At 43.8% G+C, this 142,530-nt stretch overlaps 2 protein-coding genes across 3 annotated transcripts; both read left to right on the top strand.

Annotated features, from left to right (window-relative positions):
- Positions 1-4,459: 4,459 nt before the first annotated feature.
- On the top strand, positions 4,460-57,339 carry CCDC180 (coiled-coil domain containing 180). Its single transcript, XM_045562512.1, has 39 exons — positions 4,460-4,585; positions 4,880-4,972; positions 6,350-6,540; positions 9,295-9,383; positions 10,348-10,457; positions 11,515-11,643; positions 11,740-11,850; positions 11,957-12,052; positions 14,089-14,252; positions 15,322-15,441; positions 16,331-16,410; positions 19,095-19,183; positions 20,009-20,131; positions 21,245-21,418; positions 22,733-22,848; positions 23,926-24,052; positions 25,702-25,741; positions 25,871-26,160; positions 26,293-26,436; positions 27,881-28,107; positions 31,366-31,541; positions 33,077-33,257; positions 34,298-34,444; positions 37,301-37,445; positions 37,660-37,776; positions 40,516-40,614; positions 42,404-42,523; positions 44,031-44,203; positions 44,477-44,520; positions 44,633-44,708; positions 46,080-46,190; positions 47,698-47,764; positions 48,584-48,728; positions 51,976-52,136; positions 52,700-52,837; positions 53,351-53,462; positions 54,934-55,039; positions 55,927-56,062; positions 57,168-57,339. The coding sequence occupies exons 2-39, from the start codon at positions 4,904-4,906 to the stop codon at positions 57,321-57,323; spliced, it is 4,899 nt and encodes a 1,632-aa protein (XP_045418468.1). The 5' UTR covers positions 4,460-4,585; positions 4,880-4,903; the 3' UTR covers positions 57,324-57,339.
- A 14,806-nt stretch (positions 57,340-72,145) lies between these two features.
- TDRD7 (tudor domain containing 7) lies at positions 72,146-140,618 on the top strand. 2 transcript variants are annotated; one of them, XM_045562509.1, is made up of 17 exons: positions 72,146-72,365; positions 82,215-82,427; positions 84,750-84,891; positions 85,774-85,987; positions 92,474-92,547; positions 94,923-95,140; positions 104,671-105,257; positions 108,930-109,116; positions 116,368-116,479; positions 118,476-118,678; positions 119,775-119,909; positions 121,719-121,805; positions 124,557-124,691; positions 127,020-127,130; positions 128,958-129,493; positions 133,686-133,846; positions 140,155-140,618. In XM_045562509.1, exons 2-17 carry the CDS (start codon positions 82,221-82,223, stop codon positions 140,373-140,375), a joined length of 3,330 nt encoding a protein of 1,109 aa, XP_045418465.1. In that variant the 5' UTR covers positions 72,146-72,365; positions 82,215-82,220; the 3' UTR covers positions 140,376-140,618. The 2 variants fall into 2 exon arrangements, with proteins under 2 accessions (XP_045418465.1, XP_045418466.1); XM_045562510.1 differs by lacking the exon at positions 82,215-82,427 and having other exon boundaries at positions 72,246-72,365.
- The last annotated feature ends 1,912 nt before the right edge of the window (positions 140,619-142,530 follow it).

The raw sequence follows: 142,530 nt of genomic DNA, 5'->3' as shown, positions 1-142,530 counted from the left end.
CCCCAAGCATGTTTGAGGAGGGAGAGCCAGGTGGCATGTGCAAGTTCAGGGTGCTGGGGAGGCCCAAATGCCAGGGTGGGATGCTTACATATTTGTCCTTGTGCAGAGCCCCGTACTTACGCAAATTCTTCATGCTGAAGCATAAGGACATGGCCCAGGACCTACAAAATCTGTCCACTCAAAGTTCTTCACGAAGCCTGTGCACGTATTGTGAGGATCCCACCAACAGGGCAGAGGGGAATCTCCAGCCACCTCAGAGAAATTGTAATTCGGTTGTTAACTGAACATGTAGTATAAACCCAGTCCTATTGCTAGGCTTGCAAAGTTGTCTCTTTTAGCCTAATCTCCACAACTTTGCCGTTCTGCTTTTAGAAACTGAGAAAACTAGGACTCAGAGTGTTGGGGTCCCCACACCATCACTTTGCAGCAGTGTGGCATTGGCCAAATTACTTTGCCTTTCTTCATTCACTTTCCTTATCTATAAAAAGAGGGCAACCCCCCCCTAAGATCCACCATTGTTTTGAGAAAAAAAATAGTCATATTAGTACCTATGAACATCTTAAGCTAGTGTCTGACATATCCTGAACTCTTAATAAATGTCAGTTACTGCTATTTGTCATATAACTCTTTGTGAATGATCTGATCAATATCTGCCCACTCCCTCAATAAGATATCAGCTCCATGAAGAAAGAGGCCTTCTCAAGTTTTGCTCACCATCACCAAGCACACCCCTGTAACAGAACAGAATGTTGGAATGAATGAAAGAATGAGGCAAAGATGAATCAATCTTTTGACAATGAATTCGCTTACCAAAATCAATCATCATGATTTGAATGAATAGTAAGTGAATACCCACAGAAAGCCCATATTGAAATGGAGAGGCTAATATGTAAACAACTCTCTGTGATCCAACCCACTACATGTAACATGGGCCCATACAAAGTTCTACGGGGATTTGGAAAAGGAAACCACTAATTCTGCCTGTGTTAAAGTTAATGAAGACTTCTCAGAAGCAGCAACACGTGAGCTAGAATCTGCAGATGTAAAACGGGGCATTTCTCACATGTGTTGGGGGAAAGGCAAGGTGTGCCAGCTCTGAAGTTCTGGATTCTGGGAGTTTGGAGATCATGCTAGATGGAGACACTCAACATGAAGAAACCTTATTTCAAGGCCACTAGGTCTCTTGTTTCCAGGGATCCAGATAAGGTACACGTAGAATATATTAATAGAAGCATAATATTTCAAAGAACCTGCTGACGATCTTAGGTAGTAGAGCTCTAGGATTACCTGTTATGCTGAATTTCACTCCCATGCCACCCTCATGCAGGCTCAGACAAGACATTAAATGTGTCTGAAGACAGGGAACCCTCCTTTATCCTCTGGATTCTACCTATCTCCTTTGGTGTGGGCCAGTCTCTGCCTGTTTGTGGTCCTCAGCTTCCCAACTGTACAATAAGGGGTTGGCTGTGGTCCTGCGTAAGCACCTGCTCAGCAAGGACATGGTGTCAGGCTCTTTCAACACTGGATGGGTGTCCACTATGGGATGGGCTTGGGCACACCCAGGTGCACAGGCTTCTTGACATGGTCAGTGGGGGTGGACATTGAGCATATGGCAGCCAGGTCTTGGGTCAAAGGCCAGGTGTGTACAAGGGAGCATGAGCAGGCCAAGGACAGTGGGTGCACATGAGCCCTGTCTCGCCACGTGGGCTCATATATGCACAATGCACCAAAGGCTCTGCTCTTGAGGTTGGCCCCATGTGGTCCCCACCAACCAGCCTCTGCTTGCTCTTGGTGCCCCATGTCCTCTGGGGCCCCATGGTCACCCCCCGTGCATTCAAGCCACAGGGCACTGGACGTGATGGGCCTTGAGAGGAGGGGACCACTTGTCTGTTTCTCCACAACTTTAGGGTATGTTGTCAAACTTTTGAATTCAACAATTTTGTCATGTTATGACTGAGCCTGAGCATGTTTTCATGCATTTAAAGTTATTCCTGTTTATTTTTCTGTAAAATGAGGGTTAATGTCTTTTGCCAATTTTTCTACTTTGTGGCTGTTTTTCTTAGGAATTTCTAGGAGATTGTTTTATATTGGGGATGTGAGCTTGGTGATATGAGTTACAAATATTTATTCCCAGTTTATCAGTTCTTTTTATCTGATGGTGTTTTGGTTTGGTTTGGTTTGGTTTTTCTGGGTTTTTTTTTGTGTGTGTGTTTTGTTTTTTGCGATGTATTAGTAAGATGTTTCTTCTCAAATTGGTCAACAAATTCATACAATCACTATAAAGTATCTTATCACTTATCTTGTGGAAACTGACTGGCCAATTTCCAAAGTGACATAGCAATACAAAGAGCAAAGACAAGTCAAGATAATCTTGAGGAAGAACAGAGTTGGAGGACTCACACTACCAGATATTAAGACAGTTTAAAGCTGCAGTAATCAAGGCCGTGTGCACTACTAGTACAAGGACAAACACTAGGCGAAATAGAAAGAATTGAGGGTCCAACTCGGACCCATACATTGAGATATTTTGTATATGACAAGAGAGGCCCAACAGAGCAGTGGGGAGAAGATAGTCTTCTCTGTAAATGGCTCAGGTCAACTGGTTCTCCACGTGAGAAAGAAGTGAATCTTGACCCCTACCTCACACTGTAGAAAAAAAAAAAATCTAAATGTGAAAGTTTACAACAATATTTACAGTATATAACATCAGAGAATAGTTTCATGACATTAGGTAAAACACAAAGTATACACTCCTAAAGACAAAAATCGGTAAATTGTGTCTTATTAAAATTAAGAACTTCACATCAAAAGGCACCTTTAATGGAGTAAAAAGGCAAGAACAGAATAGGAATAAATATTTGCCAGATATTTATGTGGAAAATCTCGTACTTAGGATATGTAACTAACTCCCATAAATTAATAAGAAAAAAGACAGACAATACAACAGAAACACTGGGCAAACTATTTGACTAGGCATTTCACAAAAAGATAGCCATGTGGCCAGCAAACATATGCAAAGGTGCTCCACACTTTTACTAATCAGGAAAATGCAAATTAAAACCACAGTGTGATACCAACAGGTAAAGGCTAAAATAAAAACAAGAGACCACAGCACATGTTGGTGAGGATGTAGAGCAACTGGAATTCTCATGCCCTGCTGTGTGTGTAAACTGATACAACCACTTTAAAAAACGGAGTACCTCTTAAAGATGGACATGTACATACTTTATGACCCAACAATCCCATTCTTACGTAAACAGCCGATAGAAACGCCTACATATCTTCACCACGCAAAAGAATGATCAGAATAGCATTATGGTCATCTCCAAATTGAAAAATCCAAATGTGCATCAGTAATAGGAAGCATAAATAAAATGGGTTTTTTTAAAAAACATAATGGAATACTGTACAAAACTAAACAGTCAGCCGGGCACGGTGGCTCACGCCTGTAATCCTAGCACTCTGGGAGGCCGAGGCGGGCGGATTGTTGGAGCTCAGGAGTTTGAGACCAGCCTGAGCAAGAGCGAGACCCCGTCTCTACTAAAAATAGAAAGAAATATATGGACAGCTAAAAATATATATATATAAAAAATTAGCCGGGCATGGTGGCGCATGCCTGTAGTCCCAGCTACTTGGGAGGCTGAGGCAGAAGGATCACTTGAGCCCAGGAGTTTGAGGTTGCTGTGAGCTAGGCTGATGCCACGGCACTCACTCTAGCCTGGGCAACAGAGTGAGACTCTGTCTCAAAAAAAATAAATAAATAAAAAATAAAATAAACAGCCACATTCAAAAATATGGATGAAACTTACAAACCTAATGAAATAAGCCCAACATAAGAGTCCATTCTGTATGATTCCATTTAGATAAAATTCTTAAAGGAACAAAACCAATTCAGATGTTATAATATTTATTCTTGGGGAAGAGAATTATTCTTTCAGAACATTTGATGTGCTGCTCTGGATGCTCCTGCCAGCCCTGAGGTATTCCCTTGTACAGAGAAGAAACTGGCATTTAAGGAAGCAGCTGATTAAGAGTTTCACTACTCCACGTGGGCCGCTCCCATTGCTAAGGGCAACTTCCCTCCCCAGGGAAGGCAGGCGTGGGCGTGGCGAACGCGGCCCCGCCCCTTCACGTTGCCTTGGAGATCACGCGAGTCCCGCTGCAGTTGGGACTGAACGATCCTGGCTGACTTGAGAGGTGCTTTCTGCAGGTGGGGCGCGGCCAGGCCGGGCGCAGGGCCTCCCTCCAATCCGCTGGGCTCAGGGGGACGTCCAGGGGCTGCCAAGGCTGCTTGGGGGGCCCGGGAGGGGGACAGAAGGAGCGTGGCCAGAATCAAGCTACTCCCTCCGGCCACTGCACCCTCCCTGCGTCTCCTGGAGGGTGGGGGTGGGCTCCTAAACCCGAGTTCAGCTGGGTTCCAATCCCAGCTGACACCGTGGGCGCCTTGATTTTTCCCAGAAGAGCTTGGCAGAGTGAAGCACAAACAATAATCCTGTACTATTCGCGTCCCCAAAGTCCCTCTCGGATTTGTTCCCGCCGCAGCGGGGAAAGCCAGGCTCCTCGGCGAGTTTGGGGCTCCTCGGAGGTTAGTTCCATCGTTGCTCCGCGCTCCCTCCCTTCTGCGTTTTGTTTAAAATTAAAACCCTCAGCCTGCATGGGGACCTCCCCACCGTCACCCCCCTACTGCCCCTCTCCCCAGCCGAGGGTGCCGCCTCTGGGGTCCTGCCTGGGTCGGCGGTGCCGCCTCCGGGCCCGTTGTTGTTCCGCCAGGACCTGAGCCCGGGGCGGGCGTCGGGTTCCCAGCCCGTGGGATTGGTTTGGGATCCGGGTCGGAATTGGGACCAACCCGCAGACGCTTTCCCGAACGACGGCTTCCCAGCAGGGGCTCCAGCCGGCGGCCAGGATGTCGTCGGTGGGGAAGGTGACCCGGGTCCACAATGGGAAAGTCTACCAGCAGATCTTCGAGGCTGAGGTAGGGCCGCTTCTCTCTGCCCCCACCCCGCCCCTCCGCCGCCAAGCTTTCCTCCCTCCAGGGCTTCCCGGCCTGGGAATCTCATGAAATACGGACTTTGAAATTACTTTGATTTTAAAAATAATTCTTACTGGTTCTTAAAATATACGAATACAAAATTAGAATGTCTACTCTTGAAAATTAGAAAACGTAAATTGAAAGTTTAAATTTAAATTACTCAGAAATAGCCTGGATGAACCATTAGGCGCCTGTGTCCTTTTCCCATGCATAAAAGCGTTTCTAATTTTTCTGTTTAAAAAATTGTTTCCATTCTGTACTAATGTTCTGAAACCTACTTTTTCTCCTTAACAGTGTCTCACAGACCCTATCCCATGCCCGTGGGCATCCATATACTTCACACCTGCTTGTTGATGTGACTCCCATAACTGCATCAAAGTAAAGCCCTCTTTAATCGTTGAAATTGCTTTGTCCTCTGTAAAGCACTGTGCAGACAAAATGAGATCTTAAGCACACAGACCAGAACCCTTTGAAGTTCTGTGCTGTTTATTTAAAAGAGATTTTCATTCCTAATTTGAGCCCTAAATAATGCCCTGTGTAGAACCTTTGGAAGTTATAAAAGTATAAAAGAACCAAAGAAACAATTAAATTACTCACACAATCCTGCTCCCTTAAGCAATAGTCCATTCTTAACGCTTGGCACACTTCCTCCAGGTCATTTTTCTATACATTTTACAGTTTGAGATCATACTGTATAATTTTAGTTATAATTTTTAATTTGTGTTTTAAATTGATACATTTAACTATATATCATCTCATAAGCATTTCTTCATGTGATAAAAAATTTAATTCTTTGTAAGTGTCATCTTTAATAAATGTCTAACATTCCATCTAAGGAACATACCATGTTGACTCAACCAATCCCTTACTATTGGACCATTCCTTTTTGCCAAATCTTTTTGACTATAAAAAAGGCTGAAGCTGGGTGCAGTAGCACATGCCTGTGGTCCCAGATACTCAGGAGACTGAGGTGGGAGGATTCCTTGGCTCAGGAGTTCAAGACCAGCCTGGGCCATATAGCAAGACCCCATCTCAAATAAATAAATAAATAAAAATAAAAACATAATTTTTGAAAGGCTGATGTGCATCTTGGTCTTCATTTAAATTTCTTAAAAAAATGCCTTCCTTGAAGGGGCTGAATGACTGTTATAGAGGAGGAGACCCCTCCTGCAGGGGGTGTGCCCTGGGGTTGAAGGCCTCCCTGCAAAGCGCCTTACTAGTGGCAGGTTCCCAGGTGTCTTTCTAAGACAGGCACAATCAGGGTACTGGGGACCCAGCAGCTCTGACCACCTCCTTATTCGTGGTCTTCCCTGGATTCAGGTGCAGCTGATCCACTCCCTGGCCGTCAGCAGGAAGCAGGCTGCAGAGCACTGTGTGCCCCCGAAGAGTGGCAGGACACCCCTGATGAACAAGGTGGAGATTCCTGAAGGGGAGATGATGTCTCCGCGGCAGCAGAAGTGGGCGCACAGCCTCCCCAATGACTGGGTCACAGAAAACCCTGTTCTCTACAGGTAGGTCCTGCCGTCCAGGCCTCACTCCCACACACTGGGGGTAACTTAGAGTCTTCAAAAACTCAAAAAGACCTTCCACAGGATGAGCACCAGGTAGGAAAGAAATCTCCTCCAAAACAAGGAGGTAATAGCACCTATTTGCAGGGTGGTTTGCTTCTCTCTCCCCACTCCCTCCTCTAATAATTATTGCTTGTGTGCTTAGGGCCAGGTGCTGGCTGTGGAGATCCCACCCTCATGGACCTTGAGGTCTCAAATGGAAGTGAACAAACATGTCCCCCCAGTGGTGGGAAGGCTCTGACACAGAGAACAGGGGCTATGGGCCAGGAGTCAGGAAAGCTCTGAGGAGGGGCCTCAGCTGGGACCAGAGGGGAAGGGAGGGGAAGGATGGGGGAAGGGCTCTGAGGAGGACAATCCTGGCCCATTCCTGGAGGCTGAAGGTCAGTGGGCCTGGAGAGGGGGCAGGAGGCAGGGCTGGGAGAGGCCTTGAAGGCCACAGTCAGTGTTTTAGACTTTACTGCTATGAGCAGCTGATTTGCATTTTTGAGGTCCCTCAGGCAGCTCTGTGCAGAAGGTGGGGGACTGCAAGAAGAGTCAGGGAGGCCAAGGAGGAGGTCACTGCAGTTGTCCTGACAACCTTGGTGGTGGCTGTGAGAGGGAAAGTAGGGGTGGACTTCAGGTGTCTTCTGGAGGCAGAACCCACAGGACCCAGTGATGGATGGAGGGGAGGAGAGGGCTCCCCAGGGCCCTAGGTCTCCAGCCAGAATGCTGGTGGACAGCAGGGGTGCCATTCCCTGAGATGGGAGCAGGTGGGGTGGGGCAGGGAGATCAGGAGTTCCTTGTGAACTTCCAAGTTCAGTAGTTAAACCTGAGATTCCTAAGCAGGCCATTTCAGTCTGCTGAGCTCAGACCCTCAACTAGGGAAAAAAGAAAGAAAAGGATTTTCCTCTCAGGATTCTTGGGAGCATAAGACAGGAGCCGGGCTTCCCTTGAGCTCTTCAAACTCTGCATAAGCCATAAAGCTTCTTGCCTGGCCAGGGACTCTGGGGCAGGAAGTCAGGCTTGCTCTACCTGCCTTGCTGTCCCTTTCACCCTTTTTGGGTCAGGGACAGACCCGGTGCTGGGTACAGGTCTCCACCCTGACCTGACCTTTGGATTTTCCCAGGGAAACCACCTCAGAGGCTTCTGATCCTCAGTACCCTTAACTACCTACAGATGGGCAAGTCCACTGGCCCACCCAAGCCCAGACTCTCCAGCCCATGTACCCCTGCCTGACCTGTCACCCACCCCCAGCTCCTCCTACTGCAGTCCCTGCCCCATGCATCCCCTGTTTACCACAGGCAGGACCTCCCTGCTCTCCTGGCTGCCCCTGGCTCCTCCCTGGCCTGGGAAACAGCCTTGGCTTCCTGGCATCATCCCCTCCAGCCTCCCTCTCCCTCTGCAGGGAGCCCTTCCTCAAATGTCCATCCCACTGTCCTTCCCCTACCTCTGGCTGGGCGTTCTGTCAACCTTGCTCCTGAGGTGAGCTCCTTCCTCGAGAGTCCCTGCCCCTGGGCTTCCCCACACAGCACAGCCCCTGGGGTTCCTGTTCCTCTTTCTCTGCTTCCCTTTGTGGGCCAGTGCTCTTGGGCCTTCCCTGGCCACTGGGGCCAGCTCCCTCTAGATGCTCTGAGGGCCTAGGAGAGGCCAGACTGGGCCGGACTGATGAGTGGCAGGGCCAGGGTGCCCAGTCTTCCTTAGGCCTCAGAGCATAGGGTTCAAAAGCTTGAAATTCAGCTAGCCAAGGCCAGTCCACCTGTGTGCCCATGCACCCATAGCAAGGCCCCTGGGTGAGTGGTGACCAGCTCAGGGCAGGGGGTAGATGACCACTAGTGTAAACAAAGCTCCCAAGTCCTCGGGGCAAGCAGCCAAGAAGCCAGAGCTGACAGCAGTTCTCATCGTCCTGTGGGCTCCTATGGGCTGCCTTGGTCCAGGGGCATTTGGAAGGACAAGGCCCGAAAGACCACCTCTAGAGGGTTGGCCTGAGCCCCATCAGCTGCAGCCCAGCCCTGCAATCCCCTCCCTGCTAGGTGTGCAGAGAGGACTAAATGAGAGGTTAGCTGGAAAGTGCTGGACACATGAGGGCCCAAGGAATGGCAGTGGTCACCGAGAACTGCGGATTTCTGTGATGCTTGCCCCATAGACAGTGCATTCACGAGCCTTTATTCCAAAGCTAGTGTCACAGCCACCCCCCTGGTCCACCCTGCTGAGATAGTTTGTCCTGGGATCCCAGCTCTGTCCTCCCTCACCTGAACCCCATGGGCCTTAGTGTCACAAAGTTGTTCTTGGAGTCTCAGCTCTCTTCATACAGTGGCTCCTCTGAGTCCCCCACTCCTTCCTTCCTGGAAAGTGGGGTTACCCAGCTGCCTCACAGGATGGGCTGCTGAAGGAGTGAATGAGCTTGTGTGCTGGAGCGCAGCACGGCCTGGCTCTCGGGCTGCTCGTGCCATTCCAGTCTGTTTTCCCAGGTGGACCGTGGCTCCGGAGCCGAAGCAGACTCCCTGAGGGTGGAGACCCAGCGACTTCTTGTCTAGGGACCCACAGCATCTGCTGGCAGGAGACACACAGGCAGCATTTGCTGGGAGCCTGGGCACTGCTTCGGGGGTCTCTGGAATTGGGGCCTGGGCAGCCACTCTGGACACTCCGCCATGTGCCAGAGCTGCCCTGGGTGGTGTCATGAGGGGGCCACAGCTATATGCTCCTCTGCTTGTGCCTCAGGGAAAAGAAAATAGCCCACAGGGAGAAAGTCCAAGAGAGTGAGAGCGCTGCCGCCGCCCGAGAAGTGCGTGGCCTCATGGACACTCTGGGTGAGCCTCCTCCAGCCTCCAGCAGCCCTGCCCTGGGCCAGAGAGAGCCCCGGGGGGTGGTGTCTACTGGCAGCTCCTCTGAGGAAGCCCCCACTGTGTTCCTCTGCCTGGCTTAGGAACCTAGACAGCATTCTCCCCTGAGCCCTCCCCTGTGCAGGCGGCTGGGGGCAGCCAGGGGCTACCTGTGTGGTGGGCATTTGCTGATGACAAACAGTTGGCTAAAGGACATCGCTCAGGACTTCCCGGCAGTTTCACTATAGTGTTTCTCCATCCACAATTGCTGCCTTCGCCCTGTACTGTCCTGGCCTGACTTATGCCAATACGGAGGCCCCTTTTCTTGATGATACAAAAGCGATACATGCTCACTGTAGAAAAACGAGGGAGCTAACGAGAAAGTAAACCCTCCTCCACAATGGCACCCCTGCTTCCCCCATTAACCCCCGTGGTATCCAGCTTCCCAGCTGGGTACAGGGGACAGCAGAGCGGGTGTGAGCAGACCCTGGGGCAGGTAGCCTGCTCAGACACTGGCCGACTGTGCTTTAACCCCCGTGCCTGAGTCTCCTCACTTGTAAAATGAGGCCAGGAATAGAAACTGCCCCCTGGCCTCATCATGAGGAGTGATTGAGTTAGAACAATACCTACTACATGGAAGGTGCTATGTGAATGTGTTGGCAGTTATTATTTGTATATGTATTTGCTTCTATAAAACGTTTTTTGAAAACATAAATTACATACACATGTAACTGTATAACTGAGGCCTTATTCCGTATAGCACTCAAGGACCACCTTCATCTTTTCTCTTTTTCCTGAGGCCCGTGCCATGCTGGCCTGGCTTTGGGGTCCACTTTCTGAACCCAAGCCCTGGTGTGCAGGTGCTCTCTGCCAGCGCAGCCTTGTCCTGAGCGCTCTCCCCTCTCCTGGGGGCTCTAAGGGCGGCCTCATCACCTCTGCTGTTGTTCTGCAGTTCCCGAGAAGATAAGCATGGACACCCTTCGAAGGCGAGAGGAGCACAAAAGGAAGAGCTACCACAACGCCCTGGCGAGCTTTCAGAAGGAGATTGCTCAGATCGGAATGGTGAGGTTCCTCCCTCTCCCTCCTGCTCCCTTCATGGACCATTCTGAAGGCAAAGGCAGGTTTGTCACGGCAGCCAGCCTCCCTCCCTCCTCCTCAGCTAGGAGGTCCGCAGTGGCTCACCGGGACCTAGACATAGATGGAACTATAGCCATGTCTGAGTGGCTCTCTGTGAGTGCTTGCTGTGAGTACAGCTCCCTGTAACTCTTGCAAACGCCCTCTAAATCACATGCTGTTGTTGCCCATTTTGCAGTGAGGCTCAGGGAGTCTCCCTGACTGGGCACATCAGGGGCCAGGTTGGAACTGCCCTCCAGGTCTGACGCCAAAGCCCAGCCTTTGACCTCCCTGCCCAGTCCTGCTGGTGGGGCCCAACGGTGTGCCCCCAGTGACAGCTCAGTGCTGCCAGGCCCTTATGCACTTCTGCACACCCAGCTCTCATTCCTCCCCTGAGACCTCATCTCTAGACATGCCCAGAATGTTCCTGAAATGAGACTAGCCTTTGCCCTTCCAGATTGCCCTGAGCCCCACATTTCCATTCACCACCCTTTTCCCCAAGTCTTCTTTGACTTGTGTTGCCCCGCCCTGGATTCCTGGAGCTGTCTCTGTACCCAAAGGACCAAGCCACGTTCCTCAGTACGTCCCACCCAGACGCCGGCTCTACTTTCACCCACGAGCTCTGTGGCCTTGGTCAAGCAACCTACCTGAACCTCGGTTTCCTCATCTGAAGTAAATGTGGCATTCTTTCATTTGGCCACCTCTTTAATGAGTATTTGTTGAGCGCCAGCCCTAGGCTAGGCCTGATACCAGAACCTACATCACAGGCTGTGCTGAGAATCAAGTGAGTTGAGAGGGAGGGCTCAGCGCAGGGCCGAGTGCTGGGCGTGTGGCGTGGCTGCCGTTGTCCTCTGGCTGTGAGTTAATTAGTAGACCTGAACTCCTCAGGTCTAGTAATGATCATCGTTTTTGAGGTTGGACCATGCCTGGTACTTGCCATTACAGGGAGGGCTCCCTCCTTCCCAGGGTTTGATGCCATGGCCATCACCCTCCCGGCCTGTTGCAGGAAATGGAACCTCTCCTCTTGGAGACAGGGCAGCTTTTTTTGGAAAAACTGTCTGAGTCTAATGAAGATGTCGACAGTCTCTTCAAAAAGGTGGAAAACGACACCAACTTCGAGGACTACACTATGCAGGTAGGGGTCCCTTGGTGGCTGGGCCTGCCTCCCCCAGGTCCTGCTCCTTCCCTCCCTCCCACCAGCTCCCAGTCTGACCTGAACTTCTCTGCACAGGCCCTGTCAGAGCTGTGGGATAAGGTGGCCAAGACGTTCCAGCTCCAGAAGCAGAAGATCAAGGAGCTGGACAAGGCGCTGCACTCCCTGGAGTTCTCCCGCGCCGACAAAGTGAGCTCCTTGGTGCTGTTTGCTTGCAGGGTTTATTGGGCATCCCCTGTTTCCTTTTAGTTCTTCAGAAAATGAGGGGCTAACTTTGGCACTTTGCCATTTCTAGCTAAAAAATGTATTGAAGAAGTATGTGCAAATCATAGAGAAGACTTCCTACCTCATGCAGCCCGATGTGTACAGGCTGATAGATAAAGAAGCCATGGTGAGTGGTTTTCCTGTTGGGGGATCAGCCCATGAAGGAAGGAGCCAGGACCCCAGGGTGCCCTAGCCTGCTGTCTCAGAATGGTGGGCGTCTCATCCGTGACATTTCCAAGTACTCAGGGGGGCCTCATAGGTCGGGAATCCGAGTCTTTGCTACTGTAAGCATTTTCCGTAGAAATCTCTCTCAAATGCATGTCATGTTTCCCTGCCATCTTAAACCAGGCACAGCTACCACAGTGCCACCATTTGGAGCACTGCAGCACTGATGATTTCACTGTGTCTCAGCTACTATGTGCAATGCAGTAGGTGTGACACTATGGAGTCATCGTCTTGGGGTCATCACGGTCTCAGGACAGCTCCCACCCTCACGAGTGACCTGCTCTGCCTGCTCTGTCTGGTTTTCCTAGTTGTTCTGGTCTCTCTTCCTACTGGTGGTCAGTGCCTGTTGCTGAGCCATGCCTGCCCCTTTGCTGTGTCCCCACTGCTTCCCCCGTCTACCCCCTCACCCTCCCCTAGCTGCTTTCCTTGGGGTGCAAAATACAAAGTTCAAAGTTGCCCATGATGTCTCCAAAGTCAGAGTAAAGCCTGACCCCTCCACTGTGAGAAAGGATTCTTCTTTTGCCTGCTCAGAGGTGCACTTTGCTTTTGTGGGTGTCCTGGTCCTGTGCAGAGAGCTGAGCTTGTCAGGTAACAGGCCTGCCGACAGCACGGCAGGCCAAAAAGAGGACACTGTCCAGAATCCCAGATGGGTCCCGCCCAGGTCTCTGCCGTGTGTCCTGGACAAAGCAGAGACAGGGAGGGAGCACAGACCTTCTCCACTGCCCAGACACGGAAGCTCCTGAAATGACTCAGCCCCAGCACTGAGAGCTTCTTGGTCCACGAAATGAGAGTGATACAGATGCTCCTTGACTTACAATGGGGCCACCGCCCAAGAAATCCATCATAAGTCAGAAATATCATAAGGTGAAAGTAATTTTAATACCACTATAAGCCTGTCGTAAAGTCAAAAACTCCTAAGTGGAGCCATCGTCAATTGAGGACTGTCTGGAATACCAACCCACCAGGACTTGTTATCAGGAATGGCGCCTAAACTGCACTCGTTTCATCCATTGGGAGAGCCAGGGTTTCAGTGTCCTGGGCATGTTTCAGTGTTTCATTTCCCATGCTGCTTTTACTCAGTATAACAGCTAGCATTTGCTGCTTGCTCTATGTGCATTTATCTCACTTAATTTCACAAAATCCTTGTGTTGTATGTAAATGGCATTATCCTCATGCTATGGCTGCGGATCCGGAGTTTGAGGGAGTACTTCCCAGTGACCTCAACTAGGAAGTGCAGCTGCATGAGACCCCGGGTCCACTGAAAAGTATTACTGCAATTTCTACCCACTGAGCATGGCAGGGTTCTGGCTCCACCCCAGGGCACTGCCGCCTCCCTAGAGGCCTTTGGGAAATGTGTGGTGGCACATGGAGAAGTTTCTATGCCCGGGAGGATGGGGGAAGCCACTGTCATCTAAGGGTCGTCGGGATGCTACAGTGCAGATCAGAGCCACACAATGAAGGATTGTCCCCACTCCCATGCCATAGGTGCCCAGGCAAGAACCCCTGGGAGGATGGCTGAAGAATATGCCAGCTCTGGCCTCATTTGGTCATTGGGTCTCAGTTCTTCTAACAACCATATGTGACTGGTCCCCGCTGGCATGAGCACTCTGCTTTTGGAACAAGTTTATAAAAAAGAGTAAACACTTGGAGCCCACTGAATGCTTAACTCCTTTCACCTTCTGTAACAAAGCATCCCCTATAATCTTGGAGCTGGGTTGAAGCTCATGTGGTCAGGGCCCACGGTTAAGCCTTCAGGGAGGACCCTTGAGCAGGAAGCTGCTCAGCCCAGGCAGCTTCCTCAAGACGCTGCCACCACCACTTAGCCCTCAGCCTGCACCTCCACTGCCCCCTCCAGCCTCCCGCCGCCCCTCTCTAACTAGGTTTGCTTTGACCCGTGAGCCCCGCCCTGTCTACAGCCCTGCCTGCCTGTGACCACAGGTCATAAACCATGCCCTGCTGGGCAACCGGAGGGCCCTGGCCCAGCTGTTCGTCAACCTGATGGAGGCCATGCTGCGGGAGGAGCGGGACAGCCGCCGCCGCTGGCAGGGCCTGGTGGACGCCTGGAAGGTTCTCAAGAAGAAGTCGCTGCAGGAGAGTTTCAGGTCTGCGGCTGCCCACACGGCCCAGCTCTTCACCCGGCCCACCGGGCCCCGGCAAGGGCTGGAGGGGGCAGTCTCCCTCCCTCGCGGTATTTTGGTGTATTTTCCCCCGGGCTCTTTCAGACGCATGCAGTATATGCAGTTGTATATCTTAGTTTCTTCATGAACCTTATTTCGTAAGCATCTCTGAGCTCAGTACAAGTGGCTAGAACACATTTCGTCTGATTATCTGTACAACGTGCTGTATTATTACTCATAACCCCGTGGATACGGGCCCGGGAGGACGGACAGACGTCTTGCAGGCAGACACTTTCCACCCTTCGGGAGAATGTTTTCCCACAGGTGGGACGGCGAGGACAGGGCCCATCTCCACGGTTCTTCCACCAAGTGGCACTTCTGCTGGGGGTGAAGGGAAAGTGTACTGAGGCCTGGCTCCACCTTGCCCTTCTGTGTGACCTCAATCAAGCCCTTGAACATGCAGAGCCTGTCTCTTCCTGTGCACATCGGACTCCATAATGGACCTGTGTGTGACAAGGCTCAGTGATTCAACGAGATACTGTAGGGGAAGTGCCTGTCTGGGCCTGGGACTGGGAAGTCATTATGTCAAAAAATGCCCAGAGCGATGGCGATAGCTGACATTTCCCGGGCATTTCTTGTGAGCCAGGCACAGTGCTTAGGGCTTTGCTTGCACCATCTTACTGAGTCCTCACAAGTACCAGGTGAGGAAGGTACCATCATTAGCTCCATTTTACAGAAGAGGAAACTGAGGCTCAGACTAGGGGAGGCTCAGACTTGCAGGCAGGTGGCAATCAGGACCCCCACCGGATCTGAGCCTGCTGGTCCCGTGCTGTTAGTGCCAGAGCTTCCCTGGCGGCCCCTCCGTTCTTCCCTCCTGCCTTTCTCCCCTTCTTTCTTCAGGGTATTGGAGGCAGAGGTTGGGGAGAAGGGGCTGGGGGGTGTAGGGAAGGGGTGCTGGGGTTCTGAATGTTCTTACCCTGGGCCTCCTCCCCTCTGTCACCCCTGCCCTGCCCGTCCTCTCCTCTCTATGGTGCCAACGTGTCCGGCTGCCCAGTGAGTTCATGGCCAATGAGAATATCCGGGCTCCTCCGGCCGTGAAGAAGGAACTAGAGGTCATGCTGAAGACCCAGAACGTCCTGCAGCAGAAGCGGCTGGACCATCTCTGCACCATCTGGTATGCGCGGGAGGGGTCCAGTGGCTGGGCAGGTGTGGCCCTCAGCCCTTCCCCTGAGGCATCCTCCAAACCAGGCCATCTCCCGGCCCTCTGGTCCTGGACTGGCCACCTGGACCCACATTCTGGGGCATTCCAGCCCCAATGGCAGGAAAGAGCAGGACCTGTTTGCTGCAGAAAGAAGTTTAGTGCGACTTTGCCAATGTTACCCTAAACTTGAAAGAAGCAATGGACAGGGGTGAGGGAGGATGATGAGGTGGGGGCCAGAGCACACAGGGCCGGGTTTGGAGGGGTCCATCCCACTCAGATCCTCTAGTAAAGCTATTCGACGGAGTGCCCACTGAATGCTCTAGACCCTGGCAGCCCACTGCCTAGGAAGCCCATCTGCCGGGGAAGGAGCCTGTGTGGTACTACAAAGTGGAGAGACTGTGTCCTGGGAAAATGCGCCTCCTGTTCTCCTGCACCTGGCGACCGGGTACACAGGGCCTCCTCACCTCCTCCATCCAGAGCCTTGGTTCTCCTGGGATGTAAACGACTACTGGGGCCCCACATGGCTGAGCCAGAGGGCTTCCCCCAGGCACACACCTCCTGCCCCATTATGATCCAGGGGTAAAGGACAAGGAAAAGCGCTTTCTTGGTCAAGTGATGTGAACAGTTTATTTTTTCCCACTGGGAAAAATCAGGAGTTTTTTCTACGGAGCAAACTCATTAATATTAATAGATCTTTTTGAGAGGTATGTTTTTGGCACCAGGAGATCCCCAGGGGTCCCTTTGTTTCTTTAGTATTTAAATGAATAATTTTCTGGAGCTATAGTCCTTGAAGATGCTGTCCACTTTGGTAAGTAAGTGTTTTGTTCATGTGTGGCTTACCGGCCATATCTTCCTTCCCCAGCGACCTCCTGCCCCCCAACTACAGCAAGACTCAGCTGAATAAGTGGTATTTGTCTCTCAAGGCCCTGAACAAGCAGCTTGGTGAGTGATGTTGGTGGGACCCCACTCGGGTCTCTAGAACTCTGTTCATGTAGTGGCTTTGTCGTGGCTCGACCAGGCAGTCGTCACCTGTCTGAAAGGAAGTGGGTGGTACCTCCGTCTTGAGGAGAGGAAAGGGGCCATGGAGGGAAGAGTGAGCTCTGAGGGACTCATAAGCCCCCTCGTCAATTCCCAGCCCCTATTCACTATACAGCCTGCAGCCAGGTCAGCCACACGCTCTGACCTCTGACCCTTGACCCCTGACCAAGGATGGAGACAGAGAGATGGCTCCAATGACCACCTCTGAGGGTGGCTCAGGGGCCATGTCCTGAGAGAATGAGGTGAAGCACATGGTCTTGCAGTAAAAGACATGGGTTTGACACCCAGCTCTGCTCCACCCTGGCTGCGTGACCTTGGGGAAGTCGGGGCCTCTTATGGCCTCAGTGTTCTCCTCCACAGAACAGGGATGTCAAGAAGAGCAATAATGGTCCCTGCTTGTGGGACTGATTCCCAGCAGTAGTTCCGTGCCTGGCTCACACAGGGAGTGCCACTCCCATGGTAATGTGCGAAAATGCTCTATGACAAAGGTCATCAGACTACAGCCCTTGAACTGGCTGTCTGTTTTGTAAGCAAGTTTTATTGGAACACTGCCACATATTTGTTTACGTATTGTCTCTGATTGCTTTGCTTTAAATGGCAGGAGTGAGTACAGATGGTCCTTGACTTACTATTTTTCAACTTTATAGTGCTGTGAAAGTGATACACATTCAGTAGAAACTGCACTTCCGATTTTGAATTTTGATCCTTTCCTGGGCTAGAGATGTGTGGTATGTTACTCTGCCAGCGCAGGGCAGTGTCAGCCACCACAGCTCCCGGTCAGCCCCACCAGCACGGGGGTGCACAACCGATACTCTGCAGTGCGCTGTGGTGCCAGATGAGCTCCCCACTGGCAGGCTAATGTAGGTGTTGTGAGCACGTTTAAGGCAGGCTAGGCTAAGCTGTGACGTTTGGTAGGTTAGGTGTATTAAATGCTTTTTTGACTTATGATATTTTCAACCTACAATGATGAGTTTATCATGATGTAGCCCCATTGTAAGTCGAGTGGCGTCTGTAGTTACAACAGAGATTGTATGGCCCTAAGCTAAAACTATTAATATTTACTTTCTAGCCCCTCATAGAAAAGCTTACCAAGCCTTGCTCTAGGAGATATATAACAATTTTTCATCTCCTTTGAGGCTCACAGCAACCTAGTAAGACCAGTAGTATTATTGTCCTCTTGTAATAGAGGACTCAGAAGCACAGAGAGGTGAAGTATCCTGCCCAAGGTCACACAGCCAATGAAATGTCACAGCTGGACTTGTCCTGGGTACTTTGGTTAGTAGTACCTGCTGTTGCTCCTAGGGCTCTCAAGGGTGTTTCTGGACAAGTCCCAAGACACTAAATAATAGCTGCCATTCATTTAGTGCTTCCTAGGGGCAGGCTTTGTGCTGGGCCCTGGCAACTAGCAGGTAGCTCTGCCCTGGGGCACTTCCAGTCCAGAGCAGAAGCCAGACAGAGCGGGACATTACAGCAGGGAGTGGACAGGTCGCTAGCTATGTGAGTCCGTAGTCAGACACAACTGGTTAGGGGTCATGGAAGATCTTGCCAAATAAGCAATAATCTAGTTGAGATCCGCAAGGCAAGTGAGAGTTGGCCAGGCCAAGAGGGGGGAAGCACTTCCTAGCAGAATACAGCAGATGGGGTGGCCCAGAAACAAGACAGGGCTGTGGCCTTCAGGGAAAGGAGAAGGTGGCAGGAGAGGCTGAAAGGTGCAAAGGAGCCAGGTTCTGCCGGCCACGAGGGCTGTGTGGGGAGTCCGGGCATTATCCTGAGACAATAGGAACCCAGCAGAAGGTTCTGAGCTCCGGTAATGAGGTCAGAGGGGGCGTATGGCTCAGAGGGGTGCAGGAGTGGAAGCAGGGGACCTGGAAGAGCCCATCACGGTGACCTCCCTGAAGGGTGGGGATGCCCTGGCCCAGGAAGTGGCCTTGGGGACTGGAAAAAGCAGCTTCAGAGCTTGTCCTCGCCAGCTCCAGTGCAAATCAGCCCTCCTTGCTGTCCTAAATCTATGCCCAGCTGCCATCTACCCTGCCCTTCCCACCAGTCCTTGCCAAAGAACCACCACAAAATGTCTTGGTGGTCCTTCAGTTTCTGGAAACTTCCAGGAGCACCGAACCGGAGTTGTTTCTCTTAGATACCGGAGTCACACTGAGTTTGTTATAAGCTGGGAAACCATAGGGAGGAGAAGCGGAGAGAAGAATAGATAAATAAGCTCTGGGCGTTCTGCGCATCGCGTCTTCGGGAAGCACCACAGACGGGATCTGCAAGCGCTCGTTAGTGTGCAGCCTCGCGACTGGTGTGGGACTCGGTGTAGCTTCCCAAAGGGAATTTCGCCAGTCCTGAAACTGAAGCAAGAATCAGGGTCAGGAAATTTGTGCTTCTCCTTTGAGGTCCTTATCTTGGGGTGCCAGGAACTTCATCAGGAGAGATGGGAATCAGGACCACCAATCTTCACCTAGATAAACCTGGCTGTGGGGGCACTTTGCTGGGGAGAAGCTGCTTTCCTTTGCAAAGAGGACACTCCTCTTTCTAAGTCCCCTCCTCCTTCTGGAAGAGCGGCTGACGCATTCTGTTTTCTGCCCACAAAGACACCTACCACACGGACTGCATGATGCGCATCCGCCTCCACTATGAGAAGACCTGGCAGGAGTGCCTGGCCCACATGCAGGACTGCAAGGTCGGTGCCCCTGTGGGCCTGAGCGGAGGAACGCAGGGGCGGGGCCTGCTGTGCCCTCCCGGCTGTCCCCGCTGCCCTGCCTGCAGCCTTGTCCCACCCTCCTCCCCACCCCCCAGCCTGGATCAGGCTTTCCTTCCTTCCTCACGGCCCCGGGCACTCGCTGGCCTCTGGGCATTCTGCAGCTGTTCCTTCTGGCCAGACCCCTCCCCAGCTGTCCCTGCAATCCTCAGGTTTTAGCCCACATCCCCTCCTCTAGGAAGCCCACGTGAGATGAAGTGTGCGCTCTCAGATCACCTCAGACTTCACCTGTGACTCTGCGTCACGCACAGCCCTGTGCATTGTTTAGAAGTGGGGATCACACCCTGGGTTATGGCTATGCCCCCTCTCATAGGTGGGACTGCCCTGCCGGGCCCCACTTCTCTCTCCACCCTGCCCGCCTCGGAACAGGGTGAGACAGGGGGTTCACTCCCACACCTCTTCACAACAGGGACTGGTTTTCTGGGGTAGAGGAAATACTTTGTCGGAATGTCCCCTCCCTGCTTCCTTGGTAAGACTGTGTCAGTTAAAAAAACCCCGAAAGCCTAACTGTTTTTGAAGAGTGCTGAGCTGTGAGGGCCTCACCTGCTGCCCCCGGGGAGCCCCTGCATCTCTGGCCAGCCCCTCCAGACCTGGGGGGAGCAGAATTCAGGGGAGGCAGGGGGCTTTGCGTGGGAGCTCAGGTCTGACTTGAGCACCGCCGGCCCCACAGCATGCAGTTTGTGCCTGTGGGGTCCGCAGCCCTAAGCCAGGCTCTGCTGTGTCCCCATTTCCCTCCCCCACCCCCAGAATCAGCTGCTGGACTGGAAGGCCTTCACCGAGACAGAGGCAGAGACCCTGGTGAGCCAGTCCTTCTTCCAGATGGTGGGAGTGCTCCAGAGCAAGGTGGAGGAGGACCTGGAGCTCTTGGAGGTGCGTGGTGGGGACCCTGGCAGCTGGTGAGGCAGGGCTGGAGGGGGGTGCCTGGGCGGCCAGATCACCAGGAGATCAGAGTCTGGGGGCCTCCAACTTTTGTGTCCCTAGTGTGTCCACTTGCTCTCACCCTCACCAGCCCTTCCCAGAGCAGTGCCCCCTGCGCCGGCCACTCCAGGCTCATCCCCTGCCCCGTCCCAGCTGCCGGGACATGGGTGCTGTACAGAACTCCAGGGAAGCCCTTGCTGACCCCGGGCGCTCAAGGGCTGCCGCACAGTCACCCCCCAGCCCAAGACGCTTATTGCCTTAGCACGGTTGGCACGAGTTTCTGTGAAGGGCCTATTTCTGTAATGATGACTATTTTAGGCTCTGTGGGCTGTCAAGTCTGTGTCACAACTTGTCAACTCTGCCAGTGTGGCACAAAAGCAGCCCTAGGCAATGCAGAAATGAATGATGTAGCTATGTCCAGATAACTTTATCGATGGACTCTGAAATTTGAATTTCATGTAATTTTCATTTCATTCAATATCTTCTTTTGACTTTTTTTCCAACCATTTAAAACTGGAATATCCATGCTTAGCTCACAGGGCCAAACAAAAGCAGGAGGAGGGCCAAATTTAGCCTGCAGGCCGCAATCTGCCATCCCCCGCCCCAGATGAGGGCATAAGATATGCATATTTTTTAAAAGGTGGTGTGTGTGAGGACTTAGCAGCAAGTGAGGTGTTCAACCCAGATGCTTGAGTCAGGGAGCTGAGGGAAGGTGCGAGGGCCCAGGCCAGTACTGGTGTGGCCCCACCTCAGTGCCCAGGCTGGTTTCCAGAGACGGGCGTTCTTTCTTCTAGGCCCACACTCCATCTTCTCCCTGTCAGTGGCTTTTGTAGGGCATAGGACAGGTCTGGAGGTGAGACTTTAGGCTCAGCCAGACCAAGGGCATGGCCTTGGGCAGACCAGAGATACCAGCCCAGGGAGGGACGGCCAGGAGCCCAGGTGTGGCCCAGAAGTTGACCTTAGGGAGGGTGCCTGGGCAGTGAGAGCAGTGCCGTTCAGTCGTTGGAGACGTGGTGCCCCACGGCTGGGCCCTCAAGGGTCCTTCTCTGGGTTCTGCCGCTGCAGAAATCCTTCGAGGCCCTGGCTCAGCAGATGGAGTGGCAAAGCTCGAATCTCTTCAGCTACTTCCAGGAGGCAGCGCAGCTGTGGGAGGTGCACCAGGGCAAGCTGTCGGTGCAGGAGCTGGATCTGGAGAAGAGGATGGAGGAGCAGCAGCAGAAGCATGGCCTGGAGAACCAGGTGCAGCCCCGCCACAGACAAAAATGAACGCAGCCACATCCGAGACCCCAGTGTAAAACCTGAAGCTATGAAACGTGTACAGATAGGGAAACTGAGGCTCACCTTGATCACGGACCAGATGGGAGTAGCAGAAATCTCCTTGAGCCAGGGGCCAGCTGTGGGAGGGGTCCCTGGAATCAAACGTGTCTATAAGAGAGTACGTGAGAGAGAGAGGGACAGACAGACGGCTAAAATAAGGAGATGATCAAAGTATGATATCACGAATCACACGGTTTATTGCCATACAAAGAGAATTTTTTCCTAGGTTCACAGTGTTTAAAGAGGGGGAGAATAACATGAACACACCTCACAAGAATACATTCACCACGTGGTGAGTGAGTTCCGAGATTATTAAAGTCTCTTGCTCAATCAGGGTGGAAGCAGGCCTCGTGGCAAGTGCAGTCTGATTAAAGCTTGAGGCGTACCTGCCCATGAGTGGTTTCTCAGGAGAAGCTGGCTTGAAAGCCAGCATAGCAGAGATCCGTGATGACACTACACCCCTGGAAGCCAGGGGTAGTGCCAGGGCTGGCGGGGAGCCCTCATAGCCCAAGGCCTGTTGCAGGGTGAACTCTCTGTCATTTAGCGAAGCTGCTGATAGAGTGAAAACTGCCATGGCCTAAGCTCTCCAAGGGTCTGTCAAACTCTCCAGTCTATGTGTACTTTGAAGTCCAGTAGCTGAGGTCAGTTATTCACATATGGAGTCTGATAGGATGTCACATTCTCGAAGGGCAGGAGGAATATGGTCCAGGTTCTTACTACAGCAAAACATACGTCATTCCCGTAGCAAACCGTGTAAGCATCTGGAATCATTTCAAATCACTGTAACCGGGGAATCGAGCGTCTGTGTCTGGCAGTCCCCCTGACCTGGCAGATCCGCTGTCCCACCTGGCCTGCCCTCACAGTCTAGGGCTGAGGGGGATCAGCTCAGAGTCTGACTTAGAGCATGACTGGTGAGAGGAGAGTGAGGAGTGGGTACCATGGAAGGTATAGCACCGGCCTGACCTGTGTGGTGGGCGTGAGGGACATGTCCCCAAGGCGTCCCATCTGATCTGGGTCCTGGAGTGTACAATAGGCAGGGAAGAACATCCCAGGCACAGAAAAGAGTCCAGAGAGAGCGAGAGCGATGGCTGATTTGGTGCCCCGCTTGTAGAAAGGGCATCCCAGGCCTGCCCAGGTGCCCGGGCCTCAGTGCCAGTGGCAGGTCCCTGGAGGTTACTCACTCCTTGAGTTCTGGGGCTCATGTCTGCTTCTTCTTGTTTTGGGGGTGGCTGCCAGGCTCTGGAGGCCCACTTTGATAAGCTCTTGGACCAACTGAGGCAGCAGAGCTACAAAGAAACACTGGCAGTTCACCTGGAAAAGGCCAAAGATTTTCTGAAGAACATGAGATCCAGGTAGGCTGACCAGACCCCAGAAGGCAGGAGGGGATGACCGGGAATTCATCTTCAAGGTCACAGGCAGCCTGCGTAGGAGCACAGGGGCCTACCCAGCGAGCTGAAGATGGAAAGTGTGTCTCTAACTTTGCAGAACGTTGTGGTTCTCTGCAGCTCAGCTCAGGCATCAAAGAGGCTTCTGGGAGAATTTTGCAGTCTGTGGAGGGAGGTTTCGAGGCAATGTATTAATAGTTTAAGGGTCAAGAACATGGGGCCTCTTTTTTAAAATTTAAATATGTACGCTCTTTGTTAAAGGAAAAACAAAAGTCTACCACTGCAAACAGAGAGAGATTTCCCCTCATTCCTCCCCAATAATTCCTTTTTATGGACTTATGCATTTATGTATATGAATATATACACATATATAATGTTTTTAAAATAAAGATTGGCTTATACTATGTAAATTATTCTATAACTGCAGATATATTTCAATTTTTAAGTGACCGTGTAGCATTCATTACTATAGATACTTCATAATGCTTTAACTGTCTCTCAGTTGGTCAGCTGTTTTTGATTGGCTCCGATTCTCAATATCACAAGCAGTTCTCTGTGAACTTTCTTGTGCCTCTGTACACCAATTCTATAAGGACCGTTTACAGAAAGAGAATTGCACTACCAATTGATTGTAATACTCAGATTCAGAAATATAACTCTAGGCAAGCTTTGGTCTCCTAATCTGAGAAACAGATGAAAGCCCGGGCCTTGTAGTATTTGAGGGTTTGATGGGATAACGTAGGCACTGTAAAGTTTGAGGACAGAGTTAGGACAGTGGACAGGAAAAGGGAGCCCATATTACAACACACAGAAAACCCTCGTGTGTTTTCCAAATTTTCTGCAAAAAGCACGTATTCTTTGTATGATCAGAAAAACAGCCAAAGGACTGTTACTGTAAAAGGAACCCCCACTTGGCAGCTCTATGCAGAGCTAAGTGCCAAATTTCAGCCACCTCCTTGAAGTCAGGGGCGTAGCTCCTGGCATGGGTCTCCCTCACTCAGTGGAGCCCCCCTGAGATAGTGGTCTCCTTTACCTGCCTCCCAGGTATCAGTGTTTTCATGTCTTCCTGACAAAGGAAGTGATGGAGTACCCAGCGATCATACTGAATGAACTCAACTCCTACAGCTTCGCCCTCAGCCAACACTTCTTCGTGCGTGAAATCTTTGAACAGGTATGGAGAGGAATATGGTACACCCAGCCACTCACAAAGACAAGAGGCTGACTTCTTGTTCTGATCTGCTTAGACTTTGAAAGCCATCCCTAACCCTATAGAGTTAAAATTGATGTCAAGACATCAAGGAGAAAGAAGCTGAAAATGTCTCTAAAGAGACCATCTCTTTCTCATTTTAGAAACGGGTGAAGGTTCAGAATTCAGGGCTCAGGGTTGCATGGATGCATAATGAAAAGGCTGATTTATATGACACTTGGAGTTGCATTCATCGTACCCAGAACCCCCACATGATTCTCCTAAAATAAAGCCCTGACCCACCTACTCTCCTGCTCAAAAGTCCCTCACCAAATCCAACTCACAGTCCCTACCTGACCATAGAGGCCCCACACTCTCTGCTTCCCACCTTGACTCTCCCTGGTCCAGCAAAATCACCCCTGTTCCTTCATATGCCCCCTGCCTGCCACCCTTCCTCATCCTGCTGCCTCTGCTGGGACCCCTCTGTCTCCACGGGTCCCAAACCCATCCATCCTTCTGGTCCACTACCAGGGCAGGACCCCACCCACTCAGCCTGACCCCTCAGCTCACCTTCCTCACCCCCTCCCACCTCTCCTCCGGTCTCTAAGCATTTTTTTTTTTTTTTAACTTAGTTGTTGTCAAATACAGGCGTTCAGAGCACCCAATTAGAACGTGTTTCCTGAAGGGCAAGTATGCCTTATTAATTTTTATTCAACTTCGATTGTCCCTAGCACAGGGTCTTGCGTGTAATGTGGACACAATAAATGCGTCTGGGTAAATGCACGAATACCTGGAATGTCCTGGTTTGAATCTGCCAGAGTTTGGCTCTTTTCCCACACGCCCAGCCAGAGTCCTGATACGGGATACCTGGCTCCTTCCCAGAGAATCTCTGCTCTCAGAAGGGATTCCTGCTTAGATTGCAAATGACTGCTTCCTCTGACACCTGGGTTGAGGTGGGGGCTCAGGCTATTGGAGGGTGAACTCATTGTCTAATCTTTGGGATCACTCTGGTCACCTGGGTTAAAGGGGTGCATGCACACTGTTGCAATCTCACCAAGCCCCGTAGGGCTTAAAGGACTTGCCAAGATCACTCTGCTTATAACCAGCTGAGATTCAAATCCAGTCCTGCAAACTCCACACCCACACTGTTACCCATAACACAGTATATCTAGAACTTCACCCAGAGCCTGTGAAGTAGAGAATTTTCAGGGTTAATAAGGGGGCTCCCAGGGTCATGTAAGTCATGCTTTTTCTGCCTGTTCCCATCTAGCATGAAATGCAGCAGATTCCTGCCGCTTTGTTTGCATCCTCAATTTTTATATATATACATATATAAATTTTTTTTGGTCCTTTGCTGCAGATCACTACCAAAAATGTGTCAGAATGAGCTTTTATTCCATTACTTCCCATGTGTGCTGTAAGGGTTTGCTAGCCTTCTTGGAATTAAGGAAAACTGGTTTCCTGTACTGGGAACACCCAGATAACTACAGTGAACTAAGTTGGCCAAGGCTGGCATCAGATATTCAAGGGGAAGGGTGGGTCCTTTTACTGAAAAGAAAAGAGATGTCCTTAGAAGTGGTCCTCTACAGAAAGGCAGCGCTGCTGGTCCTTCAATCAGTCGTTTTTCCTTGTAGAACTTGGCTGGAGAAATCATTTTCAAATTCAGGCAACCAGGTAACACTTTTATAATTCACATGTGATTCTCCCTGAGTTCAGTCTTATGTATTTGTGGGTTGGGGATGCCCGATCCAGGCAACATTGGTAAATCATCTCTCCCTGTGCTTTGGTGTTGGTCATCAACAGAAGCACATGAAAAGCCTTTCCAGAAGAGAAAACTGAGGAAAAGGCTAAGGGCGAAAGTGGAAATAAGCAAAAGTGAAGAAAGCGTAAGTAGAGGGACAAGTTCTACTAGGCCAGCAGAAGAGATGAAAGAAGAAAAATATCAAGATACAGAGTCCTCCACAACTGAAGAGTTCCTGAGCCAGCAGGAAAAATCTGCACTGAGCGATGAGATGGATGAGTCCAAAGAGGGCTCTATTCAAGGACTGGAAGAAATGCAGGTCGAAAGAGAGAGCTCCTTGAACCAGGAAAATGTAATGGTTCAAGAAGAAAGGAAGGAGGAGAAGGAGAAGAAGGAGGAGAAGGAGGAAGAGGGGACGGAGGAAAAGGAGAAGGAGGAAGAGGAGAGAAAAGAAGAGGAAAAGGAGGAGAAGGAGGAGGAAGAGAAAGAGGAAGAGAAGGAGGAAGAGGAGCAGAAAGAAGAGGAAAAGGAGGAGAAGGAGGAGGAGGAGGAGGAGGAGGAGGAGGAGGGAGAGGAGCAGAAGGAAGAAGAGGCAAAGGAGGAGCAAGAGAATTTCTCATTGAGTGAGGTAGGCCAGCAACAGATTCATTCCTAGGTATGGGGAAAGTTTGCTGTGTTCATTCTGTGTGTATCCCTAGTATAAACTGAGGTCCCTGATGAACCAGTCTCCATAGAGATATGTATAAAGAATTACAAAAGTATTCACACTTTCATACTTTTTTATTTTTGTGAACAGGGATCCAATTCTTCATTCACAGTAGTGCTTTTACTTATTTATTTATTTTTGAGACACGGTCTTGCTCTGTTTCCTAGGCTAGAGTGCAATGGCATCATCATCATCATAGCTCTCTGCAGCCTCAAACTCCTGGGCTCAGGCTTTGGCCTCCCAAGGTGCTAAGATTACAGACAGCAATGCCTTTTAAAATCCACCTTCCTCTCCTTATGTTCCTGCAGCCTACTCTGATGTCACCCCTCAACTATATAGCTTTCCTCATCTTTCCATTATTCTCTCTCTCTTAGCTCCTCTTCATTGAATGGACCAACTTAGCCTCTCCTGCTTCATCCCAGCGTATTCATTTCTTCTCTTTTCCTATTTTCAAAAGATCCATATCCAAGCTGGCAGACAGAGCTCTCCTTTGAGTGTAGGAAAGTGACTCTCATATTAATAAATCTTGTCCTCAAAACACATTCAAAAAAAAAAACATTCAGCTGGGCATGGTGGCTCATGCCTGTAATCCTAGCACTCTGGGAGGCCGAGGCGGGTGGATCACTCAAGGTCAGGAGTTCGAGACCAGCCTGAGCAAGAGTGAGACCTCTACTAAAAATAGAAAGAAATTATCTGGCCAACTAAAAATATATATATAGAGAGAAAAAAAATTAGCAGGGCATGGTGGTGCATGCCTATAGTCCCAGCTACTCGGGAGGCTGAGGCAGAAGGATCGCTTAAGCCCAGGAGTTTGAGGTTGCTGTGAGCTAGGCTGACGCCATGGCACTCACTCTAGCCCGGGCAACAGAGCGAGACTGTGTCTCAAAAAAAAAACAAACAAACAAACAAACATTCAAATTTACAGAACAATAAACTGAATTCCATAATTGTGGAATTACAAGACTCATTTCCTATAGTGCTTTGGAAGAATTGGTAAATGAGACTACTTTTTAAGCAGGAATCCCAAACTCAAATGCCCACAGGTATATAATAGAAAAGAGGGCTGGACACCAAGTGTAAAATAATGACAAGCGATGAAGACTGTGTAGTCATTACTCAGCCCCAACCAAAGATGCCATGTGAGAATGCAGGCTCACAATCATCATATTTTCTGATGTTTTAAGAGAAATCGGAAACCCAGATTTTTATGTAGAACATCCTAATTTTAAAAGCACTATGGGGGCAAAAAAAAGTGATAGGCAAAATTTGGCCCTCAGGTTTATAACCTCTGTTATTACGGAACATGTGGTTGACATCCCCAAGTCCATTTGATGATACCAAGTCTAAAGTCTTGTTCCCTGCTTAGGACGAAGACAATGAAGAGAGTATGGAGAAGATATACTATGAGTGCATGGAGTCCTTCACAACCTCCAGTGGAAACATTTATTATGTCTTCTTGCCTCTGGAAGAAGAAGAGCGTTTCAGGATGTCCCATTCCTGCTTCTCAGCCACGCTCATCGACAACACTTCCAGTGCCAAGTACATAGAGCAAGTGATAATTCCATCCAAGCTAATTTTAGAAATTAAGAAACAGTGAGTAGAATATTATTTTATTCTCATTCTGTTATTCTGAGTTTTATGAACAAGGTGAAATATTGTAACAAAAGATTAGACTAGTTTCAGCTGGAAAAAGAAAACACATGGGTAACTGAGGGAGTGTAGGGATGAGAAATGCAATAAAAAATAGCAAATGTCCAGGAATTATTTGCAGTCACAAATATCTCCTGTGAGAGTGACCCCCTATGCCCCTTCCAGGATGCTCTGCTGGCTTGGGCCTCATTAATAAGAAACATTGTCTTCCCTGCCAGATGCTTCTGGGTTCTAGTTCCTGGCACATCTGTAATCTTAGGGTTTATTTTTTTTAATTCTATAGATATAGGCCATAGGTATGACCATATCATGTATGATATTTTATACTAATTATGTGACACATTCATTGCAGAAAATAGAAAAAGAACAATGAAACATAGAGAAATGACCCATAATCCTACCACTAAGAATTTACTTCCCCTAACTCCCAAGTTTCTGGGCCTTTGTACTAGAGTTTGGACCAAACATAAAAATTTGCATTTGGCTTTTAAGTGGCGTTTCCACTGCTCTCCTGCCTCTACAATATCTTAGGTAGGACTGATTAGCTAGAGGTCATCACCTGGCTAGTCCACTTCCCATGTTCACACACGGGCAGGAGGCCAAAGACAGGAGGTGGAAGGAGTACAGTCAGGCCTCTGAGCTCCTTCTCCTGCACCTCAGCATCACCTCACCTAGGAAATGTCTCCTGACTCAAACGTCATCCTTCTTCCTCAGCTGTCCTCTCCATAACCCATAAGACAAAGATCAACAAGGACCACCACAAGAGCTGTTACTCACTGAGAGTATTTAATCCCTTCAATAACTGTGAGAGAGGTGCCATAATTAACTTCATTTTATAGATGAAGAAACTGAAGCTCAGAGAGTTAGTCATTTGGCCAAGATCTCCAAGACAGGAAGCAGTTAGATCCAAGATATGAATGTAGACCCTGTAATTCCAGAATCTTGCACCAACCACCATGCCTTGTTATCTAGCCTTGTGACTAACCAGAAAAAAATTCTGTCCAACCGATTGAATTTGTATATTGGATGATAACAAACATTCATAAAAGCATGAGAATCTCAATAAATTACCCATTTATTCTATTTATTCTATTTCCCACGAGAAATAGAATCATTACCAACCCCCCAGGAACCCACCTCATGTACCCATCCCAAGTCACCACTCTCTCTTTCCTAAGGACAACAAATGTAACTTCTAAGTTCATTTTGCTTATTTTTGAACTTTATTTTAATGAAATCATACAGAACTCACTCTTTCATTATATTTGTAAGACATATATATTCTTGAATGTAGCTAGAGTTTACTTTTTAATTCTGTATGGTGTCCCATTATAAGAAATATAATCCATTTTATTTATGCATTCTACTGATGCACGTTTGGGTCTCTTCCAATTTGGGGATATAACAGTAATGCTGCTCTGAACAGTCTTACACAAGTCTTCTGGTGAGCATATGTGTACATTTCTGTTACATATATAACTAAGCATGGAATTGCTGAATCACACAGCATGTCCATGTCCATCTTTAGGAGATATAGCCAAAAGATACTACCAAAGAGTTTCCAAAAGTGTTTTAACAGTTTTACAGTTTACAACAGTGTAGAGGTGTTCCAGGTGCTCCACAACCTCAACAGCAGTTGGTATTGTCAGTGGTTTTTATTTTGATCATTGTAGTGTAATTATAGTGGTGCCTCATTGTGTTTTTAATTTACATTTTCCTGATGAGTAATAACGTCGTATACCTTTTCATATACTTGTTAGCCATTTGGTTATCTTTTTGTGAAATGCCTCGTGAAATCTTTTGCCTATTTTTTCTGGTGGATTGTCTTTCTTCGTATTAATTTATGGGTGCTAGTTACATATCCCATATGAGGCTTGTAGCACATAAATATATGGCAAATGTTCATCTCTCTGTGCTTTGCTGATTATACGCTCTTTAAAAGTATGTTTTGATGAACAGAAGTTCTTTTTGTAAATAAGGTCCAATTTGTCAATTTTTTTCATTAGAGTTAGTTTACTCTGTGTCCTAAGAAATTTTTGCCTGCTCCAAAGTCATGAAAATAGTCTCCAATGTTATGTATTAGGGATGTTCTTTTTTAAAACTTCCATATTAACATCTAAAAAGTACCTGGAATTGATTGTTGTTTGTGGTGTGAATAGGAGTCAAGATTCATTTCTTTCCCACGTGGAGAACCGGTTGACCCCGGGCCATTTACTGAGAGGCTCTCCCTACCCTCAGTATTCTGCCACACTCCTCTTCCGCCCTGTGTGTGTCTCTCCTTGCACAACCACCTCACACTGCCTGGTTACTACAGCTTTATTCTCAATCTTATACCTGGTAGTGTAACTCCTTCAACCTGGTCTTCTCCAAGACTGTCTTCGCTATTCTCAGTTCTTTGTATTTCCACATACATTTTGGAGTCAGCTCATCAGTTTCCATAAGAAGATATGTTGAGATATTTTTCATGTTATTGCATTGAATCTATAGATTCATTCTGGGAGAACTGACATCTTAATACATGGCCAAAAAAGCACCATAAACTTTAAAAAGGAAGAAATGATAAGCTGGGAATCCATATTTGCAACTCAAATCAAAGTCAATGAGCCTCATGTCCCCAATATATTAAGAGCTCCTAGAAATTGATTTTTTAGAAAAGAGTAGCTATACACAACAGAGAAATGGAGAAAAGACATTAATGGACAGTACACAGAAAAAGAAATTAAATAGTCTTAAGCACACAAAAATATGTTTGGTCTCAGTCATATGACAAAATTGTTAAATTCGAAAGTTTGACAATACACTCTGCGGCCGTGGAGAAACAGGAACTATCATTCGTTGCTGATGGGAATGTAAGCTGCCTTCCAATGGCAACAGTATGGCTGTGTTTGCCAAAACCACAAATGTATTTTAACCTTTGATTCAGCAATTGCAGTTCAGAGGCATTGATCCAATGGAAACATTTCTGTGCTTGACATATGGACAAGGTTATTCACTGCAGCCTTCTTTGTAAGAGTGAAAGGTTGGAAACCACCCAGTGTCCTTCAGCGCTAGGAGGGTTAAGTGAATGATGGTTCATCCACACAATGAAATACAATGTAGTTCGGAAATAAAATGGGGAAAAAGGAGTGACAGGGTGTCAACATGGAGAGACTTCTCATGGGACATGATTGCTGGCATGACCCTGGCTGGTCTCTCCCTTAGACTTCGAGCTGGCTTCTTTGAACACCTGGAGAAGTGGTTTGACCAGTGTGCCCTCCATGCCCGAGTCACCGTGGCCACCAAGATTGATGAGCTGGATTCAGAACTGGAGCTGCGTCTGCACCTGCACCAGCCAAGAGCCCAGAACATTGAAAAGGACATCCACAATGTCAGGGCAGGTACAGAGCCTACCTGGGACGGCCTGCCCTCCCCCCAGACCCCTCCCTCAGTGTCTGCTCCACTGTGGCTCTGCCTTCACTAGCTGCCCTGCTTTGCACGATGCAACATTTAGCATGTCCTCATCACACCACGGAAGATGTGCAAGAGGGCTCGCACCTCCTAGGCTTGCAGAGAAAGGTAGTTCTCTGAATCCCCATTTGAGATTTGTTTTTCCTTCTTGTCTTTTTAAAAGAGGGTGTTAGATTCGGAAATGAAGAGTATTGTCCTGTTTTAGCTCTTGGATCCCAGATCTCCTCAGATACCTATCAGATACACACCTGCAAGGCCGATGCTCTAGAGGCAAGCCTGTAGCTCAGGGATCAGAGCACTCAGGCTTAACTTCTCTGGCTGTGTGATTCTGGGCAGGTTATCTGACCTCTCTGACCCCCTCCCTCACCTGCAGAAGGGTGTAAGGGTGAAAGGTGTGGGAAGTAATAATGTATACTCCTCAAATGGCATGCGCACCTGGCACAAGATAGTGGTAGCCATTATTTCCGCCTAATCACTTATGCTTAAAAAGACAAGCATTTCCCTCTTAGGTGGTGGGCCCTATTAATGGGCGGGGCACATTTTAGTAGGATTCTTCAATGAAACCTGTCAGGTTGCCACTCAGATCACACACGCCAAGCTCCATCACAGCCCTTTGGAGCTAGCAGAGCACCCCTTCAGGATCCCGTGCAAACTCCTGTTGCCTGGGGCAGGGAGAGCTGTGCAAGCAGAGAACTGGCCTTGAGTCCCTCTGCTTGCTGCCTCAGCGGCTTGCCTGGAACCTCACTGTCCTCATCTGGAAAGTGTGTACACTAAATGCACCGTGAGGAATAGAAAAGATTATACATGCCTCCTTCCCCGCTCCCTGGCCCAGCATATAGCGTGGAAACTGAGGCCAGGGAAATGAAGATTTCGCGTCACTCCATTTTCTGCAGAGCTGGGACCACAGCACTCCCACCACTTTACACAATAGGGGGGTCAGACAGGCAGATGCGGGGGCTCTCTGCTTGCACTAAAGGTTTGTGATGGGCTCTGGAAGCCCAGTCCGTGTTCTTTCTACTCCACCTCGGAAGCCAGTTGGAATTCAGGCTCACTGGAGACGATTCTCCACTGATATAAAGGGGCAAACCCAGACTGCTCAGCTTCATGCTTGTTCTTGTCTCCCCAGACCCTCTCACCCAGATCTCAGCCCTCCCCAGCAACCCCGCCCGTCCCACCTGCTGCGTGGCTGCTCCTGGGACTCTCCACCTCCCTGGCTTTGTCCCCTCTGCCTCAGACAAGGTGTCTCCATCAGCGAGGAGAGCACCTGGCTCAGTCTGGCCTCCCTGAGGTCAGAGCTCATTCCCAGCCCAAGCCCTGGCGAGGGCAGGAGGGGCAGGACAAGGGGACCTTCTCCCGAATTGTCCCTGCTTGGCAGCTGGCCCGGGAGGGGCTGCAGGCGGGCATCCTTCCAGGAAAGGGATGTGCTGAGGTGAACGGGGTCCTAGAGCTCCTTGTCCTTTTGCAGCCGAGCTCCTGCTTCATCAACAGCGGCTGGACAGCCACTGCGCAGGGGTGGTCGAGATGCTGAAAAAGAAGAGGCTGATGTTCTGCGAGTTCCAAGAAGAACAAAACGTGAGGAGCAAAAACTTCCGCCGCAAGATTCACGACATGGAGCATGTCTTCTTGAACGCCACCAAGAGCCAAAAGTAAGAGGCCCTGGGAATCTTATCCTGCCCATGTGGCTCTAGAACCCCAGCCAGGCTGCTGCTTTCACAAGAGCTGCCCCTCCCTGTCGAAGAAGGAGCAGAAAGCACCACAGGAGCCCTCTTTTGAGTTAACCTCTTCAGGAGAGTCAGAGTCAGACTCCATGAAACATGGCGGGAGAGCGGGGAGTGGGCAGTGAGGAGAGCAAAGGGAGGTACACGTAGTCAGCACGCAAGGGTGCTGGCCACGTGCCATGAATAGCAATGGTGGGAGAGACCACTTCCCCTCAGGGAAATCAGTAAGGGCTTCCTGCAGGAGGTGGCCTTTGAGCTGAACTCAGAGGCACCCTGGCCTGGCATGGGGGAATGTGGGAGGGGGCTGAGTTCCTCAATGAGGGAGGGAGCTCAGGGCAGAGCAGGGGCGCCAGGGAGGCCATGCAGGGATATGAGATGGAGGCCTCAGACAGCCACAGGGAGGAGGCTGGCAGGTGTCTGCACAGCCATCAGGCACACGGGAGGCAGCTGGTGGGGAGGACTCGGTTGTAAAGAGGAAGCTTGCAGGGCACTCTAAGGAGAGTCCCAGGTGCAGGAGCCACGTTGCCAGGATCAGACACAGCCTGCTAGAGGGAGGATGACGATTCTTGTACCAATTTGGTGCCAGAGAGAAGAGAGGGATGCCCTCTGACCAGCACATCCCGAGTGACACTGTGTTACTGCGCATCCTGGAACTCTGAACTTCCCCATACTGCCTCCTTTGCTGCCCAGGGAGCTGGGCAGTGGTTCTGGTGGCCCCACAGCTGGGCATGGCTTGTGGAGCTGAAATAGCCTCTCAGAATGTCATCTGGGCCCAGGTCATCATTCACCCTCTCAACACCCTCAAGCTGGTCACTTGTCAGTGTCCTGCCCGTTCCGTGTCCGCAGGCTGGTCACCATCACCACCTGCCCTCTCATGTCCTCAATCTGGTCACCATCACCACCTGCCCCTCCTGTGTCCCCTAGGGTGGTCCTCCATCCCTGTCCTGTTCCTCCTCTGTCTCCCATAGGCTGGCTGCTCTCAGCAGTACACTGCAGCAGGAGCTGCTTGGCTATGTCGACGTCACCCAGGTGTCCCTGCGCAGCTTCCGACAGTACTTGGAGGAGACTCTGGGCAAACTCCGCCTCACAAACATCGAGTTTGTCAAGCACTGCAGGTGGGAGCCAGTGTCCAGGGCCTCTTTAGGCCATCGGGTTTCCCCCCTTAAGTTTTTACTGTGACAAAATATACATAACATAAAATTTACCATTTTAATGATTTTTAGGTGTACAGTTCAGTGGCATTAAGTACATTCTCATTATTGTGCTACCATCACCACTGTCGGTCTGCCGCAGTTCCTCATCTTCACAGCTAAAACTCGGTACCGTCGAACACTGGCCCCCACTGTCTCTCCCCCAGCCCCTGGCCACCACCTTTCCACCTCCTGTCTCTATCAACTGGACTACTCTAGGTACCTCATATAATTGGAATCATATGTTTGTCCTTTTGTGTCTGGTTCATTTCATTTAGCATAATGTCTTCAAGGTTCACCACGTTGTATCACGTGTCAAAAAATCATTCTTTCTTAAGGCTGAATAATATGCCACAGTATGTATATATCACATTTTGTTTATCCATTCGTCTCTTGATGGACATTTGGGTTGTTTCTACCTTTTGGCTATTGTGAATAACGGTGCTAGGAACATTGGTGTACAGATGCCTATTCCAGGCCCTGATTTCAATTCTTTTGGGTATATTCCCAGAAGTGGAATGGCTAGATTATTTGGCAATTCTGTGTTTTGGGAGAAATCATCATACTGTTTCCATAGCAGCTGCATCATTTTACATTCTCATCAGCAATGCCCAACGGTTCCGATTTCTCTATGTCCTTACCAATACATGTTAATTTCCTGATTTCTTTAATAACAGTCATCTTAATGGGTATGAGGTGCTGTCACATTGTGGTTTTGATTTGCATTTCCCTGATTAAGGGTGTTGAGCATCTTTCTATGTTCTTACTGGCCACTCTTTCCCCTTATTTTTCCCCCTGAGATTTTTAACTCAATCCTAAATGAAAATAATCCTGGATTTAGTCTTTGACATTTGTGAAAAGATATGTTTATGTTTTTAAAGCTTATGTTATTTTAAAAATCACAGATCTTTTACTCATTATAACATAATCCAACACAGATGCATATAAAGTTAAAAGTGGAAGCCCTCAAAAAATACATATTTTTATGTGCCTGTACTTAGGCATACACAAGCAAAAATTGTTATTTAATAGTTTTTTAGAAAAATGGAATCCTAGTATGCATACTGACCTACAATCCCCCGCCCCACTACCATTAAATCATGGTGGAGTAGAAGCTAAAGGAACTTTCTTTCCACTCCCTAAAATTTCAATAATTTGAGTCTGTAAGAGACAGATTAACAGGAGAAAAGGCAACAGATTTATTAACATGCAATTGCATGGGAGTCACACAAAGTATGAAAGTCAGAGAAGGGCCAGATGGTTGAAGCTTAAATATCCTCTTCATTGGGGAGAGGGAAGGGGGGATGTAGGCAATTTTAGCGGAAACGGAAGTGATTTTTAGAGGAGATGAACAGGCCCAAAGAACAGACAATAGCCTGGGACAGTCTGGACTCTGGGTGTGGTGCCACCTCTAGTCTTCGTCCCTGCAATATGCATCAGTTTCCCCTGGTTGGGGAAGGGATTCACAACAACTGGAAATCTTCTGGAGGACCCAGCCTTTAGGTAGAGGGGAGCTTCAGAGAAAACCTTTCCCTGCATTCGCTGCTCCCCAGGTGCTCTCAGTTTGAAAGCGGCACCTTTTTTGGGGGTTTGGAGGTATCGTTTTCTGAACCCCAACAGTAGGCACCTGCCATGTTGCTATCTGCAAGGCTTGCACTTGTTTTAAATATTATTGAGATCTTTATGATTATAAAAATAGTATTTTTAAAGAAAATTTGGAAGGTAGTGAAAAATAGCACTATAATTTGACATATGTGAGGCATCTCGACCTGCTTATCCCGGTATCACTCTTGTATTTTAGCTTCATTTTAGCTAATTTCTTTATAGTGTCCTTCCTTGTCATTGATTCTCTCTGTAACCATGTTGAATCTCTTGGTAAATCTATTCATTGAGTTTTTAATTGTGATTACTATAGTTTCCACTTATATTTGATTCTTTTTCAAAATTGCCTGCTCATATCTTCAAGTTTATCTTTTATTTCTTTAAGCATCTTAAACCTAGTTATTTTCTGATCTAAGTCTGATAATTCTATTATCTGAGGTCTTTATGGAGGATCTGTTCCTGTTCTCTTTTGTTTCTGAGGCCTGAACTGACATTGGCTTCCCTAGAGAAAATCCTCGTTTGTTTCTCCTGGGGGGGTGCTGCCTACTCAGGACCAATTAAGATTCTCTTCTTGGGTTTTTTTGATCACTCCAGAGAATATGAATTCAGTTTGTAAATGTGTATGAAGTCTGGTTTGTGTTGTGGCTCTCAGGAAAGAGATACCTTTCTTTACTCCCTGTCCTTGGACGTAGACAGGCCAGAGTCCTGGTTTCCAGGGGGGTTCACTCCTCACTCAATCTCATAGTGCAAGTGTTGTCCTCTGAGTCCAGCTCTAGGCTGTCGCCTCACCTGTGCAGTCATCAAGGCTAAAACAGTCTCCAGGGCAAAGCCAGCTTTGGCACCCACCTGCATTCCAAGGAAACTTCTAGTCTCACTTCACCTGGAATTATTGCCTTTATGCATCTCCAAGAAAACTATCTTCATTTTGAATTTTATCTGGCATTTTATTTGTTTCTGTTGGGTCTGTCAGGGTGTCCAGTCTGACAAACTGACACAAATGGAGATTCTGCACCATTTACAGATCCGCGCTCCTCTACCTGAGCTACCTACTTTCATTTCCCGTCATCTTGTGCTTCCAACCTGAGGCCTAGATTAAAAGTGTGTTAAGCACAATGTGTGGGACAGGTGGGGGCTTTCAGATCTGGTTGGTGGGTTTTACTTCTCCTCAATTATTTTCAGATTGTTTTCTGAGGGAGGCAACTTTTCTCCTGAAGAAATCAGCTCCCTGTGTCATCGACTGGAGAAGGAGGCTTCTCGGATAGAGACTGTCGAAAGCTTAATCATGCTCTATATGGAGAAGATGGAGACCGATTACCTGGACCAGGTAGGGGAGCCCAGCCCTGCCCTCCAGCCAGGCCCCGGGACTAGCAGTTACAGAGTGTCACCCTGTTCAACTCCCCCTGAAGGGAGGGCCAAGTCCCTCCCCACCCTCCACCCCCCCGCCCCTCCCTCCGCCAGCCTCTAATTGGGCCTGTCCCCCTCCTCTTCCAAAGTCCGGAAGTTCCAGTGTAAGTGCCCCCCCTTATCTTTCCATGCAGGCCAATGACGTCATCAGCAAGTTTGAAAGTAAATTCCATAACCTGTCCATGGACGTTATTTTCCTAGAGAAAATCCAGCGGTTGCTGACAAATCTGCAAGTGAACATCAAGTGCCAGGTAGGACAGATGCATTCTTCACCCATGGCACATTTGTCACACACAGCTGTACACCAGGCACTGTCCCGGGTGCTGGGACGCCAGTGCGGTCTCTGTCCGTGGGACTTGCTCTCCGGCTGGAAAGAAATGAAATCTCAATGTCTGCCAACGTTCCCGAGTTGCTGTGCACCGTGCACTGCGCTAACGACTTATTTGTATTAGCTGTGTCAGTCCCTGTAAGAACTGTATGAGGCAAGTACTGTTTTTATCCCATTTTAGAAATAAAGAAACTGAGGCAGAGAGTACTTTAGTGACTTAGGTAGGAACACAAAATTTTCTTTTTTAAAAATTTTATTTTTTAATTGACAATAATTATATTATTTATGGGGTACAATGTGATGTCTTGGTACATCCATACATTGTGGAATGAGCAAATCAGGCTAATTAACATATCCTTTTCCTCAAATATCTATTATTTCTTTGTAGTGAGAACATTTAAAATCCTCTCTTTTAGCTATTTTGAAACATAACGTTATTAACTATAGTTATCGCACTCTGACTTTTTCCTCCTAACTGAAACTTTGTACCCTTTGACCAACATCTCCCAATTCCCCATCCAAACCCCCTCCGCACTGGCTGCTTCTGATAACCAGCCTTTATTCTCTACTTCTATATTTTTTAATTCTCAAATTTTTTTCAGAATGTTACAGGGTACACATGTTTTGGTTACATAATTTGCTTTTGTACAGTTTGAGTCAAAGTTACAAGTGTGCCCTCCACCCAGTTAGTGTGCATTGTACCCATTAGTTGTGAATTCACCCATCGCTTCCTCCCTGCTCCCACCTACTTCGTTTCCCTTGAGTTTGACTTCCGTAAGTGTTGATCGATTAGGTCCAATTTAGTGTTGAGTACATGTGGTGTTTGTTTTTCCATTCTTGCCATACTTCACTAAGAAAAATGGTCTCCAGTTCCATCCAGATTGTTACAAAAGATACTAGGTCACCATTTTTTTAGGAACACAAAGCTCTTAAAGGCTGGAGCCAAAATGTGAACCCAAGTCTGATTGACACCAGAGATGATGGCCTTAACCATGACCAGGCCACCTGTGTGACAAGAGGGGAAGAGGGCCGTGTGGGGCACGAGGGAGCAGAGAGGGAGGATTTAACCTGGGCTGCTAAGGTGAGGCTCCCCGAGGCTTGAGGGAGAAGTAGGAGCCTGCCCAGCAGGGGGGTGGGGAGCAGAGTGTCCCCAGAGATGGTAGAAAACATCCTGGGGAGAGGGAGAGGGCGAGGGGGGAAGGCATGGGGAGTTCTGAGGCTGGAGGGGCACCCACAGGGGCCATGTGCTCAGGCTGCATTTGAGGGGCCCTGGCTCCTGGCTGCAGAAAGGCTGGAATGAGTAGGAGTGAGGAAGACGCGCAAGGCAGAGGCGGAGAGCATAGTGGCCTGGACAGTGTGTCAGCAGGGACACATTCTGATCCCAGAGTTGGGTGGCGGTGGGCGGGCAGGACTCGGGGTGCCTGGAAGTGAAGGGCCTGGGTTACCTACATAGGTCAGAGCACCATTCAGAGAACGGTGTTTGAGAACAAGCCGAGCCGAGGAGGATGGACCTGTCTTTTGGGAGCGGCAAGTGCATTCCAAGAAAAGAAGGGTGTTCTGGGGTCTCAGGCTCTGAGGTCTCAGCCTCCTGCCCCTGTGGCCCCAGAAAGCACTTAATTCACTCATCTGTGAAAGGAGAGTCATAAAAGCAAAGTCATGGCACCGATAAACGTGCTAACGTGCGCTAAGGTTTTGACCTAGTCCCTGGTGTGTAGTGAACCCTCGGTAAACACAGGCTCTGATGGAGACAAGAGCCTCTCAGCCATTCCAGAAGCGGGGAAGGGCAGCTTCTGGGAGCAGAGCCCAGGGCTCCAGGGCACGTCACCCTACCCTCGGTGAAGGAGTGTATTCTTAATGGGCTCCAGCTGGTGCTGGCACACATTCCTCCTCCTGAGCTGATATTTGTGGACTGTTCACAGTGTACAAGGGTTGTATTTTTTAATATATGACACATATGATAAGCAAAAGATGTTTCCATCGTGGACAATATTGAAAGTATAGAACAAACACAAAAAGTAAAAAAATAATCCATAATTCTACTACATAGTCATAACCCCTGTCTAACATTTTGATTTATCTTTAAGCTTTTTTCTATACATGAAAAGATGGGGATATATCAAAATTGGCCTCTGGTTATTTATTCAGTTTTATAAGCTGTATAATCTTTAAAGAGTCTTCAAAAACACTGTTTTGATAGCTTTCCTCTCGTGAATGTGTTACGGTTGTTACTTAAGCATTCCTTTCCGGAAGAACATTTAGTGGATTTCACTTCTCGGTATGACACCTGCCTGAGACACTCTGCGTCCACAGGGTGTATCCTGACAGCTAGAAACCTGGACCAGAACTTGAACCTTCTAAGGCTCTTTAAGCTTTCTAGGTGGATTTCACAGACTTGGCCCTGGGTGGTTAGAGCAGGAGCCTGTCCTTCTCCCAACTCCCTCATCACACTCTGGGGTGCCAGTTGTCTTTAGATGTTATCATTTGATAGGAAAAAAATATCCTTTAAATTTGTATTGATCTAGTTTCTGGTAAAACCGTACTTCTTTCCTGGTTTCATTTTTTCAGTGCTTAATCAATTTCTCAGATAATATGCTTTGCTGAACATTTTCCTGATCACAATATGTATTCTAGAAACAAAATCTGGGGACCTCTGGTTTTCCAGGTGGCAAAATCCAATTTGCAAACAGATCAATTAAATTCTTCTCTGGAACAGCTTCAGCGCAAGATAGAAACTTGTCGAGACCCAAAGGGTGATAAAACAGTAAGTGCTCAAGAGATTCTACATGTGAATAATAAAGATGTGTCATGCTAGAATTGTGACCTTGAAATAAACTTACATGTGTGCACAGGATTTCTGCAGCACAGGGTGTCCCAGGGCCTTCCTACTTAGCCCGTGTTTTACTCAAAGGAATGAAGGAAGGAAGAGAAGAGGAACCAGCCACCATCCTCCACCCCACTGCCCACCAGGCAGGCATGTGGATGGGGGCCGGAGTCTGGCTTCCTCTGACCTCACTGCCCCCAGGATGTCACCAGGTGTCCCTTGCTCTAATGGGAGCTCAGCCTGGTACATGACTGAAGCAGATCTCTGCCCTCTCAGCAACTGCTTTTGTTCGACTTTTCACTTGTTTCTTTTGATCTCATAGCAGATAAACTTATTTTTTTCTGTCTAAACCATGTAAAGTCAGAATTGGAGCAGAGCTCGGGAGGGGCATGGTTCTAAGTGCCTGCTGGGCCCCGATCCGCAGAGCAGGTCTCTGGCTGTCTTTGTGCTTGTTTTCTGCCACAAGTGCACATCTCTGTGCCCCATTCCACGTGTGCCCAGGCCACCCCGAGAAACCTTTCCTTAACAGCTCAGCTAGGCGCTCCCAGAACCAGACACCCCGGCCTGAGGGTTCTGGGGTGGGAAGCCTCTTCCTCACCATCCTCTGTCCTTTCTCTTCCATTTCAGTGATGCTGAGTTGTGGTTCTATTGCTAGCACTAAAAGGACATTTATTTTTCTTTCTTTATTGCTTTTTCTTGTATGGTATTGCATGATTGTTGAGAAAAGTGCAAACATCCGCAAAGCATCAAGTGCAGAATAAATGTCCCTCACCCTATTTTCATTTTGGACTCTAAACCCTGATACATTCATTCATTCATTCATTCATGTGTTTCTGTACATCCACTGAGATTACTGGCACTGCAGTGCAGATGTGCAGAGGAAAGGTGGTTCCTGTATTTTGCCCGTGACTTACCTGGTCTTGCTTCTGAGTCCACTCACTGAGGAGCAAGGGAGAAATAAGGTGAATCTGCTGTGACCCTTCAACAGGCTGTTTTGGGCAGGCTCTGCTTCTCCCGAGCAGAAACATTTAGTCTCTCGCATTTCCTCACTTCCCACCCCCTGCTCTGTCCTCTCCTGTCAGGGTGTCGAGCAGGTGCCAGGGGCTTGCCCAGCCTCCCGGTCAGGTGAGGAACACGTGAGTGTGGTGGTGCAGGCGTTCCCGTGTTGATGGAGGAGGCTGGTTCGACAGTCTGCCAGCGATAGCAGTGCCTGGCATATGTGGCGAGGGAGAAGATCCTCGCGTTGCATCCCTGCACACCTGTGGGGTGCTGCTCCAAGGGGGTGGGTGCCTGTTAGACGTTGTCATGGAGACGGCCAGATTGCCCTCCTGCACACTCCTACACACCCTCACCACCTGGACCAAATGTTTCCTTCTAAACACAGAATGTTAGAGTCAGAGGAGAGCCTGGGCAATATCCTGTGTCCCCATCTTACAGATGGGGAGACTGAGCTGAGCAAGTTCAAGCCATTTGCCTGGAGTTGAACCAGTAGAACCAGGAACAAAACTCCCGATGCCCCTCTCAGTGAAGTGTGTGCTGGCTCAGTGCAGCCACCTAGGAGAGCCAGCCCAGTGTCCCCACTGCCCTGGGCCCTCCCTGCTAGTGAGGGGCCGCCATGGAACCAGGAGGCATCCTTACCGGCCCAGCCCCCATTCCTGCAGTGCTGGTACAATCGGCCTGCTCTCCTGCAGGCTGCTTCCTCGGTCTTCCTTCCCCCTGTCCTCACTAGGTAGTGAGCACAGAAGACCTCCTTGGCTTTGTCCGAACTTGGAAAGAAAGACTGAGCCAGAGGATTCAGTACCTCAACTGCAAGCTGGACACGGCGTCTGTCACGCAAGTGGTCTTTACCGTAAGGAGTGGGATGGGGCTGCAGGGAAGGGGGGTGAGCTATTGTCTGGGCTCCCTGGAGACCGGCAGGGCTCTGCGGGATACCAGGCCCACTGAGATGCCGTGGAATGATACACAGGGAGTCAGATCTGGATTCTAATCCTGAGTGGGCCACTTCCCTGGCACCACCATCAGCACCCTCAACTTACCCCATCCACTGGCTCTCTGGCCAGCCCCACCTCTCAGCCCCTTCCTACCCACCTGCACCCAGGCTTCTCCCCATGCCAGCCCCACCACCTCACCCAGACCTGCTGCCTCCCACCCACCTGGCCACCCATGTCTTTGCTCATCCCCTGTGGTTCCTTCCCTGAGCTGCAACCAGACCACACGTCGTCGGAGGTCTGACCATGTCACCCCCCCCGCCCTCAGGTAAGGTCCAAACCCTTTAACTGGATACACGCAGCAGCCTCGGTGGCCTGTCCTACGTGCCTTTTCATCCCTCTTACCCTGCCAAGGACATCACTTCCCCCACCTTCTCCCACCCCCTGGTCTGGGTTGGGGTCTCCTGGCCCTCGCAGCACCACCCACTTCCCCATGAGCACACAGACCACACAGTGAGGCCCCCATTTAAGAGGCTGAGACATGAGCCTGACAGGGCGGAGCCTGTATTTCCCTCCCCCTCACCCACTCCTCCCCCAGGGCTTTACCCACAGAGGGGCTCAGCCCACTTTCAGGGCCAGAGAGCTGCTGCAGCACTGCCAGGCCCTGCTCACACCGTCCAGCGCTGACCAGCCCTCCTCCTGCAGAGAGGCCCCTCCCACCACGCAGCCAGCACTAGGCATCCGCCCACCTCTGTTAGTGCAGCACCTGGCAGGGGGGAGGCTCCATGGGTCTAGCCTGGACCCCTCCGTCAAGGGGCTGACAGGCCACCACTGAGATGAGACTTGGAATGAAACAGGGACCAGCCTGACTAAGCTCTTACTGTGGCCACAGATTCCACCCTTTCTTCAAGGTCCTGCCTGCAGGGAGTTGGCCACTTGCTCAGCCTGGCACTCACACATTCCCTCATCCACTTCACCAAAAACGCTGCCTGGGCACCTCTGCAGGTCTCACTTCAGTCTCACAGAAGATGCTGGAACTTTGCTTTCATAGTACTGGTCTAAATTTTGACCAAGGGTTTATTGGTATAAGTGCAAGTTAAACATTGTCTCTTCTGATGAGACTACAAGCTCCGTGAGGGCAGGGATCATAGGTGACCTCTTGGCCCATGTCCCCAGAACACAGGCAGAACCTCGTGGAGAGCAGGTACTCGGGAAACATTTTAAAGGCATGAATGAACAGACAAATGAATGAACAACCCTCTAAGGGAGACATGACCTCTACCACTTTAAAAAGAGAAGACAGAGGCTCGACGAGGTTGGCCAGCTTGCCTCCGGCCACACCATTTGGATGAGGAGGTGCTGGGGTCTGAACCCGGACTCACACGTGGGCTGGTCTCCACACACTCAGCCCTTCTCTCTGGACGGCAGGACACCATCTTGACTGACCTGGAGGAGGAAAGTGGCATTGTGGTATCTTCAGAAGTCATTGAAGAGGAGTCCAAGGAGGGGCAGGTCACCCCTGAGTCCTTTGCCCTGCCAAGCCGCATGGGGAAGCCCATGATTGAAGACCCAGCTGTGGAGGTGGTCAAGAAGATCCTGCAGTGAGTGGCCCTGGGGTGCACATTGGGGCCCTGCCACCATGGCCCATGGCCTTGAACCTTCAGGGACTGGCTTGGGGAGCCCCACACACCGGGGTCCCCCTGTGACCTTGAGCAAGGGGCTTCCCACTCAGAGCCTCAGTTCCTCATCTGAAATGGGGCCCATGATAGGACTCCCAGGGACCAGCTGGGATGCTGCCCCCAGCCTGTCCTGAGCTTTCCTCATGGTCACTGTGGAAAAGCTCACATCCTTTCCTTTGGTTTTGTACTTTCCAGCACAAAATGGCCAGACCAGTCTGACAAAGATCGGTCCCAGACAGGTAGAGACACAGAGGCCTGTGGTCTAGGGTCAGCAGTGGGGAAGCCGGTGGTGCTGAGTGGCCTGTCCTCACCTCCTATCCTCACTCTCATCCTGGCTCTTGTCACCCAAAGGCCCGAAGCGTCGGAACTGGCCAGAAAGCTCTGGGAAGAAGGCCATGCCCATTGCCAGCACCACTTCTGCAGGAAGGTAGGGCACAGGGCTGCCCAGCACCCCTCCCCAACTCCAGCCTGTCCCCTCAAAGGCAGGGGACAACCTGTTGCTTTCCCAGATGCTGTCTCAGAATAGGCCAGCTCCGATGCTGGCTTTCGTCGGGTTTGAGCTCATCTCCCGAGCAGAGGGACATGGCTCACTTACAACCCCCACCTAAAGAGCATGTCTGAGAGTTTGATCCCAGTTTGGTGTCTCAGCCCTGCTACCTCCCACACTCGTGGTCGTGGTTAGAAAGAGGGACAGTTGGAGCCCTGGAGCAGATAGCTTTCCTGGGGTGATGTCATGGAGCCACAGGAGTCTTGGGCCTTGGTGCTCTGCCCACTAAGCTGCATCAGGGTGGTTAGACTGTGGGAAGAAGCAAAGTCAGCCGAGTGAGAGGGACAAAAGCTATAGCGGGGAGTTGGCCACCATCAGGGGCTCTCCGCAGAGCCTCCAGGGCAGGCAGAGGACTGTGAAGCGTCCCCTTCCTCTGCAGCTGTGCCCTGGTTGGAGCTGTCAGCCTGGGGCACTGGAGGCTGCAGAGCAACCTATGCAGTGGGCTGCAGGGGCATATTTGACCTTCTCTGGTTGGTCCCAAGTTGGAAATGAGTACAAAACTTAGGGAAGTGTTGCTTATTAATCAAGTTCTGGGGCTATTGTTACAGGAGATGTTGTTTAGCTTCCTGGATGGTCGCTGGAGATAACACTCTGGCTCCCTGCAGTTCTGACTTCTGGAAGGCTGGCTTCCTGGGCTGCTTGTCCTAGATAAGGGGGTTGGTCTCCTGCAAAGGTTGCTGCAGGTTGTGGGTCAGAGCTCTATTTTGTACATATGATCCAGCCATCAGCCATGTCTATATTCAGTCTCTAAGAGGCTATAACATGAAGTCCATGTCACTAGAGTTGCCACATAAAAGAGAAGGTGCCCAGCTAAACTGGACAACAGCTAATTTGTTAGTGTAAGTATGTCCCAATATAGCATGGGACATACTTATATTAAAAATTACTCTTTGCTTATATGAAATTCAAGTTTAAATGGGTGGACTGCATTGTTATTCGATGTATCTGGCAAACCTACCTGTGACTCCTTGGGTCTTTCTCTTTGGGTCCTCACCCCAGGGAAGCAAGGGTGCAAATTGCTGGGCCTGAGCACCTCTGCCCCTTGCCTTCTCTCAGCAGCCTTGATTTTGTTTTAGTGGCAAAGGTTTCACCCTAGGATAAGGTGGTCTTCACAGCCGTTGTGGAGTAGGAAATCATCGCGAAGGGCTCAGACCCAGAAATGGGAGTCCGGTTGCCCACGGGCGGGCCCAGTGCCTCCAGCAGCCCAGGCGGGGCTCCTGTAGGTTCAGACCTGCCTTCATCTGTCCCCAGCCTCCTGAGCACTGAGCCGCCTTTGTCCCACAGCTTCACAAGGCACACCAAGCCCAATAAAATGGACAGAAAGTACCAGGTGCTTGGGGAAAAGCCGCCGCCTCCTGCAGAGTAAGTGACAACGTCTTTGCCTTTAACTGCAGTTACCCTGTTGTTGCGGGGGGGGGGGGGGGGGGGCGCAAGTCTGACTCAGCTGAGGGGAAAAATAGAAAGCTAAGAAAGGGGATGGGGGGCCCGAGGTCATTTCATCTCAGCCCATTTCACCTACATTTGCTGAGAGTCTTTTTCACCAAAATTGCACATTTTCCAAGCTAAACATTTTTTGGTGGCAGGGCAGCAGACCCTTTGAGGTTTTGGGTTTTTAGTAATTTTTTCCAATTCCCCCCCACGCCACCCCCGGCAATTTCTCTTTTCCTTTATTGTAATTTCAGTGTTTAAAACCAGAGCTGGTTCACTTAGTACAGCTTCATTTCAAACGAACGTGTAAAGTCTCAAGTTCAGCAAAGGGAAAGCCCTTGGAGACAGTCAAGCTCCACAAAGGAGCCCCCACTCCCTCCAATCAGGAGCTCCCATACAGCACCCCCTTCTCAGCAGCCCTTTCACCTGGGGGGGGGGTCTCATCCCTGGGGATTGGGAACCGTGCAGAGAAGGGTGGCCATTACTTTAGGCAGCCCAGACGTCACCCACAAGCCAGTGGCTAGACATTCCCTTGTCCACACACCAAGATATTCCTACACCATTGACACCTCGACTCTATTTTTTGTAGTTCGATGCAGGAGGGTGTGCGGTCCTACCCAAAGTCCTGTTCATTTGATTACTATTTATAAGTAATCATTCTTTCTTTTTTCAACCAATCCCAAGGCACTGGCAGGTGTAGTTACTGCCCTGGGGCGAGGGATTCCACAGTGAACAAGAGCAGACACACACAGTCTGTGTCCTGTGCTCAAAGGTGAAGTCGGGCACGTTAAAATCTTAACGAGTTTATTTGAGCAGACAGTAATTCATGAATCAGGCAGTGCCAGACCCCAAGCAGTTCAGGCTCCACTGAGGGGTAGACGGGAAAACTCTTATTAGTTGTTCAAGGAAACAAGACAAAGAAAATATTTGCTTAGTTAAGTGGAAAAGTCCCTCGTTGGCTAGGTTTCATTTTCCTAGACTATAGCCATTCACTCTGAGTTGGGTTTGAGTTTGCTCACATAGAAACCCCAGGCAGTGGAGCTGTTTCAGCCCAATGTTTCAGCCCATTCACTATTTTAAACACCTAGTGAACTTCACAGTCTGCTGGGAGCGAGGGAGGTTAAAACCAGCCAGGCACACGGATAAATCCCTACTCCTGATTAGAGTGCTGTGGGGCTAAGGGCCACCCTGACAGCATCAGAACAAGAAGGTGAGAAATGGGTGCTGAGCCAAGATCTGAGGAAGAGCAGGAGCAAACACAACCAAGAAGAAAGTTAGCAGCTTTTATGGAGAGGAATCAGGGTGTGCAAAAGTCCTGGGGCAGTGATTTCAGGAGTAACAGGACAAAACAGAGCACTTGGAAAGTTCTGTTCATTTGGTTTTATTCACACTGGTATGTCTAGACAAGGACCCTCAGGGATCTGCCTGGTGTGTGTTACAGGGATTTTAAAGGGACCATCTTGACCTTCCTCTGGGAGAGCAACGAGCACCTGCTGACCGTCGCAGAGGTGAGGACCTCTGCCCACGGGGCCCAGCTGCCTCTGCCCTCTGCAGCCTGCTGGTCATGGCCACTAGGGGGACATAAGAAAGAGAAGACTCCATCCCCAATGACCTTGGCTCCCCAACTTCTATCATCTCCTGTGGTGTTTTTTTCTCCTAGAAACTAAACCTCATTCATTCAGCATTCATTCATTATTCATTGAATTGCTCACTGAGAATTTCTTGAATGCTGACTACATGTCACAAAGTGGGTTTGCCAAGAGGAACAAGCCCAGCCTGTCCCTGAGTTGCCCAGTGCCCAGCCAGAGGCCAGCAGACGTGGTGGGGCACAGGGAGAGGGGTGGGGCTGTGAAAGGGGGCACCTGGGGGGCCTCCCAGAGTCACTGCCCAGCCGCCTGTCCCCGCATCCCCTGCACAGTGGTGCTGGTGTGGTCTCCTATCCACTTTGCACGGGGCTGTCTGCCTCCTCCAGGGCAAGGTCTCTGGCTCATCTACCTCTGTAGTCCATGGCCCGTACCCAGCTTGGTGTTTCCTGGCACGTTCCCAGCCTGGTCACTGACTTGAGATTCCCTGGATTTGAGTCTCAAAGGACATATAGGATTTTGCCACTCACTCACTTGAGAAATAACGAGGGTTGGCCATGGCATATGGAGGGAGGTGACAAGGGCAGCCGGGGAGGTGACAAGGGTAGCCAGGGAGGAAGAGCATCCCCAGCATAGGGGACGGTATACACAAAGGCTAGGAGGTGTGGGCTGGTGGATCCCAGGGGCAAGGGCCAGAGTCCCACAGCAGGTCCTCGTCCACACACAGTCAATCCTCTCTGGCAGGATTTTTACCGCAAAGAGAGGCAGCGTCCAATAACCAGGCCTGACTGCATGTATGAAACCTTCGACCAGTGTGCCGAGAACATCTGCAAGAAGATCCTGGAGTACCAGAGCCAGGTGGAGGAGTACCACAACTCCTGCCTCGTGGGTGTGTGTGGGAAGCTGCAGCAGGGGTGGTGAGTGGGCTGGTGGAGCTCGGCCTTGGCCTTGGGGCCTGGATCCTACCTTCCTGATTCGGAAGTCACTGGGGAGACAGAGAAGCCTCCCTGTGAAAAGCTGACCTCTTCAGTTAGGTAAAAACAATGATCTGATTTAACTGGGGGAAAAAAATGCAAAAAGAAGTTCACATTTCTTGAGAAATATGGTAATTTGTACCTCTACAAATATTTTTTTCCTTCTACAGATATTTTCTACAGCTTTATTGAGATACTTGCATGCCCCACAATTTACCCATGTAGTGTACAATTCATTGGTTCTTGGTTTATTTGGAGTTGTGCCATCACCACCACCATCAGTTTTAGAAACCCCATCCTCCCTTCCTCTCCCCAGGGCTAAGCAATTGCTAATCTACATTCTGCCTCTATAGACTTCCTTATTCTGTGCTTTCATGTGAATGGAATCGTATAGTATGTGATCTTTTTTTTTTGTGACTGGTTTCTTTCATTTTGCATAATGTTCTCAAGGTTTATGCAAAAGTATTATTATGCCTGCATAAACCTTATTTCTTTTTATCACTGAATAATATTCCATTGTATGGATCTACCACATTTTGCTGTGGTGTGCTGTATTATTTCAGAGGCCACCTGGGGAGAAGTAGGAGAGATTAGGGGATAGTGGTACAGCACAACCAGGTTCATTGCCTGCTGCTCAAGAGGAAACCAGTACACTGAGACAGCAGGTGTTACAACAGAGAAAGGGTTTCATATTACAGGTGCCTGAAAAGAGATGGGATCATGTTCTCAAAGCCATCTCTCCAAGAATTTGGGAGAAAGGTTTTTAAAGACATTTGGTGGGCAAAGGGCAAGGCAGTTGGGTTTGCTGATTGGCTGAGTTCAGAGTAGAGCCACAGGAGTGAAGAAATTGTCTTTGTGCGCTGAGTCAGTCCTTGGGTGGGGGTTGCAAGTCCAGTTGAATCAGTTCCTTGGTATGGGCCACTGGTCTAGGTGGGTCGGCCAGTCTACTGGAATGCAGGGCCTGGAAGACATCTCAAAAACTAGCCCTAGGTTTCACAAGACTGATGGCATCTCTGGGCATAATGAAGAAAGCTAAGAACCTTTATGACCATCAGCTATGTGACTACTGAGTAGCAATTATAGGAAAACAAGCTAGGGAACAATGGCTGATTATATATGCATTTTACCTGTGCCTATAGCTTTGCAGAGTTCAGGCCCCCACCACAGTTCCCTCTTTGTGGTCCTTTATTAATTTTATAAGGGGTGGTTCCAATAGCAGACCTGGGGCCAGGACCCAACACTGCCATCTCCCAGCTGTATGACCTTGGCCACATGATCTCACCTCCTTAGCCTCAGTTTCCTTGTCTGTATACTGGAGATAATAACACTCACCATAGAAGCCTTTTTGAGGAATAAGTCCCTTGCACACACTTGGCATGTACAGGGAATAATCAATGGTAGCTCTCATTGCTATGGTTGTTGAATGATTGGAATGGAAACTACAGATAATGTTTTGTTTCTTTAGCTCAGAACTTCCCCAAGTGAGCTCTGTGGGATCCCATCCTACATGATCATCCTCAAAGGTTCCGTGGTCAAATGGGTTTGGAAAGTGCTGTAGATTGTGTCCCTCTAGTCGATTCACAATTCACATTAAGCAAGACTTCCAGTTTTTCTGTAGTTTGGCAGGCCAGTATCCTGACCAACTCTCCCAATGAAGACATGTAATATGCTGGAGAAAATATTTTTGTGATAAAATCTTTTAAATGTATTGATGAGATATCTGTAAAGTAAGAAACATGCAAAAGCCAAAAAATAAATGAAAATAGAAACTCTGAGTAATAACTTGAGTTTGAACAGGAACTCTGGTTATTGCCCTAGGGGTAATTTGCTGACTTCCAAGTAAACTCGAGACTCCATTTTCATGGCCTCCAGGGCACTGGGAACAGGAGACAAATCTACTGACCCCCCAAGGTGGGAAGTCTAAAAGGAGACAAACCACCTAAAGCTGGAACGCCACAGGGCTCCACCTGCAAAGTAAGGTGAATGAGACACAAACCAAGCTCCTCTCTCTCTCTCCCTCTAGCAACTAGAAGGAAACTGTCTTATGAAAAACCTTGGTACTGAGTGAAGGAAAAAGAAAAAGAAAAAACTCCAATGAGAATCCAGAACTATAAGTCAGCCTTTATGTGGTTTCTTTTGTTTTCTATATTTTTATTTGATACCTCATGTTGTTTCTAAACCTGAATTCACAGGTTATCTAAACATGAATTCAATTTTATTTTTGTGGAGCATCCAAAGGACCTCAGTCTGATACCTTAGTGTAAAATGATCTTGTGTTAGTGGTATCCAGAAGCTTACTTATTGGAGACACTACAAATCATCTCTAGAAAAACCCGCGCCTTCAACTCAGGCCTCAAGGGATTCCCACAAATAAAATGCCCAGAATAAGAGCTCACAGTAATAAACAAACAACAACAACAATAAAGCCCCAACAAGCACAAGGAAACAAAACACCTTGAGCAAGGTGCAACAGAATGAGACCAGTGACTTCAGATATTAAAAGTATCAGACACAGAATATAAAATAATACACTTATAGTTAAATAAAAGATGGAATTGGAAACATGAGTAGGGAGCAAGAGACTATTAAAATGAGCAAGTAGATGTAAAAGACAATTAAATAGAACTTCTATAAAAGAAAAATTAAGAGTTAAAATTTTAAAACCGTCAGTGACTTTACTACCAGGTTATACACAGCTGAAAGTGGAATTGGTGGACTGGAAGGCAGATCCATGAAAACATCCAGAATATAGCACAGAAAGTCAAAGAGATGAAAATGTGGGAGAGGGGAAGAGATGTGGATGAAAGAGTATGTCTAACATATGCTGTTTGAAGGCACAAAGAGAGAGGGAGGAGACTAGAGTCAAGGCAATAGTTGAAGAGATAATGGATGAAAACTTTCCAGAAATGCTGAAAGACTCAATGCATTTTAAATGAACTGAAAGTCTGCAGAATATAGAGGAGAAGCCCTTTGAACTTGTTTAAGCCGGTATTTCCTATACTGGTTTGGCTGCAGGTCTCCTTTTGATGGAATAGCTGTTACCACATTGGAGACCAAGGTTTTCTCTTCGGGAAACTGCTTTGGATCTTTGTTGGTGAGATCACCTCAGCAACTTGATTCTAACCTGTTCCCTTCCTTGTCTCCTGTCCTCAATTCCTGCAGAATTACGGGCCCAGATGAGGAGATTTGAGGAGCTGCTGCCCCAGGTGTGTTGGCAGGTGACAGAGAATTTCAAGGAGCACCACTGGAAAAAATTTTGCACCTCTGTGAAAGAGATCCGAGGACAGTTTGAAGAACAGCAGAAGAAGCTGGAGAAAAGAAAGGTGAGGGAATCCCAGCCCTTCTACTACAGGACCAGGGGTCCTGGGAGTTCAGAAATGGAGGCAGGTCGTGGGCAGAGCCAAGTCCAAGGGAAGGAGATAAGCCAGGCTTGGGATTATCAGATGGGGGCTGAGGGCCAGGCGGCATTGGTGAAATAAGAACTAAGCCAGTAAGTTCTTCACAGAAGGTGCTCAGTGAACTCCTTATTGGATTTAATGGGTGGTCTGCTGGGTTCGGTGGGGATGTAGTCTTTGAGATTGTCCACACTGGTCCTTGGAGCTGTGGGACAGGGATGCTGCTGATTTCATTGGACTAAAGGCCCAATTGTGCTGGGCAGATGCTCAGCCTGCCCTCTTCTGAGCCCTCCAAGTCAGCTCCAGCCAAGCCCCTGGCTTGCCCTCTCTGCCACTCCTCTGCCCACCATGGCCCCCACACATCCAGGTCAGAGGACACATCAGCCTGGCCATGATCATAATTGACAAAGGACATAGGCCAGTGATTTTTTTGGTCCTGACTTCAAGACTGGGTTGAAATCTCTGCTGAATTCTTGATTGTTTGATTGAAGGATGAAAATGCCCAGAAGCTCCATCCAAGTCTTGGACACCCCACACACTTCCAAGAATTGGAGTCTCTACGCTTAGCAGAAGAGAAAAGACAGGAAAAGCTGGACAACCTGATTAGGATAAACAGGGAGAAGCTGGAGGTCAGTGGTGCCACTGAGTCCCCAGCCCGGCGCCCTCCAGAAAGATGGCCCCAGTGGACAGCCACTGACAGCACTGTGTGCAGCCTTTGGTTGGCACCTTGGCCAAAGTAGGCATGAAAGTAGCTGGATTCTGTAGGTGAAAATGGTCATTATTGGATATTCTAACGTGTATCCTCTTTGATTTCTAAAATACTTAACTACAAAATTACTAATAATGACTTTTTTTTCACGATCCATGTTTAGTTGTATTTCCTCTTCTGTGAGTTGTCTGTGTGTGTTCCTTGGCCATTTCTGAATCATTTCTTATCTTCAAGCCAATTGCCTCTTGGAAGAGGCCTCCTGGCTGAGGACCAGATGCCGGTTAGCTCAGACACAACTGACGCACGGCTTTGGTCTGGGCTCACCGGCCGGCTCCCCACATCCTCCCAGTGGAGTCCACCTGGCCCCTCCGCCAGCCAGCCTTGGAGGGCAGTTTCTCTCCCTGCAGGACTGTGCTCACCATGTTTCTTCCAGGAATCAACCTGGAAGAACAGCCGGTGTTTCATAGCCAGCTTGGCTGCCTTCACCGAGAAGTTCCTGATGCAGTTGGATGAAGTGGTCACCATTGATGACGTCCAGGTTGCAAGTAAGCGGCACCACCAGCCTTGCGTCCTGGCCCCAGGGGGTTGGTGAGGGGTAGGTCAGGGAGGGGAGGGTTCTGCTTTCCTCAGCTCTACCAGAGTGAAAACAGGTTCTCTACTGAGGGGACTCATGAATTTGCATTTGTTTGTTTTCATTAAAAAGAATTTTGTGATTGAAAAAGGCAAATGCCAGATGGGTCAAAGATTATATGAAGATGAAACCCTAGAGGTAAACATTTTCATACTTTTGGTGTTAGGGACACCTTTTCTAAGTATGACATGAGAGCCAGGAGCCATGAAGGAAATGGCTGGCACTTCTGTGTAGCCAAAACAAAAACAGAAAATTTTCCAGAGACCACAAACTGGAAAGGTATTCTTCACAACCTATAGGTCACAAAAAGAATGAATATTGCTGTGGGACAAAAAACTCTCTGGTCGAATTTTTAAAGACACACACACACACACACACACACACACACCACACACGCGCGCGCGCGTGCTTCAGAAGAGAAGCAATGAATATGGCCAGTGGCTGAAGAGAAGCAATGAATATGGCCAGTGGCTGTAAAAGATGCTTGACCTCACTGATGATGAAAAACACAAATGTAAACATTATTCAGATATTCAGATATCATTTTCACCAATAGCCTGGCAAAGTTTTTAAGTTTGTGACAATAAGGCCTGGTGAGAATGTCAGGAAACAGAGACACCACAGGGACCCTTGGTGGGAGTATACATGGATACTCTCTCTTGGAGAACCATTTGTCAGTCCCGTCAACATTCTGAATGTGTATACCTTTGATCTATTTAATAGCATTCTAATTCTAGGAATTTATCTAGCAGAAAAATACTTGGACACTTTTTCAAAAATATATGTTCAGGCTGGGTGTAGTAGCTCACGCCTATAATCCTAGCACTTTGGGAGGCCAAGGCAGGAGGATTCCTTGAGGCCAAGAGTTCAAGATCAGCCTGAGCAAGAATGAGACCCCGTCTTTTACTAAAAATAGAAAAATTAGCTGGGCATGGTGAATCCCTTTCTCCCCAGTCAAGAAAGCACATCCAAGGTTGGACATTCGATGGACAACCTTGAATGTGTTTGTCCCAAGGGATGTTCTTAGTTCAGAACCCATATGAGCTAGCACAAGCCAAAGAAGAGTCTACAGAAGCATATTTGGGGACTCACAGAAGGTGCAGGAAGGTCAGAGCATCAGGCTCAGGGATTTGGAGCTGGGAATAGCGCCCAAACCACTCCTCAGATTTCCCAAGCAAAGACCCCTTGTCCCCGCCACCGCCCGCAGCTGCACAGCTGGCACATTCAGCTTCTCTGTGGAGGGGGTCTGCCTGCTACGGAGACTGCAAGTGGGGAGCGGGGGGGGTGTGAACCCCCATATCTCTGAATGGAGCATGGCAGGGGAAGTCCCAGGATCCTAGGCTGTCGGTGAGGCCGCAGTCGGTAACCTGTCTCTTGCCTGCCAGGGATGGAGCCCCCCAGGCAGAAAATGTCAATCCTCATACGGAGGAAACTCTCTGGGCTGTCCCTGGAGGAGGAGAGTGAGAAGCCCCTGATTGAACGTGGGAGCAGGTGAGAGCCAAGAGCCCAAAGGCTGCCATGAGTGGCTGTGTCTGTGGGGGGCAGGGCAGTGTAATGGTTAGGGGCTCGGGCTCTGAAGTCAGACAGACCTGGTAGCCTGGGAGAGGCATTGTGTTCTGGGCCTCAGTTCCTCATCCGTTCAATGGGCACGGCAGTCTACTTACATGCTATTATAGAGGGAAAGTTAAATGAGGTGATACATGGAGTGCCCCGGGCATATACCAAGAGCTCAACAGCTATTAGTTCATGTGATAAGGACCCGCCAAAGGGGCCCACAGTGAAAGGCAGGCCCATCTCAGTGGGAGACACAGTCTTGGGTCACTGCTGGCACTGTGACCCACTCCAGCTATCTGTTAGATATGAAGAGCGTCGTCACAGTGACTATCTCCTGTACCCCAAGAGTGTGACTCTGCAGGAAGCAGCCAAGCCGTGCTTTGCCCACTGTTCCCAGAAGTGGTCTTTACAGATAACAGGGAAAAATGGGCCAGGAATGGTGGCTACCGCCTGGCTGGCAGGGTGAGGAGGAAACTGAAGCCCAGGAAAAGGGAAACAACTTGAGGGGTGGCTCCCCCTTCCCCACACAGAACCCAAAACTACCTGCACACAGTGACTAAAACAGTGTGGAAATACAAAACAGAACTTTAAAAAGTGTAGCATTAAATGCTCAGTAGGGTTTTTCCTTTTCATTAAGGTGTTTAAAGCCAGGGGCCATTGGGCCCACAGCCAGGCCACCCCCACCAAAAAAAAAAAAATGTTTAAAGCCATGAGCCATGGTAATTGTTTTAAAGAAATGCTCAGCTTTTCCAACCGAGGTGGTAGGTGAACCATGAATGACGGAGACAAGCCCCTGGGACTTTCACATACATGTTTGTCTGTAGGAAGTGGCCAGGAATCAAACCCACCGAAGTCACCATTCAAAACAAGATTCTTCTCCGGAAAACAGCATCAATATTCACCACCAAAACAACCCTGGGCCACCTGGCGGCCATAGAAGCCCGAGATGCTGTGTACCTGGTGAGACAGGGAGGGGTGGGCTTGCCCCAGGGAGCACAGCTGCGTTTGGCTGCCTTGGGAAGGGGGGAGCTTCCCATCACTGGTCACCCTGACATTTGGCCCACGTGGCAGTTCTCAACTCTCAGGACATAAGGATGTGTTGTGGGTCATGTCCATCCCACTGCTGGCGTGGGTCAGAGGTGTTATCCTGGTGCTGTGGGAGCCCAGCCGAGGGACGCCCCACCCAGACAGGGCTGGAGAAAGACTTTCCAGAGGAACGGCAGTCAGAGCTGGGGAACATTATCGACAGGCACAGAAGCAATGGTGCAAAGGGTTCCCCACGGGGGACAGAGTAGCAGGAGCAGGGACGGTTCCTGAGTACTTGCTGGTAGCTTCTGTTCTTGACATGAGGCACCAAGCTGAGTCCTCCTAACAACACGACAAGGAGGTAGAACTATTATCCCCATTTCACTGATGAGGTCACTGAGGCCCCCTTTATGCCACCACAAGGTGGGAGAGCCAGGATTTGATCCCGTGGGGCTGGCCTTATGAGGAGACTGCACCCAGATACCATTCAGGGGACCTCTCAGCTCTGAAGATCCATGGACCTTTGGTCCTGGTGCCCAGAGAGAAATTTCATCCTTCCCAGAGGTCAGCTGGTCCCACTATTGGGAGAAGCCAAACCGCCCAGGGCTGGCCCTTGTCCAGCTGCCCCTCTAAGCCCCAGGCAGAGGGAGCAGCTCTGCCCACTGAGTGCAGTGAGGGCGAGAGCCCTGGAGGGCTCAGCCTGCCAAGGTACTGGGACCTCCGAGCCCCAGGCAGGCTGCAGTGCGGGACAGAGTTTAGAAAGGAGTGCAGAGTCCTGAGTCAGATGGACATAGGTCCTAGTCCCTGTTCAGCCTCTTTCTAGCTGGGTGACCCCAGGCAGTGCTCTGAGCCTCAGTTTCCCAATTGTAAAATGAGCTGTGGGGAAAATCACATGAGAAATGCCTTGTAGAACTCTCGCCAGTGCCTGGAATGGGTTAAAAGCCACCTGTCAGCAGGCTCCAGCGTTCCCCTAGTGCAGAGAGTCCAGAAATCCCTCCTCATGTGGCCCCGTCCTGCTGCCTTCCTCCCTGCCTTCCAGAAATACTTAGCATCATTTGAGGAGGAGCTGAAGAGGATCCAGAACGACAACATGTGTCAGGTAAAGGAAGCGCAGCGCTGGAAGGACAGCTGGAAGCAGTCCCTGCGCACCATCCAGGGCCTCTACGTGTCACGCCCGCCACCCCACCCCGAATAAATGCTCCTTTTATGTAGACTCCTTCTCTATCCATCTAGCTACGCACCATCCATCCCTCTCTTCCTCCTTCCGTCTGTGCCAGGCACCATAGCTTCATCAGTGGCCAGGACATGGCGTGGTCCCTGCCCATGTGGGGCTCACTTGCAATGAGGAAGACACACATGAAAGTGGGGGGGGGTCCACGTGCTTAGCAGGGATGGTGAGTACCAGGAATCAGTTACTTAAAATAGACACCAGAACTTCAAAGGAAATAAGTTCCAAATGGCATGCTTGGCACTTCATCTTGAAAAATGAAATAATAGTTATGAGACATGGATGGGACTGGAGAAAGGAGTGCGGAATCCCGAGTCAGATGGACATAGGTCCTAGTCCCTGTTCAGCCTCTTTCTAGCTGGGTGACCCCAGGCAGGGCTCTGAGCTTATTACGTTAAGTGCAATAAACCAAGAACAAAAAGACATAGCTCACATATTCTCGCTCATATGTAGGAGCTAAGTATTAAAAACATTCGATCCCATGGAGACAGAGTAGAATGGTGGTTACCAGAGGCTGGGAAGGGTAGCGGAAAGGGGGGATAAGGCAGGGATGGTAACAGGAGCAAAAATATAGCTAGATAGTTAGACAGAATGAACAATATTTGACAGCACAACAAAGTGTCTATAATCAACAGCAAGTTAGGGTATACTTTAAAATAACTAAAAGAGTAAAATTGGAATGTTCCTAACACAAAGAAATGTTAAATGCCTGAGGTGATGGGTATTCCAATTACCCTGATTTGATTAATTCATATTGTATACCTATATCAAAACTCACATGTACCCTATAAAGATATACAAATATTATGTACCCATAATCATTAAAAATAAATTTTGTTAATTTTTAAAAAATCAATTAACTTAAAAAAGTTATGGGAAAATTATATTTTATATGTAACAAATGAGGGTTGTATTTGCAACTATGCACTGATTCCTAGACCCAACAAAGAATTAATCTAACGTTGGTTAGTATTTGTGACATAATTGTCTGACCAAATTGTAGCATTTTGACAAAAATCTTCCAGGCCCCCTTAATTTTCCTAAGGGGTTCTTTAATCCTGTGGTGATCAGATTATTTTCTTGGAGACGTCCATCCTGCTGTCTTTCTTGTTGATTTTCTCTCCTTCGATGGCTAAGTGACTAATCACACAGGTCTCGGCTGTCAGCACCGCTGTGTGTCATGTGGACAAGCTGCTCCTGCTCCTGCCTTGGCTTTGTGAACTCCGTCACTCCCACTGGATTTGCGTCTGGACTGCGTCAGTTGCACTTGCACGTGCTTTATATCTTTTAACGACGTCATGAGGTAGGCTTTTCCCCCTCCATTCTACCCGGAGAAAAGTCAAGTCCAGAAAGTTGAGGTGACCTGCTCAAAGTGATACTGCCAGTTTAGAACCTCAGCCATGTTTGGGGTTTCCCGAAAATTTGCAGGGACTCGGAGGCAAGTCATTTGTTCTGGAGATGATCTCGAGAAGCAGGAGTGAGGACGTGGGGAGAGAAGCCTGGGAGGAAAGAAATCCCGAAGGGGCCTTGAGGTGTGGCCACCACCATGGGCTCAGCCTCCTGAAAGTGGTGTCCCACCTGGTCTGGCTCCGTCCATGCTGGTGGAGGTTGGCCCGGCATTGACACTGCCACATGGCTGGTCTGTGCCAACTTGCAGGACAGGAGCCCCCTGGGGAGCCAGAAAAAGCCCTCATGCAGAGAGGGGTTCAGGGAACGCTGTTGGCCTGCTGGGGACCAGCCCCCCAGCTGCAGGTGAACTCAGGTGGGCCAAGGGGACAAAGTGCAGCATTGGCCACGTGATCACCCCAGGTTTCCCAAATCCAAGGCCAGGAACCCCTGCACCACTCTGCCAGGACACCTTCCTCAGAGCAGCAAGTCACATGTGCATAGCCCCTTCCAGCTTGCAGCACCTTCTGCACATACACCTTCTAACCTGGGCCCGCCGGGAAAGGGGTGGCAGTCCCCGTGCAGCCCCTACATTGTAAATAAAGAAACTGAAGCCCTCATAGGCAGCAGTAATGTTTATGGAATGAGGCCCAGCTGTAGCCATAAAAGCTGCATTGCAAATCTTTTCCCTTGGTAAGAAACCAGCAGGAAAAGGAATGCTGAGGTCAGAAACAAGGATCCCAGGAGGACTCAAAGCTAAGGTAAAGGATGGCTCACAGGGTCCCCAAGGTGGGCTGAGGATGCAATGTCCAGCCTTTCCTGACTCCATTTGTACCTCTCCCCCAACTTAGTGCTGATGGAATTCCAGAGTTTGAAAAAGAAAACTACAGGTCCCTAATAGTTGATCAAAAGAAACCTCAGAAAGCTAAGCCAAAGCAGAACATGTTTCTTTTCCTCCAAAGCTGTAGAAAGGCAGCCACTGTCTTGGGTCAGGATTGGTTCCTGGAAGTGTTATTTAAAGACACCCAGATTCCCGAGGCTGCTGCTATGCCCTGTGAAAGCACCTTCGACTTCTAAACCCTGGGAGTCCTGAGGGGCTGTCCCTGCTGCCTCCCCAGGTTAATGATACCAAAATGAACATGGGCCCTGACAAAGTTGGACTTGGGTGTCTCCTTCCTCCAGGCAGCCGGGATGGTGCCTGCCCTTCTCCCATCTCCCTGATACACCGACGCCCCTGCAAGATGCCTTATTTCAAGGAGAAATATGAGAGTTTTTAGCTCATTTAAATTAACCCAAGAAATGAAACAACAAAACCACAGCTCTCAGGCTGTAATGGAAACAGGATTTTAATATAATACTCAACTCTTTGTTGTATTTATTATTTATAGCAAATAAATATGCCCCTCTTCAAAGGGTGAGCAGGACCTGGGGAAGAGCTCTCAGGGAGATGGGATAGGGGTGTCACATGCTCTCCTGGGCTTCAGAGGATCCCACAAAAAGCCATGTTGTCCTCATCAGAGCTGGAGGAGCCAGCCCAGTGCCCCCAAGTGCCCCAGCTCTGCCCTCCTGCTTGGGTCATGGTCATGGTTGAGCTGGCCTCATGAGTCTATCCTGCCATTGGTGTAGGGCTCTGCTCTGGGAGCCTGGTGGCTGGGTAGGAGGGCAGGATTACTTGGGGGGCTGCCCTCCCACCCTCTCTGCACTCTGTGCTCTAGGCACTGTGCTCAGTGCTTGGTCAACTCATGTCCCTGCCACGTGAGCCATCATTTAGCACCAACCCATTTCACAGAGGAGGAAAGCGAGTCCCAGAGAGGTGGGTGATCTGCCCAGTCACAGGGCTGGTCAGTATGGAGCTGGGATCCCAGTGCCAGCTGTCTGATGCCATGAGCCCACACTGAGCCCAGAGCTTCACTGAGGCCCAGGGCAGTCTGCCCCAGCCCACCGGGTCACTCACTGGCACCTGGGCTTGGTGATGACCTTTTTCTTGGCCTTGAGGATGTTGCTGGCTGACTTGGAGGGTGGCTCCAGCTGGCAGGACAGGCTGTAGCTATAGGACAGAGTGGCAGCTGTGAGACTACCTGGAGCCACACCTCAGGTCCCCCTCCCCGTGCCTGCCAAGCACCTGGAGTTGTGTGACCCAGCCGTCACCACACAGTAGGGGGATAACTCTGACCACGGGAGCCACGGCTGCAGGGTCTCCCCTCTCTTTCTCCCTGAGCCACTCCATGGCCTGAGCCAGGCCCCAAAGTACTCCTCAAGCTCAAGGTGGTGATTATCTGCTGCCACCTGGAGCGGCTGCATCTCCCTAATTACTTTGCATTCATGGCACCAGAGGAAGGAACAGGATGCTTACAGGGTGGGGGACATTGGGGGGCCCTGTGGAGGCTGTGGGGTTGGGACAGAGGCCAGTCTGAGTCTTTGCTCTTGAGAGGACCCCTCCTCCCCTCTAATCCCATCCGGTCCCCAACTTGTTCTGAGTTGGCTTCAGACAGCCCCTCCTTCAGGAAGTTGTCCTTGATTGCAGCGCTGACCCCCAGCCTGTGGTGGGGTGGGTCTCCCTTTGCTCTGTGTATCAATCCCCCCACCCCCATGAGTCTAACTTGCAGGGGATGAGCCTGGGAGTGCCCTGAAGGTCTCTGACTTCCACACCCCAGGACCCCTAGCAGGGAATGCCACAGCTGCTCACCTTGCTCCCCTCCTGGAAGTTGATCAGAGCCTCCTGGGAGGCAGACAATTCAAGCCCATCTAAAGGGCCGCTGGCCGCGACCACCTCCCCACCGCGTGCCTCTCGTGTTGCACTACCACCAGAGGCCACCAGGGGGCAGAGCGCACCGCCAAAACAGGACGGGTCTGGGTCGGGCTCAGGGCTCCCGGGGAGGGGTCATGGGAGCGAGACTCAGGGACCTCCTAGTTCAGCCCTCTCTCATGACAGACAGGGAAACCGAGGCCTCAGGCTAGAAGGGCCTGTTCGCCTACTCACGTCCTCCCTGGCTTAGTGCGGCCGGATTTCCCGCTCCTCGCACCTTGGACAGCGCCCGATGGAGCGGCTGAGTCCCCTCGGCCCAAACCCCGGCCCGCCCTGCCGCTCCACCAGCTGGGGACAGGGACAGGCGCCCTGCGCGGAGCCTCCGCTCACTCGTCAGTGTGATGGGCACGACGCCCGCTCTCGGGCGGCGGGGGAGCGCTCCTGGGAGCCGGTTTGCCGAGGGCGAGAGCTCAGGGCGCGGTAGGGCTCCCTGCTCCCAGGCTCAGCATCCTGGTCCCCGCCCCGCCCGCCCCGGGCGCACTCGCGTCCGGATGATCCTTCCCCCGCCGTGTCCAGCAGCACCGGGTCAGTGAGGGACGAGCCAAGGAAGGGACCGCGCCCCGTGCCAGTGGGTGGGTGCTGATGGGCACCTGCTCTCGGTGCCCGACCCGAGGCCCTCCCCCACACTCCCCACACAGGTCAGACCCCTCGCTGCCTTCCCCAGTCCCCTCTCCCCTGGCTTCTCTCCGCATAGAGCAAACTCACACTGGTCGCTCTCCAGCTGGCTTTGGCAATCACAAAGGCTGGGAAGTGCAGGCCTGTCCCTCCCCAAAGCCACCCTGAGCCCAGCTCTTCCAAGCCCTTGCTCAAGTCACTTCCCGTGGAGGCATTTCAGGCGCTGTGGCTCCAGGAGGGAAGGGCTGGAGGGGGAAAGCCCCTCCTCCCTAGATCCGGAGGCCCCGGGCTGGGGGGAGGAGCCCGTCCTCTGACTCCCTGGAGACTCCTCCCACCCAGACAGCCCTTGCATCTTCCACTGCTGCCGCTGCCTCTGGGGTCCCTGGGGGGTCCAGCCTCAGGGTGGCCACCATGGAGATCCCCTTCTGCCAGGGTCAGGGCCAAGGTCAGTGAGGACATCCTCCCCTCTCCTCTTTACCCTCCCAGCCCGCCAAGCTTGGACCCTGGACATCTGGTCCAGGTTGGCTGGTCCCAACACTACTACCACCTCCAGGGTGCTGGTTTTAGATTCAGTCCTTTGGACTTGGAGTCTGGCCTCCCTGAGCCTGTGTCCTCCTCAGGGAAGTGTGGCAGGAGCTCCACCTACCTCACCTGAGGACTCCATGTCCTACTACTCTCATCACTGTTCCCACCACCACCCCTAGGGTGGACCTGGGCACAAAGCCCCCCACATTCCCTTCTTCTCTTTGACCACATCACCACCCTGTAAGGTCTACACCACGGGGTCATGATCTCTCCACTTTTAAGATGAGAAAACAGAGGCCAGAGAGGGGCAGTGGCTTGCCAGGGGCCCACAGCAGAAACAGCTGTCCCCTCCCAGCCAAGGGCCATGTCCCAGTTGCCCTTTGGGGCATGCACCCAGCACCCTCGCTGATCAGGGTCCTGTCCTCCGGGCTCTCAGTGTGTGTCCAGCCCCCAGCTAAGCCCTGCCACGCCGGGAGAGCACAGGGTGTCGGTGTCCCAGGAGGTGGCTGAGCAGTCCCTGCCTGCCCCAGCCCCACAGAAGCCTCTGCCCGCAGGCTGGGCTGAGCCAGGCCGCGGGCTCCACTCCCCAGAGAGCCCCTCCAGACTCTACCCTGCACAGCACTATCTTCCTCTGCTCAGTAAGGGGACTCCCAAGGTGCCATCTCTGACTGACCAAGTAGGGGCTGCCCAGGGCCATGGTGGGGACACTTTGCTTTGTCTTTTATGTGAAGCTTATGAGGTCCACTCAGGAAGCAGCCACCGGGGATCCCTCAGTCCCCATGTACTTCTCAGAAGCCATCTGGGGCACATGTTATTTTGAACTGGGTGCCAACGCCAGAATCTATGACTGTAATTGATTAGCAGTGTCTGCTACAGGATTAAGTGGGTCACTGCAGAGTGCACACATACCTGTCCCCAGTCTAGCCATCTGGACCCAAGGCTGGGCAGCCCCTTTGGCCCCTGGCCCCTGGCTTCCCCTGCAGGGCTCATCTCTGGTGCAGGCGGGGTGTCCCCTCCCCTGGAGGTACAGTACAGACAGAAGAGCAGCAGGAGTCTGGCTTCCTGAGGACAGGGTGGGCTGATTTCCAAAAGGAAGGACCCCCCCAACCCCCTACCCCATCCACCCAGCAGGACAGACCAACAAGGACCAGAGAGGCCTGCTAAATCTGCCACCACATCATCATGTTTAGGGAGAAATATATAAGGCAATATACTGTGTGTGTATATGTGTGTGTGTGTGTGTGTATAAAACTTTGTAAATAGAGCTCCCATAATTACAGTGATATTGACAAGTAAGTTTATAGTTCAACCTTCAAACACATTTTCAGGAACACGTACTGTGCAAAGGGAGGGAAATCCCACCTTAGCGCTGACATACTGCATTGATCTCAGACTAAGAACCTCTTTCCTTGAGGAAATCTCCACTGTCTCCCTCTTACCTGAAGCTTGCTAGCTCTTCTTAGCCAACAGCTAGGCCCCAGGTGTTACAATACTCTAACTGCAAATATTAAACATCCTGTTTTAAGGAAGTTGTTGCTGAGAGCAAGGACTCCAGTTTTAAATGACAAAGACTAAGTGTGAGAGGGTAAGGGAGAACTAGGAGGAAGTACAAGACTATCTCTTGTACTATGGTCAGGGAGATATAATTTTGGGCAAAGTGAACTCTAGGAAGTCCCTCTACAAAGAATGATTTTAACTTCTTCAACTGATGTGAGTACTGGGGCAAATAAGATAATTTTGTAGCAGGGTAATGCAGAATTCTAACAAAGATAAATTCGGGTATCCTCCTGTCTATTGGTATAAACAAGAATGTCTTGCTCAGCTTCTCTCTGGGTGGAGCTGGCTATTGGGGGATTTCTGGCAGCGATATTCAACCTTATCTGACTCAACACCCCTCTTTTATGACAAATATTTTGTAATCCCCTCATTTACCCTCCTGAAATGAAATTCACAGATAAACTAACCTGGAAAACTCACTGTATCATAAAACTGTGGAAAAAATTATTTGTGTTTACATATAAAGCAGAGCTTCATCATCTACATAAATGACTGGCAAGAACTTCATATATTGGTTGGGACAAGGGAAACCTCTCCGATGTGGAGGGAGCACAGTAAGCATCCAGGCTTGTACTCCCCCATTTGGCTCACTGAATCCCAGGAGGTGCACCCGATCTTTGTGACAACCAAAAATAACCCTGTGAAAGTCCAAAGTGCCCCTGGGGTGGAGAGGGGGAAGATTACTGACCTGAATAACCACTGACGAATAGGAATTGACCAAACAGCCCCAAGAAAAGGCTCTTTCGCTACTTTTGGGCTTAACTTTGCCACCTGAGGGAATCTGAGGCTAGAACCAGAGCCAAAGGGCTCTGGAGTTCAGTGCAACCTCCTAATTTAACAAAAGGTCAAGCCCTAAATGATCTATCCAAGGTCAAACAACTAAGGAGTAATGATCCTCCCTGTAGAGTTCCCTTCTAAGAGGACCCCACACTCCTTGAATACTGTTTCTTTGATGTCAGAGCCAGCTAACCCCGTACTAAGCACCTCCTCTGCACCCATGCGGTTTCTTCTCACTGCCTCCTACTTCCTCATCCCTAGCAACTATTGCAGTGTAATCTTTGTTCCAGCTGGTTTACTGACTATTACAGGATCAGTAATATTGTGTTGATTGCCTTGCTTAAAGTATTAGTTACCCCGCCTCCGTGCCCCACCCCACAGCTGGGCCCCTAAGCCAGCTGACAATTCTTAATAATACCCACATCCTTGAAATCATCCTTATTTTGGGGCCCTGCCTAAGGCTGAGCTGTGCGAAGGACCCACAACTCACAAGGGGGCAAAGGTGACCTTTTAGATAGCCAAGACCCTCCCTTGTTGGTTCTGTGACCTTTCTCTATACAATATCCCTTTAAGCTTTCATTATCCCCTGTTTTCCAGCGTTCTGTGGCTGTGTGGCCTGTAAAGCTTTAGCAATCAGCCCCTTCTGGGGATTAGCCCCTTTCAGCTGACTCACCTTGGAGGCCTTTGTGGGCAGATTAGGGGCTCTTGCTTGATCAGCACAACCTTAGCTTTACCAGGGCCTGGATTTTAGCAGGGCTCTGGCAGTCTCTCCCTTTTGTTTTTTGTTTTGTTTTGTTTTGTCCTTTTTCCTTACTCAGTTAAAACAAATGCAGTTGTCTAGAAATTTCTCTGCCTTTGTTCCTGAGGCAATAACTAATGGGAGAGGATGATTAGGTGATTAGGATGTTAGTGACTAACCCAAAATAGATCTGTCCAAAGACTCCTTTTGTCATGGATCTATTTTTCCTGACCTTATGTAAGCAAAAAGTACCCATGTGGCTGGGTTTTATTCATATACATAACTTTCAATATGTTGTTTAGTTTCAAAAAGGAGTATTGCTAAAGGTATTTGTGGTTAAATAACTCAGAAAATAAAGATGAATAAAATGTAAAATCTCTTCAAATTGTTCACAAGGGAGATGAGACACAGAATCACTTATGTTCTCCTCTACTGTAAACATGTTTGAGGGACAAAGTGCTCTAGAAGCTCAGCTAAAGGAACAATCATTTTCAGGTGGGGGCTTCAAGGAAGGCTTCCTGAGAGGAGAACCGCTCCAGACACTGAATAATGCCCTAACCAAGTCCCTGTTGTTCATTTGATGGTACCTAAAGTGATAGAAATGAGTTTTGGTTTTTGTTTTCTTTTTGGAGACAGTATGGAGAATAAAGAGATGAATTCAGATGGGAAATGAAATGAGAGCAGCTAGAGTTCTCTCCAATTGCCATTCTTAAATTTTGGAAAAGATATCTGCAAAGTTGCCTATGGTGGCTGTAAAGTCTAAGAGGCTCTGAGAGGGAAGAGGAGGAGTGTGTCTTTCTTGGGCTGTCTTGCAAAGACCAAAAAAATCTATTGGGTGAAAAAAAAAACCAAATAAGCTACAGATATGTTCCTGGAACATGGCTGCCATCCCACCCCCTTTCTAAATGGTGCTTGCTAACTGCGAGAAGGAAGAGAGGGAGGACAGAGATTCAACTCAAGCATTGGTCCTGTCTGCCTTGTACAGGTACTTTGGTGTTTGCATCCAATGTGCTCTCTCCAAATGAACAGGCTTCCCAGGTGTGGGCAAAAATGCATGAAGGGCTTTAGATGGAGGTTTCACACTGGAAATATTTTCACCTTTCTCTGCCCAAGATGATCTGGCAACAAAGCCATCTTCCTTCCTCATACCCAGGCCTTGATTTACATTCCCTTTCCATGATAACCTCCCTCTTGTGAGCTGGCCAGCTGTTACTGATCCCCCCTCCCATCTGCCTTTCCTACCCCCAAAGCCACCTAGAGCAGAACACCAAGGACCTCTCTTCAGCTCTCGAGGATGGAAATGTGTGCCTGTCTCTCTTGAAACAGAGACCCGGATGCTCCCAGCTCCGGCCCCTGTTGTCCAAGGAGAGCCTGGCTTTTGCTGAGGAAGAATGCCTTCCACCTGAGTCCTGTCCATTTTGAACACTCTGCTCTTTGGCCTCAGGATATATGCTTTCCTTGAAGGCAGTTTTTAACATGGGGTCACAGTGGGCCTTTAAAGACTCCAAACCCTCTCTGAAATCATACACCAAATTTTGTATCTATATGTTGCTTTCACGTATTATGACCTCCTTCTCCACAAAAGGGTAAGAACCATTGTGCCTAAGGAATAACCAATCTGTGTCATCTCTGATATCCCTTAATTCTCCTGAAGTCCAATTATACCCAGGGTATGGGGGTGAATTCTTAAACTCCCTGGGCCTTGGATGGCTTTGCAAATGAAAAAACCCAAATCTTCCTAAGATCTCCTGATGTATCTTGGCCAAAAATCTACCTGGAGAATGGACACTTTACCCAAGAACATATGTGAAGGGCCAATAAACACATGAAAAGATGCTCAATATCATTAGTCATGGGGAAATATAAATTAAAACCTCAATGTGATATCCGTGTTCATCCACTGAAATGACTAAAATTAAAAAGACTGGCAACACCAAGTATTGGAGAGGATTTAGCAGAACTAGAACTCTTATACAGTGCTGGGGGAGAGGGGAGTAGAAGTGGGAGTCCAAAATCGTACAGCTACTTTAGAAAAACAGTTTGACAGCTTGTTATAAACTTAAGCATACATTTATCCTACAACCAGCAATTCTACTCCTAAGTCTTTATGCAAGAAAAACATATGACCACACAGAGACATGAATGTCGTGTTTATAATACCTTTATTCATAATAGCCCCAACTGGAAATAACATAAATATGCATCAAATGGAAAGGGACAGATTGTGATATAGCCATACAATGGCATACTACTCAGCAATAAAAAGGAACCAACTATTGATACGTGCAATAGATGACTCTCAAATGGATTGTGATACGTGAAAGAAGCCAGACCCAAAAGGGTACACACTACAAGGCTATAGTAACCAAAACAGCATGGTACTGGTATAAAAGCAGAGACTTAGACCAATAGAACGGAACAGAGAACCCAGATATAAAACAACCTTCCTACAACCAACTGATCTTTGACAAAGCAGACAACAACATACTCTGCGAAAAGGAAGCCCTATTCAATAAATGGTGCTGGGAAAACTGGATAGCCACGTGCAAAAGAATGAAATAGGACCCTTGTCTCTCGCCATATATATACATTAATTCAATATGGATAAAAGACTTAAATGTAAGGCATACAATGTAAATGTAAACCATAAAAATTCTAGTAGAAAATGTAGGAAAAACTCTTCTAGACATTGGTCTAAGCAAAGAATTTGTGACTAAGACCCCAAAGGCAAATACAGCAACAACAAAAATAAATAAATAAATGGGACTTGATTAAATTAAAAGGCTTCTGCACAGCAAAGGAAATAATCAATAGAGTAAATAGACAACCTACAGAATGGGAGAAAATATTTGTAAACTATACATCCAATAAAGAGCTAATATCCAGAATCTACAAAGAATTCAAACAACTCAGCAAGAAAAAACAAACAACCCCATTAAAAAGTGGGCAAAAGACACAAACAGAAGTTTTTCAAAAGAAGACAGACAAAAGGCCAACAAACATGAAAAAATGCTCAACATCACTAATCATCAGGGAAATGCAAATTAAAACCACAATAAGATATCACCTTACCCCTGTCAGAATGGCCATTATTAAAAAGTCAAAAAATAATACACGCTGGTACAGATGCAAAGTGAAAGGAACACTTATACACCATTGGTGGGACTGCAAATTAGTACAACCTCTATGGAAAATAGTATGCAGATTCCTCAAAGAAATAAATAAATGTAGACTTACCATTTGACCCAGAAATCCCATTACTGGGTATGTACCCAAAGGAAAAGAAGTCATTTTATCAAAAAGATACCGGCACTCTAATGTTTATTGCAGCACAATTCGCAATTGCACAGATGTGGAATCAACCTAAGTGCCTATCAATTCATGAGTGGATTATGAAAATGTGGTATATATACCATGGAGTACTACTCAGCCATAAAAAGGAATGAAATACTGTCTTTTGCATCAACTTGGATGGACTGGGGACCATTATCCTAAATGAAGTATCTCAGGAATGGAAAAACAAACACGACATGTACTCACTAATAATTGGGAGCTAATTGATGGGCACACACAGGCACAAAGAGATGTAAAAGTCATTGGAAATCAAGAAGGGGGCAGGGAGAAGAAAGGAGGGGTAAAAACCTACCTGTTTGGTACAATGAACACTAACTCAGGTGATGTGCACACTAAAAGCCCCAACTTAAGCATTATAAAATATATCCATGTAACAAAATCATTTGTACTCCCTTAATATTTTGAAATTTAAAAAAGGCTACATACTGTATAATTCCATTTACATGATGTTCTAGAAAAGGCAAAGCTATGGTGACAGAAATCAGATGAGCTGCCAAGGGCTAGAGGTGAGAGAGGTAAATAATTGCAAAGGGGTACAGGCGAACTTTTGAAATGATAAACTAGTTATACTAATCAAGATACAGCTTGATTGTGGATACACGATTAAAGACATTTGTCAAAACTTACTGAACTGTACAATTAAAATATTTATCATATGTAAACTATTAATATTCATCAGTAGCACTGGTTTTTAAAGAGAACTAGCTACAGAGCATCATTTTTCCTTATATTAACATATAGGATAGTCCAAACATGGAACACCTTTGCAAAGATAAAGGACCTCAGACTTGGGGTCAACTCACATCATTCTATGATTTTTTTGCATATTAGACTCTGATGGGTATTTTTCCTCCAGTTTCCTGCTCCCACTGGCACTCATTTCAATTGGTAGCTGCTTTTTATATCTTTCCCATCTTTAATGTGGAGCCATAGGATGTTATGAGCACTGCAGAATCCAAACTGGGCTGCCTGTCTTTGAAGTCTGTCTTAGTCCATTCCTACTGCTATAACAAAATATCTTAAACTGGGTAATTTATAAATAATAGAAATATATATTTCTTACAGTTCTCCAGCCTGGGAAGTCCAAGATCAAGATGCTAGCAGATTCTGTATCTTGTGAGGGCTTGCACTCTGCTTCAAAGATGGCAGCTTCTTGCTGCAACCTCACATGGCAGAAGGGGTAGAAGCTCCCTCAAGCCTCTAAGGGCACTAATCCCACTCATGGGGGTGGAACCATCATGATCTAATCACCTTCCAAAGGCCCCACCTTCAATACCACAACAGGGATTAGGTTTCAACATGAATTTTGGAAGGACACAAACATTCAGACCATAGCAAGGTTTATTAAATCCACTGCAATGTCTGGAGTAGATTGGAGGGGAGAAAAGGGAGAAAGAGATTTGAAATAACTGAAATAGAGTAGAGGGGATGCAAAGAAATTCCAGAGAGAGACATTTAGGCAGACATAGTCAGGCACCAGATGTGGGACATGAAAGAGAACAGTGTTCATATAAGGCCCCTGTTCAAAAACATTGAACAGTCCCCCACTGCCTTTGGGGAAAAGCCCAAACTCCCGAGCATGGGATATCAAGTTTTCAAGGTCTGCTTCCCATCTGTCTTTTCATTGCCTACTGCATCTTTTCACAAATTAAAAGCTCCATAGGCACAGGCTTATCCATACTCCATGAAAGTTTGTTATGTAACAGCAGGTGTTCAATGTATTTTGGTTGATTATCCATTCACCGATTGATGGATACTTGTATTCTTTCCGTTTGGGGCTGTTGCAAACAAAGCTGCTATGAACATTCTTATACAGGTCTTTGGGTGGGACATATGCTTTCATTTCTCTTGGGTAAATACCTGGGAGTAGAATTGCTGTGTTATGTGGTAGGCTTGTTACAACCATAAAATGCTACTCAGCAATAAAAAGACATGGACTAGGAGTACCTGTAACAACATGGACAAACATAATTTTGCTGAGTGAAGGAAGCCAGACTCCCCCAAAGACAGTACATACTGTATAATTTCATACATAAAATTCTTACATAAAACTCTAGAACAATCAAAATCATCTATAGTAACAGAAAGCAGAAGAGTGCGAGAGGGAGTAAGGGACACGAGAAAACTTTTAGGGGTGAGGGGCATGTTCATTATTTTGACTGCAGTGATGGTTTCTCAGCTGTGTATATATCAAAACTTATCAAATTGTACATTTAAACATATGCAGTTCACTGTATGTCGATTATACTTCAACAAAGCTGTAAATAAAAATACAAAGAGCAGGCTCTCAGTAAATGCATACAGAATGAAGCAGAGAAGTGTTCAAGGAATGCAAGGCAGGTGTTCAATAAATGTCCGTGGATTTAATGCGCAGGTGAAATAGGTGAATAAATATTAGGCGTTCAATAAATTTAGAATGAATGAGTAAATCTGACAAATATTTAACGAATGTGCCAGGCACCATCCTAGGCTCTGGGAACAGATTAGGGAACCAGACAAAAATCCCTGTGCTCCAGTTTTAGGAGGAGAGCAGACAATGAAAACGTAAGCAAAACACATCTAGTGTGCTAGATAGGTGCCAAGGAGAAATAACAAGGCTGAGAAGGGGCATAGGGAATGTCAGGAAAGGATGCTGACATTTTAGAGAGCATGGCCACCCTCCTTGAAAGGGCGACGCTTGAGGAAAGTCCTGAAAGATATGAGCTGACAAGGCGGTTGCCTAGCAGAATAAACAATAACTGCTCCAATGTTAAAGAAAAGAATGTGCAAGAGTTGAAAGAACTATGTGGAAGGAAGAAGCTGTACTGGACAGCAAGTGAGCGAAGGGCCGGGGCGGAGTCGGCCACGCCCCTTGCCGGCCCGCGAATACCTCCGTTGCTCACCAGGAGGCGCTCCTGCGCCCGCCCCGCCGTCGCCTTCCGCCTCCCGCCCGTGCGTGGGCACGCGCAGAAACCGCTAGGAAGTTAGGCGGCGTCGGTTTCCCTTCCCACGCGCGGACGCCGGCGTGGGCCGACGCGCCCGCACATGCGCAGAGCCAAGGCCGGGCTGCCGTCAGGGTGGGGCGGGGCGAAACGGGGCGGGGCCGAGCAGGGCGGGGCGGGGGCTTGAGGTGATTCCCGAGCCGCGGGGGCGGCTCCGGCCGTGCGGGGAAACCGAAAGTGGGCGGCGGCCGCGGCCGGAGCCCTGACGGACACTGCGGCGGCAGCCGGGCCCAGGACCGCGGGGACTGGCCGTGGGCCCCCGGAACGAGGTGAGCGCAGGTCCTGCCGGCTCCAGGCGCGACAGGTGCCGGGCATCGTCGGACGAGGTTTCGGGCGAGCGAGGCGCACCTTGGTCCCCGCGGGACAGCGCCCGGCGGGGCTGGCTCCGGTTCCCGGCCTCTCCTCTGCAGCCGCAGGGGATGTCCGGGTCCGACGCCTGGAAACCCGCTAGGCGCCGGGGGAGTTGGAGTTCCAGAGCGTTGTGTTTTAAATCTTTGATGGGACCCCTCCCCCGGCCGCTCCGAGCCGGGTCGGGCGTTCACCCGGGAGCCGGACGGACCCTCCCGCCGCCTCGGAAGCTTAGTGCAGTGGGGGAAACGCAGCCGTGGGGGTGTGGACGAGGCCGGGAGATGCGCACCAGGAAGTGGTTCTCGGTCCCGGACCTACGGGCCGCTCCGCCGCCCGGGGTGTCTGATCTCCCGACTGTTTGAACCCATGTATTTTACACTATGAACTTTGAGTTCCTTAAAGGCGCGGACTTCTCTTTGAGGTCTCTGTACTCTGGAGACGAGTCCATGCAGGCCGCTCAAATAATACGGGACACGTATCTGTTCCTTTAAAACCACGAGCACCCGGTGGGTACAAAGCATCAAGCTGGGAGGGAAACTAGGATCCGTGAATAAGTTGTCTCTCAGCTTTGAGCAACATCCCCCAACAGGGTCAGGCTGTCAGCCTCAGATTGCTGGGAGGGAGCTTGGAGCCTGCATATCTTTTCTGTTCCCATCCACTTAAGAGATGTATTTCCATTAATAGCCAAGGGTGCCATTCCCAAATAATTTCAAAGCAGGGAAGGGAAATAACTACATTAGAACAAGTCCTGGCCCAAGAGGAGTCTGATAACTGCCAAACAAAACCAAACCCAAAAAACACTGGTCTAGTTCAGTAATTCTCCTCCCCAGAATCCCCATCTCCTAAGCCTACAGGTGGAAAAATTGCAGAAAAGTGTTCTGCCTAAAGATATGGGACAACTTAGTGGCAGAAGTGAAATTTAGACCCAAATTCCTATCTCTTCCTGGCCTGCCTTGATATATATGTATGTGTTGTATACTTCAAATAGTGTGGGCTTTGCAGACCTGTATTGAAATCTGGGCCTCAGTTTACTAATTGTGTGATCTTGAACAATTACATACTTTCTCTGAGCCTGGTTTTGTATGTATCAAACAAATATTTAACTTACTCTGAAAGGCTCTTTCAGGATAACGGCTGTTGATCCTTTGGCTCATAATAATAGTCAATTAATGTTAACACTCTTCCTTCCACCAAACTACCCATATTTTATGTTATTGGATTTCAGATTTTTTGAGGGCCAGGGCACAAAGTTCTTTAAGTTTTCTATATAATATAAACTGGCACATGGTGAAAGTTTTTGCAGTTCTGCTCCACTGACGTTCAGTGAGCATCAGTTACATGCAAAGCATTGTGCTGGATGTAGGGAATTGTACCCGGGGCCAGCTGGATTGGAACCCACATCCCCTGTGCCCCCAGTCCAGGGCCCTTTGGTGGCATACAGCCTCCCTCTTTGCTGGGTAAACACAGTGAGACTGTAAGGTAGCAGTTGGCAGTGCCTTCGGATTTCAGCCCCTGTAGATTGGAAATGAAATGTAATCCTTGCTAATGCCCTTTTAAGTGTACTAGTTGAACATGGCTGAATAAACTATTGTATTTTGTATCAAGAGACTTAAACTCCTTGAAAGACCTCTCTTTTAAGTTATCTGTGCAATATAGTCTAGTTGGATACTCAATATGAATGTAAAGAAAAAATACTTTATAATTCAACTCTGAGTGCCTACTTTGGGTTTGTCGAGTGCTATTTTCAAAAACTAAGATTTGATATAGATTGCTTTGTATCTGAGCACTTTCATAGGATGGAAGTTCCTTGGTGCTTGGAGTGAAATTTAATTTCATATTTATGTAAAGTGGTTTTTCTTTCTTTGTGCCAAACCTACTTTTTCCTCTCTCCATTCCCGCCTCTGTACTTTTGAAAGTTTCATTCTTTTCATTGTTTCCCCATGGGCCATGTAGTTCTAAAATGCTGGCTTTCAAACAAACTAAAAGTGAATAATTATGGAATTCTTAGTTGAAGACATGTATGTATGCCAGTCAGAACTTATGATCAGCACAAGATAACCAGTGGACTCAAAGTCAACTCCATATTTTAGCCTGTGCAGCTTTGTTATGAGTAAGCAAACCCATGGTTTTCGTTAGATCGTTGGACCCCATTTCAGCCTTGAAGGAGTCCAAAGAAAGTTGAGAATCGTGGTTCTTTCATACCCTCCTTCTGTGTGTAAAAAGAGACCTGAGGTGACTTGCTCAAAGGGTCACAGGTAATTAGTAGCAGAGCTAGGATTAAGACCCAAGCTCCTGACTAAGCCACTTTATCATCTCAGAGGTTTTTCTCTAGTATGTAGATTTATGGCAATCCCTTACTTATATACATTCATGGTATGCAGTTAAAAGTGCATGGATAATTTGTAACTTGAAATCACAAAAATAATGAAGAAAACTGCTTCCTAAAAAACAAACTGTAAGGCAATATACCCCCACCTAAGGGAGTCTTTCCTTTAAAAACCAGTTGGTGAAGGAGTGATTGAGATGGTAACTAGTAGACTGTAATTGGAAAGAAAAGATAGCATGTTAAACTGTTGCAAGATGAGAAATCATTTATTGGGTAAAGACCTTAGACAAGAACCTTCCCTCTCTGAGGCTCAGTTTATTGATTTGTACGATGAGGGATTTGGGTTAGCCTAGATGATGTCTAAAACATTTCAGCACAGGTATTCTGGAACTTTAAGGTCCTGGCTTGTTGCTAAAATAGTGTCTTCAAGGAGAAGGCAGCCAATACCAGAAGTATATGCCCTAAGGAGATATCCAAATACTTGAAAATTGAGCATCTGACTAAAGAAGGTAAGAGAGATTACTTGGTGTTTTAAGTTTCCCTAATAATTATTATGGTTTCTTTTGGGATTTAGTGCCACTCTACAACTCCAATTCATGACATGAAAAATGTAATAGGAAGATGAGCCAAATAGTGCAGTTGGAAATAGCTGAGAAAGGAGAAACCTAGAGAAGAGAAAGGGTAGGTGAGAGTCAGACTAGCTCAGCTAAAGGCCTTGGGGCACCAGTAGCTAGAGGAAGCAGATAACATGCAAATGACTCAGCCTGGGAGGATCGATCAGTGGTAGAAGGCATTTTTATGATACACTAAAACTGGGTTCTTCAGAATAAGACTTTCTTGGGCCATTTTCAGGTGTATTAAATACAAAAGCTGTGAATTTACAAAGTATAGTTTTGAAATGTAGTGAGAATTATTTTAGGCTATTTAAATTATTTAAATCTTATTTCCCTAAAGGTTGTCATTAGTTTCCCCTACTCCCCACCCTGCTTCTTGTACATTATTAGCATCTTGGGTACTCACGATGAACTAGGTATAAACAAAGAGAAAAGAGAAGGAATGAAATCATAAAAGGAGATGGCAGTTGCCATCATTGAAATTTTGCAGGAATTGGCAGTTCTTTTGGATTTTACTGTCACACCCTTACATCAGAACGTGACAGATTTCCTGTTTCAAGCCATTTTAAAGACTAGTCACTAAACGTGCCCCAAGGTTGCTGTCAGTGTTCCCTGAGTCAAAATTTATTTTCAGACTTTAGGAGCAGCCATTTGAAAGGAAGTCTTAGATTGGAAGCCAGAAGGCTGGGGTTCTTGTGATTCTGGCCATAAAAATATGTGAGCACTGGAACAATTTCCGTGGACCTTAGTTCCCTCATTTTAAGCTAAAGAGTTTGGAGGAGGTGGTGTTAGGGTGCCCACTAACATTCCGTGCTTCTCCCAGCTCCGCATTCAGAGATTGGGCCTACCATCCTGTGCCGCTTTCCTAACCAGGCAGAGTCCAGGGACATTGTGGGATTGTGATCTAGCAGGAATCTTTGCTCCAAGACCCTTTGCCAAAGCAGTATGAGACTTTCTGCCTACTAGTTAGGTGAGAAATCTTAGAAGAGATCCATTGGTGTTCTTACCAAGCTTGCCAGTTCGTAAGTGTATTAGTGAGGCAAATAAGAAAATCTGGGGAAATTGTGATATTTTAAATTTAATGCTGTACTAAAATTTTTTGCAATATACCAATGCATATGTCACTGCACTCTTAGCTATTGACTGCATATATTCACAGATCATTTTTTCATCCATGCCATGCTTCTAGAAAAATCTTTTTATTAAGTAACTACTGAATGACAAGTACTGTGCTAAGCACATATAACTCTACTTTTGACACTTTTATTCAGAAAGAAAGGGTAGGAAAGGAGGAGGAAAAAGAGTGAGAGGAAAGAAGTGAAGTTCAAGTGTAATCATCATGGCCAGTTTCTTTCTTTTTGACTCAGGTCTTTGCCAGATGACCTTGGTCAGTTTCTGAAATCAGAAGTGCTATGATTTAATATTAACAATCCCCCACACCCACTTCTTTTTTACTCTGTTGCTTGGGATTCTTATTCAGCTTAGGCAGCCCCCATATTGGCCCTTAGGAATTTTAGCCCGAGAATTTGTGGTCTAACACAGAGATGTCCAACTTCATTTCTCCCAACCTAGCCTAATTTATGGTCACCAGAGCTTGTAGGACATTCTCAGATTCACAAAATAAAAATAATTTGAATTCTCTGAAACTGAAAATTATCACAACACTTTCAGATAATAGAAATGAAGGGAAGAGAGTTGAAAGATCAAAATGGCAACTTAAACATTTGTACCCCCATAATATGCTAAAATAAAAACAAATTTAAAAGAATTTGGGGAGCCATTGTAGAGAAACTTCCAAACTTAATTTTTTTCAGTGGGGGGGATGCCCAGAAGTTTGCCTTTGGAACACTAATAGTTGAAGTTTCCATGATAAGTTTCCTTTTGTGCTTTTAGTAGATGATGTCCAAGATATTGAATTTGATTTTTATACTTAGAGGAAAGTGTTCTTATATACCTTGAGAGTGTAATTGCCATCTTCAGAAAATCTCAAAAAAGGCATGATGACCAAGAATTTAATAAACTCAGAGCATTTTAGAGCAACATAGATTAGAAAATAATAATGACTTCTTTTAAGCTTTAACTTCCTTTTTATTCAGTGCCTAAAGTGAAGATAATGCAGGAATTGCATTATCTCTTCCAGACTGGAAGAGACTGACAAGCATGAGAACAGACATGCATCTGAGTACAATCGTATTTACCTTTCTGGGTTTTACTGCATTTTACTGCTTCTCACCAGCTTTGAGATCCTCAGTCTTACTGTCCTTCCCTCCAGAAAATTGTTTGCAAATAGAGAGTTATGGTATTCCATGAAAGATAGCATATGTTAGAAAAAGAAGGGGGAGACTAACTTAGTTTATAGATTACAGCCTTGTGGTCAGGCATTGCTTCCCAGTCTTCTCAAGTACAAGGTCCTTTTTGTAGCTTTGTAAAAAATCTTGTGAAACCTCATACAGTAGTAGTTGTACTTCTAGTATCCATTGGTTGATTAAATATATAACTACCAAAAGTTGTGGTATACACTATTAGTTATACTTCTAGTATTTGTTAGTTGATGAAATATGTAACTACTAAAAGCTGTTATGAATTTAATATCAGTTTGTGATCATGAATACCAACAGTATCTGCACACTGTTTAAAAACAAGAACATATACATGTGTGAGACCTTTGCCAGTATTCAGGTGCTTATTGCTGTCAGGATGTGTGGACTCCTTGCATTAATGGCATTGTTCTGACCAGGGCCTAATCATTGAGAACTCTGGCTCAGAGTGGAAAGGCTGAGAAATAATCTATCTGGTGGTTTTCAAGTACCATTTGGTAACATGATTGACTATCTCATTAAGTTTATAACAATCACTAAAATTTGCAAATAATTTTTTAATAAATTGGATGCAAGGTTATTCCTTCAGTAGCCCACATACACTATGCTATATTTTAGTGAATAGGAGAGAAAAGGAGTGGTGTTAGATAGATGGAGAATTTCTCATTCATTCAACAGATATCTTGAGCTCTCGTGGGCTAGGCACTAGGAATTCAGCAGTGAACAAAACAGACATACATAAATCCCAGCTTTCATGGAACTTACATTCAAGTCAAAGAGACAGATAGAAAAATAAAGAGGAATATTTGATGGTGATAAGTGCTAGGGAGAAAAATAAGGCAGACATTTCAATTTTTTACATTTAATGTAATTATTGGTATGGTTGGCTTTAAAACTACCATCTTGATAGATGTTTTCTATTTTTCTTGTTTGTTCTTTGTTGTTGTTGTTTTCACTTTTTCCTGTCTAATTTTTTTACTTCTGTCTGCTTTTTGAGCGTTGTTTTATTCCATCTTATGTTTACTACTGGCTTATTAGTTTTAAAAACATTTTGGTGGTTGCCATAGGTTTTAAAATATACATCTTTATCATAGTCTACCTTCAAATAATATTATACTACTTCATGTATAGTGTAAAAATCTTCCAGCAGTGTATTCCAGTTCCTGTTTTCTCATTCTTTATGCTGTTGTTATGTTTTACTTTTACATATATTATGTACTCCTCATGAGGGAATTTTTAGAAATGTTTACATCCTGATTGTGGTGATAGTTACATGGCTGTATATATTTTTCAAAACTCAAGAAACACTATACATAAAATGAGTTAATTTTGTTTTATGTAATTTATACCTAAATGAAGATTTTAATATATAGTCATGTGCCATATGTTTCAGTCAACACTGAACCACATGTATGATGATGATCCCATAAGATTATAATAACATATTTTTCTATGTTTTCTTTTCTGTGTTTAGCTGTGTTTAGATTCATCAGTACTTACCATTGTGTTACAGTTGCCTACAATATTCAGTAGAGTAACAGTAACATGCTGGACAGGATTGTTGCCTGGGAGCAATAGGCCATACCATATAGCTTAGGTATGTAGTAGGCTCTACCATCTAGGTTTGGGTAAGTCTACTCCCTGATGTTCATATGACTAAATTGCCTTGTAACATGTTTCTCAGAATGTATCCCCATGGTTAAGTGATACATGACTATATATAAATATGTATCTACTAATATAGTATAAGTATAATGTACATATTTGTATAACTATCATCTGTAGAAAGAATAAGAATATAGACCTAGTATAGGTCTTTTGTAGACTACAGTATTAATTAAATGTTGTTGGTCCTGGTGGTGATAATTTGAAAAGAGTTAATGTTTAGTAGTGGAAAGTACATAATGAATACAGTCATGTGCCACTTAATGAATGGGATACATTCTGAGAAATGTGTCATTAGGTGATTTTGTTGTGCAAACATCATAGAGTGTACTTACACAAACCAGGATGGTATAGCCTACTACACATCTAGTCTATATGGTACAGCCTGGTGCGTCTAGGCTACAAACCTGTACAGCATGTTGCTATACTGAATACTATAGGCAACTGTACTTTCTAACTTTTTTTTGTTAAAAATTGAGACAGAAATGCATACATTAGCTGAGGCCTACACAGGGTCAGTATCATCAAGACATCACTGGGCTATAGGAATTTTTCAGCTCCATTATAATCTTATGGGACTTCTGTCACATATGCAGTTTGTCATTGACCAAAACATTGTTATGTGGCACATGACTGTACTTAGATTTTCATTTGCTATTTAAACCTTGCTGTTGTTTAAGTACCATATTTATAATTGAGAGCACCCACGAATGAGCTGATATTTTGTTTCCTTTTTAAAATGGACAGATGAGGAAATCAGTAGAATTGTATGCTGTTCTTCCTCTCTGTTTTCTAAGCTAGAGAAAGAAAAAGGCTGTTTGTCTAGAATTCTCTGCTGTCCAATATGGTAGCTAGTGGCCCCATTTAATTTAAATAAAATTTTAGTTCCTTAGTCATGCTGGCCACAAAGTACTCAAAACCACATGTGAACAGTGAAAATATAAAACATTTCCATCATCACAGAAAGTTCTATTGGATAGCACTGTTGAAGGAAAATTAACACATTGTCCATGGCGTGCCTTTCTCTTTTGTTTAATAAAAAGGTAAGCCAGGCTGCTTGAACGTTGTTCTCTGAATGTATCTTCATTCTGTTTTTTTCTCTGGAGAACTACAATTAGATGTAATCATTAGTCCCCCCAAAATATGAGTGGTTAATCTTGAAAAAATGTGTATTACTGACCTGTGAAAATCCTTAGCCAAGGTCCCCACTGATTTCCTAGGTACTCAAATTCACTTTTCTTCTCTCGACCCATCTGCTGCATACAACACTATGGAATACCCATTCTTCTTGATTCTTTCCTTTTGTTTATATCTGTGACCCCCAACTTTCTGGGCCACAGACCTGTTAGGAACTGGGCAGCACAGCAGGAGGTGAGTGAGCAAAGCTTCATCTGTATTTACAGCTGCTCCCCATCACTGGCATCACCACATAAACTCTGCCTCCTGTCAGATCAGCAGCGGCATTAGATGCTCATAGGAATGCAAACCCTACTGTAAAGTGCACATCCGAGGGATCTAAGTTGTGTTCCTTATGAGAATCTAATGCTTGATGATCTGAGGTGGAGGTGAGGCAGTGATGCTAGCACTAGGGAGCCGGTGCAAACACAGATTATCATTAGCACAGAGGTTTGACTGCACAATAAATGTAATGTGCTTCAATCATCCCTAAACCATGGAAAAACTGTCTTTCATGAAAATGGTCTCTGGTGACCAAAAGATTGGGGACCGCTGGTTTTATTTGCCACTTTTTCTTCCATCTCTCTGGTCCCCTTTTTTCAGCCTTTTATAGGCTCTTCTTAAATGACAGCATTCCACAGAGGTTCATCCTTAACCTTATTTTTGACTCCCTGGACATCAAATACCACATATATGCCAAAAACTAACAAATCTGTAGCCAACTTAGACCTCTAATCTGATTTCCTAGTGAGTATATCTACGTGGCTGTTCTACAAGCATCCCGACTTCTACATGTCCACAGTGAATCTGCTGTCTTCCCCTCTTGCAAACCTGCCGCTGCCCCACCTCAGTGTGGGTCATTACTATCCACCGTGCTTCTAAGCTAGAAACTTGGGAGCCTTCCTCATCATCCAAACCAGTTAACCAGTTCCAGTAGATTCCACCTTCTAATTAATTACCTGTTTCCTAAGGCCCTGTTTTCAGGTCTTCCACACTTCCAAGTATTCTTACAACTTGTTAATCCTTTTCCTTCCAATTTATCTTCCCCACTGCTGAATAGTGATCTTTCTAAAATACAGAGCTGATCATTGTGTTCTCCTGTTAAAAATGGCCCTAAGGCCCCACATTATTTTTGGCAGAAATGCATACATGTTAGCATAATATAGTAGTCTCATGGTCTGTCCCACCCACCTTTCCAGCCCCTCTCTCAGCCCTCAGCTTGGAGGCTTAGTTGAATCATGTTCAGCCACCTAACTGCCTGGAATCCTTGGAACACACCATGTACTTCTCTCTCACCTCTGTGACCTCACTCATCCTATTCCCTTTCTTGGGCCAATACCCTTCCCCAGCCCTTCAGCTCACCCCTTTCCTCCTCTTCTGGTCAATTCCTTCTTGCCCTTCAGGACTCCATGTTTCCCCTCATCTGGGAAACATTCCCTTATCTCTTCCCTCCCTGGGCTAGTCTTTATGCCTTTCTGATTTTCCCCGACTTTCTCATGGTATTCTATGCTTTTCTTTACCGTGGCAGTTATTTCCCTGTGTATTGTAATTGCACAGAAAGTTTTCACTAACAATTTATGAAATAGTCTAACAATTCTCAGCTCTAAAAATCTATTTGAATTTGTAGACTGATGAGCCATATTATAGTAACCTTCTACTGTGTTCTTATAGGGAAAGATGCTGGAAGCAGATCTGGTTTCAAAGATGCTGCGAGCTGTTCTGCAGTCTCATAAGAATGGAATAGCATTATCCCGGCTCCAAGGAGAGTACAGATCCTTGACTGGAGACTGGATCCCCTTCAAACAGCTAGGTTACCCTACACTAGAAGCCTATCTGAGAAGTGTGCCAGCAGTTGTCAGGATAGAGACTAGTAGATCTGGAGAGGTAAGAAGGTGATTGTGCATGTCAGAAGAATCAAACCAATTCATAATTGCCTGTGTGGCACTTCCAGTCTCATGCCCATGATGGAAGTCAAAGTGAAAAGTACTAGCTAAGTGGTTTGAGATTGATAGTGACAGAGAGAATAGCATCCGAAGCACAGCCTAGATTCTAATTCTTTTCATTGTAAAAATAAGATTTTAACCACACTAAATAAAAAATTTTAAAGTTAAAGTTTACCCAGTTTCAACATCTAAAAATAGCTATACTGAAGGCCTTAATTGCCTAAACACCATACCTGCTCATTACAAACCTGTTACACTGCTTTTGCCAAAGTCACTAATGACCTCTTGATCATCAAATCTGGTAGACGGTTTTAAATTCTCATCATTTGCATGAATGTCGATTCCTGCCACCTGGACTTAGCTCAATTCCTAGTTGATCATTCATCAATTCTGGTTAGTACAGGGGCTTCCTTGCAGTTCTCCCTTCTCTTCTGTCCCTTTGTTCTCCTTCATACCAACATGATCATATTATTCTACCATTTTAAATTCTTCAACTTTTCTAGAAGAAAATAGTTTATAGATAGTATGGGCCATTTGGTGATAGCAGGTAGATGTATTGCACTTTCGCTGTGACCCAGCAGCTTCACATCTTGGAACCTACCCATCATATAGCGTGACACATGTAGACAGACCACCACCCCAACGACAGATGAAAAAACACCTGACCCCGCCTCCCAACACTGTTGTTTCCTTGGTAGGTTTCTACATACATGAATACATAGAACAAGTCTGGAGTGTGTTTCACCAAAACTTGTCATAATGGTTCCTCTGTTGGAGGGTGGGAGGTGAGAAGGCAGTGGGTGGAGGAGGAAAAGGGAGCCAGGATCAGGAGAGCAGTCCAAGGGGAAGTTTGCCTTATCTGTAATAATTTTTATAAGAAGAATGTAGAAATAAATTAAATATTATGTTAATAATAAAATGTACTTTGGCATCCTTGATCCTTCCAGACAGATTTAAGCCCTCCTTTCTGTCTACTTGCTCCTTGTAACGCATCTATAATAACATTGCACACCATGTTTTCTATTTAGTTTCTTTTCCTCTCTCTTTTTCCTTCATAAGTTTCTCAAGGATAAGAGACTGTTTCTTTCCACCCCTAATAGTTGGCACTTAATAAATCTGTGTTGAATGGATGAATGATCAAATATATGAATGAATTAGTAAATTAATAATGCTTTATATAATTACTATACAATAATTTACCTAACTCTTTTTTCCCTTATTCTGGACATTTTAAATGTTTCCACATTTTGGTTATTAAAATGTTTCCCATTGCACATATTGGCATAGGTAACTTTTTTCCTTTTGAATTATATTCTTGTAATATATATTCTCAAGAACAGAAATACTTAGCTAAGGAGTAGGAACATGTTGTGGCTTACGGTATAAAGCCTCATTGTTTTTTCTCTTCTTGATTGCAGTTTAGAGTCAGACTTGAAAACTTGAGAGGTCTGTAGAGATCATCTAGTCCCAATAGTCTCTATATTTCAGATCTTTTTTCTAATATCCTATATAGCATATCAGTTTTTTAAAAAATATAAAAAACTGAGATGGTGTATTTTAAACAGAGGTGGAAGGTCCAGAGACACTGATCACACTGCCTTGCTCTCATACCCCTGCAGTGGCAGCCCCTGAGGCCCCTCCATGGAACTCTATGGCTCCAGTGAATATAGTTTGAAAACACCAGGTGTAAACCCACCCCTGTTTTACAGCTGAAAATACTGAGATTTTCCCCCAGTCACCCAGCTAATCCATTGCAGAGGCCGGATTAAGAATTTTTAGTGGTCTTGGAGAAGTAATACAACATAGTAGTTATAAGTGCATACTTTGGACTCCAAGAGCCTCGCTGTGTGACTTGGAAGGTTGCTTAACTTTCCTGAGCCTCTGCCTTCCCATGTGTAAAATGGGGATAAAATATATCTCACAGATTATATGTGATAATACTTGCAGATCACAGGTTTCTTTTGGTTCATTGGTTAATCCCATAGTACCTTGTACATTGTAGATGCCTTATAAATACCTGTTAAAGGAATAAATGAAATTTTCAATTTGGGGAATGATTATTCAATGTACTAGACTATGCTTGATTCCTCTTGTAGAAAGTATAATTTTGTTCTAACATTATTAAGGAGAGAGAAACATGAATATTTGCATACAGCTTGATTTGGGATGCATAGGCTCACTAAGATCCACTTTTAAGAATTGGCCTCTGGGCAACATGGAATCTGAGGAATGTTTGTCCTCCCACCCTGCCTCTCATGAATAGATTACCTGCTATGCCATGGCCTGCACGGAAACTGCAAGAATTGCTCAGCTTGTGGCTCGTCAGAGGAGTTCTAAAAGGAAAACTGGGCGGCAAGTTAATTGTCAGATGAGAGTGAAGAAAACCATGCCGTTTTTTCTAGAAGGTAGGGGCTTTTCATATGCTAAAATTTTAAAGCCTGTCTATGAATACACTGTCATAAAGAACATGGGAATATTGCTTATATTTATGATAAGTACCTGTATCTGTTAACATTCATATGTCAGAGGAAAAATCCTGGAGCTGGCATTTGCATTTGAAATTATAAAGTGAGCATGACTTACAGTTATAAAAATAACTTAGTACAAATTTTAATTAAGCTTGTTATGGTAGTGTGAGGTTTTATTCTTTTAGATTATTTGAGGGAATGCCTTGTCCAGAATGTTGGATGAACCAAGAACATATGATTTAATGTCTTATATAGCAAATCATGTATTTTGGTATAAAATCTCTATTTTCAGAAAAACATGAATTATATAGTACACAAAAGTGTTATAGACAACTCAGCCTTTGTTTACTGAACACTTAAGGAGCTTATAGTCAGTTCTAAAACTAAATTCTCGTGAAATAATTCAACAGTAGTACAAAACAGTAGATGGAGGACTTCATGGCAAAGGGGAGACTTGAGCCCAGACCTCAAAGTATGGGTAGAATTTGGATTGTTGGAGAAGAGATGGGAGGACTGAGATATGGCTGAGCATGCTGCATTTGTAAGAACGTGCCGTGGCTGCCACTGAAGTGTCTGTCAGTGAGTAGGACAGTTACTGGCTAGTTTGGTGGATGAAGAACCTCATCTACTAAATACTCATCAATCTATTCTTCCCCTACTGACCAACCCTCCAGTGCCAACCTCCTTGTGTTCTTACAGACTGTTCTAAGAGTAGATAACCCATAGAAAACATATGGTCAGGGGTTGGGGGGTGGTGACATCATAAAACTAGGGTTTGAGGAAGCTAATTGATTCCATTATGTATGCCTAACTTCATAGGAAAACCAAAAGCAACCCTCAGACAACCAGGATTTGCTTCAGATTTGTCTGTCAGCAGAAAACCTAATCAAACGCTGTTAAGAGACAAAGGAAACTCCCTTGGAGTTAAGTCTGTTGCTGAAATGCCACCTTATGCATTACACACAACTCTTGGAAATGAAGTATTCAAAGACATTGCAGTGCAGAGGCATGTGACCATGTCCACCAACAACAGGTATTTGGGTTTTGTCTGATCAAAAAGAGAAGTTTGGTGAACCTAGGATAATAAATGTTAAAAATGTATGTTCAGGTTAAGAAAGAAATACTTTTTATGTGATCTAATATAAGTTCACATGTAAAGAGAAATGTATCATGACTAGTAAGTCTGCTTTCCTTGGCTGCCTGAACATCATTCTCTAAATGTGTCTCCATTCTGTATTTTTTCTGCATTGTTGGTAGTCTCTCCTTGTAAAATCCATTTTAAAAGCTCTCATAAGTTGTTCTAAGATGATATTTTAGTAGAACTTATAACTTTTTCAGAGAAGTTTCTTTTTTTTTTTTTTGAGACAGAGTGTCACTTTGTTGCCCTGGCTAGAGTGAGTGCCGTGGCGTCAGCCTAGCTCACAGCAACCTCAAACTCCTGGGCTGAAGCGATCCTTCTGCCTCAGCCTCCCGAGTAGCTGGGACTACAGGCATGTGCCACCATGCCCAGCTAATTTTTTTTTTCTATATATATTTTAGTTGGCCAGCTAATTTGTTTCTATTTTTAGTAGAGACGGGGTCTCGCTCTTGCTCAGGCTGGTCTTGAACTCCTGACCTCGAGCGATCCACCAACCTTGGCCTCCCAGAGTGCTAGGATTACAGCCGTGAGCCACCGCGCCCGGCCCAGAGAAGTTTCTTATAATTAATTTTAGAAGTTTAAGTAAAATCTGGTCAAGTTACATGTTCCACTGTGTTCCAGTAATCATGTCTATAATTATACAGTAGCATTAGACACTCATGAATAAGAATATTGGACTAGCAGTGATAAGACAACCTAAAAGTCTTAGTTTGGATGCTGCCATTTACTGGCCAGATAAAATTAGTTATTTCATCGTTTAGGTCTGCAGTTTTCTCATTTGTCCAGTGAAAATGCTAAACTAGATGATCTCAAGTTCCTTTCTGGCTCTAAATTTTATGGTTTTATAGGGTAGTTCAGAGGTCAGCAAGCTACAATTCATGGCCAAATCAGGCCCACTGCCTTTTTTATAATTAAGTTTTATTGGAACATGGCCATATGGTTTTGTTTGTATATTGCCTATGGCTGCTTTGGACAACAGTGGCATAGCTGAGTAGTTAGTTGTACAGAGACTGGATGGCCTGCAAAGCCTAAAATGTACTATTGGACCCTTTACAGAAAAAAATTTGCTGATCCCCAATGTAGATGTATCAGTATCACACTCTTCCATCTAATTTGTGTTTTTTCAAAGCAAATTTTGTTGTATCATATACCTTTAAATCAGTGTTCAAAAAATTCTGTTTTGTGTAAAAGTTAATTTTTCCCCAGGAACTTTCCCCCACATAGTAGAATATTTAGGAAGAATTAATTTCTTAAAAAGTTAGGTAGCAAATGAACTATTATTATTTTTTATATTTTGGTATTTTTATAAAGTAATTCTTGGCTGGGCACGGTGGGTCATACCTGTAATCCTAGCACTCTGGGAGGCCAAGGCAGGTGGATCATTTGAGCTCAGGAGTTTGAGACCAGCCTGAGCAAGAGCGAGACCCCTTCTCTACTAAAAATAGAAAGAAATTAGCTGGACAACTAAAAATATGTAGAAAAAATTAGCTGGGCATGGTGGCATATGCCTGTAGTCCCAGCTACTTGGCAGGCTGAGGCAGAAGGATTGCTTGAGCCCAGGAGTTTGAGGTTGCTGTGAGCTAGGCTGACACCATGGCACTCTAGCCCAGGCAACAGAGTGAGACTTTGTCTCAAAAAAAAAAAGTAATTCTATAATACTTGTGTAATTATATATACATTTAATGTTATTTATGGTTATTGTAATTTTGATAAGGTCTAGAAAATACATAGTTAAAAGTTAGATCTTGACCCAAAGCACTAGTTGGGTCCAGTATGTGACCGAGATACCATAGTCTTCTCTGGTTATGTGCCTACATTTAAGAACATATTTTTAATTGAATCTATAAAATAACAGCAAAACCAGGCATCCTGGATAGTGGGCCTATGGGAGTAATCTCTACTCGGTGGTCTGGTGTCTCCTATCCCTCACCTAGTAGCATGGGACAGCCTAGATAAATGCTTCCTGTCACTGCAGGCAGCACCAGCAGGGATTGAGTGAGGACCCTGCCAACATCAAGCACCCCTAAGAGTGGGCCCAAGTTAGGTAGCACTCTCTGACCTGCATTTTAGCATGCTTCCACCCCTCACCTTGCAGTACCAGGCTTGAGGAAGTGGATTCCATCCCCGTGGCAGCACCAGAAGAAATGAAGTGGTAGCCCCACCAGCAACAAGTGAATATAACAGAACTGGATAGCACTGCAAGGGCTCTGAAAACTAAATTGTCATTGGAATCACAGCCCACTAAAGTAGACCAGGACCTACATGCTAAACCTAAACATGATAACTGCTGAAATAGGAAATTTAAATAGGATCCTAACATACAGTCATCATGTTTAGGATATAATAAAAAATCATTCATCATATCAAGAACCAGGAAAATGACAATTTGAATGAGAAAAGACAGTCAGCAGACACCAACACCAGGATGAATCAGATGTTGGAATTATCTGACAAGGATTTTAAAGCAGCTGTCATAAAAATGCTTCAATGAGCAATTACAAATACTTTTGAAACAAATGAAAACACAGAAAATTTACCAGAGAAACAGAACATACAAAAAAGAATCAAATGGAAACTATAGTACTAGGAAATACAACAACCAAAATTTTTAAAATGCACTGGATGGACTCAATGGTGGAATGATTATAACAGAGGGAAGAGTCAGAGCACTTGAAGACAGAACAATAGAAATTACCCAGTTTGAACAACAGAGTAAATAGATGTCAAAACAAAATAAAAACAAACAAACAAAAACAAAGACCTAGCAGAGCCTGAAGGATCTGTAGAGAAATAAGAAAAGGTCTAAAATTTGTGTTATCAGAAACTCAGAAGGAGAGGAGAAAGAGTGGGAGTGGGGCTAGAAGAGTGTTTGAAGGCTTGATGGTTGAAAACTTCTCAAATCGATCTAAGGACATAAACCTACAGATTCAAGAAGCTAATCAAACACCAAATAGGATGAACCAAAAGAAACCTATGCCAAGATACCTCATAATTAAACTTCTGAAAACTAAAGACAAAGAAAAAAATCTCAAAAACAGCCAGAGAAAAATGACGTGTCACCTGTAGGATAACACCAGTCTTAATGACAGCAGATTTCTCATCTGCAACCATGAAGGAACCGTGGAGGAAGGAAATAGCCTAACATTTTTCTAGTGTTAAAAAGAAAAAGCCCTGTCAACTACAAATTCTATGAACAGCAGAAATATTCTTCAGGAATGACAGGGAAATAAAAACATTCTTAGATGAAAGAAAACTATTAATAAGAGAATTTGTCACTAGCAGACTTCCTCTTAAAGAGTGGTTAAAGGAAATTCTCTCCACAGAAAAGAAATAACAAGATGACTTGGAACTTCAGAAAGGAAAGAACAGAATGGGTAAAAACAGATGTGCATATAATAGATTATCCTTCTCATGAGTTTCTTAAATCATATTTGCTTGAAGAAAAAAATCCCATCATCTGATGAGATGTTTAACATATATGGAGGAAGAACTTAAAACAATTTTATTTATAAAGTAGGGAGGGCAAAGGGACCTAAATGGAAGTAAGGTTTCTACACTTCCCTTGACATGGTAAAACATTGATACTAATACAATGTGGTACATGTTATATATGTACATTGTAATAGCCAGAGCAATCAATACGAAGACTGCACAAAGTGATATACAAAAAAACACTAAATAAATCAGAATAGAATTCTCAAAAATGTTTAAGTAACCCACAAGAATGCAAGCAAAGAAAAATAGAGGAATGAGAAACAGAGGGCATACATTGCTGTTGGGAATGTAAACTGGTACAGCCATGGTAGAAAAGTGTTTAGGAGTCTATTTAAAAAAGCTAAGGAAAGAATTAATATTGTTCAAATGTCCATATTACCCAAAGCAATCTATAGATTCAGTGCAATCCCTATCAAAATCCCAATGACATTTTTCACAGAAGTAGAAAAAAATCCTAAATTTGTGTGGAACCACAAAAGACCCTGATAGCCAAAGCAATCTTGAGCAAAGAACCAAGCCAGAGGCATCATACTACTTAATTTCTAAATCTTCTACAAAGCTATAGTAATCAAAGCAGCATGGTACTTGCATAAAAACAGATACATAGGCCAATGGAACAAAAATAGAGAGCCCAGAAATAAATCCACACGTTTACAGTCTATTGATTTTTGACAGAGATGTCAAGAACACACAATGGGAAAAGGGCAGTATCTTTGATCAATGATTCTGGGAAAACTGGGTATCCACTTACAGAAGAATGAATTTAGACCCTTATCTCATACCATATACAAAAATCAACTCCATTAAAGACTTAAACATAAAACCTGAAACTGTAAAACTTCTAGAAGAAAACATAGAGGAAATTTATTCATGACACTGGTCTGGGCAATGATTCTTTGAATGTGACTCCAAAAGCATAGGCAACAAAAGCAAAAATAGACAGATGGGATTACATCAAGCTAAAAAGCTGCTGCACAACAAAGTGAAGAGTGAAGAGACAACCTATGGGAGAAGATTGTTTTAAACCATACATCTGACAAGGAGTTAATATCCAAAATGTAGTATGTGAGGAATTCAACTCAATAGCAAGGAAACAACCCAATTAAAAAATGGGCAAAGAACCTGAATAGACATTTCTCAAAAGAAGACGTACAGATGACCAACAGGTGTATGAAAAAGTGCTCAACATCACTAGTCATCAGGGAAATGCAAATTAATACCACAATGAGATACTGCCTCACACCCAATAGGATTGCTACTATCAAAAAACAGAAGATATCAAGTGTTGGCAAGGATGTGGAGAAAAGGGAACCCTGGTACACTGTTGGTGGGAATGTAAATTAGTCCAGCCATTATGGAAAACAGTATGGAGATTCTTCAAAAAATTAAAAATAGAACCACCATGTGATCCAGCAACCCCGCTATTGGGTATATGTCCAAAGGATATGAAGTCAGTGTGTTGAAGAGATACCTACACTCCCATGTTCATTACAGCATTATTCACAATACCTAAGCCATGGAATCAGCTGAAGTGTCCATCAATGGATGAATGGATAAAGGAAATGTGAAATATATATACACTTTGGAATACTTGCTTTTCAGCCTTTAAAAAGGAAATCCTGTCATTTGCAACAACATGGGTGAACCTAGAAGACATTATGTTAAATGAAATAAGCCAGGCACAGAAAGACAGCATGATCTCATGTGGAATCTAAAAAAGCCAGACTCACAGAAACAGAGTAAAATTGTGGTTACCAAAGGCTGAGGGGTTGAGGACATTGTAGAGTCGTTAGTCAAAGGAAACAAAATTTCTCAGTTAGACAGGAGAAATAAGTTCAGTCGATCTATTGTACATCATGGTGACTGTAGTTAATAACAATATATTGTATACTTGAAAATTGCATATACTAAGTAAGCTTTTATTGGTAGCCTGGAATCTAATAATTTATTTTAGAATTAAAATATTATAAGGAAATGTGCTTCATTTCAAATAGTTGATCTAATTTTTAGAGTATTCCATACTATTCAAAAACAGGCAGATATGTATGCTGTGTCACTGTCACCTACTATGGTCTCATACTCACTGCTGGGACAAGTTGTAGTCATTAATTCATTCAATCATTCTTAACAACATTCACTCTCCTTTGCAGGTACTAAGCACTGCCCTAGGCACTGGGAACACAAATAATTAAGGCACTTAGAGTCTAGTGAGGGAAGTAGACATGAATGTAAATGATGTATGTGTGGTTTATTTTTTTGTCCTCATATTTGAAAAAATCTTCCTACATAAATCCAATATAATTCATATAAGAATTATTTTGGTGAGGGTATGAGGTAGAGATCTATGTTTCTTCTTTTTCAAATAGTTATTTAAGCAGTCCCTCCCCTGTCTGTTTTGAAATACCACTTTTATTATGTGCTAAGATAAATTTAATGTCTGTAAGCTCTCTATCATTTTACTTATCTGTCCAATGATTTTAAATGTTGTAACTTTATAAAAGCATTTCAACATTTGGTGATGCAAGTCATTCATTTCTTAGTTATATTCGAAAATATTCTTTATTTTCAACGGTTTATTTTTTATGTGGTTTTCTTTATTTTGCTAGTTCCTTAAGGGTAATTAATTGGAATTCTGACTTCTAAGGTCTGAAAGAAGCTTTCAAAGACCTAGTTTAAATTTAGCTTTTAACATGCTTTTCTCTGAGTGAATATGGAACATGAAAGATAATGCCAGGTTTTATTTTAATTTTTTTCTGAATTTGAAATACTTTAATGAGTTGTTTTGTTATTCATTCCCACAGAGACTTTAAATGAAAAATGTAGTGTTTAAAACTTTGTGTAGACTTTGCTATTTGAATTTATTTTACTTTTTTTTTTACACTTTAGGTTTAGCCCAAAGGCATCCCTTCCACCACCTTTTCTGATGCATCTCTCAAGAACCTGTACTAAGGAACTGAGTGGTATGTTTTCTAAACATTATCTTCATGGTACAGATTGGCTTCTGGAGCCTCAGGGTCCCAAGAGAAATATCTGGTGGTGGCTTTTGACATTTGCTGTCACCTTCTCCTACTTGGAATGTATCTCTCCCCCTTTCTTTCTTAATTTCTTTAAATCATGAATTAAAGTGGTCTTTAAAAAATAATACCTCCAAGGATATCATTATTATTCTGCCTTGAAGCCTTTCTCACCCCAGACCTACTCTGTTTCACCTCCACTGTGACCTGCAGAGGTAACTTGTGTCCCTTCTTTCCCTCTCCCTCCTTAGGGCGGTAAGCCCCTGAGACTTTGGAGGCTGAGTCCTCACTTAAAGGAAAGCCCTGCTCTAGATTTAAAGTACACAAATGTGGGACTTAAACTTATAAAAGAGTTTTAGATACTCCCCCACTTAAAAGCTGGCACTCTAAACCGTGTGCAGTGACCATTAAACATCTAAATGTGAAGGCAAATAATTCTTCAGGCTATAAAATCCACTGTTGAGAAACAATAGGAGACATAATAAAGTTAGAGAATCTGGAGGTTAAAAATGTACCTACTCCCTTGTCTATGGCCATACCACCCTGAATGCGCCTGATCTCCTATGATCTTGGAAGCTAAGAAGGGTCAGGCCTGGTTAGTACTTAGATGGGAGAAATGTATCTACTCCCTGTCTTGTCTTCAACCAATATGTACATCCCCTGCTCACAGATACACCCAGAGGGACAGTGTTTTCAGGTCAGTGCTTACAGTGTGTGAAATGTAAACATGATTTGCTGTTTTGCATGATTCTTACCAAGTTGAAATTCTTTTTTTCATAGGAACACATCTCCAGTAGTTCTTATGGAAATTAATTGAATAATATGATTTTTGTTTGTAAGAATTATTTTTACATATGCATTTTCTGAAACACGACTATTCAGTAAAGTGGAATATCCCTTTAGAGGCTTAAATTAGTGTAAGCTTTTTCTGCAGAAACAAGAGGACTTGTTTCAGGAGGATTGCAGTTCACCTGGCAGAGCTGCACATGTATGATAAACACAACCTCTCCTACATGCTGGCAGCCTAGATTACTTCCTTAATTTGTTTAACAGAGGGTACAGATGCTTTAACTCCAGTGGCCCCACAGAGCAGGTGCATTTGCAGACTCAACTGCTGACACTCTCTCATTAAGGGAGGCCTGGTCAGTTATGAGAAACTCATCTTTTCCTTCTTCCCAGCCCTCTTATATCATTGTTTGGGAAGAACTTAAATAAAGTAGATTAATAGGAAATATATATGGACATTCTGGACCCTTCTGTTCTCTGTGCCAATCTAACTCTCGGCAAGGCCAGATCTTCTTGCCTTCTGGTGGGAAGAGCAGTTGGCATCCATGCATTGTCAAGGAAGAGTTCTCCCTTTGGCTTCCTGGTGTCCTCAGAAGCCAACATTTCCAAACCAGACTGTATGTCTCTACCAGCAAATGGAAAATACTGAATCCCAGCAGAGATACTATCTGATTAAAACATGAATATATTTTGCTTGTAGATGGTAATTTTTAATGTAATCTGTATCTCAGTGAAATTTCATAGAGATTTGGAATGAATTAAAATACCAGAACTGTCAGCTATAGTGATCACTCAGATTTCTTTATTGTCTTTGGATGTTCACTCAGGGATTCTAAATTTTAAGTAAAAAATAAATATAAGAGAGCCAAAACTTCATAAATATGCACTTGTGAAAGATTAATGATTAATATTTGGGAAATAAAAAGAAATCATTAAAGATTATCTGTGGGTTCCAAACCTTTTATTTATGTTTATAAAATGAGGCTAGGAAGATTATTTTAGGTAGATCAATTTTTGAACTTCTGTATATTGCTAAATTATTTGTTTTCATTGACAAATGTGAAAAATGATTATAATCTTCAAACCTGTACAATTTTTTATCTTCTATAAAATGTTCTTCAGTCTTAATATTAAGGCAGTATTCTTATGCTTTGTGGAATATAGCTTTAAATTCAACGTTGCATATATACCAATATTGTCTAAAATTTAATCTTCCTTAGTTACAGGTAGAAAATGGTTGGTTAAATAATAAATTTAATTATTCTTAGCAGAATCATCCTGATGTTTAAAGCATCATGCAAAATAGAGGGACCAGTTTCCCTCTGTGAGTGCCTCTTGACCCAGCTGGTTATTTCAGGGTTAAAATTCAGAATAAGGTTGTCATGGTGCTGCTTTGCCTAATCCTGCTCCCTTCTAAGTCCCTTGGCCACCACATGCCCACAGTAGAGCAAAGTCTGAAGACACAGATACTAGGTAATGAGGGTAATCTAAAATGTTAAGCATTTTGGTAATTCTTTGATTTTTTTAATTTAAAGATAATTTAAATCTGACTGTTGAAAAACCAAATGTCACGCCTCCTGCCTCTTACACTTATAAAATGGATGAGGTTCAAAACCGAATAAAGGAAATACTAAACAAGCATAACAATGGCATTTGGATATCTAAGCTTCCACATTTTTACAAAGAGTTATATAAAGAAGACCTTAATCAAGGAATTTTACAACAGTTTGAAAACTGGCCTCATGTTTGTACGGTACGTTTTTCTTTATTCCTCCCTTCTGACACCTCTTCCCTGCCCAACTTTCAGATTATCGAGTTATTAGTCATATTACCTTTTATCCAGAGGGCATAAAGCAGTTTACATATGTTGCCTCATTAATCTTTATCTCTAAGATTAACATATGTCAGTTCTTATTGGCAAGTATGTCAAGGTTGAGGCTCTGGATTTTGTAATTCTGTTTTTATATACTTTGTTTTAAATTATTCTAAAAATGCACTATGAGATAATATACCATTTTGTATTGATTGAACTGTTACCAATAAACACTGATAGTTTTGCCATTTTAATAACTTGAACTTACTAGTAATAATTTTTTATTAGCTTTAAATTTTATATGCTTATTCTTATTTTTAAGGACTTTGAGATGAATAAATTTTAGTTATTTTGGCTATTTATAGAGTATCTTATTTTATTTTGAAATTAATGTAGTGTTCATGTTTAAAATTTTTACAAACTGTCTTTGGAGAGAAAATTGACAATTAAAAAAAAGAAAAAAATTGAAAAGGATTTATCAATTTCCATTCCTGTTCCTACTTGGGAATCTGTGGTTATAATAAGATGATGGATCAGCAAAGTTTATTAGAAATCTTAGTTCAGCCACAGTTGGAAAGAAGTGGATTCTTAAAGTAACTGATCTTTGGATGTTTATTACTGTTTTTATTTACATAAAATATATTTAAAATTAAACTGTTTTCAAGGGTAGCATTAACAGCTACTTGGTGCTTCTAAGCTTGTAGAATTAAATATGCATGAGGATTATGTGTGCTTTGATAGAGGGCTTTTATTTCTTCAATATGTATTTTGGCTCCCAAGCCTATTGAACAAAGTGTAGGGCACTCCCTCTTCATAAGCACCTGGCCTAAAGAAAGTATGTAGGCTGAGTGCAGTGGTTCATGCCTGTAATCCTACCACTCTGGGAGGCCGAGGCAGGAGGGTCACTTGAGCTCAGGAGTTCAAGACCAGCCTGAACAAGAATGCAACCTTGTCTCTATTAAAAACAGAAAAATTAACCTGACGCGGTGGCATGCGCCTATAGTCCCAGCTACTTGGGAGGCTGAGGCAAGAGGATTGCTTGAGCCCAGGAGTTTGAGGTTGCAGTGAGCTATGATGATGCCACTGCACTCCAGCTGGGGTGACAGAGTAAGACTCTGTCTCAAAAAAAAAAAAAAAAGAAAGCATGTATTTTGTTACTGCTTTTTCCTCCAGGACACTGTCACCCACTTGAGTCCCATGCTGTTTTCCAGGCAAGTGACATTCATTCATCCATCCATCCATCCTGTTTGCTCATACACCATTCACTTTGTACCTACTTGTGCCAGTCGCTGCCTGAGATGCTAAGAACACAAGCAATTAAGACACTTAGAGTCTAGTGAGGGCAACAAACATGAAAAAATAATTAAGGCAGTGTGACAAATGTTAGAATATACAGTGTTAAGTGGGAAAACAATGAGAAATGTCAAACTCTGGAACTATGGCTGTTTCTCTGCTTAAAAACTCATAAGAACGTTACCCCTGATTTATGTGGAATGTAGAGTTTGTTCTTATAATGGAATTTCCCCAGGTTGCTTTTCAATTCATTCCATTTTTACTCCATTCTGGGAAGAATTTTCTCACTGGATTCAATCAGTTTAGTGACATTGATGCACCTCCTCAGACTTTCCCATCCTTGAGGGGACCTTTGAAGAAGTTTTACCAGGCTGCTTGATTTGAAGTTCAGTGCTGGTAGCCCCTTCTTTGAATGCATACGGTTCCTTTGTTTTTTAAATCCATAAATATTCATGAACTTTGTAGAAAGTTTTTAATGAAAAGATACATTTTTATTGCCAAGATAACATATATAACTACTTACTAAGTTTTGATAAAGACGTCTTTAGAGTAAAAATTTAAAATATAAACTTCACAGGTTCTTCTTAATGTATTGTTTCTGGTTATTTTATACTCCATGAGATTTACTAGTATTTGTGTGGCTTAATTACGGCTTTTTGGGGAAATTTTCATCCTGGCTACTCTGCATGCCTCCAGAGTTCCACATTTTCTCTTGCTAGGATTATAGGTAAGAGAGTGCATTCTCTTTGATGTTAAATCTTTACCTAAAATAAATGGTTTCCAACTAAATTTCAGGTGCTAAAACAACTGACTTTTTTTTAGTTGCTGTTTTCAACATTTGAATTCATTTCTGTTTTATGATTATTTTCTGTCCAAGCAGTGAGGGTGGGAAGCAAAAATACAATATACTTTTCCTATCTATATGTTGTATCTCTCAACTTTGAGCAAGACTGTTCAGATATAATCACTACCAATTATTAGATGATGATAATTTGCTTAGTGAAGCATTGTGACTAGGGTGCCCCAAACCACCAGTCATATTGACGTCTATTAATAGTTTTCAAAACTGTTTTTTTAACTCCTGAACATTTTTTAGCAGTCTGCTGTTAAACAGTCTTAAACAGTTATGCCATTGTTATTTTTAAACAGCTTCAGACAGTTAGACCATGGTTATTTTCCTTTTCTTCTAACTTCTTTGTTAGAAGAAGCAGAAACACTGATAGTATGCCACTAGGGCAGATGTTACTGTAAGCAAGATCAGACAGTCTCAAGGCAGTGCAGAAAATTTAGGATAAGAAAGAGCTTGATAATAGGTATCTCTCTATATGGCTTGTCATGTCTGAAGAAGAAATCCAGGTGTGGTATATTTCTTTCTTTTTTAAAAAAAGTGTTTTCTCCTCCAATCACATAAACCATTCTATATAAAAAAGGTTGAAAAAGTGATAAAAGAAATAAAAATCACCCGTAGTCCTGCCACCCAGAGATAACTACTTGGGGGGATGTCTATTTGAACATCAGAATGGGCAGCATCAGTGACCGAATAGCTTTGAAATTTTACCTTTGTGGAGATTCTAATCAGCTATGTGTTATAAGCCACTTCACAAGGATGTTGGAAGATATTTTGATGCAGGCAGATGCTTTGAATCCATTCTTAACCTTTTGGATCCCTCGGACAGCAAAACATATACTGAGAGTTTTCAAAGCTAACAAGAATAGAGAGTTATTAACAGTGATGAATCAGTTCCATGGTGTTCCTAGGCAACTTTTGAGGGAAGTGGAAATTGTGCAGAAGCTATCTTGGAAAGGCAAGGATCCCAAGACAGTAAGCCTACAGACCAAGAATACTGGAATCCAAGAGTTCACACTGGGTCCCAGGAGAGTAGCAACACCTCGTGGCTATTCTAGAGCTGTGGTCTTATTAATAATGCTCTTCTTAACTGTTGTATTTGACTAGGATTTATAAAATGTTTCTATGTGACAGCTGCTGACCTGGTGCTAGGGATGAAACAGTAAACAAGATATGGTCTTTACCCTGATGGAACTTTCTGTCCAGCAGGGAAAATAAACATTGAGCAAATAATGATAAGCCTGTGATTGTCGTGAAGGCGAAGTGCAGCGTGCTGAGGGAATGTGTCAACAGGAGGACTTAGTCTGATGAGTCAAGAAAACTTTCCAGGGGAGGTTGCTGTTAAGCCCAAGCCTGACAGATGAGTTGGTATAAGTTAGGCCAAGAGGGGGAAGAAAAGCACCTCAGACAAAAGAAACTGTTGTGCCAAAGCCTGGAAATGGGAAAACATAGCATTTTCAGGAAAGAGAAATTCAATAAGAAGAAGGTGGCTTGGGCTGGACAGTGGCTCATACCTATAATCCCGACACTTTGGGGGGCTGAGGCAGGAGGATCACTTGAGCCCAGGAGTTTGAAGTTGCACTGAGCTATGATGATGCCACTGCACTCCAGCCTGGGCAACACAGGGAGACCCTGTCTCAAAAAAAAAAAAAAAAAAAGAGAGTGGCTCATGAAGAAGCTCAAGAGGCAAGCAGAGGCCAAGTCACTTCATTCAAGAGTCATCATTCAATGGAAACACTGCAGGTCCCTGCCCTGAGGTCACCCAGGATCCATGGCCTCTGGCTGACTGATTTCTAGTAAAATTGCAAATCTTGCACCAATGACTGTTGAACACCAGAGATTCAGTCGAAGTTCTCTACTCTCTGAAACATGGGTGAAGAGAAAGACCTCTCCATTCCTACATTAGTCGGAATATCTGTGTGCAGTGTTTTGCCTGAAGCTGTTAGAGAGCTGAGGAACTCCTTTGTGAGCCAGTCTAGATGCACTCAGCTGAGAATTTCTGCCAGTAGCCCCAAGACTACTGGGAGGCAACTGGGAGACAGCCAGGGAAATGTTCTAAGTTGGGCTGGAGGCATACCAGGCTGTAATTAGAGAGCATAACATTTTGTGAATGACAGGATAAAATTAGAGAATATAAAATGTAAATGAGGAAAAAGTACCCAGTTACACTAATTATTCATAGCTTCTATAATCAAAGATGTTTCACTATTAATCTCTATTTTTATTATTATGTCATTTTCCTATCCACTGGAAATCAACTGAGTTTTAAGTTTAATACTCTAATACCTCAGACTCTTAAAAATTCTTAAAATTCTGAATTACATCAATACAGTAATTGATGCAACCTTCTGGCTAGTAACTCTTTGAATGTTTTCATTGTTGCTAGATACCCAGAGGTCTTTTATTCACTGCTGAAATCAAATTCTTAAATTGGTTTGGATTTTTTGTTGTTTGTTTTATTATGATTTTTAATTGTTTTTGGTTTGTTTTGAGTTTATAACCATTGCTAAGGCTTGGAGTGCTAGGAACCAGGTCTCCAGGTGAATGTGATTGTACTGTACTAGCTCAGGTTTGTATTGGGTGGTGACCATATAAAATGAAATTTAGAGTTAATTTAATGCTTCAACACAAAGAACCCACTACTCCATGGAAACAAAACTGTGTCCATACAAATGCTTTGGAAATCTCCTTGATTTAATTGGATGATACTAATTCTGTTTTAGAATCCCAAAGAAAATTCTAATTCCATGAGAGATAGTAAACTTACCCCAGAGGCCAATGCTGCAGAATTAGCTGGTGAGCCCTCATAGACTCAAAGGCATTTGGCTTTAAAAACTTGAAGTTTACAGCACAGGTAAAACTAGAAAGAAAGAAGTAAAGACTTTATGGCATTGAGGAGAAGAAAGTTAGGATGAAGACTTTTATTTGTGTGAACAAACAGGCTCTTAAAGAAATTGATGTAAGTCCTTGGGCCTCACATCTGCCAAACTGATCTGTCTCCTCCAAACTTAGAGAAACCTAGGAGGGTGCAAGAGAATTATCTCGTTCAAGTTGTGATTCCAAGTGAGGCAGAAATCAAGCTGAATATAATGAATCTGTGGGTAGAAAGTTTAAGCCATATTAGATACACAATCTTCTGATGATTGCCAAAGGAGGTGGCTTGACTCCAGGGTGTAGAGAGCTACTCTTTTATGTTACCTGTCTCTCTTGTTGGGAGGTGGGGTGGGCATCCATACGTAGTGTGTGGAGTTTTATAATCATGCCAGTTCCCCATGAGTGAACTGGTGATTTTTTGGGTAGATATCCAAAGCCACAGGAAAAGTGTAGAGCCACAAAACAAAGAAAACATCCAGGACAAGGGCAGGATTATGATCCTGAGTCTCCTCCTGCAGTAGAGGAGGCCTTTTGATCCCCTCCTCAGGTATATACCTGAACCAGGTGGACTAAAAGAACTAGAAGGTGTAAAAAGCCCCCTCCTCAGAAGTCCCCTGAGATGATTAGTAGCTGATTGTCACACTTAGGAAATAATAAAAGCCATGTTTCAAGTAGATGTTGACTTAACCTTGGTCATTTGTGAAGACAGGAAGATGGCTGTTCTATCTTGGGGGATGAGGCAGGAGATGAACATGTTAAGTCTTGTCAGATGCACAGAGTACAGTGAAGAATGGACACCACACTGTAACTCACATCGTAGCAATTCCTTATCTTTGGGGGCGATTTTTGTCGGCAGTGGGTAGTTATGGTAGTAGATCTCTTTTCTAAGCCCATTTGTCAGAAAATTTAAAAGAGACAGCATGCTTTGTGGAGGACAGATGGTGATCACAGCAGAATGCCCAGGAAAAGCAAGTTTCCACTCGTATGAAAACTTTAAAAAGTTTAAGCAGAAAAAAATGACATTTGTTTTAAATTATATTTTTAACTTTAAAAATAATATGAATTTCATGAATTTTTCCCATTGAATTGAGAAACCCTTCAGCCATTCTCCAAAGATTGGTTAATGAAGTATGTGTACCAGGATATTTTCCACATCACTGAATTTAGCCATGAATATTTGCCTAAAGTGTTGGAGGATATATGAATCAATTCCAGTTGTGTCAGGTTCAATTCCTAAAGTCAGGCCTATCTTTAATCTTAGTGAATGCTCATTTGAATTTAAAGAGGCCAAATCACTGGAGAACAAAATGGAATTTAGGCACATAACCAACGCTTTTGAGATAAAGAAGCCATTAAAGATTGGAAAGTGCCTATAATGCAAGGAGCCAGTCATTTGGGTAAACAATAAAAATAAAATAAAACTGCTGAGGGAAGAAATCTGTTTTCTAGTTTAGATAGTTATTTGGCTATTGTTTGAACTTTGGATAAATTCAGGCTTATTGGTTAAAAATTTACTTTAGAGGCCGAATGGCAAAGCTTGAATTAAGTGCTAAAGGCACAGCTCTGAAAGCTTAGTACTTCAGGTCTTTAAGCATTATTCTGGAATAAAGGCCAGTAAAAATAGGAATTCTATTCTTCTTCTGGAACATAATGTTCATAACTTCTGTCAAGACAGTAATTCCTATTTGGAAGAACTCATTGTGCTGGTCATGTTCAGAGGTTTGATAAAATTAAGTGCATTGTTAGGTAATTGGTCCTGATCACATCTAAGGCACGAATGGAAATGGCAGCTTTGGGACTGCAAGGAGGGGAGACTGAATAAACATTGACGTATCCCCTATCCTCAGTTCATTCATTGGAAAGAAAAGGATCATAAAGCTGAAGAACCCTTCTTACCCTCTTTTGAGTTAGAAGAAGCCATGTGGACTGTGGGGGATGTGGTTTGTGAAATTTATTTTAAGTAAATAAGATGGGCGATTGTCCACTGAAAATAGCCTCTACCATCCACTTCAGATAAGGTGTTGAGAAGAGGTTAGTAAGTGAAAATTGAAGGAGAGTTTTAAGGTGGACCCTGCAGGTTTGGGATATGGAGAACTGCCACATCTAGATCTAAAATTACATTCATGTGCCAAATAATAACATCTCAGTTAACAATGGACTGCATGTACGATCGTGGTCCCATAAGTTTGTAATGGAGCTATATAACAAAATAGGCTATACTAGGTAGGTTTGTGTAGGTACACTCTATGATGTTTGCACAGTGACGAAATCACCTGATGATGCATGATGTGTTTCTCAGACTGTATCCCCATCATTAAGTGATGCCTGACTGTACATTAATTGGGATTCTATATGACAAGTGAATCACTCACATAGAATTCTCTTTTCTTTTGCCATTTCCTCCAAAAGTGTGTTTTTCAAACTTTCTCTGGATACCCAATCTGTGTTCTTATATCTTATTATTGTCTTGAAGCACATTGAAGATTGACATTTTAAGATTCCAAACATGGATCCCTATTGAAGTAGACTAACCAGCAACAGAAGATGAGGAGTGCTCCAAATATTTGTGTTGCTGTGGCTTAAAATTAGGGACATAACCTGTGATAGTCATAGACAGTGCCATCCAGAGGGTCTCAGGGTGCTGGCAGGAGCCCACCATTGGTGATGGAGATGGCTACAGCTGTGAGGCGTATACTAATCTCCTCTACTTTGAGTGGTGGTTTAGGCTTTTCAAGTATGGAACTTTTCCTCAGTCTTCAAAACTTAAAAGCTCATGTTGGCGGAAGAATGAAGAGAAAACCTAATGTTTTGTACTTATATTGATATCATTCATTTCTTGTGTATCATCCAGAATATGTAGTTAGACCAAAAAGAATCTATTTTAATACCTAGTTGACTGTGTCTTTTGACTAATTAAAGCTCTGGTAACAAAACAGCACCTTCTTTCTTTGTACATACATATTTGTTCTCTCTTCCATTGTATGGAGAGTGAAGTAAATGAAGTCAGTGTTCTTTACTAATAAACCACCCACCCAGCATACTTTAATAGTCTGTTCTTCTGGGTAGGAGGGCTTCCTGTGAGCTTATATGATTATACTAGTACTGTGGTCCCCATCCTTTTTGGTACCAGGGACTGGTTTCATGGAAGACAATTTTTCCACAGATCTGGGGGTGGATGGGGGTGGGGGTGGAGGTGTGGAGCTCAGGCAGTGATGTGTGGCCCTTTTCCTAACAGGCCACTGACAGTACTGGGCTGTGGCCCAGGGGTTGGGGACCTCAGCCTTCGTGGATCCTCCTAAGGGCTTAAATTGTAGCTAAGGAGTAGCTGAATGGGAGTTGATGAAATAGGAACACTTCAGAAGGCAGGAAATATTAACTGCAGTCTAATCTAGTATAGGGTTTGAGAAACTATTTTTGTAAAGGGTCAGATAGTAAACGTTTTAGAGCTGTGTGACTGTCACACACAGTCTATCACAATTACTCAACTCTGCCACTACAGTGCAAAAGTAGCCAGCCATAGATAATACATAAACAAGTGAGCATGACTATGTTCCAATAAAACTTTATGTACGCTGAATTTCATTTAGTTTTCACAAGTCATGAAATAATTCTTTCAATTTTTTAGCCATTTGAAAATACAAGAATCATTCTTAGCTTGTGGGCCGTGAGTTACACTGGGCTGTGGGATGTAGTTTGCTAATCCCTGGTCTAGTAGTAGAAAGGCTTAGAACTTGGAAAAAGTGGTGCTGTACATGTTTCTTTTCTCTTTCTTCTCTTATATAGAAAGATGCCATCAAGCCATGCCTCTCAGGAACGGTTTGCAAACAAAATTAGAGAAGGGATGCATACAAAATGCCTGGTATTTTTAACACTTGTTCATTGGAGTGACAACACTTTAAGCTAACTTTCTGCTGTTGTTGCTTTAAAACTGTACTTTACCTCTCGAACATCTTTCTCTGAATAATGGAAAGCTGAGGGTTTTCTCAGGACATTGCAGGAAGAAGAGAGATGGAACTCCTATTTTGTCTAAATATTTCCTGGTTTTCTCCCCTGGTTTATTCCTTATAGTTCTGATACCTTTTCATAACCCATTTTCGCCTTGTATTCAGTCAATTTTGTAAGCTATTGCTTTAGATTTGGCAGAGAAAACTAAATGAAAAGTACACTTTATAGAACAGAGCACTCATGATTTCCTGGGGCAGCTGGAGTCTAGATGCCATACAAGTGAAATTAATACTATTTTATTCTCCTGTTTATTTCTGAAATGTGGCTCGTGTTATTTGCAGGTGAAGGCAGTGCATTAAAGTCTTAGTAATTAACAAGAGTAAATTGTACACTTGTGTTTCCTTGATTAGTTTGAAACAGTGTTACTCTCAAATTGAAAATGCATTAATGTGTTTTCAGGTTATTGATAGCCACTGAATTATCTGTTATTTGCTTTATTTAAAAATTTCAGGTGGAAAGGCCTGGCACTGGTGGACAAGATTTACTTCTTTATCCAGCTAAGAGAAAGCAGCTTCTGAGAAGTGAACTGGACACTGAAAAAGTGCCTCCATCCCCGCTGCCTGTTGTCAAGCAAACATCACCATCAAAAGGGTGTTCAACAGTTATGCCAGGAGACTTTAAAGAGAAAGTGGCGGAGCTGCTGGTGAAATACTCAAGTGGCCTTTGGGCCAGTGCACTCCCAAAAGCATTTGAGGACATGTACAAAGTGAAAATCCCTGAGGATGCCTTAAAAAATCTTGCCTCGCTTTCTGATGTGTGCACCGTAGACTACATTTCTGGAAATCCCCAGAAGGCCATTCTTTATGCTAAACTGCCATTGCCCACTGGCAAAGTCCTAAAGAATGCAGGGCAAGCACATGGCGATGGTGATATCAAGGCTATGATTGAACAAGAATATATGCAGTTAGAAGAAAACATGGCTGAAAATGCCGATACCTTTATGGAGGACATAACAGTTCCTCCTTTGATCATTCCGACCGAGGCATCCCCGTCTGTGTTGGTGGTTGAGCTGAGCAACACAAATGAAGTAGTTATCAGGCAAGTTTCATTTTCTGATTCTTTAGGATCCTGGTGTACTGTTGTCACTTCATTATTCTTTATTAGATGCTAAGAGTTGAAAGAAGAATAATATATTCTTAGTTCTAGCATTATTGTGAAGTATAATCTTAATGTGTTAAATGTTAAAATACAGTTTGTTAAAATATACAGTTATTCTTGTGAGAAGAGATTACTAACAATTTTAAAAATTGGAATAATATGAACTTGAAAAAAATTTATGTCCAAAGCATGATGGTAGCTATATAGATATGTCAAAAGCAATACCTAGTTCATTAAAAAAAAAAGTCCCACACATAGTAGATAATACTATTTAATCTAGGACTATGTAGCATTTCCTAAAAGTCAAAATAGCTAAAAACTGCCCTCTTCATATAATACATCAGATTAGACCTTGGACCCAAAGATACTGTGGTCACTTGAGCCTTTCAGTATCATTGCCTGGAAGGAGGGGAGTCATTGCCTAAGTAGCTAATGGTAACTGGAATTCAAACAGCAGTCCGGTTCTAGGCACCTGACTTGGACTTTTGGAGAAAATAGAGAATACATAGAAGATATAGAAAGACTAAAATTTGCAGTTTCCAACTCAGGAAAAGAGTGGGAACCTGTGTAGCAGAACCTCTGGAGGTACCAGCCCAGGGTGTGGCTGTGGCTGTACAGATCAGGAAAAGGCTGAAGCAGAACAGAATCCAGGGTCCTTCAACCAAAATGGCCGTATTGTTTGGGCTGTCACTCCTCCAGAGACCCATAACTGAGCTGGAGAGGCCCAAAGAAAGACCACATAAAATAATCAACATCTTTCAGAGCTCAAAAATATCAAAGCTGTTCCATTTGAGCAAACTAAGTCTGAGTAGATAATAGAGTGAACCTAGTATCTTCAGATGCTCAAACCAGAAGAACCTATGGAAACTTTAGAGAGGTCTTGTTTTATACAGGGATAGTGTGTGTATAAAGCTTTTATTCTAAGATGTGGTGTAGCCTGAAGATATAAATAGGTTGCTGATAAGGGTTAGGGATCCCTTATGGTTCACTAATATATTAAAGGAAAGGAAAGGAAAGATGTAGAGGGGCACATTGATAACTTCTGCCATTTAACATTGTAAAGAAAACCTAAATCTACCTCCATGGCAGGACCCTTTGGTATCTGTTCCCAATGTTCATTGGTTCCTTTGAAGGAGACTAAGCACCCAGCACTGGGCTGGATCAATCATGATTTCTGATGCTCTTACCAAGGGTTGGAAGGAATCTGAATCAGTTCTAGGAATTTAGTAGGAGGGTTCTAATCTATTCAAGGATAACTGGTTCCAGGGTCTTCAGATTATTTAACCCCTTTTTTCTGGTGTGAATTTGAATCCTGGTGTCAGCATTCTACATGTTGAGCAGTGTGGCTGACAGCCAGCGAGCATATTGGGTGATGTCTGCCATTAGGTTGACCCTAGGTCATTGGCTCCCACCCCACCCAAGGCTTGGCAGACCCTAAGCCATGTCTGTACCCACATCTTCACCCAGGCAAGCAGTAGGCACCACAAGCTGGGTCGCTGGCTCGTAAAGGGCCTGGAGGGGTGCTGTGGCAGAACCCTCAGGTCAAATATGGGAATTCATTGTCTCTTTTCTCAGAAATTAACTTTGTCAAACTTTGTATTTATGGCATTGCTAAATTGGCCTATACAATCATTCTCTGTCCCTTTGCTAAGGTAATTTGGGAACAATGTATGATGACCTCTTTCCTGCCACCACCTACTCTCATACTAACTATAATGTCACTGCCCTCACCAAAGCTGTGCCGCCATCCTTCTCTGTTGGCTGCTGCAGAGCGCAGGAGCTTCCTGCAGATCCCAGGCCACTTCTCATCACCTTCCCCACCCTGGTAGGAACCTGTGCTCAGCAGGCTACCACGCCACCCGCTGCAGCCCGGCTTCTGCCGGTTGAATGCCTAGCACTGTAGCAGTGCCACAGGGTGGCTTCTGAGACTCCAGGTCCTAAGAAATGAGCACTTCGGCAGAGTTGTAGAGTGCAGCAGAATTCCAGGCAGTGCCTTAACATTTGTGAAGCTCAATAAATGTAAATGATAGTAGCTGGGCGTGGTGGTGCAACTAGGCTGAGGCAGAGGATCCCTTGAGCCCAGGAGTTCAAGGCCAACCTGGGCAACATAGGGGTCTCTAAAGAAAAAAATTTTAATTTAAATGATCAAGTATTGGCAAAGCTTCTACAACTATTTCTGGAGTAAATAATAGCATGTAATATTTCATTTTAAAATAGGCATTACCTCAAAAGAGGCTTTCTTCCCATTTTGCGTAGGATTTTTTAAAGCTTTTTTTTTCCTCTAGAAACCAATAGGTTGACTGTGGCATCTCTGCCCTGCTGATAGTTACCAAGAATACATAGAAACACTCCTAAAGGAGGAATCATTTCTTAGAGCTCCATAGACCCGTCCACAGCCTGGGTGAAAACTGGAACAGTACAAAGAACAATGTTCCGGTGGTGCATCCCCCATCTCCCTGGACAGGTGATTCTGGCACTGTCACAACATAGCTTTCCAACTAAGGAGGCTTCATCCTAGGGCTGACATAGCTCCTGTTGCATGACCTGAACTTGATTTGCCAGGTTTTATATCCTGGAAGGAGGCCCTTGATGGAATTGTCTCTGAGGACTAAAGGGCAAAAAAACAGTAGTCTGTTTTGATAATATGAACTGTAACAAGGTGACCATAGTTGTCAACAGTTAAAAATTATAGAAAGGGATAGGGGCATGTTCTGAAAAAAACACTTCTCAGCATACAATTTTAGAGGCATTTGGCTAGAACATGTTACCTCTTTTAAGGGTATCAGAAGTCAGCATTTTGTTGTAATTTGTTCAAATTTATTTAGTAAGTTGGAGAGGGTGTTGCATTGTTGTGTTTAGAGTATCTAAGGCTTTGGTTTTTTCTCTAGTAAAATTTCATTGTTTTTCAGAGCTTGATATTTGTTCAGACCCAGCCCTAGGGCAAAACTGCTAGAGCTGCGGTCCCCAACCCCTAGGCCATAGCCCATTACCAGTTCGTGGCCTGTTAGGAAACAGCCACACATGACTGCCAGAGCTCCACACCACACACACACCCCATGACATCCCACGCCCCCATCCCCAGTCTGTGAAAAAACTGTCTTCCATGAAACCAGTCCCTGGTGGTGCCAAAAAGATTGGGAACCACTGTGCTAGAGTCTCTTCTTAGTAATCTGCAAAGATCTCCAGCAGCCTTAGTAGAGGTCGGAGATCAACCCTCACTGCTCTGGCCTCCAGACCTACCTTGGTGTCTCTATTTTCCACATCTCTTCCTCCCCTTCCTTTCCCTTCCCTGTTTCTCAGCCTGTTCTCCCTAGCACTCCCTCACCGTTTACTATTACACTCTCTCATTCTCTGGCTTGTTGCCCACTGTTTGCTCTGTTGTGTGGTGTGTTGGACCTCAGCCTTGTTTTGCATGATTTCCATAATGCTATCTTCCTTTATCAAGAGATAACTGTTTACGGAGTACATATGTTTTTCATCCCTCTTGAGGTAAGTCAGTCTGAGACCAAACCAAAGATGACAGTAGAGAAAACAGAACAACATGAATGAATTCCTATAGGTTTTCTCCTTCTGGGTTGCTTCATTTGGGTTCTCTTCTTTTAACTAACTTAGGTATGTGGGCAAAGACTATTCTGCTGCTCAGGAATTAATGGAGGATGAGATGAAGGAATATTACAGTAAGAACCCTAGAGTCACACCAGTCCAGACTGTGCACGTTGGGCAGTTGCTGGCCATAAACGCCGAGGAAGACACTTGGTTACGGGCACAGGTCATCTCAACAGAAGAGAACAAAATAAAGGCAAGCACTGTTTATTGTCATAGCATTATGAAGGCAAAGGCAAACACCTGTTATTTGCCAAATGTAAATGTTGATTCTTTACATTTTTGGAATGTAAATGCTGCGTCCTTTCTAATTATGTGCACTTTTCTCTGGAAATTGCAAAGCTAGTAACTGTAAAAGATTCTCTCTCTCAGCTTTCAAGTCAGTTGTAGTCATACTATCTTAGAATTTTAGTTAAAGAAAAAAATTCTTCTCCATGGGAGTATCCATAACCCATGATCTAATTAGGAAAAGGCACTTATTTCCATTCCTGGGATATATAGTAAGTACTGGCCAGAGCTCTGTGGGCCTCTTATCAAGGCCAGTACTTTGGAGTGAGGGAAGCAGTACAGACCAGAGAAAATGGCATTTTCGACTCCCACTTCTGCAGCCAGGACTTACATCATTCTTCAGGGCTGCTCCCAGTGTCGCCCTCTCTGTCCTCCTGGAAAGGCCAGGGGAGGGGACTCGTTGGAGGCTCACTTTCATCAGCAGGCTGTAAGACTTCCAGGCTTCGCCATGTTCCTGGTGGGCAGCCTCTGCTCCTGTGCCTCTTCTTAACTTTAGTGCAGAGGCAGAGAAGCACAGTTTCTCTGAGCGCAGTGGTGCCTTCGGGCCTCAGAGCTCCCCGTATAACATGGAGAGGAGCTGTATGGTAGCCCCATCTGCCATGTGGTCATCTGTACTTGTCTGCTATTTTTGATGTGTCATTGCTTTCTGCCTTGGTGGAAACTGTGTGTTTGTTTGGAATTTATCACTTGAATAATGAGCCTGATACTTTATAGAGAATTTGTGAGGAGGAGATCTTTTCTTGCTTGAGTGTTAAGATGTCTCCCCTTCCCTAAAGGGAGATGGAAGGAACATTTCCATCCATCCTGATGGGAAGGACACCATGTAGGGGGTGACCCTTGTCTCCCAGTTCTGCCTTTTTGTTTGTACAGAGACTCTCAGGCTGTTGAAGGGAGACATGTCTAAGATCTTTTGGTTTTCTCTAAGTTTTGCAAGCTGAGAAATACACGTGTATTTCTACAGCCTCTGTTCCATAATACAGAGCCTTATTCCATATGCCACTGTTAGCCCTGGCCAATAATCCCACTTGTGTCATTGAGTGCAAATGACCAGTCCCTGAACCTGGGCTTAAGTCCCTCAGTTACTCTCCACTGAAGCACAAGCACACACAAAAAGAGTTGCTTGCTTTTTCTGACCCATATTGTTCAACAGGAGAGGCCCTGACCCTCTCCAGAAGTAAACTCACCCCAACCACCCTTTCTCATTCACAGAGATATTTAGGAAATTGCTTAACCAAATCTGCAGAGGCACAACTTTTAAGTAATTTGATTGACTTTAAAAATCTGAAAATTGGAAAACAGTTTGGCAGTTTCTTATAAAGTTAAACACTTACTATATGACCTCTAGTATTTACACAATAGAAGTGAAAACAGGTCCACAAAAAGGCTTGTATGTACATATTTGTAGCAGCTTTATTATTAATATTCCCAAACTGGAAACAGCCCAAATGTTCACCAACAGGTGAATGTATAAACAAGCTATATTGTATTCATGTAATGGAATGCTATTCAACAATAAAAAAGAACAAACTACTAATGTATAGTCTCATGGATAAATCTCATAGACTTTGTGCTGAGTTAAAGAAGCCAGGCACAAAAGATTAATATTATTAATATATGATTCCATATAAATGATGTCTAAGAACAGGTTAAATTCATCTGCAGTGATAGAAATCAGATCAGTGGTTGCCTGGGACAGGAGGTGCAGGAGGGCTAACTACAAAGGGCAAGAGGGAATTTTTGGGGGGGGTGGAAATGGTCTATATGTTGATTACAGTGGTGATATATGGGATATATTAGTCAAAACCCATCAAACTATATACTTCTAATGGATATCTTTTATTCAGTATAAATTATGCTTGGATAAAGTTTGAAAAATATCTGGAAAAAACTAAGGACCATGTTGATCACTGGACCAGGGCTTATGATTGGTGGCTTGGGCACTAGTCCTGACTCTGCCTGTATTTGGTTGTGTGCCTTTGGAGGGTCTACTCCCTCCATTCACCCAGGCCTCTAGTTGATAAAAGGTAACTGTCCCTAAGCGTTCCTAGATAAACTTCTATTTGCTGGCCATTTACTTCCCCCTGCCCTTAGTAAGTTCAGCAAAAGCTAAGCTGTTTTAAGGCATAGGGATTTCTTATGAAGAGAAGAATCATACATAAATACTAGTGACACATTAACAGTACAACAATGTCTGTGCTAAATAATGCAAGGCTATCTCCCAGTCTGAAGTCTATAGGGCAGTCACTTGGGCTTTCTTTCCTCCATACCTACAATGTGGGAGTTCAAGCTCTGGAGTCAGAAAGACCTGACTTTGAGTCTCAGCTCTGCCATTTTTAACTGCATGGCCTTGGGAAAGTCATTTAACTTCTCTGATTCCTTATCTGTAAAATGAGGTACTATCATCATGTTAGTATCTGCCTGATGCGCTTTTATTCACTTTTTCACAGTTCTAGAGCAGGGGATAAGAGAGACAAGTCTTTGGTCTCAAGAAGCTTATATTCTAGTGGGAAAAGGTAGATAATAAGCAAGTATGCAATAAATACACAAAACAATTTCAGTGCAATGAAGGAAATAATCAGTGTGCTATGATAGAAAATAACTCTGAAGGAAGGCATAGGCAGGGTGATGTGATCTCATCTAGATGCTTCAAAAGTGGTTCTGGTACTGTTGCGGGGATGGGCACACAAGGAAAGTAAGACTAGTTAGTTGCAATAGCCGGCTACCTGGTAAGCTGAATTGGGTGGCAGTAGTGGAGATGGAGGTAATGGAGGAGATTCAGGCTATATTTGGAGGTAGAACTGCTAGGACACTAATTGGTTGGATGTGAGGGGTAAGCAAAAGGGAAGATTTGAGATGGCTGCTGGGTTTGGGGCCTGAGCAACTGGATGGATATTGGTGCCATTTGTTAAAATTGAGAAGTCGGAGAGAAGAACAAGTATGGAAGACAATCAAGAACTTTGTAGGACCTGTTAGGTTTGACAATAGCTATCAGATTTCACATGGATGAATTTAGAGCTCAGATAGTGGTTGGGGCTGGAGATATATCAGCATATATCTCCACTGGCACTGGGAGACATCAGTATATGGGTGATATTTGAAGTCATGGGACTGGATAAGATCACCTAGGGAAAGAAAACCCGTAGAGGAAAGGAGCGGCCCAGGACCAGGTCCTGAAACACTTCAGCATTCAGATGGTGGGCATAAGAAGAGCAAAGAAGACTGTAAGGATGGCCAAAGAAGAAGAAAACCAAGAGGGTAGTGTCATGGAAGCCAGAAAAAGAAAGTGCTTCATGAAGAAGGAAGCGACCAGCCATGTCATTGCTGCTGAGAGTTATGGGCTGGTTATTAGAAATAAAAAAGATAGCTTAGTATCTTGTGCAGTTAAGACAGCAGTGGCTGTAGCAATCCTGGCCTGACTTTGTTCTCCACATCCCCATGAATCTGACTGAGATGATTTCTCCCTTTATTGGGAGAAACCCTAGCTACTTACTTCTCTTAAACTGACCTTTGCGACCTTTGCCTGGAGGTGGGTATGGATTCCCTCCTTGCTTCTTACCTGTGAGGTCCCTGGTGAGTAGGAGAAACAGGAGCATGTGGTCACCCCCTGAGATTGGTGTCAGTTTGGCCAGACCCAGACGCGCACCCAGGGGTGTCTGCTGGGTGTCCCTCAGTAGTGCTGGGAGACCTTTGGCCACTTGATGGTGCCAGAGAACCAGGAATGGACCAGAGCCCATGGCAGGATTATGAGCCTCCTCGTGCTGATCTACATGACAGAGAGAAACTACTCAGCCCTCGCAGAGCAAAGGACAGGGTGTGGTAAGAGCCACACTGGGCAATCCATGGGCAGGGGTTTTATAAACTGCAGCTGCCATACAAGTACGTGGCATCATGCTTAAAAACAAGAAAGAAACGAAATAAGCTACAAACACTACAGAAACACTTTGAAGCATTTGGGGCAGTTATTCTTTAGTCTTTCTTGTGCTAAGAATACATCCCTGAATTTCCCAAGAATCGTGATTTCACATGATATGTCCTGTTGTCAGACCATGTTATCTCCATTTTGGGTCTGGGAAGAGCAGACCCCAAGCTGTTAAGTGGTGATGGCTATTAAGGAAATGAGAGCTGCCTAACTCCTGGGGCCTATGAGAAGGAAGAACAGGTGCTAATTTAGGACTGGAGAAATAGACTTGTGCACTTAAATGGCCAACTGCCAGACATGGGACCCTGCCGACAATCTACGCCTAAGACAGTGTGGAGTCAGATGTGCACTCTAAGAGATGATCTTTCCAATATGGGCAGACAGGCCCTACAGGTCCACTTACCAGATGGTCAGGGAAAGGAGTTGGTGGTCTCTCTGTCTCTTTTTTTCCTTAGATTCTCTGCTGGGGAGGATTTTTGTTTTGTGTGATTAGTACCATAATCTAAGTACTAAGAAGCTGACCTGTGAACTTTATAATCCCGCAGAAAGTGAAAAGGGACCTGCCTCTGCATTTGCTAGTATCTCTTAGCCAAGCCTTTGCCTAGGCTTTTGTTGTTGTTTTGGTTTTGGTTTTTTTTTTTTTTTTTTGAGATGGAGTGTCGCTTTGTTGCCTGGGCTAGAGTGAGTGCCATGGCATCAGCCTAACTCACAGCAACCTCAAACTCCTGGGCTTAAGCGATCCTCCTGCCTCAGCCTCCTGAGTAGCTGGGACTACAGGCATGTGCCACCATGCCCAGCTAATTTTTTCTACATATATTTTTAGTTGGCCAGATAATTTGTTTCTATTTTTAGTAGAGATGGGGTCTCGCTCTTGCTCAGGCTGGTCTCGAACTCCTGACCTCAAGTGATCCGCCCGCCTCGGCCTCCCAAGAGTGCTAGGATTACAGGCGTGAGCCACTACGCCGGCCTGTTTTGTTTTGTTTTGTTTTGTTTTTTTAAAAAAAACCATCATCTGCTTTAATTAGAGAAGCATACTAGATCTTCAGCATTTTCTCTCACATTTCTTAGTTATCGTTCTAAACCACAGCTTATATAGTCCTTTCAACTGCAGGTTCTGTAAATACTCTAAAAATAATATCCAGGCTCTTAATGAACTATGCTAATGGTGAGAAAGAGTCGTACAGATTTCTGCAAACACAGAATTCTGTCCAGCAGATTTGGATCCTTTTGTTGAGTTGGATGAAGGCCTAACCCAGCTTCACATCCCTGAAAAAAAAACACAGGAGTACCTATTTTTTCAGTGTAGAATTCCGTGTTTTCCAGTCATGACGTCATTGTTGTCATTGACAGAAGCATCTTGGTCCCTAGAAGCACAATAGCTGAGAACAGCCATCACAAATGCTACTATGGGGATTTAGAATCTGATAGATACCACAAGAATGGTGCCCTCTCTAGAAACAAATACTGCTGCCCAGGGAACAGGTAGAAGTGTGTGACTCAAGAAGAATAAGGAATGAAACTAGACCTTATTTCTTGCCATGTGTAAAAATCAAGTCAAAATGTATTAAAGAATTAAAGACCTGAAATTATGAAACTACTAAAAGAAAACATTGGGGAAATGTTTCAGGACATTGGTCTGGACAAGGACTTCTTGGGTAATATGCCCAAAGCATGGGCAACCAAAGCAAAATTGGACAAATGGGATCACATCAAGCTGAAAAGCTTCTGCACAGCAAAGGAAAACAATCAACAAAGAGACAACACACTGAATGGGAGAAAATATTTGCAAACTACCCATCTGACAAGGGATTAGTAATTAGAATATATAAGGAGCTCAAACAACTCAATAGGGAAAAAAATCAAATAATCCAATTAAAAATGGGCAAAGGATCTGAATAGACATTTATCAAAAGGAGACATATAAATGGCCAACAGGTATATGAAAAAGTGCTCAACATCATTAGTCATCAGAGAAATGCAAATCAAAACTATAATGAGATATCATCTGACTCCAGTAAAATGGCTTTTATCAGAAAGACAGGCAATAACAAATGCAGGCAAGGATGTGGAGAAAGGGGAATGCTCCTACACTATTGGTGGGAATGTAAATTGGTACAACTACTATAGAAGACAATACGGAGTTTCCTCAAAAAACTGAAAATAGAACTACCATGTGACCCAGCAATCCCACTGATGGGTATATATCCAAAGAATGGGAATTCAGTATATTGGAAAAATATCTGCACTTCCATGTTTATTGCAGCACTATTCACAATAGCCAAGATATGGAATCATCTTCAGTGTCCATTAATGAATTAATGGATAAAGAAATTGTGGTACCATGGACTATTATGCAGCCACAAAAAGAATGAAATCCTGCCATTTGCAACAACATAGCTGGAACTGGAGAAACATTATGTTAAGTGAAATAAGCCAAGCACAGAAAGACAAATCTCTCAGTCATATGTGGGAGCTAAATATCAAAAACAATTGATCTCATGGAAACAAAGAGTAGAATAATGGTTACCAGAGGCTGGGAAGGGTAGCAGGGAGGGGAGGATAAAGTGGGGATGGTTAATGGGTGCAAAAATATAGTTAGATAGAATGAACAATATTTGATAGTACAACAAAGTGACTATAATCCAACAATAAGTTAGGGTATAGTTTAAAATAACTAAAAGAGTAGAACTGGAATGTTCCTAACACAAGGAAATGTTAACTGCCTGAGGTGATGGATACCCCAATTACCATGTTTGGATTAATTCACATTGTATGCCTGTATCAAAACATCACATGTACCCTATAAAGATATACAACTATTATGTACCCATAATAATTAAAAATCATTTTTTTTTAAAAAGAAGAGAGTGATGCGGGTGTTATGGTATTAGTGAAAGTGGGGGAGGCGGCTGGCAGAGTTGGCAGAACCAGACAGATGTGCTGCCGAGAGACTGGCAGCAGCAAGGCACCAGGGCTGAGCTGTCTCACAAAGGGGCGAGGTAGGGGACTGGGGCCTGACCAGGAGCGCTGTTTTCCTTGGTCTCAGCCCCAACCTTTCTCATCTGGGGTAAGTCAGGGGAAATGTCCCCTGACTTTTTCCAGGCAGCTGTGACACCCCTGACACCCCTTAATTTGCTAATTATGGAATAAAATGGAGCCAATTAAATGTATCAAATGAGTTTTTTAAGTGAGGGAAAAGAACTTTGAGCCTAAACATTATTGGGTTTTTTTTATCATTAGGTATGCTATGTTGACTATGGTTTTAGTGAAAGTGTTGAAAAGAGCAAAGGATACAAACTGAACCCGAAGTTTTGTTCACTCTCATTCCAAGCCACAAAATGTAAGCTTGCAGGTAAGAGGAACTTTTAATAAACTCTCTCCATTTGGATAGGTTATTACCACCATACTCTTGGATGCTTAAGTCCTAAAATGGACTAGTTATCTCAAGGTGTTACCATGTGTTATTTCTTGAAAGATTTAAATAAATTTGTGTTTATAGGATGTGATCATTATAAGAATGTTACAATGTATTTATTATATTTTATGTTATATATATGAAAATATATTTATTATAATTTTATTATAAAAATGTCTGTTGGTCATCTTAAAGGGTTTTTTCTTGTTCTGACTGCCCTAGTAACAATTGATAGTGGCCCTGTATCATGGGATTTGATCAGTTTCAGTCCCATTGTTCAAGGTGTTGTGAGGTGACCCTCAGCCCTCTCCCACTGAGATGGACTGTGGTGATGCTTACGCCTAACAGCCTCCCGTGCCCAAGCATGAGTTTGGGTCATGAGGTCATGTGTAGTTTCTTGTATAGTCCATGTATTACTATTCTTTTCTTTCTTCCTCAAGGAAGCATAGAGGAATGCACATGTAGAGAGTGACATTATAGGGACAAACTTAAAGTGTAGAGGACACAGTGGTCATATGATGTTCATGATGAAGAAAGGCATTGAAATATGCCTCATGGGAGGGGATGGGTGTATACATACATAATGAGTGTGATGCGCACCATCTAGGGGATGGACACACTTGAAGCTCTGATGGGGGGGAAGGGAAATATACGTAACCTAAACTTTCGTACCCCCAAAATATGCTGAAATAAAAAAAATATATGGACACATATACCAGGAGAATAAATGTAGAGATATACAATGTTCCTGAATGGGAATACTAAATATTATTAAAGTAATTATTTAATTCTCAAGTAATTTAAAGGTTTAATGTGATTCCAATAAAAATTTTCTAAAAGGAAAAAAAAAAAGAAATATGCCTCATGCCACAGGAGCTTGAGCCAGATGCAGAAAATGATCATAACTCTTTCATGAAAACTAGTCCTCTGAAGTAATAAATGCCTCCTTCCCAGTCAGGATGAGTCCTTATGTCATAGGAGCTGGGTTTGACTCTATCTGTAAGATAAACCTGAAGAAATTGTAAAAGCCTATGAGGAACCTGTGGGAGTTGGTTTTGGAAAGAACATATCAAGAGCATAGGACAAGAGTTAAGATGCTGAAATGACGGCTTTGAGAAAAGCTACAAAGTTATGTGTCTGGAGAACAGAACAAGAGGAGAGTAGTTCAGGAGGTAAATTTTAGCTGATAGATTTAAAGGGGAAGAATATAGAAATAGGCACTTTGGCACCACTGGGGGAAATAATGAGTTAGTTTTCATTAGTTTACTAGATTAACTTAGAATTATCAGATATATGATATATGGAATTACAATTTTCAAAGAATTTAAAGAATAATTAGACTACAACAAAATTCACCCAATACTTATGTTATGTTAAAACATTAATTTTTGATAAATCAGAAGGTTCTTTGGTATTCTTAGGGTCATAATAGTATAATTTAAAAAGAAACAAACAATAGTGCTTGTGTCAATTTCCAAATATATATGTTCATTTTATAAGAAAAAAATATTGTATATATTTAATTAAAAAATGAAAAAATCAAGGGTAGAATTTTAGGAAGAACATTACAGATTCATGACTGGCAGACATGACTGATAGCTTCTTATGTGTATTAGTCTTTTTGTTTGAAATGTGTGTTTGTATATAAAGTGAAGGTTGTTTCTCCTCAGGTAGAAATTCTTATTGATCATCAGTTTTTCTTCTTGTTTTAAGATTCCCTGCTTTAGTGTATCATTCAAAAGGACATTCACATTATATTTTTTAAAACATAAAGGGTAAGGCATAAAAGATTATAAAATAAAGCTTTCATGTAAAATTTAACAATTTTGTGTTAGATTAATAATTTTAATAAGTGGTCAAGACAGATACAATCTATGCATCCTAAAATTATTTTGCGAATTAAGTAGAAATTAAAATATTTAATATTTTTCAGGATTGGAAGTTCTAAGTGATGATCCTGATTTAGTGAAAGTGGTTGAATCTTTAACTTGTGGAAAGATCTTTGCAGTGGAAATACTTGACAAAGCTGATATTCCACTTGTTGTTCTGTACGATACATCAGGAGAAGATGATGTCAATATCAATGCCACCTGCTTGAAGGCCATATGTGACAAGTCACTAGAGGTTCACCTGCAGGTACCATTGCGATCACTGTTATTGTCTGTTACACATATTGTATGAAAGAAAATCATCAGAAAAGAATGTTATAAATTTTAGGCTAACAAATGATAGAGACAGATTACTTATATATTAAGGGAAAAAAGGAGAAGGGGGAGCTGGAAGGGGGGAAATGCCAAAAAATTAACAGTAATTATTTCTTAGGAATTGGATTTTTTATTTTCCAGTTTCTACAACAAACATGTATTGATTTTATGTGAAATTATTTTTTTCTTTTATATGTATAAATATAAATTTTTTCATTCCAGAGAGAGGAACTGGTCAGGCTCTACAAGTAGAGGAAGACCTGGAATTATTCTATAAAGATAATAAGGGAAGATAATATAAAAAAGGGAAAATTAGGTCCATGAAGATGTTTATTATTAGCTTTAGCATTTTTAAAATGTGAAGAACATAAATGCCCCAAAATAAGGAAACCTTAAATAAATGATAGAACATTCACTCTAGAGAATAGGATGAGATGTTTAAGATGATCATTTTAAAGACTTTATAAAAACAATGGGAAAAACTTTGTTTTAATAAGTAGAACAACTGCAAATTGTCTTTATAGTATGATTTGACTAAAAATGGCTAAAATTAAATATTTACTTTATTATAGTATTTAAAAATCACAAAATTTTATGTGGCCTGTGGACACAGGTTAGAAAGTAGACTGATAATATAGTTGATTTTGTGAGAGTTTTTTATTTTCACTTTTGTTAATGTTGCAAAAACATGGTTTATATAATAATTCTTTTTCTAAATAAATGGGGAGAAAATAAATCAATGTTAAGGATATTCTTAGCTTTTCAGACAATGGAATGTGGTAATGTATGTAGAATGTCTATTTGGTGCCTGACACAAATGATACTAGATATTCCTTTTGAAAAGAAAGGAATCCAAATTAGTTTTTTACATTTAAGTTATGAATTTCATTTCATCCTATCTATCCTCTAACTTAGAAGGTTTTAAAATGCAAAGACTTTTAACGGGATATTTAGGTAGATACCCCTTAGGTTGGTAAGAGCTGCATTCTGTTCTCAACCATTCTTGGGGTGTCTTTTGTCTATTCTAGGTTGACGCTATGTACACAAATGTCAAAGTGACTAATATTTGCTCTGACGGGACACTTTACTGCCAGGTGCCTTGTAGGGGTCTCAACAAGCTCAGTGACCTTCTACATAAGATAGAGGACTACTTCCATTGTAAGGTATGGTGGAATATCATCCACGTCTAAAATTAGCCCTAAAATTATAAACAGGAGTGGTTCATTAAATTATATAAGTATGAATAATTTTTTAATAGTTTGAGGTAGAATCTCTAGAATAGTAGGTAAGAGCACCAGACTTCAGAGCTTTAAAAGAATGTAATACCATTTCTGCACTGTAAAATGAAGCAATAATAGTGTGTATCTATAGGATTGTCACGAGGACTAATTGCAATACTGCTTAGCTCAGAGCCTAGCATATAGTAAGTCCTCAAACAATTGGTAGATTTGTCATTTATAACATGCAGTTGACAGTCCCACGATGCAGGTGCCTGTGCCTCTGTCTGCTAGAGCCGGCTGCCTCATCTGCCTCAGGCAACAGAGAAACCTTGGAATTTAGAAGGAGAATAATACTTGCCTTCTTAATTCTGCCCTTATCTTCCTTCTCAGGCATCAGTCCCCAAACTCTTTATGGTCCCTGAGGGCCTGCTGCCTGGTAAATGTGGTTCTGCAGTTTAAATTGTATTAATAAGCACTTTACACTTTAATCCTAGTATTTTTTTTCTGAATCAAGATCTGTAGAGGTTTTGTTTTAAGTTTCTAAAGTGGTTTGCTTACGGCCATTAGGACATTATATTCATAATCCAGAAAATGCTGTGGTTTCCAAGTTACTAAACCCTACTGCCTCTTAAACCCTGGCCCCCTCACCCCTGGAAGTGAATCCTTCTCTACCCTATAGAGCACATCGGGTACCTCAGGGCACTCATATTCAGCTTTGTATTGTAGCCATTTGCCTTTACTAGAGTGTAGGATTATTGGCGCCTTACCAATTTTCTACATCCCTTACAGTACCTAATCTGCTGTCTTACATAGAATGGATATTCCAAAATATTTTCTGAATCAGATTAAACCTGCATTCAGACTGTAAGTCTGGAATTGAGGCATTAGATACATAGCTTTATCTCTTTCATGTTTCAGATGTCATCCATATATGTGTGTGTGTGTGTATGTATCTCAAGGTCATTACTGAAGTTGAATTTGCTAGTCTATCTTGGAGAAATCTGAGACACCCAAAGAGACTGACTCCAGTGACTCATTTGTATGGATGTTCTTATAACCTATAGTGGTAAAGAAAGCACTCTCGATATTTGCTAGTGCCCTGGTAACCCAAGTGGAGACATTGCCTTTGGGGAGAATAGAAACACTCACCCTGAACAGAAAGAGACCATGAATAGGTCCCCAACATCAAGCTACAGCAGAAGAGGAAGATGAAGAGAACTACAGCTGTGATTTGATGGCATTTCCCTGGCACTGATATCATATTTGTATTGATAACATTTGTTTTGGAATTAAAATCTTCCTATCTTTGAATCTGAATGTTAAGAAATGTTAATAGGCCTTACTGACAGCTAGCCCAGCCTTCTTACTTTTCAGCCGTGCTGCTCTCGTGCTTTTTGGCAGATTCAGCACCTCTCTTCACGTGTAACTGATGGAGCCAGGGCCTAAATGAATCACACTGACCTCTACGCTAACGTTTTAGACATTTTAATAGTGCTGTTTTATGAGTCAGGTACTCGTAGGGAGAGTAAATCACTGACGTAAACAAATGCATGAGTAACAAGGCAGAAGTTTTATAACCCTGGTACATTTGCTGCATCACTGCAGTGCACTCCATGGAGGGAAAGGGGTCACAGAAGTCTGATTCCTTGTGGGTATGACAGTCTGCCTGTGCCACAGCAATCTGTTTTTCTACTGGTGTAGCAGTATGCTCTTTGGTAAGAGTAATAAAAATACCGTGTTTTTGTTTTATAGCACATGACCTCCGAGTACTTCGTTTCATTACCCTTCTGTGGGAAAATCTGCCTCTTCCATTGCAAAGGAAAATGGTTACGAGTAGAGGTAAAATCAGTCACTTGACTTTTTCTTTTTCTTATTGTGAAACATTTCAAGTAAACAGGATTTTTATAAAATGGAATAGGCATTCATGGACTTACCACCCGAGGATGAAGTAAAACCTGACCAATATGGTTGAAGCTCCCCATTTACATCCCTTCTTCTGCCCCTACCCCGAGGGTGGATTTGGTGTTTCTTATTCTTGTTTATTATTTGTTTATAGTCTTACTGTTATTTATAACTGTACACACATACTTTTACTGTATACTTTTAATATTTAGATAGTAGAAATATAGAAATGAATACATATATAGAATATATATAGTAAAAAGAAAATGAATATAATTAAATGAATACGTTTTTAAAATTTCTGTCAATAATAAAACGTATTGATTCTTGTGAACATGCTTTTTCATTCATTGTGTTTGTGAGATTCACCCCTATTGATGTGTGCAGCTCTAGTTCATCTATTTTTACTGCTATATCATGTAACTATGAATATGCTGGTATTATCACTCCATCTTCCTGATGACAGACATTTATTGTTTTTAGTCTTTTGTTATAAGCAGTGTTACCATGAACCCTCATACATAGGAATGAAGTTTCTAAGTATTGGGAATGTGTATCTTCAGTTTTACTAGATATTGCCTAATTGCTCTCTAAAGTTGCCCTCCCATTGAGAGTGTAGCCCTTTGAGAGTCCTGGCTTCATGGGACACTCTCAGATCCTCCCTCCCTCTTGCCTGGGTCTAAGGCTATATCTCCTGCCCAGGATGGTTTTGGCTTCAGTGTTCACATACTCCTCTATTTCCAGTCCCTAACAATTGTCTTAGTTTCTTGCTAGCTCAGTTATGAATTTGAAATGAGGTTTATTATATTTTATCATGTGTTAGATGTTTTTTAAAAGATAGGTTTTGGATTTTTGTGGTTATTTGCTCTTTCTTTCTTTTTCTTTCTTTCTTTTTAGGATATCTAGTTTGCCCAGTTGCTAAATTTGGAAATCTTGGCTTTATTTTATTTTATTTTTTTCTATTTTTTCTTTGCTACAGAGGTTCTTAACTTAGATACAAAGACCTCTACTTTCATGGGGCAGGGGGCAAGGGGGACCCTGAACCCTCCTGGAATTGCATATAAATTGTATGTGTGTTTGTATTATATATTTTGGGGGGAAAGTATGCATAATTTTTGTAAGATTCTCAAACCAGCCTCCAAAAGGTAAGAATCATTGCTTTATTGATTTTTTAATGCTGCATAGCAACATTTTGTTAACTTAATTATGCTGATTTTCCCATTATTTAAATAACACTGGTCATGTCTACTTTAATGATAGCAGCAGTTTTGAAGTAATTATTGTCATTAATGTGAACATATGTCAGAAGGCTGGTATAACCAAGGTTATGTGCTTAAGTACAAACTTCAAAAACGTGACTCTTTGAAAAGATCATGGCATTATTCAGATCTTAAAGCTCTGTTATTTAGTTTATAATATGTAAATGTACAAATACTAACTTTTTAAACATTTTATTTTGAAGTTATTTCACTTTTTAAAAAGTTACAAAAAATATCACAGAGGTCCCATTTGCCTTTTACATACCTTCTCCAAATTTTAACATACTATTTAACCGTTCTATAATTATCAAACTCAGGAAATTAACATTAGTACAATACCATTAACTAATCTAAAGAACTTACTGAGTTTTCCCAAACTGTGGGACATTCCCACAAATGTCCTTTTTCTGGTCCAGGATGCCACATTGCATTAGTTGTCATGTCTTCTTAGGATCCTCCAGTCTGGCAGTTAGCCAGTCTTTCTTTGTTGTTCGTGACTTTTTGAAGAGTAGCTTCACTTTGCAAAGTGTCTCTCAATTTGAGTGTCTTCATATTTAAGTTCAGGTTATACGTTTTTGGCAAAAATGCATTCTCAGTGTCTCTCCAAATACTTTAGATAATATCTAGTATTATTTTTATTATTGTCAAATTGTGTATTGTCTACCTTTGAGGTAGACAGAAGGTTTGAGTATTCATTCTCTTAGTGATGTATAGAAAGTTAGGGAGGGAAAAATGATTAATGAAGAACAGATCCTGTGTTTAAATGATATATTTGTTCTTGACAGTTATACAAATGGTTACAAAGGTCATTATTGCTTTGACTCAGGTGTAGTTTTCTGATTTTTTGAACTATTAATTTAGACTTTAATTTACCTCTCTATGACTTTCTGAGTTTTGATTTTTTTCAGTTGGGAAAAATAATAAAAATTATTAAGTTTTCTTATAAAGCTATAAAATACATTATGATTTAAAAATATATAGTATTGACCCACAGTAAAATTATGTCTCTGAATTACCTGTTTTTTATTTCTTCATTCCTAAGATACGATAGTTTTTTCTTTCCATTGTAACATTTTGAATAACAGAGTACATCTTATAACCAGTAATATATAATAACATATCAAACTATTTTATAATAAATTGTGTTCTAGAATGAGAGAAATAGTAAATATTACTGTACTTATGAATTTTAATGAATATTATTATTAGCTTACTGATTATTACAGATTAAATGAATTAAAAACTAAATGTTGAAATCAATTCTCTAAAAGAATATTTAGTAAATAATACACTTAAGGGAAAATCTTAATTAACACTAGTGTTTGTTGCTTTTAATATGCAGTTTAGAATTGTATAAAATGTAATTTCACAGAAGCATTTTGGTCTTTGGGGTGTGCTAATAAATAAGCCAACATGTATCTCATTTCAGATCACAAACGTTCACAGCAGCCGGGCTCTTGATGTTCAGTTCCTGGACTCTGGCACTGTGACATCTGTAAAAGTGTCAGAGCTCAGAGAAATTCCGCCTCGGTTTCTACAAGAAATGATTGCAATCCCACCACAGGTACAGTGTTACCAGCCTGGGAGATTTGCTGGAAGAGATTTGATTGTGTTTATAATCATGTTGTGAGATGCCCTCTTGGTTTTGATCTAGTTAATGGTCAAAGACCTAGTTTGTAAGAAACTGGAAATTGTCCAAATGTGGTTGTCTTGTTTTCAGAAGTAAATCTTAGCTGACTTAGGCAAGAAGACCGGTCATATTTACAAAATGTTGTTTGCTAAATGTTTGTTTTCAAGTACACTGAGTCATTAGACTCTATTGTCAGTTACTGAGTCATTAGGCTATATTGTCCAATTAGAGGTTCCATTGTAATAATTAGATGCCATTACTGACTTCTACATCGTTCTAGAATATTGTATGTAAATGTTTATTTCTAGAGTTTGTAGTTTAATTAGGTAACCATTCTCTTTGGGAATCTGTTCATACTTAATCATTTTCTTAATGACTTTCCCTCCATACATTTTAATAAAAAAATTAACTTCAGCCAATCCTTTCTTTAATTAGTAAACAATTCAAATGATAAGGATTTTGAATTATTTTTAATTGTTCAGAACTACTTACCACCTTTAGAAGTAGAAGACTTTGTACAGAAATTAATATCTTTAAAACAAACTATTCAATATTCTATAATTTCAAACTGTCCCTTGACTAATATTTTTCAGAAGATACCTTCCATCAAACTCAGTGAATAAAAGGTAGTCGTCCGTAATTAGCATGACTTTGGGCATCTCTCTCACTCCCATCACCATTGGCTTTTCTAACAATGACTGTTACAGAGAAGCTGTTTTCAAAATCATTTTTGCTCTCTTTCTTCTCAGCCATAATGGAAATTCTTAGACCTTCAAGTGCTGCTGTCATTTAATAACACCTCTGGCCTCTACATCCCCTTGTTGGAACAGCCATGCAGGGCCAGCCTTACCTAGAAAAGGGCCCCTGGGCTGGAGGGGAAGGAAGGATCTGTCCCACTGCTCTGACTGTGTGGAAGTTACACAGTACCTTCTTCATGCTACAGCGTTAACAATCACTACACATTTTTTCATTAATCTTACCTAGGTTCATGACTTGACAGAGGTAAAGGCCATTGGTTGGGGGAACCTTAAAGGCCAGCTGGCCCAAGCATCTGGCTAACAGCATCTCCCCAAGGGTCTAAGTCAGAGTAGCAAACTGGTGACTGTCAGCCAAAGATGACCCATACATACTGAGTTTTGGCTCTTGGCTCTTACAGTATTTTAAAAATGTGAATTCGTTGCCAGGATTTTAAAATTTAAACATTTCATACAAAAATCCCTATCTCGAGCTTTTCTCTCAACAAATTGGGGCATCTGACTGTACTGAGCCCTCTCCTTTGTGGGGCCATGCTCCTTGGCAGCTTCGCAGCCTTCTGTGTGGGCCCCATGAGGCCTGCCTGGCTCCTCCATTGCCTGCTCAGCCCCTGCAGGTCTTGGAGTGCGCTCTCTGCTCTGAGTGACTCTTCCCCGCCCAGAAAGGTGCCACATCCAGCTGGCACAATAAGAGGCCTGCCACCCCTGAGGCAGGAGGGGCAAGGGAGGAAGAGGTTCAGAGAGGAAAGAAGGAATCCTGGACATGGGTTTCATCCCTTGCACAAAACTGCCTCCATCAATTCAAGGACTTGCTTGAGGTGAAGGGAGTCCCGGAGGCCACCTTTCACTCCCTGCTGTAGCATCCTTCAGAAGAGTGTGTGCAGTGGGGGTGGGAGGTAAAGAGCACTGGGGACAATGAGGCTTTTAGGGATCTGTGGAATTCAGTTTTTCTCACCCTCCTTAATTCTCCTTACAACCTCCTTCAGAAGGTGAGCCTGGCACCCCTGAGGTACTCAGGAAATGCTTAATGTAGCACCTAGGCCTCCAAAAAGACTTTTGCAGTGGGAGTCAGATTTCCTCCAAATGACACTTCTTTTGTTTTTTTTCTTTTTTTCAGCTGAGCTTAGAGGGAAGGCCTAGATAACCCTAAAGTCCCAACCCTGTCTTCACAGGTTTGTTATCTCACACAAGTCAGTCTCTCTGAGTCCATTTCACCATCTGTAAAATGGGGTCACAATACCTGTCATGCAGAAGCGTGGGAGAGTGAGAGTATTTGGAGTGCCTGGTACAAGCCCTGGCCCATAACAGGAGTAAAGACAGTCGAAGTAATAGGAATAGAGCCAGGAACACAGCAGATGCTCCAACTGAGAGCTGTGACTGTCAGCATTAGCTATCGTTGCTTGCTCTCTATCTTGGCAATGTCTGACTTGCAGGAAAATGCTACTGACATTACACGTAAGTACATATTTTATGATGGTGTGTTCACTTTTCCATCATGTTTTCTTTCCAGGCTATTAAGTGCTGTTTAGCAGATCTTCCACAGTCTATTGGCATGTGGACACCAGATGCTGTGCTTTGGTTAAGAGATTCTGTTTTGAACTGCTCAGACTGTAGCATTAAGGTTAGTGTCTCATTGTTCCTGATATATTTTGAAAGGGAGCTGGCAGCCGTAAGGGCTCATTTGGTTTTTGTGCAGGAATTTTATCTCACTCACTGTAAACTGACACTTTCACATCTAACACATTTTTATATTCAAGAGATTGATTACGTGTGTACCTATATTTCATGGTTTAATTGGTTTTTATGTAACAAGTTATCCTATGTCTCTACTATTATTTTTAAACCCTTAATATACTTTTATTAATAAGGTAGCAGAGATGGTTCTCTGCTTCTATTTTGCTTTATGATAAGAAATTACATTCCCACATATCTCCTGATAAATTTTTCTAAAGATCATTTAAATAAGCCCTATATTTCTTTTTTTCCTAAATTAGAATGATTTTTGCCTCTTTTCCTAACGTTTATTCAAACTGCTGTATTTACTTCACTAGCTCTAGTTTCTTTTTCTGAACTTCTACATCTTTAAATCATAAACATCACTCCTATTTGCAAGAATAGAAATGTAAGAAGATGATTTTTTCTCTTTTGTTATCTGATGCAAATAGTATTATCATTTTATATATAACATTTAACAGTGAAATGTCCTTGGGAAATATCTTCATGAAGACCTCTGAATTATTCTAACTTACACTGATTTTGCTATCTTTAGTCTCCTCTAGGGTTTATAATGTACAGTTACATGCTTAAGTATGTACTATTTTATTTTTCTCAGTTGTCACATAGTATTATTAATATTTTCTCAGATACTCTTTAAGCTCCTAAAGCCAGAATATTGGGTACTCAATAAAAATACTTTTTAACTCTTAGTTTTTAAAATCGTACTTCTGTATCATAAATATCAAAATGAATTAGTAGTCAGTATTTCATTAGTACTTCAAAGGATGAATTTAAAAAGATTGATTTTGGTAGGAAACAAATTTCTTTAAGTAGATGGACTTCCTTGCTGTTTTCTCCCTCTCTTCATGGCTGTGCTCCTCCCTGTCATTTCTAGCCCTGTTTGGTAAAAGATAGGTGTGGCTATAAGTGTCTTATTTTTGTCGTTGGTAAGATAAACCAGAGTTGCTGATGAGAATAATTAACAGCCACCTTGCCCTATGGAACACATGGCAGTACAATCACAAATATCAATGTATGCTAATTCCATACAAAAACCCGTTGGGCAGAAAGAGCAGAGGTAGGTAGTCAGAAGGTCTCCTGGGCAAAAGACCATTGTTCTTCTTTTTCTCCCCAAGTCCCTTTCCTCCCATGTAATTGGGGGGGAGGGGAGGGGAAGGACATATACTAGGACCCTACAAGGAATCTGAACCAGAGGTGCCTAAGGATATGGTGGATTTCAACACTTTTTCCTTCCCTTTGCAGTCAGAGGGTGCACCAGCCTTAAGCAGAATGCCTGGAGAATGTTTTGCCCTCATTGTGATTTTTTTTTATTGTTGACATTGGCTGATGAGCTCCTGGGGCTTAATATACTATTGTTTCTACTCTGAGTGTTTTGAAATGTCATTAATGAAAAACTTTTGATCATGATATATAGAATCACTCCCTTTCTCAGTGACAATGACCTATAGTAAGCCACAAGGTTTTCTCAGCTTTTAAAAGTTAGTAAATTTTTCATTTCTATAAGGTTGCACTGTTTTCTAGACTAGTTTGAAGAGACAATTTATTGCTAAGCTGTGATAGATAATTTATCTTCCTTAAATAAAATGAATGTTAGGAGGTTTGGGGGGCAGTTTGCAAAATACTGTGTTTTAATGTTTAGGGTTAGTATAACTGCCTCTCAGAATTCAATGTGAACTTGGATTCCTTGAATTGTTTTTTGTGTTTTCCAAAGGTTACGAAAGTAGATGAAACCAGAGGGATTGCACACGTTTATTTATTTACTCCTAAGAATTTCCCCGATCCTCACCACAGTATTAACCGCCAGATTACAAATGCAGACTTGTGGAAGCATCAGAAGGATGTGTTTTTGAGTGCCATATCCAGTGGAGCTAGCTCTCCTAGCAAAAATGGCAACACGCTCGTGTCAGGCAACACACCGGTGTTGAGCAACACACCTGTGTCTGGCAGCACTGGAGAGAATTTCAGAAAGAGCCTCATGGATGTCATCAAAAAGTCCGTGGTGGACCATACCAACTCTTTCTCCGTGGAGGAACTGCCACCTCCTGTGGTCTTGTCAAAGCCAGGAGAACACATGGATGTGTATGTACCAGTGGCCTGTCACCCAGGCTACTTTGTCATACAGCCTTGGCAGGAGATACATAAGTTGGAAGTTCTGATGGAAGAGATGATTCTATATTACAGTGTGTCTGAAGAGCGCCACATAGCGGTGGAAAAAGACCAAGTGTATGCTGCAAAAGTGGAAAATAAGTAGGTTCTTGGACAAAGCATTTTATTCTACTCCTATGAAAAATGTGTAGAATGATATCAAGAGTCTTAATCTCAACAGGGGAACTTTGAACTGCATGAATGGGAATTTTGAGTGTGAAACAAAACCAATGAATTTTTCAGTTTTCTAATATTTAAAATGATGTCATTTATCTAAAAGTCTAGAAACCATATTTCTGTTAAAACCTAATTATACACCTAAAATGAAGATTTAGATGTTTTTCCATTAGAAAAATATTTTTTATTCAGAAAATAGCCAGATTTTTCATTTAATTACTTTTTATTTTAAAAAATAAAATGTTTATTGTGGAAAATTTAGAAAATGCAAAAAGAAATTAAAATCAACAAGCCAGCCATAACACTTACTGAACTACTTATGTATTTCTTCTAGTTTTTATACATGCATGTTTATATAGTTGGTATATTATTAGTATGTATAATTTGGTACCTGCTTTTTTTACCTAACATTATGCTTTGGACATTTTTCCATGTGATAAAGTTTCTTCACAAACCTTTTTAATGACTGAATGATAGTTCATCATATGGAGAAGTCATAATTTACTTACAATTCTCTTTTGTTATGTAGGGGTTTTTTCTCCCATATTTTTCACTATTATAAATAATGTTGAACATAAATCTTTGTTTGCATCTCTGGTTATTTATTCATGGGATATATTCCTAGAAGAAAAATTACTTGCTGAAAGATGACAAAATTCTTGCTTTGTTGTCAGTTATATCCTAGCAGTTGTGCCCCCTTCTGTAAGGAACAACAATGCATATTCCACTACTTTTTGGCCTTGGAACTGGGAGAACCATACTTTGTTCAGCACTTTAGTCTGTTTTCTAATATTTTAACATTTGGATCCATGCTGTCCTCCCCAGAGCCCCTCATATGTGTGGTTCTATCCAGTGAAGCCCAAGCATTCCACTCTCCACTCAAGCCTTGAAGCCCCGGGAAACGTCACAGTTGCTCCTGTCCTGTCCCTTTGCCAGCTTTCATAGGAGAAATGAATGAGTTTATTTGTTGATGCTGAACACAAAGAATTGTCTTCCTCCCAAACACACACACACACTCCCCTCAAAACTCAATTTAAAAGGTCAAACTGCTTTTTTTAAATGAAATGTTTTCTTTCTTTCTTGAGATAGCAAACAGGCATATATAAAATTTTGTCATTTTCTTGGGAGAAAAAAGCCTAATTTTTAACTCTCAAAAGTGAAAAGTGGCCAGGTGTAATGGCTCATGCGTATATTCCTAGCACTTTGGAAGGCCAAGGTGGGAGGATCACTTGAGCCCACGAGTTCGAGACCAGCCTGGGCAACAGCAAGACCTTGTCTCTACAAATAATAAAAGAATTAGCCGGGCATGGTGGTGTACGCCTGTAGTCCCAGCTACTTTGGAGGCTGAGGCAGGAAGAACAAGTGAGCCCAGGAGTTGGAGGGTGCAGTGAGCTACGATGACACCACTATACCCTAGCCCAGGCAGTAGAGCAAGACCTTGTGTCAAAAAAAAAAGTGAAAAGTATAATAGCTCTCATTTTGAAAAGCATACTTCCATGTTGTAAGATTTTGATCTTCAAAAAACCATTTTTGCTATGTCATGTTATTTGCACCACAAGCATAAATGGGTTTAATTCAATTTGTGTAAATTTTCTTCAATAAGAACTCTTTGCAGGATAATTCAATCACAGTTAAAACCAAACTCATGCTACCCATCATCTGGGGGGCACATTAATGATGATCGATGGTGAGGCGTTCCCACCAGGAGGAAAGGGCTTGTGTGCAGGAGGAGAACCCATGAACTGGAGACCTACAGTGTGGGCCTCACACTCCCCACCCACCCTCATGGGTTTGAACAGCTCTGTCCCAGGACTCTTGGGCTTCAACCAGTTAATTTGTCCCAGATAATCAAGGGATGTTTTGTATTATAAGAACAAATTATCTGATGCTTTTTTAAACTTCATGAACTGAATCAATATAAAGTATTTAGAGTTTATTTAAAACTCAGGATTATTAATATTTTACTAAATTTTGTTCCCAACTATGGTAAGTTAAGACTCGGGAATTTCAGATACCTATTTTATTACAGAGGTTTCCAAATCTATCTCAGCATAAGAATACTGGAAAACTTATTAAAAATGCATATTCTCATTCCTTACCCCAGGCATTCTGAATCAGAAATCTCTCCAGAATCTGTGTTTTTAACAAACTCCAGGTGATGCCTGCACTGAAATTGGTAATCTAGTCAAAACTGAGGCCTTTATTTATTAGTTTTGAAAATTGAAAGCTAAATAGAAATAGTACACATCAATTTCTGATGACTCTCTTTTCACTGCTGTGTACCTCTTATTTATGGGCTAAAGACACCGACCACCATCATGTTGCCCCTGTACGATTTAAAGATGATGCTATTGGTGGTTTCATCTCCTTTTGCACTTACACAAATTAGCAACCTGTACCAAACTGGCACTTCCACACGTGAAATTTTCTCTTCAGTTTGGTCTGAAGCTCTTAGTTATACAGCTAATCTTCATTTTAATAATCATAATGATGGCTACCATTTGCCAAGTACTTATTATAAACCAAGTAATGTGCTAGGCACTTTTCACACATTATTTCTGCAAGTGAATTAAAATATTGCACATAAGATGACTGAGGTTCAGAGAGGTTAAATAAAGAGCCCAGGGTGACACAAATGGAAAATGGCCCAGGTGGGGACTCCAGCTTAACTCCATTTGGTCCTCAAAGCTCATGAACTTATTATGCATCCTTTCTGTGTTCCAGTTATCTCTGGGACGCATGGAGCATTTCTTGCCGCACTTTGAACCTGTCTGAAGGTTTCTGGAATTAACTCAGAAGCCCCCAGTCCAGGGGTGGGGAACCTGTGGCCTTTTGGATCATTGAGTGCAGCCTTTTGACAGAACAAATCCTTTGATTAAAGAGAATTGTTATGTAAAGTTTGGATTCGGTCAAGGGGCCCAGTCATATACAGTGTTTTAAAGTGTTTAAAGTTGACCCCTTCGTAGATTTCTCACAGTGGTTTGCCCTGTAGCAGTTGCATGGGTTTCCTATACCCGTTCTCTGCTAGGGGTTCATTGGCTGAAGAATTGGTCCAGTCTGGCCAACGCCAGCCCAGCAGTGTGTTGCAGTACAGCGCCTGCTATTCCTCTGGGCTTGTGGCTTATGGCTGATAAACCTGTTCCAGGGAATGACTGAGCCTGCCATCTGTGGTGGAGTCCAGCAGCATTCAGGAGCAGGAATCACCTCCAAGATACTTTCCTTTTAGCCATTATGAACGATCTTCATTTCCTTGGTGTAGTAATACTTTTTAATCATGTAATGAGACTGTAGGACTTTAAAATGATCCTTCATATACTAGCCTTGATGTCTAGGTTTTTCCTCATTTTAATAATGTTTATGTAGCCCCAGAGGGGAAATGTATATTCATGTGAACTTCTTTCTGGTGCCTTGAGCTCCAGATCTGAAACCATGTTCCTCTTCTTCCCCCATACTCTCCTACCCTTTCCAAGTTCCTTATTTTAGGTGGTGGGTTAGATTTTTTGGTTTGTTTTGTAATGTCCTTACTTGGCATGATTAAAATTGTCAACTTTTCATTCAAAACTGTTTTGCTCTCTCCCCAGCTGCCTTCCCAGTCTGAATTTCTCTTCCATTTCTGCACACATTCCAGCCTTTACACTGGAGTGTTTGCTCTGCTGCCACCACCATGGCCTCTAGAGTCTTCTGTGCTTTCTTCTCAAGCATTTCTTCAGCCCCAGCTGGCCCTGCTTGCCTCTGTCTTTCCATCTTCCAAACACGTACCGTGTGCCAAACATGTGGTCATCCTCTGTCTCCCCACAGTGAAAGGATCCCCTGGCTTTGTCCTCATCATCCTCCATGGCATTTGGTTCATTCTGCATCATGACAGTTGGCAGTTTATGTATCTGCTTCCTTCACCAGCTCCGTGAGGGCCGTAAAGCCTCTTGAATGAGCAGATTCTGTCGAATGAGCCAGTGGAAAAAGAAGCAGCAATTGCTTTAAAAACTTCTATGACAATATAGTTTTGTGTTTTGATAACCATCATTTGCATTAATTTTTCTTTTTATCATAAGATGTTACCCTTAAAGCAAGTGTTGACTTTGTGTGTTTTCTCTTTCTTTTTAATCCAATGCACACCCAGGTGGTACAGGGTGCTTCTAAAAGGAATCCTGACCAATGGACTAGTATCCGTGTATGAGCTGGACTATGGCAAGCATGAGTTGGTCAACATAAGAAAAGTACAGCCCCTGGTGGATGTGTTCCGAAAGCTCCCCTTCCAGGCAGTCACAGCTCAACTTGCAGGTAATTTCTGTGGAAATGGAACTCGTGCTGCAACATAGCTTATGTTGTCATTTTGTCCTGAGTACTTAGCAAGTTACTGAATTACTGGCCTATTGAGTTTGTTTTTTTCACTGATAACATCCCAATCATAATAGAAATCATTTCAGTGATCTCATAGAGTCATGCTCTACTATTACATCTGTTGTTGATATTTTCCCTACTCCTTTCTGTCTCTGATTTCATGCATGAGTATATTCCTAAAGCTATAATCTTAGCACAGGTATAATATTGCATTCTGCTTTTCTTCATTTAGCATTTTTTCCCTAACTGCTTCTTGGCAGTCATTTCATGGTTTGGCTTGTTATTTTTAATGGACAAAATATGCCATTTTATTGTTATTTCCCTATTGTTGAACATTTAGGTTGTTTATACTTTTCATTGTATATTAAGAAAAACCGTGCAGCTATGTATACTAGCTAAAACAAGCAAAAAGCAATGGAAACAACCTAAATGATCAACAGGAACAGGAGGAGAATATTTCATTATTGTTATTGTGTAAGTTATTTCTTGCATAAATTTTAATACTTTGACCTAATGGAATATTACACAATCATAAAACATTCCTGGGTCAGAGAATATGACCATTTTCAAGGCCAAGTGAGTTTCTAGTTTACATCACAGCTAAAAGCATGTGAGTACAATTTTACCACATTTACACCAGCCTCTCGACTATCATTAAAATTTGAGGAGCTGATTTAATAGGCATACAAAGATAACTCTTTGTAATATTGTTTAATGAGGTTTCCCTTTTATCTCTGTGAAAGCAATACAACTGTTGGTGACTCCCCCGTGAGCGCCCTACCATTAGGTAGGTAGCATGAGCAGTTGGAGGAAGCTCCACCCAGAGGCCTGACAGCATCAGCTGAGGGCGCGGAGGCCAGAAGGCACTCACCTGGGCTCTCTGTGTCCTGCCACACTGGGATATGGGGAGTCATGGCCACATGGTGCCATCCTGATCCCTTCGCTACTGCCCACAGTCTTCAGCCCTGCTTACCCCATACCTTGAACATAGTGACAGAAGTGATTTATCTCAGCAATGAAAGAGATTATGTATATAGATTCTTCTATACTTACTGACAGGCTTTTATTAGAAGGCTTATATTGCTTTATTTTGAAATATTTGCCCATTTCACTGTGTCTTCCTACTAGAACTCGAAGGAAATTCCCAGGGTAATTGGATATAAAGCAAAAATGGTACTTTATACATGGTATGCCCACCAGTTAGTCTGCTTTGGACTCAAACCTCTAAGTAGTTTCTTCAGATCTAATGGTTACTTGTTTTCATTTGTACTTTTTAATGTTTTGATTTTGCTAACAACGTGTTTTGTTAAACATGATAGACTGCCCAAAGAAGGATTCTCAGTGAGTAATGAGTGCAGGTACCATCATCCCCATCACCAGCATTGTGGCTAACCGTTACTGGTGCTTACTGTATGCTAGGGACTCCACAAGCCACTTTAGATCTTTCTTCTCGTCTAATACATGTAGTTAGTGCTATCTGTTTCCCTCTAAGCACTGCTTTTGCTGCATCTCACAAATTTTGATTTATTATGCCGTATTTTCATTTAGCTCAAGATATTTTTAAATTTCTCTTGAGATTTCTTCTTTGACCCATGTGTTATTTAGAATTGTGTTGTTTAATCTCCAAGTATTTGTGGATTTTCCAGCTATCCTTCTATTATTGATTTCTAATTCTATTATTTCCATTCTGGTCTGAGAGCATACATTATATGATTTCTAATATTTTAAATTTGTTAAGGTATGTTTTATTTCCCAGAATTTGTCCTGTCTTGGTGAATGTTCCATGTTAGCTTGAGAAGAATGTATAATCTGCTGTTGTTGAAGTAGCCTATAGATGGCAATTATATCCTGTTGATTTATAGTACTGTTCAGTTTAACTATGTCCTTACTGATTTTCTGCCTGCTAGATTTGTCCATTTTTGATAGAGGGGCATTAAAGTCTCCAATTATGATAGTATATTCATCTGTTTCTCCTTGCATTTCTTTTAGGTTTTGCCTCATGTATTTTGATGCTCTATTGTTAGGTGCATATGCATTAAGTATTGTCATGTCTTCTTGGAGAATTGATCTCTTTACCATTATGTAATGCTCCTTTTTTTTTTTTTTTTTTTTGAGGCAGAGTCTCACTCTGTTGCCCTGAGTAGAGTGCTATGGTATCAGCCTAGCTCACAGTAATCTCAAACTCCTGGGCTCAAGTGATCCTCCTGCCTCAGCTTCCCAAGTAGCTGGAACTACAGGCGCACACCACCATGCCTGGCTAATTTTTCTATTTTCAGTAGAGATGGCATCTTGCTGTTACTCAGGCTGGTTGTGAACTCCTGAGCTCAAGCGATCCTCCTGCCTTGGCCTCCTAAAGTGCTATGATTACAGGAGTGAGCCACCGCACCAGGCCTCCTCTTTATCCCTGATAACTTTCCTTGTACTGAAGTCTGCTCTGTCTGAAATTAATATACATACTTCTACCTTCTTTTAATTAGGGTTAACATGGTATATCTTTCTCCATCCCTTTACTTTTTACTCTATATGTATCTTTATATTTAAAGTGGGCTTCTTATAGACAATATATAGTTGGGTCTTATGTTTTTATTCACTCTCACAATCTCTTTTAATTGGTATATTTAGACTATTGATGTTTAAAGTGATTATTAATATATTTGGATTAATATCTGTCATAGCTGTTTCTGTTTTCCATTTGTTGACCTTGTTCTTTGTTCTTATTTTTGTCTTCCACACTTTTTCTGCTTTTTGTGGTTTTAAATGAGCATTTTCTGTGATTCCATTTTCTTTCCTTTTTTAGCATATCAATTATATCTCTTTTCTTAACTTTTCTTAGTGATTGTCCTATAGTTTGCAATATACAACTAATCCAAGTCCACTTTCATGTAAAATTATATTATTTCACAAGTGGTATGAGTACCTTATAATAACAAAATAACCCTAATTCCTTTTTCTTGTCCCTGTATCATTACAGTCATTCATTTCACTTATATATAAGCATATGTTATACAGACGCACACACTCACACCCACAAGCATACATAATCAAATACATTGTTGGTATTATTATTTTAAACAAACTTATCTATTAGATCAAGTAAGAGTAAGAAAAATAAGTTTTATTTACCTTTACTTATTCATTCTCTGATATAGAGCCAAGTGTCTGACCTATATTATTTTTCTTCTCTTTGAAGAACTTCTCTTAACATTTTTCCCAAGGCAGGTCTACTGACAACAAACTCTCCCAGTTTTTGTTTGTCCGGGAGTCCTTATTTCTCCTTTACTTTTGAAGGATAATTTCATAGGGTAAAGATTCTACTTGGTGGGTTTTTTTCCCTCAATACCCTACTCTTTTCTTGCTTGCATGGTTTCTGCAAAGTCAGGTGTCATTTTTGTCTTTGTTGTTCTATAGGTAAAGTGTCTTTTTCGTCTGGCATGTTTCAGGATTCCTGTTTATCTCTGATTTTCTAAAGTTTGAATATGATATGCCTAGATGTATTTTGGGGAGCATTTATCTTTCTTAATGTTCTCTGAGCTTGCTGGATCTGTGGTTTGGTGTCTGACATTAATTTGAGGGAAATTTGTAGTCATTATTGCTTCAAATATTGGTTCTGTTACTTTCTCTCTTTTTTCTCCTCTATTATTCCATTATGCATATGTTATACCTTTTGTAGTTGTCTCACAGTTCTTTAATATTTTGTTCTGTTTTTTCTTCAGTCTTTTTCTCTTTGCTTTTCAGTTTTAGAAGTTTCTATTATCGTAGCCTCAAGCTCAGAGATCGTCTTCAGCCATGTCCAGTCTTTTAATGAGCCCATCAAGGCATTCTTCTTTTCTGTTGTAGTATTTTTGATCTCTAGCATTAAGTTTGATTCTTTCTTAGAATTTCCATCTTTCTGCTTAAATTATCCATCTGTTCTTACATTTTGTCTGCTTTTCCATGAAAGCCCTTACTATATTCATCATGGTTGTGTTAAATTCCTAGTCTGGTAATTCCAACATTCCTGCCATGTCTGACTCTGATTCTGATGCTTGCTCATTCTCTTCCAACTGTGTTTTTCCCTTTAGTATCACTTGTAGTTTTTTGTTGAAAGGTGGCCATGATGTACTGGGTAAAGGAACTCTGGGTAAATAGGCCTTTAATAATGTCGTGCAAGGTGTGTATGTGGGTGGTTGGGGGGACCAGGAGGCAGAAGTTTTACCAGCCACTTTATTTCATTGAATTCTCCCATGCTAGGAGGTTAGGTACTATTACTATAACTATCCTACAGATCGGGAAACAGCAGCTTAGAGTAGTTAAGTATCTTGCCCAAGACCCCCACAGCCTTAACCCAGCAGCCTGCCTCTCCAGTGCATGCCTTCTTCACTGTGTACTTCCCTCTCAGAGTGAAAGTGTTGTTTTAAAGTCAAAGGCCTAAATTCAAGTCACTTAACTTCTCAACCTACCCCATAATTATTTATAAACTGACTAGCAAATCCCTGTCCTGCTTATGTAACTAAACTAATACATGGATCAGATGAGAGAGTGAATATGAAATCACCTTGTAAACTAAAACGTGTAGCACAAAGGCATGAATGTTTCTTTGTATACTAATGTCTAGAAACATAGTGTTGCTCTTGGGTCCCATCTGTGACCTCATTTCCTTTTCCAAACTCACCTGTGCCAAGCCTTCTTTCTTCCTGTTGACTTGCTCTTAATTTGCAAAAATCTACCTGGGCATCAGATTACTCATCATGAAGGGAGAAACCCCCTCTTTTAAAAAAAAATCAATTGAAAACATATGCACAGGAACTATTAGAGTGTATGTGGTAGAGAGTACATCTGCCTTGCTCCAGTGTAGACATCCACAAGAGAGGGTAGTGACATAGACTGGAAATTTCATGGGGGCCCCCTGTTGTGACATGGCCATTGGAGTCGTCACTTTGGTAGACTTCGTTGTCATCCAGCCAAGCCCTTTGAAATATTTGGTAATATCCCTAGATCCATAGAACTCTATGGAATCTAAGTGGAACTCATGGGAGTGTTTAAATTAGAATGCTTTAAGGATTCTCTAGGGACCTTGGGATTGACCCTTACCCACTCACAGATAGTGTCACTGGGTGATTACCCTCTCAAGGTTCCCAGTGAGCTGTTGCTTCATTACATACGACCTTGACATGAGCATTCTTTGCATCTACACAGTGTGGCCTTGCATACAATTTCCTGGATCATATAAGTAAGGGAGCCATACTGTGGGGTCATCTCTTACCTTACTGATGAAGCTCTATAAAAAGATTACCTTTTTCCTTGCTAAATAACATGGCTGAAAAATTGCTAGGGCTGCTAGAGATAAAATGAGAATTTTAGGCTTCTCTTGTGGGAAATTCTTAATAGTCAAAGAATTTAGCCCACTCACTATACATACATACTCACTACACATTTGCTATACATAGCAAATCTTCCAAGATTATGTCTAAAACTCCTAGACTTTCATTCCTTTAGGGCTTAATTTATGGTTTGTCTAATCCAGTGCATGTGGAGTTAATTTATATTAGTTTAATAATATTTCTTGAAAAATATATGTTCATGCCTCAATTTTGTTTTAAAATGTAATCTGATTTCTCAAGTTTGAAAGTTGTAGAGATTTAGAGATACATTGGAGCTTAAAATTCATCTGGTTCAATGAGTTTCTTTTATGATAACTGAGAACTGAGAGATCAACTGATTTCCCCAAGATCATACCACCTGATAGAAGAAGAGCTGGAAATAGTAACTGAGTCTCCTGACTTTCAATCCAGTGCTTTTTCCATGGTGCTGTGTATAATTTTGAAAATTTACACTGTAAATAAATCATACAGCAATTATTTTTCCTATATTTGGTCCTTAAGGAAAAAAAAAATGTTAGGAGAAATGTCATTAATATCATTGATATTGATATTTTATTTCCCCAGCTATCTCAATTAATAGTTTAAAGTTGCATATACTTTATATATGGGAAATGTAAGGCAGTCATTATTACATCATTTTATAATACAACATTAAATCACAAATGAAACTTGTGTCTCTATGTAAAAGCTTAGAGAAGTGACTTCATTCAGAGTAGAAAAACTGAAAGCTGGATTTTTTAGATTGCTCAGCAACTGGTTTTCAGCTTAGGCAAGTCTAACCTGGGATGCTTAAGCTACCTTGGAATTGCCCGAATAGCTTTCCATTATAATGCATCAAAGAAAGGCTCCTTTGACCCCTCAGTGCTCCCTTTCCTCTCTTTCTCCTAGGAGTGAAGTGCAACCAGTGGTCTGAGGAGGCTTCGATGGTGTTTCGAAATCATGTGGAGAAGAAACCTCTGGTGGCATTGGTGCAGACAGTTATTGAAAACACTAACCCTTGGGACCGGAAAGTAGTGGTCTATTTAGTGGACACATCACTGCCAGACACTGATATCTGGATTCATGATTTTATGTCAGAGTACCTGGTTGAGCTTTCAAAAGTTAATTAATCATTGCTTCTGAGACCTTGACAACTAATTCAGATTTTTTAGCAATAACAAAATGTAGTAGGCTTTTAAAAAAAATCTTATTTCTGCTACGTGGCTCTGATTGCTGTGGGGGATTGAAAAGAATATGCTTAAGTTTGACGAAAGATATTTAACAAGTTTTGTTTTAACAGAGTTGACTTTGCAAAGAAAATTACACTTGAATTATTACTATAATGTTAGAATAAAAATGTTTATCAATATAAAGCCTGACTAGCTTGTAATTTCTAGGCTTTATAATCTTAAGATGACAGTTTCCTTTTCCATTCATGTTGTCTTCCTTGCAGTGCTGAGTTGTTCTCCAGTTAAATTGACAGTTTTATGACTTGACTCTATTCTGATGTAGTGGTGTATCCCAAAGCAAGTGATCACCAAAGCATGTGAAGACTTATCCTCAGGCTTTAGCACATCAGCATTGCTACAGGAGCAGCCCAGGCAAACCAGCACGCTCCTCACCCCAAATCTTGAGTGGCTTCTTATTGCCCAGGGAATCCAGGCCTAAGACCCAGGCCTTCCACAATCCCCTTAGCCAACCACCTTGTCCACCGCTCCCTGCCTCACTGGACCTTTATCTGGTCACTGAACCCAATACATGTTCATCTAGGACTACTGGCATTCAAAAGCAAACCTTGCTCCCATCCAAACATCACTTATCTGCTCTCTCAGCCTGCAACTCATTCTTCCCACCATCACCACTTCTGCTTGTCGGTATCCTACCTGACCTCCCAGGCTGACTCTGAAGCCTTCCCTGGTGCCCCTTTCTACTCCACTGTACTTTGATTATGCCTCTCTTGGTGCCCATGCCTTAGTTGTGCTTTGTAGTATATAACTAGTTATCTGTGCACCAATCACCCCAGCTAAATTGTGGGCCCCTTGAGGGAGGTATGGGTCTCAGTCATCTCTTTATCCAGTGATGTACTGGTAAATGTTTGACAACTGGTTCTGTTGGGTGGGGAGGTGAGCCTTGATTTGTAGTATTTGACAATTTCCATGTTATCAATAGTCTCACCAGTGTTGATTTCCAGCTAATAATGTGACATCACTGAATTTGGAGTGGGGAAAAAATGTACCTAAGCAGCTCTTGAAACCCATATGACAGACTCTAGCACACCACTGTCCATAGCATCCACAACAGGAAACAGGCAGAGTGCCATCTTGCACAAGTCAGACACTCATTGTGTGCTTGCTAATTGGTGAGTAGAGGGGTTGGCAGATGGATAGGTTGCAGGCTTTAGCAGTGGTCCAGAGATGAGGTGGGGAGGCCCTGGACTAAGAGTGGAGCAATGGGAATGAAGAAAAAACTTTTTGATGTTTTTCATTAGAATTATTAGGTGTATTTGGGATACATCACTACAGAAGATAGGGAAAAGAGTGAAACCAAGTCTTAAGATTTGAGAACATAGGATGATGAACCTTACTCTGTGAATGGGAAGCTTAAAAATTTGATCTTGAACAATTTGAGCTAACGAGTAGCCTTCTGTGTGTAGATATGCATAAACTATTGGAAATATGGAGTGGACTTCAGGGGAGAAAAACAAGGCTGGAAATGAAAATTCTTGAATCATTTCCTTGTTTTTATTTGAGAAAATCTAGGAAAAATGAGAACAGAAAGGAGATGCTAAAGAACCAGATGTTTTAAGGTTTTCATTTTAAACATGTCAAAATTATCTAGCTTTTTAAAACTCATATTTAATATTTACAACTAAAGTGATTCAAAATTCAGGAATACTGAATGCCAGTGATTAATCACTTATGATGAAATAAAAATATCCTGACATATAAGTGCTTAACTGAAATAAAGTAGTGTAAATGATTTTTATAATGATTTATTTCCCTGAAAGAAAAAAAAAGCAAACATCCTCAAATTGTCTACAAGTAAGGAGGAGGTGGTTTCTATTTCACTGACATTAGAAATGTTTCTATTACTTTTTAAAATAAAACAATTCATTTTGTTTGTTGATGTAACAGAAAAATTAGTGCTGGGACAGTGTGACAAACAAATGAAACATGACCCCAACTTTGTACCATATTCCAAAGTCACTTCCAGGTGGATTGAAAACCTAAACATGAAAAGCTAAGGTAGGAAGGTAGCATAGGAAGATACCTTTATGACTCAGGA

Source organism: Lemur catta, chromosome 10 (assembly GCF_020740605.2).
Source record: "Lemur catta isolate mLemCat1 chromosome 10, mLemCat1.pri, whole genome shotgun sequence".
In the NCBI taxonomy this organism is placed as follows: domain Eukaryota; kingdom Metazoa; phylum Chordata; class Mammalia; order Primates; family Lemuridae; genus Lemur; species Lemur catta.
The sequence above is the reverse complement of the archived record's forward strand: the minus strand, read 5'-3'. Positions and strand labels throughout refer to the sequence as shown.

What these genes read in the sequence shown, in the direction of transcription:
- CCDC180 (XM_045562512.1), top strand. Translation starts at nt 4,904, where the DNA reads ATGTCGTCGGTGGGGAAGGTGACCCGGGTCCACAATGGGAAAGTCTAC. An exon ending in AGACCGATTACCTGGACCAG is followed by an intron (nt 37,446 to 37,659) that starts GTAGGGGAGCCC and finishes CTTTCCATGCAG; the next exon opens with GCCAATGACGTCATCAGCAA. An exon ending in TGATGACGTCCAGGTTGCAA is followed by an intron (nt 53,463 to 54,933) that starts GTAAGCGGCACC and finishes CTTGCCTGCCAG; the next exon opens with GGATGGAGCCCCCCAGGCAG.
- TDRD7 (XM_045562509.1), top strand. Translation starts at nt 82,221, where the DNA reads ATGCTGGAAGCAGATCTGGTTTCAAAGATGCTGCGAGCTGTTCTGCAG. An exon ending in ACTGGCCTCATGTTTGTACG is followed by an intron (nt 95,141 to 104,670) that starts GTACGTTTTTCT and finishes TAAAAATTTCAG; the next exon opens with GTGGAAAGGCCTGGCACTGG. An exon ending in CACTAGAGGTTCACCTGCAG is followed by an intron (nt 118,679 to 119,774) that starts GTACCATTGCGA and finishes TGTCTATTCTAG; the next exon opens with GTTGACGCTATGTACACAAA.